This window comes from Heterocephalus glaber, unplaced genomic scaffold, assembly GCF_053883595.1.
Source record: "Heterocephalus glaber isolate CG9 unplaced genomic scaffold, H.glaber_assembly_v1.0 deba00001666, whole genome shotgun sequence".
Lineage (NCBI taxonomy): Eukaryota > Metazoa > Chordata > Mammalia > Rodentia > Bathyergidae > Heterocephalus > Heterocephalus glaber.
Genome location: NW_028258406.1, coordinates 20,150,076 through 20,294,254, shown reverse-complemented (window position 1 = coordinate 20,294,254; position 144,179 = coordinate 20,150,076). Strand labels below are relative to the sequence as shown.

General features: G+C 37.2%; 3 protein-coding genes and 1 pseudogene across 15 annotated transcripts; 1 reads left to right on the top strand and 3 right to left on the bottom strand.

Annotated features, from left to right (window-relative positions):
* Window positions 1-26,124: 26,124 nt before the first annotated feature.
* Kcnrg (potassium channel regulator) lies at window positions 26,125-35,131 on the bottom strand. The gene is given in 12 exon segments (XM_004844297.4): window positions 26,125-28,960; window positions 28,962-29,117; window positions 29,119-29,157; window positions 33,004-33,216; window positions 33,218-33,318; window positions 33,320-33,357; window positions 33,360-33,386; window positions 33,389-33,465; window positions 33,467-33,487; window positions 33,489-33,528; window positions 33,531-33,579; window positions 35,054-35,131. Coding segments are annotated over 12 exon segments (879 nt in total). The 3' UTR covers window positions 26,125-28,920.
* A 262-nt stretch (window positions 35,132-35,393) lies between these two features.
* On the bottom strand, window positions 35,394-118,116 carry Trim13 (tripartite motif containing 13). 12 transcript variants are annotated; one of them, XM_087197355.1, is made up of 6 exons: window positions 118,024-118,067; window positions 108,812-108,867; window positions 100,637-100,732; window positions 61,723-67,152; window positions 42,529-42,620; window positions 35,394-36,626 (listed from the first exon to the last, which is right to left on the bottom strand). In XM_087197355.1, exon 6 carries the CDS (start codon window positions 36,618-36,620, stop codon window positions 35,403-35,405), a length of 1,218 nt encoding a protein of 405 aa, XP_087053481.1. In that variant the 5' UTR covers window positions 36,621-36,626; window positions 42,529-42,620; window positions 61,723-67,152; window positions 100,637-100,732; window positions 108,812-108,867; window positions 118,024-118,067; the 3' UTR covers window positions 35,394-35,402. The 12 variants fall into 12 exon arrangements, with proteins under 12 accessions (XP_087053481.1, XP_087053486.1, XP_087053482.1 ...); XM_087197360.1 differs by lacking the exons at window positions 100,637-100,732; window positions 108,812-108,867 and having other exon boundaries at window positions 61,723-64,426; window positions 67,081-67,152; window positions 118,024-118,116; XM_087197356.1 differs by having other exon boundaries at window positions 100,637-108,867; window positions 118,024-118,101.
* On the bottom strand, window positions 66,611-100,630 carry LOC147822282 (lysine-rich nucleolar protein 1 pseudogene; annotated as a pseudogene). The gene has a single exon (XR_015445894.1). The product of XR_015445894.1 is annotated as a lysine-rich nucleolar protein 1 pseudogene (transcript).
* Window positions 118,117-118,224: 108 nt separating the features above from the next.
* Window positions 118,225-140,243, top strand: Spryd7 (SPRY domain containing 7). The gene is made up of 5 exons (XM_087197364.1): window positions 118,225-118,481; window positions 123,961-124,077; window positions 126,991-127,157; window positions 134,672-134,774; window positions 138,376-140,243. Exons 1-5 carry the CDS (start codon window positions 118,376-118,378, stop codon window positions 138,471-138,473), a joined length of 591 nt encoding a protein of 196 aa, XP_087053490.1. The 5' UTR covers window positions 118,225-118,375; the 3' UTR covers window positions 138,474-140,243.
* Window positions 140,244-144,179: the final 3,936 nt, after the last annotated feature.

The window sequence follows — 144,179 nt, the reverse complement described above, 5'->3', positions numbered from 1 at the left end:
CCTGGCAATCCACTCTTAAGCAAAGATAATCATTCTGTGTTTCAGTGGCTATACATAGTGAGTATAGAGGAACACAGTATAAAGCTTCACAGGCAAAATGTGAAGCATGTTGAGTAGTAATCACTATTATTGTGTTGATGCTAAATTGAGTAAAATTAAGTATTCAAATTAATATAGTGACATACAACCATATGTCAAACTAGCAGGAAAATCTTCATGCCATGTATTAGCACCTGAATATCCTTGTTAAGTGACAGTGGAGACAGTTTAGTTTAAACTTGTAGATCCAAAAGAAACTTATTAAAATAGTCCCTTATTGAGGCATAGAATGAAACTACCTTTGATAACTATAATGCTAGAAGATAAATAGAAAGGAAAAAAAAATTAAACCTTACCACACTGGGAAGAGATTACTATTGCTGTTGCACACTAGAAAGAAATGTACCTTCCAGTCTGCCTGAAATTCCTCCACTGAACCTTTCACTTTGTTAATACCTTTAAATAAAAAATTTCCACATTTTTCAAGAGTAGGAACGAATTTTTTCTAATAGTTTATGGTTTTCAAATAAAAGTTATTTTAACTATCTCAGTTAAAAATTGAAGTTAAATTTAAATAGGAGAAAATCTTTCTCTGAGGTTGTTAAAACAAAATTATAGTATTACAATGTTTTATTAATATTTTTGAAGAAGCTTAAAATTCTTTAATGTAATTGAAAGAAACAAATAAATGTTATTTCTCAAGTCATTGCAATAGATCTATCTTGGCTACATGTTACAAACTGCTATCTGGGGGTAGTGGCACACACTAGTAATCCCAGATAATTGGGAAGCTGAGGCAGGAGGATCCCAAGCTTGAGGCCATCTTGGTCAACTTAGTAAAACTTTGTCTCAAAATAAAGAGGGCTGGGAATATAGTTCAGCAGTTGAATCCCTTCTTTTGAAGCCTTTGTGCCATAAATACATATATACATACTGAAACTTGACAGTAGTAGAGAAATATGTGAAGCACTGGTTGCTCAGATACAGGAATAGCTATATGTACTTTTTTTTTTGTACCGGAAATCGAACTCGGGACCTTACACTTGCAAGGCAGGCACCAGAACCACTGAGCTAAATCCCCAGCCCTATATGTACTTTTTAATAAAGAGGAAAGTACAATACATTAATGTGGAATTCTATGTCTGTGCCTTGTATAAATAATTAGATATACTAGAAGGACAAATTTTGTTGCTTTGGTTATACATATCATCTTTTTATACTATAATAGAAATAGTGAAGATTTTTAAAAGCCATTTTAATAAGAAAGCTGAGACAAAAATGGTTGTTGAGCTTTGAGCTAGAGTAGTGATGGTTTTCTGGTTTCTTTTGGAGAGAGGTCATTTCTACATCTAAGTGGAAACAAGGAGTGTACTCCCTTTCCTGCTGAATAGATTGAATGGGATAGACAAGACATAGGAAGAATGAGAGGCATAGACTTTCTCTCTTTCGTATTTCCTTTCACAATATTAACGTATCATTCCAAGGCTTCATAATCTAGATATGTAACTCAGAATAACCATTCTAATGGAGATAAATGTTTAGAGTTAATATGTAGATTTTTATAACATCTAAGGGAAAATTGATTTGTTTAAAGCTTTTGTATATTTTTACTACATTTTGTATTAATATATTTCATGTGGCTTCTGGTCTATTTCTTTAAAAATACATTTGCATTTTGCTAGCCTAAGTTTATTGAAACTGTACTCTTGTATTTCATTTCATGTTTTTCCCTTGATATAAAGTCTTACCTGTCTTGATGAAGATGTCTTTTGAGATGTATACAAGGAACAAAATGCTCTTTGTAAATTCTGCTCTTAATAAGGTAAAAACAGTTTTTATGAATTCTCTTTTGCTTATAAAAGGGAAAAATAATACATTCATAAATTTAAATGTTTACTTGTATTGCCTTAAGTTGGCACAAGGAAAATGTACTTTTCTTTTCCTGTTAATCATCTGTTTCCTAATTTAGAGCACTATATTGAACACATAGTAGGCTTTCTTAAGTTTTTGATCCAGAAATAAATTCTACTTAAAAGCTTCTAAAAATAATTATGGCCATATATCACTGTTAAAATCTTTAAACATGGGGTTTTAAAATATATAGTTTTTTTTTCTAAAGAGAAATTTTTTATTCTTTAGGTACTAATGTATTTTAAAAAAAAAAAAACAAACCAAAACCTTGGAGTAAAGTAGCAGCACATAATGGTTTGTGGATTTTGAAAAGGTGCAGGCCATATTGTGCTGCCTCAAAAATACAAGGATCTGATCTTCTGAAGAAAATATATTTCTTTTGTTCATAGCTCTTATGATAGCAATGTCAGCAGTGCCTTAGCAGCACGTAAATATTGGAGTTAAGATTCTAAAATTATCTCCAGTATTAACTGTGCTGCTGAAGTAAGGTTGGCAATACTCTACAATTATATTTTAATGCATATTAATGCTACTACTTTTTTAGTTTTAATATATTTTCAATATCATTGACAATATTGTGTTTAGTATCATTCTGTAAAAATGTTAGTTATAACTTTCTATATTATTGTGTCTACTAAAATAGTATATAGTTGTTTCTTGATACACATAAGGGATTGGTCTCAGCACCCGTATGGATACCAAAATCTACTGATGCTAGATTTCCTTATATGAACTGCCGCTATATTTGCTTTTAACCTATGACCATCCTCCTATGTACCCTAAATCATCTCTGGATTACTTACAGTAACTAATACAAAGTAAATTTTATATAAATATGTATTATGTAAATAGTTACATAGTTTGGGGAATTATGACAAAAAAAATCAGTGCATATTCAGGTTTTTTTCCTCAAATATTTTGATCTGTGGTTGAGTCCACAGATACAGAACCCACATATAACAGAGAGGCCACTGTAATTGCAATTTAAAAATTGTGTTGAATGTCTCAGGAGCGTCTAGAAAGCTAGGAGTGTTCCTCAGTGGTAGAGCTAGCGTGTGGAAGGCTCTGGATTTAATCCATAGCACTTTTAAGGGGAAAAAAAAGGTTTCTTAAAAGAGCTTGGAAAGTATAAGAAGAATTTATTTTGTATATGCAATACAAATATTTAGTTTGGGGTTTTGTTTTAGATTTTTAAGATAAAACAGTAATTTTCTGTGATTTGAAATTACTTTAGGTATTTGCTTATCTTACAAAGTATAAAGCATATACATTTTGAACAGAATTTAGAAGATAATTTCTAGTAATACTTCTAAATATTTCATTATAAGTGATGAAGGGGAAACATAAAAACATGAGAGTTGAATTCCTGAAAAATCTTCATCTCAAAATGTACTTAATCATAAAAAATTTTTTTAAATCCACTTAATCATAACCTTAAAAGCAGGAAAAGTCATAGATGATTGATCTATTGATTGAGTGACTGAGGAAACAAACTCAAATTAATTGGAAACATATGACAGAATAAGATCCTAATCCTGTGTCATCTAACATTATAATAGTCTATTATTTTCACTTGTTTTTATTAAAATGATTTCCTAAGTCCTTAGTTGAAGTGTTTTGTTTGACAAGTCAAAAAATATGAAGGTCTGCTGTACTTTTTTATCTGATACTTAACTTCAGAGTAATACCAAGTTGTGATTTAATATTAATTTTATAGATACAAGTAACAGTAAAAATATTTTAATTTAAGTAAAATTCAAAAAAATGCTCTCTTTAATTCCTCTCATTTGTAGTATTTTAAGTCATTAAATAAAAATTCAGGATAAGTCTAACAACTCTGTGTAATATGCCATAGATCTAGTTATTTTCTACAAGTTATTTTCCACAAGCAGCATCTTACCCTTTTCAATTGTAACTGAAGAAAAAATGAACAAAATAAAAACAGATCTTAATAAATTATTTCCAATAACAGTTGTATTTTTGAAATCCTAAAACTATTTCAGGTTCTATTTAAGGCACACAACAAAACTTTCATTTAAGAATAATATCACCTTCCAGGAAAAAAAATTTTTTCCCCAAATAAGGAAGTGCTATACCTTCTGTATGGTAACTAGAATTAAATGCCAGCCACAGTTTGTAATAGCTAAGTCTTGGAAACAGCCCAAATGCCCATCAGCTGGTGACTAGATAAAGAAGATGTGAATGGAGCACTACTCAGCCATAAAGAATGATAAACTAGAAACATTTATAGCTAAATGGATGCACCCTGAGGCCATACTCTGAAGTGAAATAAATAGGGCACAAACATGTGTAAATACCAAATAGTTTCTCTGGTATGAGAAACTGAAAGTAAATGAGAACCAAAATGTATAATAGATAATGTGAAATACAAAGAAAGGGTCCAAAGAAGAAGGGAAAGTAGGGAGATGGATGGGGAAAGGAAAGAAGGGAAAGAAAAAAATATGAGAAAAGAATGAAAAAAATGGAAACAAGTTTTTTGTAAATAGGGGTAAAAGGGAGGGAAGGGGAATGGGGAAAAAAGAAGAACCAAGATATATCATGTACAGGTACAAATTCCTGATGATGAATGTGATCATAACGTATACCTAAAATGTACCAATAAACTTGTTTTGTTTTTTGGTACCGGGGATCAAACTCGGGTCCTTGCGCTTGTGGGGCAGACAGCGGAACCACGAGCTAAATCCCCACCCCTGTACCAATAAACTTAATAAGAAAAAAAAAAACTGAGGGATACAAGTGGAATAAATAAAAGAAAAATAGAATTAAATGCCAGCATTTAAATGGAAATAATACTACCTTAGTGCTTTTAGCAGTCATTCATTGAACTCTTAACCTATTTTATTTCATTTCAACCATTATATAAGACTCTTAACAAATAGTACAATTTTTGGTCCTCTAAAAGTATTCCGGGCCCTAAAGTAGAAGCTTAGAAATATTTATTGAATGAATTACGAAGTTTGTCCAATATACTATCCAGTATCTTCCAGAATAACACAGAAGTTGTTTCTATGTGTTCTAAATCTATCTAAAATCAGATTTTAGAAAATTTAATGCCTTCTAACGAGAAAAAACCTTCATTTTACATTTACCAAGAGAATCTATATTTACATATTCCACATGTGAAGGACTATATGGTATTATTTTAGCTACATGAAAACTTCCATGTTTTTTCACAACTTTTGGCAGGGGGGTACCAGGAATCAAACTCAGGACTTTGCACTTGTGAGGCAGGCCCTCACTAAATCTCCAGCCCCTGCTTCCATATTTTTTAATCCTGACAGTGAACTGAAGAAAACTTTAAATATTTGAAGAACAAATGTAGAAAAAATACTACATTAAAGCTTACTATAATTGAGTTGGGGATGTAGCTCAGTGGTAGAGCATGTACTTAGCATGCAAGAGATGTGGGGTTCAGTCCCCGGCTCAGAAAAAAATCTTTATTCTGATAGTATTCACATTCTTTTAATGTTAATCTTAATGGGCTATTTTCTTTGCAAAGAAGAAATATATATGACTGTGTTAAGTCATTTTCCCATCTTTGGGGAAAAATCCTAATCCTTTTCACTTCGGGTTATTTTTTTAAATTGATGCCAGATTATTCTAATATTGACTATCTTCAGTCCGTTACTTGGAGTAATTCATTTTGCATCCTTATATACAAATTTATCAAGATCAGACAGATTCATGTGTGATAGATTTCAAAACATTAGACTGAATTCTATATTTAACATTAAAGATCTTCAATTATATATACTTTGATTGTTATAGAGGTATAGGGTTTTTTTTGTTTTTGTTCTTTTTTGGTACTGGGGATTGAACTCAGGTCTTTGCGCTTGCACAGCAGGCGGCAAAACCACTGAGCTAAATCCCCAGCCCCTAGGTGTTTTTAAGCCACTAAGTGTGATTACTAATACAGTTTAGTTATACTTGGTTTAGCAAGGTTATACGTTTGTAAATTATAATCTCTTAAATTTATGTTTATATTTATTTAGAAATTGACATTCTAAATCAAATTGTATTTTCTTTTCATTTTGCAGGTGGATATTACTTTCCCTTCATGGAAAAAGTTTTATTCTAAGTGTTCTCATTGAATATTATCAAAAAGGAGAAAAATTAATGTTCTAAATTTTTTAAATAGATTTGGCTGTAATAAGCATTTAAATGTATCGCTTACATATTTGGGGAAAGAAGAGACAATCATCAGTACGTTCCCATGTACTAAAAAGTTTTATTTTTTACTGTTATCAATAGATTTCTTAGGGCTTGTGTTTTATTACTAATAGCATGAAATCCTTCAAGGCAGAACTGACTAATGCACCAGAAACTTAAGAGCTTATGTTCTTATCCTGTTTATAAAATACAGACCAATTATTTCTGTTTTTTTTCATCCCTTTTCTGCAATTCTAGGTGTCAAACCCTGGGCCTTGAACATGCTAACCAAGCACTATACCACCGAGCTACTCCCCCAGCTCTTTTTTTTTTTTTAAGGCTGTGTGCAGTGAAAAAAATTTGACAAATGTTTAGACCTTTTATGTTAAAATAACTGTATAAAATAACGTTACTTGCTGAGTTCATGTGTGTATGTGGTGTTTCTGTGACACAAGGCACTGGCTGAGGATTGAATCCAGGGCCTTTACAATTAGCAACATCCCCAGGTAGCCCCAACCCCCTTTTTGAGACAGAGTCTTAAGTTGGTAAGTTGCCTGGACTAGACTCATACTTGTGATCCTCCTGCCTTAGCCTCCCTGAGTGATGTGATTTCAGGTATGCACCACCATACCCAGCTCCCTGTACTTCTTAGGAACAGCCTTAACAATTGTATGTGCCTCAGCCTACTTGACCTTTGCAGATAAGACAGTATTTTTATGAATATGATTCAAGATTAAAACATCCATCTGAGACCGTTTAGAGTCCAAAGAAAATGTTTGAATGGGTGGTTAATAGGTTTGTATGTAATGATAATGGTAGTTAATAGATATGTGTGTAATGGTCAGGCTTTTATGAATTTACTAGTGACTCTGAAATTGTTTTTCACTTGATCAGCTTAGCTGAGTCCAAGTTAACAGTTCCAAGAGGCACTCAAATTTGTTCATGTCTGTCATCTACCAGTCTTCTGTTTCGTGTTTTGTTTTATTTTTTGAGGCAGGGTCTCATTACATAGTTCAAAAGCAATTCTTTGTCTCTGTTTAAGTCTTAACATTTTCATCTATAATATATATATACCACTAATTTAATCTTTTAAAACACTTTTTTCCGGGCCAGGGATTTAGCTCAGTGGTTTTGCCGCCTGCTGTGCAAGCACAAGGACCCAAGTTTGATTCCCGGTACCAAAAAAACCCCAAAAAAACACTTTTTTCCTACATGATAAAACTCACACTCCTTAGCTTGATACTTCATGGTGTTGCTTTAGCCTTTTCTAAATTGTTGAGTTTTCTTCAAATGGACTAGATATAGTCCATTTTTCCTTCTCTGTGCCTTTATCCCATTTCACCACTTTAGTTCTCCCTTAGTTAATTTTGGTATACTCTTTGAAATAAGGCAAAATCTTTCATATGGCAACACACCCAGTACTAAAGGTTTAACCAATGGGTATACTTAGCTACAACCCCAGCCTTCTTTTTAAATTTTTAAATGGGATCTCACTAAGTTGCTCAGGCTGGCTTCAAGCTTCCAATTTTTTGGCTTCCTGAGTAGCTGGAATTAGACCAATGCTTTACCATACCTGGCATATCTTGTTCTTAATGTTTTTGTCTACCTCAGCTCACCTAAGGGATATAACACTTGTTTTATTAATTAAGCCTCTTTCATTTACACATACCTTTCAGATGTATTAGTAATATGGATAAAAATTTTAAAAGAAACAATGAAAAAAAGCAAGTGGACTAAGACATCCAGAACTTCATACAAAACACCATACAAAAAATTATCAGATTCCAAAGTTCGAATATTTTGACAAGTGATCTAGTTGGGGTTTTTTTGTATAGTTATGTATGAACCAGCTATAGTATATTTTATGATTTTCAGCTTAATAAATACCCTTGTAAGCAGGAATCCATGTATTTATTGTAAGGTTTATAAAAAATTGGAAAAATTTTAAGTGTCCAGTAATAGGCTGATTAACATGCTCAGAAGAATATTGTAGAAGTGCTTAAAATATGTAAGTGAATATTTAATAAGTTAAAACTTGCCTATCATTAGATTGAAGATGTAGCTCAGTGGTAGAATGCCTAAGCATCACCAAAAATTGAAGTGAATAAAGGTTATCAATACGCATATTCACTAGAATAAGTTTACTTGGATAAGAGATAAATCTTACTGGGATGAAAGGGATCTTAATTACTTCTTGAGTTCTTGGTTGAGAGGTTTCGCTTTCTGTACTTTTTGCATTAAAATTCTTAAAAAGTTCTAAGTTTTCGTAGCATAAAAGTAAAAAATCTGTTTAAAAAATAACAGTCTTAACCAAACACAGCTATGGTTCTTAGCCTTATACTCTTCTAATTGGATGTCTAAATTAGTGATTTTTGCAGTGCTTGAGATTGAACCCTGGACCTCAAAAGTAGTAGGCAAGTTTTCTACATCCCCAGCCCTTTTTCTTAATATAGTTAATTTACTGTACGACTGATAAGAAAGAACATCTATCTATTAGAAAAGAGATGTGAAGATACACTTCTGGCTTGGATTTTTAAATTTTTATCTAAAACCTTTTTATATCTAATGTAATTAGTGTTATTAAAAACAGTTTAAATTAATTTTTCTCAATACTTTAATAAATTTGAAAGGTAAAGAAAGATACATCTTATTTATCCTGTGGCTTTTTCCTTTGTCATACCTACATATCCCCACAGGTACCTTCCCATGGTGTGAAAGCATCTTGAAGGAAGAGGTTATTGAAGGAATTTAAACAGAAGAATAAGAACAGTAACTACTGAAATAGTAAACTGCTCATGATTTCCTCAAATCTAACGACCAGTTCATTAAATTAGGAGTTTGTTTCTTCTTTTGTACCTCAGATTAAATTTATCAAAAAGGGAAAATGTTCTAAAATTATGGAATTCACATTTGATCCTCAAAACATTTTTTCCATTAGTAACATTTCATTGTAAACACAATTATAGTTATAAAATGTAAACATGACTCAGTAAATTTTTGGCTTATTACAGTGTATGTTTTCCCAGAGTATCCAGTAGAATGTAAGCAAATTCTGTATTTCAATCTATTTTTGTCACGTCCTAACATTTTATAATTTAACAAAAGCTTGAGAACTTGAAAAGCAACTGGATTAATAAAATTTACTCAGAATTCTAAAATCTGACTATTTGAGATGGTAGACTGTCACCACAATAAGCCTATATAGGTTAAACCCTTTGTTTTGCTTTTTTTCTGTATTTTAGTGGGCATTACATTGTTTAGGAAAAAGACCCAGAAGTAAACTTCAGGGTTCATTATAGTCACATTGTTGTACCATTTTTAAATTAGTGATTCTAATGTTAGATGCATTCAAAATTTCAAGAAACCTTGCCAGGTGTGGTGATCCACACCTGTGGTCCAAGCACTCTGGTGGCTGAAATAAGACTCACTAGGACCTCACAGGCAACGGGCTATGTAGTTCAAGGCCAGCCTGAACTACATAGCAAGATGCTGTCAAAAAAAAAAATTTAAGGAACCTAGAGCTTTAAAAATTGATAACTTTTTAAATTGATAACTGGAAAATTCTATATTAGTATAATTCTTAGGAAGATTTTGCAATGATTTTAAATATTTCCTGTATTAAACTAAATTCCTTCAATATGGATTAAGTTTCAGAGAAACTAAAGGGCTTTCTACCAGCTGTAGACTGTGCTTAAAATTGATGAAATAGGGGAGACTACTGTTAGATATAAAAGGCATCTTTTGAAGAAAAAAATCGGCTTGCATAAATCTTTACCTTAATATGAAGCATTTGATTTAGTAAAAACAGTTTTGCGGGGGGGCGGGTGAGCTGTGCTAGGGATTGAGCCGAGGGGCTATAGTGTGTTACAAAGCAGTCTCCCACTGAACTTCACCTACCAGTCCCTAAGGACAATTTTTGACTAAATATTCCAGTTTTTCTTGGAAATGAGCATAGCTTTATCAGAATGTAGAGTATTTAAGGAATTCTGAGACATTCAATATCAGTGTTACCAGAAGCATATGTCATTAGCCTAAAGTTATGAAATAGATACTATGGATAGGGACATTTAGTTTTTAAATAATTCCAAAAGCTTTTAGAAATTTAAAGGAAATGTAGAACATTACAGAACTAGATCTCAAACGAGAATAAAGTTGAGGAATTTGCATTAATAGAAAGTAATCAATTCCACAAAAATGTTTAATCCTACATTTTCAATTTGGAGAGAATTGAGGTATATTAATGGGGCATTCATTGATGTTTATATTATAAGATGATGGACATTAACACTGGAGCCATTCTTGGAATTCTCTCTCCGGTGAAATAATAGGGAAAGTTAGCTTCGCTTAGACCTTTCCTTACCTGATTTAGCGCATATTAGGTGCCCAGTTATAGTAAATGAAGTGTTCTAGAACCATTGATTTGAAACTGGTATTGGGTCTAGTTTCTAGTATTGCACATGTTTCATCACTGAGACTTGATTAAGCAATAGTAGGTCTCAGTTGAGAAGATAGTTTTTATGACGTCTTTTAATGCTGGCTCCTTAATTTCTATAATTAAAGTACTTTTTCCTCTCTCTTTTTTTTTTGTACCGGGGATCGAACTCAAGACCTTGCCCTTGCGAGGTAGGCAGCAGCACCACTGAGCTAAATCCCCAGCCCCTAGTTAAAAGTACTTTTTAAGACTATCCTAATGATTTCCAAATGATACATGAGACTCTTGATAGAACTGTAAATGCATTAATGAACATCAACCCTGGTATATTTGTTGCTGTTTATTTGCCCTGTAGGGAAATAGGCCAATAAATTTTTTGAGCATTTTAATAAAAAATGATTCAGATCATATGAAAATATTTTAATACCTATTTAGTAAGGTGGTTGGTTTTTCTAAAGTGTGCTTGAAAATCATTCAAGCTTTAAATACTACTACTAATGGTAGAAATAATAACTGCTAGCATATTCCTTCACTGGAAACTTTGGCATTAACTCGTTTAATCTATACAACCACCCAAAATTGAATCATGCCAGTGTCATATACTACAGAGTAAGGGTAGTCAAGATTCAAATTCATGAGGTTTGATTGCAGAGTTCATGATCTTGGGAATTTTTATAACTTCTGTCTTAAGAGAAAAGGGAAATGGCTACATAAATATTAAGCTAAAGTGCTCAACATGATACTGGTACCTTTTAGGTAGTGCTTCTACTTTCCAAAGTGCTATTGAGTCTTGTTTGATTCTCATAACCATAATAGCCCAGGTCTTTGCACACTGTAATCACTGCTTCCATTGCAATAGAAATCAGGAAGATATTAAAATTGGCTTCCCAAAATTCATTTTAAGCAGGGGGAAAAGTATTAAGAGACTAATAACAGACTGAAATTTTTATAGCCTTTTTTTTTTCAGACTGTCTTAAAGTCTATTGTATAGAAATATTTATTTATTTATTTATTTTGGTACCAGGATCAAACTCGGGTCCTTGTGCTTGCACAGCAGGCTGCGAAACCACTGAGCTAAATCCCCGGCCCCTATTGTATAGAAATATTAAAATAAGCACAAATTGTTTTCAATATTCTGTGCTAGTACTAGTTTCCCACTGCCAAGAAGGCATGCACTTAGAAGAATGTTTCAATACATTAAAAGTTGAAATATGTATGTGACCATGTTCTTCCCTATATATTTGTGGTCCATGAATATACATGCAAAATGCATGAATCTAGAACCCATAGCATAATCCTCACCTAAGAAAACTACCTTTCTTCAAGAGTCCAGAATAGGTATATGTAATTTATAGATAATAGTTGGTTATTTTAACATATTAAAGCACCAAATACCAATTTTACCTCACTTGGGATACACTATGCCTCTTTGGAAGCTCATCAAAATCTGGGAGAGAAGCTGGGTGTAGTAACATGCCTGTTATCCCAGCTGTTTGTGAGGCTGAGGCAAGAGGACTCTACAAGTTTGAAACTGTCCTGAGCAACTTGGCAAGACCCTTCCTCAAACAGGTCTGGGCATGTAGTTCAGAGTTCCCTGAGTTTAATCCCCAGTACTAGAAAAGGGGAGGAGGATCCTTACAGCAAAAAGACTGCAAAGAACTAGACAATCTAAAATGGTAAATTTGTTTTAGATATATAGTATAATAGTATTTTGTGTCAGCTGGACTTCTGGAAAGACAATTACTAAATAATTACTACATTTCAGTTTGCCTTCAGAGTCCAAGTAGTATAAGAAATTCCTATTCAGTCTTTGGAATTTTTTTAAATATACTTAAGTTATCTCAAAAGAGTGATCCTTCCCCATACACAAACATAGAAAATAACTCCCTTTCTGTATTATCAACCTCCAAATAGTTTTATTACTGTTTATGTTACATTATATTGTGATTATGTGCTGCACTACTGTTGTGTAAGCCTAATACACTTGAGCCTAGACTGTTTTAGCTTATTTGATAACAAATGTAGTAGAGTTAACCTCACATACCATTCAGTAATGTCAGCTCTTTTTTAATAGGATGCATTAATACTATTAGTAATTGAAAGGAACTCATTGGCCAGGCAGCCAGAATTATATCTTTTTAGTGGAATTCTTCTGGGCTCAAATAGGCTAGATTTATAGATCACTAACATCACAATTTCATTGAAAGACGAGAGAGGAAAGATGGGAAACAAAAATGGTACTTGCCAAACAATGTTGTTTTATATGTGAAATAAGTCTTTGTAATAGGTCTTTATTTCTCATTGAGATGACATACTAGTCGAATAAATTTCACAAAGCTTTTTTTCCCCTTAAATTCTTTTATTGGTACATTTTAAGTATACAATACATTTACATTTATCATTGGGTACTTGTACCTGTACATGATGTATCTTGGTTCTTATTTTTTCCCTATTCCCTGTCCTCTCTTAATCATAAAGCCTGTTAACCACCCAGATGACAAAAGCAGGAAACTGACCAGCCAGGTACATGGCACATGCCTATAATCCCAACTAATCTGGAGGCTGAGGCAGGAAGATTACAAGTTTGAGGATAGCCTAGACAAGTTAGCAAAGCCCTGTTTGGGGGAAATGAAAGGTCTAGGCATGTAGCTCAGTGATCTCTGGATTCAGTCCCCAGTACTGCAGAAATTTTGAAAAATTTTGTAAATTTTAAGTTGTCTATCAGACTAAAATGGATTCCCAGATAGTCTTTCTGAGAAAGAAGAAAGCACTTTCGAGATTAGGAATTCTAGTTAGTTTTGCTACCATCTTGAGATTCAGGGTTTTAAAATATATTAAGTATTTTGACTGGGGATGTAGCTCAGTGGTAGAAAGCTCAAAAGTATTAAGTACTATAAAGTTACTATTTGATGAATATTTTTTTCCCATTACCTCATTCCTCTGATTGACTTTACGGTTTTTCTTTGATGGATTAAGACAGCTTCAAAATCTAAGAATCAAGTTTGCTTAGGCTGATGAATTCATGTTAGCTTTTATTTAAGAATCTAACTTGACTTTTTAATAACTTATGTTTCCTCATGAAGAAACAATTCAAACCAGGCATAGGGGAGCATCCCTGTAATCCCCATGCTTTGGGAAGCTAAGGCAGGCATATCCCAAGTTCAAGCCCAGGCTGGGCAATTTAGTGACTTTGCCAGACCCTACCTCAATAAAAAATTTTAAAAGGAGGTTGAGTTGCTGTAGATATAGTTCAGCATGAAGGCCCTGGGTTCTGTCCCTAGTATAGCTAAATAAAGGGCTGGGAGTGTAGCTCAGATAGAATGGTTCTAGGTTTGATCCTCAGTACCACCAAAACAAAAGTTTTCACCTGTATCTTTCCCACCAGGATCATGGAGTATGACCCCTTTTCCTACTCCTGCATTTGTGTGCTCATGTCTGACACTGAACTCTACCTGCCTGTCAAACTCATAGCAGCAAGTATCTGAATCCTGCCTGGCTAAACTACAGCATTCAGATGCTTTTCCCTGTATTAGGAAATCATCTGGTTTCTGGACTCTTTTTTTGAGAATCTAAGTATATTTCCAAATTAACTGAAGCTCTAACCTTAATAGCCCTGGTTGTTATATGTAACCTTTATGCCCTCTTGATTTTTTGTTTTTGTTTGTTTTGTTTTTGTTGAGTCAAGATCTTGCTGTGTAGTTCAGGCTGGCCTTAACTCACTATGTAGCCCAGGATGGCCTCGAACTGCAATCTTCCTGCCTTAGCCTCTGCAGTGCTGAGGTTACAGCTGTCTGCCACACCTGGCTGTCCTCTTGCTTTTTCATAGTTAATTCTTCCCAAATTAGGAATGATCTGCCAGTAGATATTTGGGTGTTTAGTTAACTTGTATTCCTTTATAATTTTCCTGAAATGTCTGCTGCTACTCATTATTTTAAGTAGTTTTCTAAAATAAACTGCTTGCTGCTAGATAATAACACCTTCCTCATTTTAAACAACTGAAAACCCTAAGATGTTGCATTAGAATAAGATTTTGACATTAAGATTCTAAATGCAACGCGTGACACAGTACCAACAATGAGTTTTAGGTAGATAATGGTTCAGTAGAATTTATCTGAAGACCTGTCAAGTGAAGCATGAGAATGGCTGATGAAATTTTCTCATAGCTTCGTCCTCAATGTAAACCTATATAATTATTAGCCATTGAGAGGCTTAAAGTAGCTGAGAATTCCTTTGTTTGATTTGTTGTCTTTATTTCCTGTCTTATATTACAGTTTTTTATATGAAATTGTGCTGCTTTAAATTTTCATTTACTCATGCATACAATGCATAATTTTGATATTTAATCATTTAAAATTGATTTTCTTTCATATATAAGGAACACACATTTTTTGGAAATGTGTGATACACGGTAGATGCAAATATATTTTAATTAATATTGAATGACTTAATTCATTTACCATAGTGATTTTAAAGGTAAGTCAGAATTTTAAATTCTGTTCTCAACAATCTTAATCTTATAGCAGTCTTTTCAGTGTTTACTTGTAATATGCAATATTTTTATATTTAATTTCGCACAGCTGAAAAGATAATTCTCATAGAGATAGTAAAACTTTATTTCAAATAATTACTTTCTATTACTTTGCTCTCATTTTTTAAGTATCAGACAGTGAAACTTATTCTCTTCAGTAATGTGTGTTCAGCTATTCATTCATCTAACAAGTCACTTTGTTCAAAGGCACTTGACTCTATTACAAAGCTCTCCAGTGTCATCAAGATACATATTTTTAATACAAAAGCTGAACACATGTAAGAAGTTAAACCTTTCCACTGGTTTACAAAGACATGAAAATAAGGATAAAGGCTATACTGCAGTATTAAAAAGTCAGATTTGTAAATATTATGCTAAAGAAATATTTAAGTAGCTTAGTAGTTTCCAAGGGAATGACAATGTAAACAGAAGCTTAAACTGTTTCTGTCCCAGAGAATTTGTGATCATGTTTAAATACTTGAAAATGTGTCCTGTTGCCAGTTATAAGGCCCTGAACAAGCAAATTATCTTTCTCTAAGCTTGAAATTTTCCAGTGAGAAGTTGAACATGTCTCTGTCACATTAACCAATTTTTATAGCTATAGAAGAGATTCAGCCTCCAAAGCATCCATATTTTGCAAATACTTAGTATACTGACCTATTACTTATAAAAGCAAAGGGGAGGGTCAGGGATTTAGCTCAGTGGTGCTTTTGCCTGCCTCGGAAGCACAAGGTCCTGAGTTTCATCCCCAGTACAAAAAAAAAAAAAAGCAAAGGGAAAAAGTTAAATAATCCTGTACGTGGAAAATTTAATATCACCTAGAATTCTGGAAAGTTTATGTTTAACTTGGGTAGTATAAAAATCTTGCATTTATTTTTCTTACCCTTTGTCATGAAGACCTGTTCGTATGACCATGCTTTATCAACAAAAAGGAAAACTACCCCCACTGGAACTTGGTAGCACCATAAATGAAAAAGTTAAAGAAAGAAACTTTTTAAAGTTTTGTCAGACAAAATATTCAGTTGAATTAATGGGGAAATGTGGTATAGTGAATGATTTAATTAACTGGGTTACAATAAATGTTCAAGCTTTGACTATTTAAAATTGCATTTTAGTATAGTTTCTTAAACAGTATACTGAATATTAAATGTCTCAGGTAAAGAGTTTATCAAAGCTTAGGAAGTATTATGTAATACACTGTAGTTACAGAAGTGCTAAGAATTATACAGAATGTGTTTTAAGCCCTTTAACCTCAGACATACTTGATTAAATTTCTCTCCTTTCCATCATTTACTCCTTCCATCTCCCTCCCCCCACTGACCTCTCCCTCCCTCCCCTTTTTCTCTGTCCCTCTCCTTTTTATTTTTCTTTTTGGTTCTGGCAAGGATCAAACTCAGGGCCTTACGCATGCTAGTCAAGTGCTGTACCACTGAGCTACAATCCCAGCCCACATTTTTTTCATAAAATAAGTAGAATACAAATACCTAATTCAGTTTAAGGATTCAATTTAAGAATTCCAGTCTTCTGTAAGCGAAATTTCACCTGATTCCAAACTGAACAAAAGTATATTGTGTTCACAATTCACTACTCACTTGAAAGATGTATAGTGGATTCAAATTACAAACCTTTTCAGTTATAACCTATTGGTTGCAAGCAAGGACATGTACTTAAGAGTTTCTTCTATTGCCAGAAATTGAATCAGAGGGGATTGGGTTTTCAAGCATGAATGGCTCAAAAGCCAGGCATGGTGGCCCATACCTATAATTGCAGCACTCGGGAGGGTGCAGCAGGAAGATCATGAGTTTGAGGCCAGTCTGGGCTACATATGGAGTTCAAGGCCAGACTGCCCTACATAGTGAGATCTTGTCCCCAAAAAACAAACAAAAACTTACGGGTTTTTTTCATGACTGTTTTATTTGTAAACTATTCAGCACAGGTTTTCATATACATACTTTTTTAAAATGATAATTTGAGATGATACTTTGAGGTTTCAAAATTTGTGAGAATATAGTCTGGCATCATCAGAAAGTTGTTAAAAGGGCCGGGGATTTTAGCTCAGTGGTTTGGGCGCCTGCCACGCAAGCGCAAGGTCCTGAGTTCGATCCCCGGTACCAAAAAAAGAAAAAAGGTGTTAAAGTACTGCTTTAAAATGCTTTATCAGTTTTCTGTATGTATTTTTCAAATGAAATAACCTTTATTATTAAGGGTATATTCTATGTCCAGTACTTCACTGTAGTCTATAAAAGATGGTCCCTGACAGCAATGAACTTTTAGTCTAGGTGAAAATATACTAAAATCTAAGAAACAGCTAGAGAATGATGGTATATAAATTCTGCTTGCTACCTAGAAGTATGGTAGAAGCTCAAAGGAAATGTGGGCTTAGAATCATTCAGAGAAGACTTCTTAGAGGAGGCAGAAGATGAGCTGGGCCTAAAAGATTGGTAAGATTAGACGAAATGAAAGAATGATAGACTTTCACATACATAGAACAACATGAACCAAGGCATGATCAAGTAGGAAAAAGTTACGTAGATAAGCTAGATGGAAGCTTGAAGGAAGAGACTATTAGTGAACAAATAGAAGAATGAATAACCATGTTGAGATTGTTTTCTTTTGTATAAGGTGCCCTCATTTCTAATCAAAGAAAGGAGTATTCAGATTTCTCGCTGTTCTTCTGAAGAGCCAAAGTGTTATGCTTTGAAGAAAAAGAATAGCTTGTAAGAAATAATTGGAAGAAAAAAAAAAACCAAATCATTGTAAAGGAACCTAGATTTAAATAAGATAGTTTACCCTAAATGGTTAGGAACTCTGTGCTCTTAGCAAATTCTATGAGAACTCTTGAGAGGAAAGCATACTGTGTAGTCAAACTTCTATTCAGAGTTTTTGTTTTTGCTATCATTACCACTATGGAAATCACTGAACTAATACTATAATAGTTGTTAAGCCAAAGAGAAATAATTTTTTTCTAAATCTCATTGATTTTATTCAAACCTTCATTCAAGTTACTTCTAAAATATGCTTTCCTTCATCCTTGTTTAAATCTTTTTATGGTATCTGCCCCCTACATTAAATTTTCCCAGTTCACTTTTCCTCCTCAGCCAAATACACTGTTTCTCCCTTTTGTGCTTCCATACCTAACTTAGAACAATTAACTACCTCCTGCCTTATGGGAAGAGGCTATCTTATTCTTTACTGTATACTCTATAAACCTTGCATACTGTCTTAAACATAGCAGGTGGTAGATAAATGACCACTGATTCTGAATATTAACAGTAATGCCTTTATAGTAAAATAGTATATATTATAGAAAGGCTGAATACACCTAGATAAGTATAAAAAGGCCTAGATAAGTATAAAAAGACCCAGATTCTCTTTTGTTTATGTAGGAGTTCATCTTTTAATACATCACTTACCAGGGTTCCTCTCATTCTGTAATACCTGTTAATAGTTAAACCACAGCTGGGTGTGGTGGCACAGCCCATAATCCCAGCACTCAGGAAGCTGAGGCAGGAGGATCACCGTTTGTTTGCAGTCAGCCTGGGTTACACTGAGTTGAAGGCCAGCCTGGAATACAAAGTGAGACCCTGTCTCAAAAAAAAAAAAATTCAAGCTCCAAGTGTTAGGTACCTTAAGTTGTCCTCTTTTAAACCAAAGCCAGGAAAGTACAGGTGAGGGTATGAATAGTTAGTACTGCTCTGTTACATTTAATATTCCTTCTGTTTTTGCAGTAGTCGGGATTGAACTCAGGTCCTTTGTACTTGAGTATGGGATATGATTTTTAAAATATGGTGAATGCTTATTTTTTTAAACTTTACTACTGTGAAAGACACATTGCCATTAATCCTGCTCTAAATTCTTCTCATTTTAAGTATAGTTACCACTCTTGCTACTTTTCAAAGCAGTTCTGGAAGTCCTCTTTCCTTGGTGTCTTTAGTTGCATTGTTATGGCTGCCTCAGTGTCCTGAATCAATTAAAAATGTTTACCTTTCATGATCATTTTTACTTTGGGGAACAACCAGAAGTTGAATGGGGCCAGACCCAGTTAATAATGTGGTTGAAGGGGTCGGGGATTTAGCTTAGTGGTGTCGCCGCCTGCCTTGCAAGCACAAGATCCTGAGTTCAATCCCTGGTACCAAAAATAATAATAATTGGATGAGGACACCCATAATTTTTTTATGAGCCTACCTTTCTGTTAGATGGCACACTACAGCTACATTCATCATATTTTTGATCATACCTCATAAAGATAAGAAAAAAGACTTCCAGAACTGCTTTAGAAAATGACAAGAACTAGATAACAAAAAAAACAGGGAGATAAGTATTTTGCAAGAAGATCCGGGAAGACCAAAAGATGTACATACAAATACTTAAGATGTATTATATGCATGCACTGACTCCCTATGATTGTAATCCTGTTCTGCAGACATACTAATAAAATAAATAATGTTAACAAGCAAAAAGGAGGCAAGAACAATGGGATAATTTGAAGCAATGGGGATTATTTTGAGAATGGCAATGCATTCTTTATTAATTTTGTAAATTTAAACATTCACTATGTATCTCAATCAGCCCCTTTATATCCTCAGCCCTTTTGTTTTTAAGTCTCTCGAGTTGTCCAGGCTGGGCCCAAATTTGGGATCCCTCTGCTTAAGACTCCCAGGTATCTGGGATTATAGGTGTGTACCACCACATGTGGCTTGGTATCCTTTTTAGAGGATCATTAGTGATCTAACTGATCATTTCTAAACTTTCCAACAAAGTATGAAGTACTACAAATATATTGTATCTGTTGGCCTTTATTTGTATGTCTCTGAGGATGCAGGAGATGGTAATAGCATGAAAAGACCATATATTAAAAAATAGGGAATAAGAGACGGGTGGGGAAAGGATTTAAAGAAAAGAGTTAAAAGGAAAAAAATGGAAATAGTTTATGCAAATGGGGAGGGAAGAAGGGTTGGAGGGAGGGGATGGGAAGGGGACAAAAAATTAAGATGTGTTATGTACATGTGTAAATTCTCCATGATGAATGTGATCATTATGTACTATAAATATGTACTAATTAAAAAATGTTAAGCCAAAATAAAAATGTCCCGAAGTCTTATATATATGGGAGGTGATTGGATCATGGGGATGCTATGTTCATCAGTGGATCAATCCATTGATGAGTTCAGCCGCTGAACATGCAAAAAAAATTTTTTTTTTACCAAGTGTGGTGGCACATACATGCCTGTAAGCTCAGCACTCTGACAGACTGAGTCAGGAAAACCGCAAGTTTGAGTCCAGCCTGAGAAATTAGCAACTTAGTGAGACTCTGTCTCAAAATAATACAGGGATGGGGATGTAGGTCAGTATGAAGGCTCTGGGTTCAATCCTCAGTAAAATAAATAAATTTTTATGATCAAATACTTCTGGCTCAAAATATAGATATACCTACAATCCCAGCTACTTGGTTGGCCACAACATGATTACAAATTTGAGGCCAGATTGAACAACTTGGCAGTTCAACCCCCAGAACTGCCAGGGGGAGGGAATGGAGTTTAAATACCTGCTACAGTTCTGGGTGACTCTAAAATTAATGGAATGTTTCTGAATGCTTCTGCTTACTGGAGCCACCTTTTTGAATGAAATACTTATACACTTTTTTGGGCCATTTTATAAGCTCAAATCAAATCTTTCTTAAATCTAAGAAGGCAAGAAAAATTGTGGATCAAATATGTAACATTTGTTTAGTTGTTGAGTGCTAAGGCATACATTTTATTTATAATGAGATAATTTGAGCTTTTACATAAATGATATCCTGGTGTGTATACACATTTTTACATGTATGATACATTTTACATGTATGAGCTGAACCCAGATCTTGCCCTGGGCATTCTGTGAAAATGCTTTACCTCTAAGCTATACCCCCATCCCTTAATTGTATTTTGTGAAGTTTGTTGCTGCTGTTGGTTTTGGTTTGGTTTCCAGAGTAGTTGACATATTTGTTATATTAAATGTTTAGCCGAGAGTCAAGAACTCAGCCAGCAATTAAATAATTATTCCTATGGCAAAGTAGTTCCCTTTCCACCTTGATTTGCTTTATGACCTGTTTTCCAGGTATGAATTTTGACACCATAGCTGCCTCCACCACAGTCACCAACAAAAAAATAAAAAGGTGAAGACTGACTAAACCAGTTCTTTAGACCATGTGGAGAAGGACTGAGAGTGGAAGCAGAAACTAACCTTGTATAGAGCAGAGTGCCTTACAACAGCTCACCTTAGGACAGTAAGTACCACATGAGATGATCTCCTCAGCACAAAACTGTAAGTATCTCCGGGGACTCACAGGGGAATTGGACAGTGGTTTCTGTTGTCAATAAAACTGTCATCATTTTATAATTTGTGGCTTGCATGCCTACAGACTAAGACACATTGAGCTGTCAAATAATACACTTTACTGATTGTAAGAATTTAAGCCAACATAGGGCCGGGGTTTTAGCTCAGTGGTTCTGGCGCCTGCCTTGCAAGCTCAAGGTCCCGAGTTAGATCCCCGGTACCAAAAAAAAAAAAAAGGAGTTTAAGCCAACATAGAACGCCCCCCCCCCCAAGTAACATGGAATCTGGGCCATAAAAACTGAGGCAAAGGTTACATGAAATTTGGATAACTAGGTTAGAACTAAGTTATTGGGCCTTTGCCTGGAAAACCAATTAGAGGACTGACCAAATAGGGAGACATCATAACCTGTTGCAATGGAATAATTTTGGAAATTAAATGTGGTAATGCTATATGTAGAAATTTTTAAAAAGTAAAGTCCAGTAGCAAAGAAGCTGGGCATATGACTATCCTAGTAAGTGAAGAAAACTTCAACAGAATAGTGGCAAAAGAATGGAGTGAAAGAATAAATTTAACATATATCAAAATGAGGGAAAACTGAAACATCATGATGGTTTGGATAAAGTGGTATAAAAATAGATTTTCTATACTAAAAAAACAGTGGTGATATCACTGAAAGAAAAAGGGTAGTGAAAATAACCCATCGAAAGACATTGCAGCTCATTCTTGTAATACAACATTTAAACTTATATTCAGGCATTCAATTTGAAATGCATTGATTAAAGATTACTGGTCATACGGAACTTGAATTCTATGTAAAAGTCTAGCTGAAGAGGTATACTTGGCCGTTATTCACATAAAGCCCATAACAGTAGACAAGCTAACTGAAGCTCTTTATTAAGAACAATACATCTTTTTCTTTAAAAAATGTAAGCACATATTTATGTAAATAATTTTATTAGTTTAATATATTTTTCCAAAATTGAATTAAAACTCCTTTTTTTCCTTAGAGTGTCATCAAAAGCTTGTGCCTATAAAAAAATCTCTATACTTATATCAGTTATGAGGGTCAATGAGTCAAATGTGTTAATACTCATGAACTTTATCTTCTGTTTTAATAAAACAAAGATCTTTCCTAGTAGTAGACTGAGGGAATGAAATTGAGAACTTAAAGTCAAATAATTCAGTCAGTTAAAACTTTATAAAGTGGACATGGCTTTAATAATAATTAAAGTAATTGAATTGGGGGAAGTGTGCTGGTCTCCAGTTCCAAGAAACAGTATAGCACAAAGATCTGGCAGAAGAGCTGTAATAATAAACAGAAATTTGAAAACAGGAAGACTAGTTTTCCAAGAGTGCAACTGTGGCATTTTAAAAGAGATTTAACAAGAAATTCCAGAAGATGGCCAAAAATAGGTTTAGATAATTGCGATTCCTTATTTGAATACTTGTTTTTGATGGAGAAACACACTTTAGGGGAAGTGAAGGTTCTAAGGTCTGAAAATTTTTCTCAACATAAATCAAGTTTGCGTCAGAAGAAAACTAGTAGCCAAAAAACCAAGTAGGAATTCAGCATTGCTTAAATTGTAGGAGTTTAGAAAGTGACCAGAGCAACAAATTTTAAAAATGAATTGAAAGCGGATATCTTGGTTTACTGTTAGATAGAATTCCTATTTATAAAGCCAAAGTATCTTGCTCTGTTTATCCAGTTATTATTTGCCATGAAAAATAGCGTCCCATCATTACTCTACATCTTTGATTTTTAATGATTTGTAAAGAAACCAAAAATACTGCCAAATGTGGTGGTGCACACCTGTGTTCCCAGCACTTGGGAGCCTGAACCAGGAGGATCGCCACAAGTTTGAGGCCAGCGTGGGCTACATAGTGAGTTCAAGGCCAGCCTGAACTGCCTCAAAAAACAAAAAAGAAAGAAACCAAAAATGTTAATCCGTACTTCCAAAATAACCCTTAAAAACTTTAGTAATATGTCCTCTGGATCTATGAAGATGTTTGGGTATTTTGATCCTTTAACTACTTGATTAATACAAGTTTGGTGAACCTACAACCTCAAGTTGGATTAACCAGAACTGGAAATCATTTCCACTTTTTTTGTCCGAGTTACATCTGACTTGCATGCCCGGTGTGCTAACTTCTATATTTTCATGACTCTTAAATTATGGAGGTAAGTGAAGTTTTAATATCAATTATAGCCATGAGACACTCATTCTGAACTTGTATTCTCTCTCAATGTTTTTAATTACTAAGCATTTTTGTAGTGCTATGTTTTTATTAACAAATTATGTATATTCCAGTATGGCTGAGCTGTCTTACTGTGCTTAAATGTATAATTTTGTGTAACTTCCAGTGAGTTAGGGTTCCTGTATACATCTATATTTTCATCTCATTTTGGTATGAAATTATCCAAGTAAATTTGTAATAGAAAACACCATGAGATTTTCTTCTGTAGTCTGTTACTTGAGTCAGCTCGTCCAGACGATTATATAAATATTTTTACTCATCTTTGAATCTACCATAATTCTTGTTTTTCCAAGTATCTGTTCACCAAGACTATAGCTTTCCAAACATTTCAGGTCAGTCCATGAACCATTAGGTACCAAGCACTGGGGGGGAAGGGCGGAGGGGGGACACGGACTATAAAGCACTACTTAATTTTCATCTTAAAAGAACTCATGGAACCTGAGACATTACAATCAAATTTCTTTGGAATCTTTTTGTTATTGCTGCTGTTGTTGTCATTGTTCTGGGAATTGAACCCAGAACCTTGCTCATGCTTTGCAAATACTCTGTTGCTGAGTTACATTACATAAACGGTAAATCATGTCTACTTGGGAACCTAATGACAATTATGTTCTTTACAGAAGTGTTGAGAAATTATGAAGAGTAACAAAGTACAAAGTTTGTATTTGATATGTTTTACACAGCCAATATGGTGAAAAGCTGTTTGTCTTAATGATTTCTGGATTTGAGTTATTGGTATGAAATCTGAAGGTGCAGGAGACTACCCACCTAAAGGCCCTGTACAGTTAGACAAGTCTTAGTACATTTTAGTTTTAGTAGCCAAGTCCCATTTATTTTGCTCCATGTTTAGTTCCTTTTTGATTCTGTGCTATGCCTAATGCTTATTTCCTATTTGTACCCATGTAAGGTTTTAGCTTTTTGTCCATTAAAACACTTTTGTGAGCCAGGCATGGTGGTTTATAATTCCAGCACTCAGGAAACAGACAGGATCACAAGTTAGAGGCCAGTCTGGACTACATAGTAAAACGCTATCTCAAAAACAAAATAAAACAACTGACCCAAAAGATTTTGTGTTCTATCTCACAGTTTAGATAAATACTGTGTATTAAACCATTTTAGATGACGAGTACTTTAAGAAATTTGAACATAATTTTTCATCTTTAATAGTCCCAATGGTAGGCCTAGTATTTCTTTTTTTTTTTTTTTTTTGGTACCGGGGATCGAACTCAGGACCTTGAGCTTGCGAGGCAGGTGGCGGAACCACTGAGCTAAAACCCCGGCCCTGTATTTCTTGAAATATAATTCTATAACAAAATTGGTGGGTAGTTGTGATTTTTTACTACTTAATACCCCAGAAATCCATTTATCTTTAATAATATATTTTCATCTCTTCTCTGTATTTGTTGAGTTTTTTGTTTTAAAACACCAAGTTTAATGCTATATTGCTCTCTCCTGTGGGTGATCTGGCCCCAGGAAGATAATATAATTTCCTAAATTTATTCTTCAGAATTTCCTTAGTAGCTTCTGAGTTGCTGAATTTGCCACTACAGCCAACTTCCTCTACACATAGTAACTTTAAAATGTTCTTAGCAAATCTTTATTACCCTAGCATAGTCTTTGGTGATGTATATCTCTAGTGATATGACTATTTCTATTATTTGATGCCACAACCTGTACAGCATAGGGTTGGAAGCTGGGGAGAGTGGTGGGAGATGAAGAAAAAACGACAAAGAGACCAAGATTATTGTTGAAGTTTGGGACCAAGTAGAACCATAGGTTGTCGGGAGCTAATGGTTGCCTGGAGCACCACATGCTCTTTTATTTATAGTGGAAGCCAAACAGCAAGAGAAGGTGGGGCAAATAGTGCTACGTGGCCTATGTGCCCTATGTGGAAAGTAGGGTGATTGTTTCGTGATGGGGGCATGCGCAGGAAGGGGGCAGGAGAAGATGCAGTGTAACTGTTTCCTGGGACTGTGCATTCAGGGTCTACAATATGGAGGGGTCTCTAATCTATGGAGGAGAAAGGGAGCAGGGAAGAGATGAAGTACCATCTTCAGGCTCAGCCCACGGCAATTTTAGAGAATCAGTACAAAGGCAAAGCAAAGCAGAAGTTTATTAGATGTAAATGGTATGCAAGGAAAGTTAGAAATAGATTGATTCCCTAAACCAGTGGTGGCCAACCTATGGTATGCATGCTGTTTGATATCACTGAAAGCTCTAAAAGGTTTGCCATCCCTGTTTTAAACCATATATCTCACACTGGTTTCCCCCAAACATTATATACTACTTCAAGCTCCTGATTTCAGGTGTATTTTAAACACAGCCTGAATTTGTTCCAACTTTACCACTATAATTGTGACTTACATATTCAAGAGTGAAATTTATTTTATTTTTTATTTTATTTTATTTAATTTATTTATTTATTTATATATTTATTTATTTGGTACCGGGGATTGAACTTGGGTCCTTGCGCTTGCGCAGCAGGCAGTGAAACCACTGAGCTAAATCCCTGGCCCTCAAGAGTGAAATTTTGCACTAGATCTCCTTTTCAGAAAATCTTTCTATGAAGAACTTCCAATCCCTTATAAATTACTAAATTTCAAAAATGCCAAACTAAGCTGAATGTGGTGGTGTATGCCTATAATCCCAGCACTTTGGAGGCTGAGGCAGGAAGATTGCCTCCAGTTTGAGACCAGCTTGGGATTGCTACATAGTGAGTTCAAGACCAGCCTAAACTACATAGCAAGACGCCAGACCCTGTCTCAATTAAACAAAGGTGGCGGGTGGGGCCGGGGATTTAGCTCAATGGTTCCACCGCCTGCTGCGCAAGCGCAAGGACCCAGTTCAATCCCTGGTACCAAAAAAAAAAAAAAAACCCAGAATAAGAACAAAAGTGGAGGAGGGCAGGGGATGGGATGGATCCTAAGTTAAAATCTTTCTTGCCTTAGCCTTGTTGGTGATGTAAAGAAGCTGAAACAAACATAACAGAAATGGGAGACTAGAGGAGGCCCCAATATTGTTGTTAGGACTGACAAACCTTACTATGCCACTGTGATGATTTGTACATATGATTTATTAGAACAAGGTTTTCAGTGTAGTTGGCCAACACAAGCTTGTCATTATTTTCTTATAACTTAAAACAGACAAATTAATTCAGTTAAGAAGTTAAGAGTTAATTGGTAGGACCAAGGACATGCCTCAGTGGTAGAGTGCTTGCCTAGCATGCAGGAGATCCTGGGCTTGATCCCTAGCATCAAAAAAAAAAAAAAGACAAAAAACAAAAAAGTTAACTGGTATCCATATGAAAATCTCAGTCTCAGTCTCTCTCTCTCCCTCCCTCCCTCCCTCCCTCCCTCTCAGCAAAGCACTATACAGAATTAAACAGTGCCAATTTACTCAAATAGTTAAATCACACACATGGCAAAATTTTATCAGAATAGAAATATTGTGCTCTAGCAAATAATGTCAGCAAGGGAACTACACCAAACACAGGATCCCCAAAACTAAAACAAGTTGGCTTTTCTGCAGAAAGAAAGGGTTAAGCTGCCAAAAACAAAACAAAACAAAACAAAAAACGTATAGCATTTCAATTTTAAATCTTTTTTTGCCAACCTAGAACCCAGAAATCTGTAAGTAACCACTAGAAATTTCAGCCTAATTACTAAGTGGAAATGTTATGTGGTAGAGTAAAATCTGGGTCACTAGGAGAGACAATAGGTCATACTATGCCATAATAGCCTCCCCACTTCCCCAGTACCTCTTCACACGCTCTCTCAGGTATGGCTTTTTTAACAATAAGTATACATCCATATCATTTCATGAAAAGTAAATCTTACCAGAGCCTCACTCATTCAGCTCCCCCTCCACAGTTAACTTCTGTCATTGCTGAATTCTATGCATTTCTTTTTAAATGTTCATATATTTTTCCATAAATAGACACTATATACATTTTTTCCACTTGATACAATTTTTTTACTTGAGAGGTTTTTTACCCCACTTGTAAAGTCTGCCTCATTCTTTTTATGGACTGCATAATACTTCATAATATGAATCATAAGTTACCCATTTCATATTGAACTTTGATGTACTTTCTTACTTGAATATAAGTTACTCCGGAATAGGATTTTTGTCTTAATCTTTTTTTTGGTACCGGGGATCAAACTCGGGTCCTTCCACTTGCAAGGCAGGTGGCAGAATCACTGAGCTAAATCCCCAGCCCCTGTCTTAATCTTTTTAAAATCCTGAAAATTTACTATAATATTCAATATCAAAAATATTTTTGAATAAATTATATACTTTTAAGTGGTGTTAAGTGCTTCCATTCAACTTTTTACTCTTTGCAAAGCGTTTAGTGCTCTTTGACTTAGTGATTCTTTTTCTAGGTATTTATCCTAGTATTTAAAATGACACATATAACACCTGGAAGAGAAACTAAATCAAAGTATATGTGTATTTTAATGTTCGTAGAGGCTATTCTAAAGCTTTTCACCAAATTTAGGTATTAACTAGTAAAAAAAAAGTATTACTGCTCTCACCAAGTGTTTGGCACAGTACTTTACACATAGTAATATTAAAACCCTTTGAAGGTTACATTCAAGAATAATTTGTTTTTATGATGGTATATAATTCTATACAGAAGGGTGGCTGGGGGTATAGGTCAGTAGTAGAGTATGTGTTTGGCATGTGTGAGGCCCTGGGTTCAATCCCCAGCAACACAAAAACAAACAAAGTTGATTAATATGCCTAAGAAAGGAAGAAAACAAGGTCTCACAAAAGAGATGCAGTTGAAAGTGGTTGTCCATTTTCATCACCATTCTCATCACTAAGAGTTACTGAGTGCCTGTTATGTGCCAGTCAATATGAACACTTGACTCCTTTAATCCCCACATATCCTGAGATATCTTTATTATCCCAAATTAGTTGATAAGATTCTAAATGACATCTAAATTACATAACTAATAAATGAGCAGAAATTAGAAATAAGCACTGTGACTTTAGAGCCCATCTTTGAAAGGTCTGTTAAGTGTTCATAAAGGGAAAGAGGCACTGAATGTTGAAGGAACATATGCCAAAGCACCAAGTATACAGTGCTTTTTAGAGAGCAGCAGGGAGTTCGATGTGGCTTAAGTACTATTGGGCTTCCTTGCCCAGAGATGGCATGGTAGGAGATGAGGACAAAAAGTTGAGTACAGATTTGACTAACATTTATGCTCCAAATACAGGATTTTCAAACAAGAAAACGGCAGTTTCCCTTTAAGAGAAATGACTTCATTTCTTTTTCTCAGGTTGCTCTGGCAAGATGATAGTCTGGGTTTCCTGTTTTATTCATGGGGAGGACTTCAGGGCTTTTTATCCTTGTAAAGCTGTAGCATTCACTTTTGTCTTCAGAGGATATTGTTCTAATACTGACAAGATGAAAACCTTCTTTTAACAAACCGTCAATCAGTAAGCCAAGGACATTTGTTGTTGGCCAATTTTTGGTTATCAGGTTTTATAGCAACATACCTGGGGACAGACGCAAAAAGTTTAATTATAAAGCATCCCTTTAATAACACAACTACACATAAATTTACCTCTAACCTTCAACAAAGACACTTTTCAAGCTGATTTTTTTGAAACTTCATATAGAAATCCAAATCAGTAATTTGGGATACTGAAAAGAGCGACCTTGATGCAATTTCCAAAGTCATTTCAATTCCACATTTAGGAATGTAATCAACATTGATAAATTTTAATTGAAAAATTATGTTTCAGAGCAAGTAATTTGATCAAACTAAGTTGTCCTAATTTTTTATATATTGTAATTTAATTATTTTCAATTCACTGCTTTTAATCTATTTAATTGATCAAATTAATTGATTTTATCAATTTAATGAATACTTTGTACATTTTACAATAGTCTCCACAGATCTAATTTTACCAACTGCATTGACATTATGGTTTTTGTGTGTGTAACTTATTCCTGCCAAACCCACGTCTCAGGTAAAATTTTGCAAATATAAAATGTCAAAAAGATTTTAATTGTGTTTTTACTCAACACTGTTGAAGAGTAAAACTTGGGGCTAAAAAGCCTCTGGAGTGGAAATGCAACAAATAAAACAAAAAAATTTCATTCTCCTGGCAACTCCACAAAATTAATGCATATAATTTAAGAATTCCTGAGCTTTTCAGACTGGCTGTATGTTGGCTTGAAGGTCAATATAACACAACTGCATAGATGTGTAGCTATATTATTCCTTCCTTATCTGCCATCAAGGAAGTTATCTTTATCCTTCTACTGTTTATGAAATGTGAAGAAAATGCTAGATTAGTTCAAGGCAGAAACCTAAACTGTCTGTAGTCTATGAGGCAAAAAGATGCTTGGGAACATTCCCTTTTTAATGATCATGCCTACAATGGCATGGTAATTGTACCACACATTTAACAATCCCTTATTGGTAAAGAAGACAATTCAATAATAAAATCTAAGAATTATCAAACTACAAAGCACATTGCCAAAAAAGTTTATTGTTTGGTATAATACATTTTTTTTGTTTTGTTTGTTTGTTTGTTGGTACCGGGGATCGAACTCTGGTTCTTGCACTTGCGCAACAGGCATCGAAACCACTGAGCTAAATCCCTAGCCCGGTATAATACATTTTTAACATTAATCATTTTTATCCCAAGGCCCAGACCTTGATTACATAGCCTAGAAACATTTGTCAGAGAGTGTTTCAGATTATCACAAAAGAATATACAAATAGTAAGTAGTAGATGTACCAAAGTAGAATGTACTGAAAAGTAAGTACATTGATTCCCTGTGAAGCCAAACTGAACAAGAAGATTCCAAGGCACCAAAAAAGAATGGACTTTAAAAAAAACATGGACTAAAACAAATGCAAATGATGGAGATTGAACCTGGGTCCTGGTACATCCTAGGCAGGCACTCCACCACTGAAGTATATTTAAAAAATTGTAAACGTGGGCTGAGGATTTAGCTCAGTGGCATTGCGCCTGCCTCGAAAGTGCAAGATCCTGAGTTCAATCCCGTGTGTATGTGTGTGTGTGTGAAACACTTAAAAATTTTAAAGGCAACTACATTTTTCCTTTTGATCCAATTTAGAAAGAGAGAGGCCAGATAGAATAAAGGCTACCAAAGAGACTCTAGAAGCATATAACTATAACTTGTGCTTGATAACATGCTATCACATAAATGGCCATCTGAAAGATGCTGACCCAATATTTCTAAGTACTATGAACTTAAATGATAATAAATGAGCAACTTCCTAGGTTAACAAGACCATAGAGTGGTAAATCAAACTGGTGGGGGATAGTGCATTAGCTAGATGATGACACATTACATTAGGACCCCTTTGGGCTTACTCTATCTACCACGTTCCACTTTCCAAAAACATCTGAATAGATTCAGATCAGGAAGTGAGCAAAACTTTAAATGACTGCTAATTAGGCTGTTATATACTCAACAGTGGGCCTTTTAAGGCCAAAATTTTCACCCAATCACCACAGATTCCCATAATATCACTTTATTAAGATTATCTATACTTTGAAACTAGCAAATATTAAAAAAATTATAGATTCAGGATGAAAAAAATCTGATCTTAAAACAACTAAAAAGAATACCATATAGTGCTGCAAAAATAAAAATAGCTTCTGGTTTTAGAATTATATGTTGGGGAAGTTTAAATATAATGCCTTTCTCACATAAAGATTTTTTTTTTTAATTGCTGATTCTATAACATAAGCACTTAATAGGAAACCATTTAGCATTGTGTACACACAAGAATAGTTCAATTTCAGTTTCTAATGTTTTTCAAAATTACTATTAGGGCAAGAGATGTAGTTCAGTGGTAGACTGCTTTCTTAGCAGGCATAAAACCCTGGGTTTGTTTCCCAGCAAAACATACACACCACAATTACTGTCTCCAAATGAAGTTTTTAAAGTGCATTTAGCTCTAAGACTTTTTTTTTAACCTAGAATTTTTCTCCTTAAAATCAATGACACTATTTTCCCTTGGGTTCCTAACTTTTTGAAAGAGGATCTCAAAAGATGTCATAATCACTTTATCTTTTATTTCTTTTAAGACACTCTCACTGTCAAGGTAGCCCAGGCTGACCTTGAACCTTCTGAAGTGTTGAGATTACTGGTGTGCACCACAATTCCTGGTTCTTTATCAAATAATTGGTCATTTTTCCTTTACATATCCCACTCTAAAGCTGTGCACACATAGTTAAAATAGTCTGAGAAAAAGATCAGGTCTTAAAATTTTCTTCACAATCAGCCTATTAATTTGGCTCTCATTTCCCAAAATGACATTTCGACTTTAAAAGGTTACTTTAATAAGTATAAAAATTTATGAGCTTGGGCCAGGGATTTAGCCCAGTGGTTTCGCCGCCTGCTGCACAAGCACAAAGACCTGAGTTCGATTCCTGTTACCAAAAAAAAAAAATATATATATATATATATATATGTATGTATGGTCATACTGCCCACATTCACCATTTGGTAAACAAGATCAAGGGGTATGTTGTGGGAAAGGCAGACACAGGCATCCTTTCTGAAGACTTAACTGCTCATTTAGCAAGTATACTAACATATGTTTACCATTACAGAAAAAGTGTTTTATTTTAAATGAGTATCAAACATATGTAGGCTTTTCTTTTCCTCCTAAAAATTAAAACTACCTTTCACAATTGGCAAAATAATAGAACAGCCTTAAGACATTTTTCATGGGAGTGGGGAGAGGTGAAAATCAGCCTTAGGATTCAGCCAAGAACAACAGAGGAAGAAAGTGCATAATTGACTCAAGAACAGCTATCTTTAACATACTGACAGCTTATCCCAACTTTTTGAGTTAAGAGCCAAGAATGTAACAGGACACCAAATTTGCCTAGTAATATATCTCCCTTTAAGGATGTTTAAAAATATTTTTCTCCCTCAAGAAAAATCAGTGTTCATATTATAAGTACTGGGAGAATATAATGTATAAGGAAATTAGGAGAAACAGCCATTCCTATAAATAAGCCAGTAATCTCTGAAAAAATTTCTAAGCCCAATCATTACCAACAGAATAAAATCTATAAAATTACTAAAACCTGAACAACCACTGTCCCAGTTTTCTCTAGGTAAGCTTGGTTTATTCCTATTATCCCACATAATTCTTATTGTCCCCTTTTATTCTGAAAAGTGTCCAAGTTTAGGAAATATTTAGTCATTCTAACTCAACTTCACAGGTTACCATAAAACATTAATGTGAATAAACATTTTTTTCCAAAAAGTTTTAGGCATGAGGAACTTTCAGTTATGAGGCAAAACAGCAGCAACTGGAATAGCAGAAACATACTTCAAAGTACAAAATACCTGATTCCATCTGGTTCTCAGCAGTGCTGTCAGAGCCACAACAGAAAACCAGGTCATGGTAAGGTCTTTACGGAGGCAGTGGGAGTAAGGTCATCTGAGGAGGGAAAGAGTTACTACTCCAGGTAGGTACTGCAGGTTGCTCTGTAAACACTATAATCCTAGTTAGCATGTCAACTGTTTTGCTGCAAGAGTCAAACACTGCAAAGAGCTCCAGTGTTTTGGCTTAGGAAATGCACCTCCAAGACAGCAGGTCTCAGCCCCAGCAGGTGCTGGTTTAAAAGTTCAACCAAAGAATGGAGTTCATAGAAAAAGAGCCTCCCTCTGAAGCCTACAATAATCTGAGAAGTGGTGGGTAATAAAAGTTAGTGAGTTCTCAAAAATCTAAGATGAAACTAAATAAAACACTATCTCTGTCCACAAAAATCTGGCCACCAACCATCTTGAATTCTTGATCTGCCATCTAACATTTGTGCCAACCAAGGCAGGAAACTGCTTTATGGTAGAAAGCCTTGTTGCATCATCTTCCCTTCCACATTCAAAGTGAACAGTTCCTGATAACTTACTCTTCCCTAGCTTCAAACTACAGGCTAGAAACCAAGTACTATAAATGTTACTGGTTATATATGCTTAAGAAATGGAGGGGAGGGAGGGGAGAGTAACAAAGCTTTCCCAAAACCTGCCTGCTGTGTAACCACTGTAGGACAAATAGTGTATCCATAGCTGTTTGCAGATTTGAGTTGCTTGGGAACTTGCAGAATACAAAACCAAAAATCAACATATGAAACTGAATAGTTTAGGGCCAGCAAGGATTTAGCTCAGAGCTTCCGCTGCCTGCCTTGTAAGTGCCAGGTCCAAAAAAACAAACTTCAAGAAACTGAGTAGTTTAACTAGGAAACTGCCAGTATATCTTAAGATTGATGTCAGCTAGATCCCTTTACTATATTCTTGGGATAGGGGTGTGCCCTCGTATAAATCTTATATTGAAAAAAAAATTACTGGGAGAAAAGCATTTTCCCTCCCCAGACTTATTTACTATGAACCCTCACAGCAGAGCTAAGATTTACAGAGAAACACTGTCTGAATTTCTTATGGTTCCCTTAACAATTTATTGGCTAAATCAAAAATGTGTTAGGAATGAGGCAGCTATTATCTCACCTAGCAGCCTACTTTTGACTCTTCTCTCACCGCTAGAAGGAAATTACCCTTAGTCTTGGAATTTATTTGCCACCTCCCACCCCTTGCTTACCTCAACTAAAGGACTAGGGTAAAGACATTGTATTCTCTGCAATTCTACTCCACTTAATGGGCTTTCAAAGGAAGGTCTTTTGCATGACACAAATAAAGCAGTTCCTAAGATTGCTTCTTCATTTTTCATCTGAATTCTAAGCAAATTTAGAAAATTAAGCATTTTTATTCTGTGGGCATCTTTATCTCATGTGAGCAGATAGGACAGCAAATAAGTGTTCACTGGTTACTTTGTACTTTATAATAGCTGATAGATTGTTTCATCAAATTAACTCTTACTACACCTGAAATTCTGGAGACAAGTGGACTGGTTTGGTTGTTACTGTTGCTGATTCTTTAGAATAGAACCACAACACTTAGCTGCCAGTATAAAGGTGGCTTTCCCATTTTCCTGCTACTGACAGGTGCTGGACCTCTTATTTTTAAAGAAACTTACACTTTCACATAGCCACGGAACACTTGTGCAGTTTATCACCTTTGGTGAAAAATTTACAAAACAAAGGAGAAAAGAGTAAGTTTAAATCTCTACCCTCCTTAAAAAAAATGTAAACTTACCAGAAAAAATGTCAGTTGTTTACATAGAATTTAAATTTTGGTGAGAAAGGAGTCAACCCTCTAGAAAACCTTAGAAATCTAATCCATTCATATTGTTTTTAAATAGAATGTTCACTTCCCAAAAAAGTTGCTTTACAAGACTAGTCTTCACTGCATGCCTGAACAATCACTACTAGGTGTCCTACCTAGATCAGATATTCTCTCATCTCCCTCTTTTTGTTTTGTATGTCTTATGATAGTTACCATGTTGGTCCTGAACTCCTGAGCTCTAGAGATCCTCCACTTGCCAGTGGCTGGGGCTATAGGCATCCTCACAGCCATTTTCTTCACCTCTAATTTTTATCACAGAATAAACAGCTAATATGGCAAGGGGTATTTATTTTAAAAGCACTCTTTAGAAGGGAAAAGGGCTTCAGGTCTAAAATACTATATTTTTATGCTACCTAATTAGATCAGTGTGTATAGGACATTATTTTTTAAAGGAATACTTTTGGAGAAAAATACCTGTCTGGAATCTTGCCCAAATTCTGAATTACTACTCTGTTCTTTAACAATTTCTATCAAAAAGCAGAGAACTACATAGTTGAGATTTTTATAATAGTTTATATTTGCACACAAATTCTGCCACATTATTCAGCACCACCAGAGTAAAATTCTTGACGCTTTCACTGAAAATGAAAAACCCATCTATCATTTGTTCCCAGTAAAAAACTGATTGTTCTACAAAATCAGCTGTTTTAGTCAGATAAGAACTGAAGTTTGAAAGATAGTCTTTCCATGTTGACAATTCATCAAACAAAGACCATTCTAGGAATATGGCAGAGCCAAAGAATATGAGGCCAAGCAGAAGGACTACAAGTAACAGACAGAAGCTCCAGGGAATCTTGCTAATCAATGTGCCAGTGTCTTGAGGCAAAGAAAGTTTGTCCACATCTACTAGTTTTATATCCTCCCACTGACTGGTATCGAAGTTTTTCATAAAAGGGCTTGTGGGCAAATTAGAGGGGGGTAAGGGAGTTTCCTTGATTACTTTGATTTTCTCCCTGAACTCCTGCATCTGTTGTAGAAATATGATGGGTTCTGACACGTCTTTGAAAGCCTCAGCAATGTTATAGGCCATTCGTTGCTCTTGCAAGATTGTGTTGAGTTTGTTGATCTCTGGGTCATATGCTTGCATAACTGTAAGTTTCATGGTCTCAAAGTCAGACAGGATTTCATTTTTTTTTTGATCTAATGTGTGTTGTAATTTCTCAAAAAACTCCTTCACTTTATCAGAATCTTTAGTCAGTAGCTGTAGGGATTTCCTCTTGCTAGTTTCCAAGGTATCTAAACGAGAAAGAGCATCTCCCCGACGCCAGGTCTCAAAACTCTGGAAGAGGGACTCAAAGGCATCCCTTTCCTGAACATAGGCATCTTCAATAGAACAGAAGACATGCTTGGTGTGGTCACCTCGAGTTGCACAGATCCCACAAATCAGCTGCATATCAGTTAAGCAAAAAATGTTGAGAGGCTGCCCTAAGTGTCCTTTGCACACTGGCATTTTGGGGGAGATCTTGATTTTGTTGTATTTTTCCACAATACCCTTCAGGGAGTAATTAACTTGCAGGCTGTTAACTCCTGTAGCTGAAGTTTCTTTACGGCATGTAGGGCACTTGAATGGAGATGGTCTCCACAAAGAATTCCGCACATTCCCTTCTAGAAGACCTTCTAGGCATTTTTTGCAGAAGTTGTGTGAGCAAGGCAAAACTCGAGGATCATCAAATAGACTGCAGCAAATTGGACACGTGAGGTCTTCTTCAAGCAGCTCCATCACATCCTACCACAGAGAAAGAAAACATGTTATTTTATTCCAGGGATCCCCTCCAGTAGGACTGTATAATAATTAGAAGCTATCTTCACATTAAGATGATCTGAAATAACCAGCCAAACAAAGGAAGTGAGAAATGTGGGAAGGGAATGCACACCGCAGCAGGTTTAATGAGCAGGATGAGAACAAGCTCCACATTAGTAAGGGGCTGTTGTGTGGACTTCCCCTAGCAGTCTTTGGCTAAGACAGGGTTAAGAGTAGGACAAATGCAAGTTGAACCAGCAGGACCCAACTGATTGTTTTAAAACAGAGAGCTGACTACTAGCTGTCAGAAACAAAGCTACTCAGTGTTTATAACAAAATGAGCTCTTTACTTTGGGCCCACAAATGTAAAATGGTATGCTATTTAAAAGAGGCACAGAAATATAAAGCTAAGCATGTACTCTCATATAAACTTATCAGGATTTGGCATATTTTTCTATCTCAAAGACTAGATCACAGGTATTAAAAAGCATGAGAATTGCAATTCACTCTTGCCTAGAAAATTACATGAATTTTTAAGTGGTTGTTGTTTGAACTACCAGAACAGCAATCAAAGCCATTTTGTATTGTAATCATTCTGCAGCATCAGTTCTCAAAATGTAATGGGCAGAAACCTGGTTCTCTCCTTTTAGGGAATCCACGAGGTCACAATCATTTTCATAATTTTGCACCTTGCTCACATTTGCATCAACAGTGTATAAAAGCATTTGTGGGTAGATACTATTAGAAGCTTAAGAGGAATCAAGCAGCAGCAAAATACCAGCACATTCTTCACCACCACACTAAGTGGGGTGAGGAGTGCCAGTTTCATTTGAAAATGTCTTTGATGAAGCAGCAAAAACTATTCATTTTGTTAAATCCTGATGCTTGGGTATGTATCTTTTTAATATTTTATGTAACAAGTACATACAAAAGCACTTCTGCCTACCAGCAGATGGTGTCTGGAGCAAAAGTACTTAATGTGACTGAGCTGCAAGATAAACCAGCTGCCTTTTTTATGGAACACCATTTTTACTTGAAGGCACACTATAGCTATTCAGATTTAGGTTATCTGACAGAAATTTTCTTGAAAATGAATAAAATCAGTTGTGCTACTTAATTTAAGGGGAAAAAATGACAGAATTTTTTGCCAATGAAAAAAGTTGAGTTTTTATATGAAATTAGAATTTTGGAAAACATTTGCCATTGTGAGCTTGACAGCTTCCCACTTTCAAGACTTTCTCTGAGATAAGTGGAAATATTAAAGAATGTGAAGGCTATTTTAATGTAAGGGAATACTGTATAATGAAGTAAGTCAAAATTTAGAGATCTGCATGCATAAAACAGTGAACTAGTATTTTTCAAGTCACCAAAGCTTATTTATAAATCATCCTCATGTAAAAGGTCCACCCAAGGGAAAGAAAAATTTTGAAGAAAATGGAAGATACTCTTAAAAGGCCCAAGAAGAAATTTAAGGCAGTCAAATATTACCAAAAGCAAAAAGGGAAATGTCACACATAAGAAAATTTAGAAGTAACAGCCATCCCAAAATCATAATCAACTTACAGCTCTTAAAATGAACCACAGAGGAAAAATACTACTTGAAAAGTCTTTTTTAAAATGCATCAGGCTGGGGATTTAGCTCAGTGGTTTCACCACCTGCTGCGCAAGCTCAAAGACCCGAGTTCGATCCCCAGTACACCAAAAAGAAAAAAAAATGCATCAACATTACAACAGATCCCCCTTGTTCTTTTTAGTGATACCACTTACAACTCTTGATTTATAATTTAAAACTTATTTTCATTCACTTTGAAAGACAAATACTATTTTCTTCCCTTAGCTTTCTGTCTCCTCTTTATACTCAAAACTTTCTCTAAGACAAAATTATATTACTACTTCCACAGCTAATTCTTTTAGAGAAAATTGAGACATCAGCCTGACCCAAGAAACCACGGCAGGCTTTGCTGCCTCAAAAGTTTTAATGGAAAATACATAAAAAGGTCTACAGTCACATAAGTAAAGAACATTCTTCACAGTAAAGTGAAGTTTCTTAAAGTATGCCTAAAACATAAAAAGTGAACAAATCAACAGCTTACTCCATTAACATGATCTAAAACATACATTCCCTTTTTTTTTTTTTTTTTAGAAGTTCAGAAACTATATGTAAACACACACAATCCCTGTTCACTGTTAAAATTACAACTTAATGTCAAATTACCCGTATAGGGCCAGGGATTTAGCTCAGTGGTTCCCATGCCTGCCTTGCAAGCGCAAGGTCCTGAGTTTGATCCCCGGTACAAAACAAAACAAATTACCTATATAAAGGCAAACAACTTTTCCATGATTCACTTCTTCTGAATGTTTCTGAACACCAAAAAAGGTTTAAATTTTGAAGCACACAAATCTATTTCTCCCAAATTAGAAATTTCCCAAGTGTTTTATAGCAACAATTAAAACAGCTGAATATATATTAGTTGTCTACCACCTCATAGAAGTCAACCTCATTTTCCTACCGTACTTCTGTTTTTAAGTTATAAAATTATATGCAATAAAATTCAGTAGAATGTACAGTTCTATTTTTGACAAATGCATAACTGCTTACCACTACCAGAGATTTTTAAACTACTAATCTATCCAGCCAAGAAATACTACAAAAAATTTTTATCAATTCTATACTGTGAGTATAGAACTACTTCTACAAATAAGAACTATAACTACCAAAATATTTAAAATGTAAAAATCTAACAATACACAGGAAAACAATTCATAAAACAGAAATAGAAGCTAGTAGGTATGTATTATTCTTACATTCCTTTATTTTTAAATGACCAGCCCAAAACAAATGTACTTTTTTTTTTTTGAGACAAGGTCTCTGTATGTAATCCAAGCTGGCTCTGAACTTGCAATCCTCCTGCCTCAGCCTTCTGAGCAATAGGATTACAGCAACGGTAAGATTACAGGTATGTGCCACAGTGCCCAGCTCATTCATTCATAAATTCACTCTTAAACAATATAATATTCTCCTTAAGACATCTGTCTTGGTTACTTTTCTTGTTGCTGAGACAAAATACCCAACACCTACAAGTTAAAGGAGGAAAGGGTTACTTAAGCTCACAGTTTGCAGAGGTCTCAGTCTACAGTTGGCTGGCTCCAAGGCAGGGTGGCATGACAGAGGGGGACCTCGGAGGAAAAATAGTCCATGGCATAGCAGGCAGGAGAAAGTGAAGAAGCAAGCAGCATCAATCAGCAAGCCTGCTTTTCCCTTTCATCCCATCCAGGCTACAAGCCTTTTGGGTGATGCTATGTATACACAGGGTGAGGCTTTTGTCTTCAGTAAATTCATTCAGCCTCACCCAGAACTATACTAACTCTAATCATTGGACTAATTTGGTACCACATTCCCTTAATCCCAGTATCACATGCTTAATCCACATTCACAAAGCCTACATCCAGCTACTTCCAAAAAGCCCCACCTATGACCACATGAGTCTTTGGGGAGGCCATCTAAATAAAAGCCATAAAAACATGTATTAAATTTTTTTTAAAAAAGGATTCCTATTATCATATTCCATTCCATTGGCTGTTGACAATAGTTTTTGAAAATGTTACCCATGATTTCTTTCAGTTCATATTAGCAAAGAAAAAGAAAAAGCCAATAAATTAGGCTTTGTAGCTCAGAAATTTTCCCCCCAGGCTTCAAGCATGCTAAGGCAAGCACTACTACTGTGCCACATCCTCAACCTCTTATCTTAAGAGATTTAAACTAAACTTCCATCTTGCCTTGAAGCATCTTCAAATTTAGGAATTTCAAAAGAGTACCTAAGAGTATCAGGTAACTAGATGGCAAACACTGAAACTTATTTCACAGACATAATTTCATAAATTATGCTAAACTCTACTAAACCAAAAGCCTATCATACCTTGGAACAATGTTTGATTTTTTTTAAAAAATCAAATCATGTATGAGCACCTCACCTCTCCATGCATATCATCTTTACAAAAAAAATCATACTTTCTAAAAAATGAATTTTATTGGTACATTTTAGGTATACAATATAATGACATTCATCATTGGAAATTTGCACCTTTACTTAATCTCTCTTGGTTCTTATTTTTTCCCCATTGCCCTGCCCTCCCTTCAACCCCTCCATCCAAAAATCATACTTTTGTGGAGCTTAGTAAAAAACTAAGAACAAGACACTTGTTACCATACTTACCTGAGTTTAAAATATAAAAGTTTAAGGCAGTTGATATTAGTATACATCTGCCTATTACCTAACGTATCTTAAGAAAAGATGATGATAAGAGGGTTAGGAATGAAAAAAATGCCACACTTAAGCTCATCTAGCTAAACACCTAACTTTAAAAATACTGGCCCTTCCTCCCAGTGAAGACCTCTCAATTGTACACAGGTAGGTGTAGAACCTGAGTTCTCTCAATTCTTAGACCTTAGTGCTATCGAATTCAGTATTCTAAAAGGTAGGGATGTAGCTCAGTGGTGGAGCATGTATTGAGATTGAGCCCTGAGCTCAATCTCCAGCATCTAAAAACAAATTCAGGGCCAGGGGTTTAGCTCAGTGGTTCAGCCACCTGCCTCCCAAGCGCAAAGACCCGAGTTCGATCCCTGGTACCAAAAAAATACAAATGAAAAATAAAAACAAATTCAGGCCTGGAGATTTAGCTCAGTGGTGCTGCCTCCTGCCTCAAAGTGGTGCAAGGTCCCAAGTTTGATCCCCTATACCAAAAATATCCTCATAAAATGGTTTAATCACAGCTCTTTTAAAATTCTATGGGGTTTTTTGTTTGTTTTTTTTACAAATTAGGCTGTAAGACACACTCCAGTGAAGAGGAAAGCACAAAACCTACTCAATACGTACCTAGGTCGAAGCACTATTTACCCTTCATAAAATGAGGATTTTTTTTTTTTACACTAACTTCCTCATATTGTTTGAAAATGTTGTAAATGGCTAAACTATGTAACTGTAAGGTTTTTAATTATGCATGTGTAAAATATCATGAAAACTATAAATACTCATTTAAGGTATCATATTAGAGGATGAGGGTATTAACCAAGAAAAGGTCCTGAGAGAGATTTGAACTGTAATTTCAAGGGAATCCAAAGCAAACGTTACAAAGGATATCAGGTACAAAGTTTATAAAAGTGGGCATATCTGAACAAAACTTATGGCAAAGAGGAGGATCAAATAACCTATCAAAAATGCACAAGATGAAAAGAACAATTTAATATTATGGAAGTCTTAGCAGGGAGATTTAATAAGTCTGGTGATTAACCCCCCCCCCCCCAAGTATTTTTAGGGAAGGATAGGAGAGACTGAAGAAATGTTATCTTCTGGGGATGCAGTTTAAATGACCAGTATAGCATTTGCCTAGAATGTGCAAGGCCCTGGGTTCAATCCCTAGCACCAAATACATTTTAATAATGTATCTTTTGGTTGTGCAACAAAGAAATATAACCAGTTAATGAACAGCTCCATCAAGTTCTACTGGAAGGAGTGCCTATATAAATGAAATTTTGCGTTTAAAAAGACAAATCTATAAAGAACTCTAGAGTCACAGAAAACACAACCCTATTATACAAGGCCCAAAAGCCTGACAATTCACCAGACACAAGAAGAAAAAAATGCTGCTGAAGCCTCTCTCTTCCTTTCCAACCTAAGTATCTGGATATAATACATTTGCAGTAACTACCACACAAAAAATTGCCAAATATACATTCTATTTTTCTGAATTTTGACAAAATATGAAAGGAACAAAGACCACCAATGAAAGAAATGGATGGGAAAATATATATTCTACACATAGTTCAATTTAAGAAAGCTGGCTTATTTTTCTTAAAATGTGAGGTTATCAACAGAGAAAAACAGTTTACCTCTGTCCCCGGCAAGCAGGTATATTTGGCAGGGTTGCTATTTCCCACCACAGATCAGGTTGTTTTTCACGTGTCGACTGACAAGCTTGTAGCTGCAGCGGAAAAAAGAAAGGAGGATGTTATGAATTTACGTGCATAGGATCTGCACTCTTGACCAATTTTTTCAATCGCCCCACCAATAAAGCCAGCCCGCAAGAACTACTGAAGGGCCAAGCAGCCTGGAGACAGAGGTTGGAGCTCTTTGTACTAAGCTTGCTTCAGAGTTAGGGCGCCCTCGGGCGGCACAAGGCACCCCAGTGCTCTTGAGACGCGGCAGGTTTTTGTGGAGCTGAGCAGGTGGCCAGGCGGCGCCCAGCCCATGCCGCTCCTCCCCGCGCCCTACCAGTGCCCCTGGGTTCCCACTGGAGCTCACACTCGCCTTTCACCAGTCCCCACCCACGCTGGTCAGTGCAGGCCTGGGCAAGTCCCCACCCTCGCTGCAGGTTCAAGGTCACCCCCCTTCTCCCCAGAGAGGAACCCGGCGGTGGGTACTCATCTCCAACCTCCGGCCACGCAGGAAGCCTCACACCTGAAGCCACAGCACCGCACTCTCCACCTGCCGAGGCCGCTTTGCACACGCTCAGCAAGGCCGCAAAATGGCCTCGCGGCGCTGGGCGGCCCCGCCCACCTCCACCAGCCCTCGCGGCCCCGCCCGAGCTCCCTCGTCCGGCCTCGAGCCCAGCCTTTCCCGGGCGGTTCGAGGGCTCTTCCGGTGGGCCGCCTGGAAGAGGCGGGTACTGGCGCTCACTTTTCTCCTTTGCAGGGGGCTGCGCGCGGACACCGTGCCCTTGTGGGGCCACCCTGAAGGAAGTCTCAATTAAACGGCCGCGCAATGAGATGGCTGGGTTTGGATTGTTGTACTTTTTTTTTTGTTCGTAGCATTTTTAGGAACAAAAAAAAAAGCCCAACCCTTCACACCACTTCATTTGCATCTCAGGAGCAGAAACCGGGCCACAGCGGCTTGGGACCGGAGACCACTGACTGCTCGTCGGTCCAGCCTGGGCTTGGGCCAAGTGCAACTAAAATGAGGTCAACTATCGTCTCCCTTTTCCCAACATTGCGTCAGTTTCCTTTCGATTTTTAGGCAGAACACCAGCGATCCAATTCTCTTTTTTTAACACTGTCTTGTAAGCAAAAGAGCACTACTGCTTTTTTTCTTTGAAGGGGAGAAAGAGCTTTAAATTTGGTTTTAAAGTATCCGCTGTTAATAGTTAAGTTAATAGTTAAGTCGCTAAGCTAACTCTTCTGATGTCTTCTAACTCTTCTAACTCTTCCACTCTGTATGGGCACCTGGTTTAATATCAGACCATTAAGTCAATGAGCGGTCAGTGAAGGGTACAAAGATAAATGAAATGACTCCTAAAATTTTAAATCATGAGAGAACTGAGGCAAGTACAGAACCATATATGTCTTCAGCAGCACATATACTAGAATAGAATAGTTCCTATAATTTTTGTTGTTTAGTCTTCTCAAGAACACTGTGGAATGGGAATTCGGATTCTTACCCCATAAATGAAGAAACAGGTGAAATGACTTAAACATGAAAAACAGAGCAGAGGCTAAAATCAGATTCCATGTACAGATAATCTTTCTACAGCACCATGACTGACTCCAGTGCCAATGAAAACTGCATCTCGAGTCTCCACTAAAATATTATTAAAAACAAATTGGCTTATAGAAACATTTCAAATACCCTAAAAGTAAAATGATAGTGCAGATTACTAACTCATAGACCAAAAATTATCCTTAATATAATTACGCATGTTTATATAGTTAGATCAGGTTGATGGTGAATACCAATATGCTTCTGCCCAACTAAATGTAAAACACTTACTAAATCTGCATAGCAACCCCTGGACTGTTAAAATTACTAAAGAGCACAGTATATTAAACTCGCTTTAGTATACAAAAATGAGGAAGGAAAAAAGAATAGCTTTTGCAAACTGCTTGCTGTGAGTATCCAGGCTGGAAGAAGAGAGTAACTTGCTGGATGAAACTGGCATGCACAGATGTATCTAGATCCTGTTAGGGGTGACACAGGAATGATCAAAATGCTCCTCACACTGGAATTTTCTTCTATTGACTGCTCTTTAAATAAGTAAACAGCTGACACTTGAAATTCACTTAGCACAGCAATAAGACTCACTAGTTTTCAAGTCACTTGCTACCTCTAAGCATCAGTGTTTTGCTCTGTAAAATGAAAATTGTGATACATTTGGTTACAATTAGGTAATATATAAAGCAACCAACATTGTGTCTGACATATTAAGTACTTAATGGCTGTCAGTGCAACATGGGAGAAGAAAACCATGCTTGTTTTGTTGCTTTGGATTTTAAAACCTGGGCTCAAGGACAAAGTCTTGTGATAAACTCTGCAGGTGAGGAAGCTAGTACCAAAATTTTAACATTTCTATATCTAGCCCAGGGTAGTTGCTTAAGAACACATATCCTACTTCTCAACCCCTTCTTCTGTGTCTAAGCAAAGGAGAAAAAAAGGAAAAATATTCAATTAAAGGACAACTTTACTTTTTTTTAAAGCTATATATTTTCAGAGAAATGAACATTCAAAATATTCCATTAAAACTGAAAAATACCTGTAAAAATCTGTTCATCAAAAAAGACAGAAAAATACCCAAGACTTGAAATTAAATGGATTTCTTCCTGGGTTTGAAGACAATTCTAGATTCCATATATTTCAGTACAGCAAGATCAGTTAGCTTTGTAAGAGACTGAGAGACATTTAAGCAACAGTAAACTTGGCCTTTAGTTGTTTCAGTAGATGCAAAGAATTTTAAGAATAAAATAATTCAGGTAATTAAGGCAATACTAACATATGCTTATAATTTTATACTCAAACTATATAATCCTCAAAATTGTTCTAGAAACCAAAAATACTAGTCCAGGAATTTCCCAAACCCAAGGCTTTGGCTGAAAAGAGACCTGAAGAGGCTATCACACACCCTCCAGAGTGTGCTTTTATCTTGCTTTTTCCTCTTTTACTTAGCCCAAGCTTGCTCTGAAGAGCCAGTTTCTCCTTCACGCTTCACTTTTACTTTTTCAAATAAACTTTGTCACTGCAAAAAAAAAAAAAAAAAGAGAAATACTGAGATTAAAAATAGAACCTTACTGTGAGAAATGGGAAGCCACTGAAGAATAATTATGCACATGGCACTAAAAAAATGAAAGCAGAATTTTTGGAATATTACCTGGTAACATCCAAGATTTAAGGGAGAAGAAATTTCCTTTACTGCTTATTGAAAAGTATAGATTTTTAAAGATACAATTATAGAAAAGTTCAGCATGTTGTAATCTTATTGACCCATTTGACAAAATATTAAATTCCTCATAAAATAAATATAGAATTAATGATATTCTAAAACCCTCCAAAAATTGTATGTACTTATATATCATCTGTACAAATTATCTTGCTCCATTGTTACTGTGCTGTGTAAATGATAGTGTTGTTTAGCTACATTTTAGTGGAGAGCTACAGCTTTAAAAATCAGTTTTTCTAAATGTACTACTGCTTTGATATTTTAACAATGATTACACTTGTTATAACAATTAAATGTTTTTAACTAATATATATATTTTATGAAGAATAACTTTATAAGGGCCTTTAACAAATGATTTAGGTATATTTGTAGTTGTTTGAAAACTTGATTTATACAGTATGGTTTTTTATTTTGAATTTTTGTTAGGTTCACTAATCATTATATACTTCATTTTTATCTTGAAAAATTACTTTATGATGACAAAATATTATTTTGGTGTAGAAAACTTCATCTGTTATATGGGACATTTTTAGACTATTTCTTCTGTAAAGGTGTAATGTGGTACAGCTTCTGCAGTTTTTAGTAGCTGATTCCTATACATTAAGTACACTGTGTCTTAAAGTCAATAGGACATATACAATTTTGGTTCTAAGGATCTAGATTTATCAGAAATCTACAGAGCACTGCACAAGAAATACATGCTTCATATTTTTTAACATGAGCCAGGTTGGGCCTCCCTGACATCAAAGTGTTTTGTAATAAATGCCTTGTCAATATGTGTTTATCTTATAATGGTCTCGTTCATTGCTCCATGCAAATTCTTGCTAGAATGCAGCCAGATCTCCAGAAATTTGGGATGGATTTAAATCAGCCCACATCCTTCCCGGTTGCACCAAAGACACAGATAATTCTGAAGATGCACGAGACTGATTAAATAATAGCAGCACATTTTAGGCATTTTGTGAAGGTCATTGACCTCTGGGTTGCAAAATCCACTGGACATTTTTTCAGTTCTCATTTTCCTTGATCTTTCAGTGGTACTCTGAGTACCACTGCCACCTTCTTAATAAGCCCTATTTTTGTGGCCTGGCTTGAGTCACTCCTGGCTTTTCTTCCAGCCCAGGAACATGTGCTGGGTTTCCTCTTTAAATTCTGAAAATCAAATCTCAGGTTTTGTTGGTTTGTTTGTTTTGCCATACTACTGACAGAACCCAGGACCTTAGGTATGCAAAACATATGCTCTACCACTGAGGTGCTTGTCCCACAGCCCAACACTCAGTTTTAGGACTCCCAGGGATTCAGTGATCATTTAATGACTTTCATATTCCCTGTAGAGGAGTGATCACAAACTGATGACTTGTGATTATAGTTACACTATTTTTAAACAATGAAAGTTTGAATTTAAATATTTTAGGAGAGACATGGTTTTTCTCTCCCACTCCCATAACCTTGCCTCTCTGAAAGCAATTGTTAGCCTTGGCCTGCCCAAGCTTGTACTCTCTGCAGCTTTAAGGCTCCTGCCATCTAATGTCCCCTCTCACCAGCCACCTCCCATCCCTATCCCCCAGACATAGCACAGCTGTCTCAGGTTGAATTCCTAGATGTTCCAGGCCAAGAATAGAATCCTGTTAATCATCTCATGCTGTCCTGTACTTTTCTTCCACTGTGCATACAGCAGTTTGTTATATTTTCTTTATGTAATTATTTGAATATCTGTCTCCCCACTTGACTAAATTCCAGAAGAGCTAGGCGCGTGTGTTTGTTCATCACTGCACTCTCAGCACCAAGTCCAGTTATTTCATGAATGTTTGAAGAATGCTCTTTATCAAAGATAACTGATATATTTCAAACTTGCAAATATTTCTATTGAGGCCACCCAGAATGGTAATGTACTTGGAATTTTAATTCACTTGAGGTAGACACTTCATTACATTTTATTTTGACAAGGTATCTCTCCATCCTTTGTTTCTATAGCAAACTTTATCATACCTCTTCTATGGCCAGATTCCTCCTATAGTTTAAAAAGACAGGTCATTATTTTCAGTTTTCATAACATACCACATCTCTTCAAAAGAAGTGTAATTTCCTGAATTAGTCCATCAGAGAGCTCTCATAAAGAATTAAGGAACTTCTTTCTAAGCAAACATTAATCAACATGAGTTTTTAAAAAGACTGGGGGCTGTGCATGTACCTCAGTCAGTGGCAGGCCTTGTGCCTAGCATGTACAGGCCCTACATCCAATCCCCAGCACCAAAAAAAAAAAAAAGGACTAGTATGACCGAATAAAATGTAAAATTTTGGATATTAAAACCACAACATAGCCAGGCATGGTGATGCATGCTTGTAATTTCAGCAATGTGGAAGACTAAAATAGGAGGATCACAACTTGGTGTCTTAGCAAGACAGTAACTTAGAATTATACTACAATTAGCACCACTTGGTCCAGGAAGTTTGGATAGGCATCAGTCATCCAGGTGGCTGACCAGAGTATCCTGACCCATTGCTTCCTCAAAATGCGTTTGTTCTTTCCATGTAGCCTTGCTATATGACCTGCTTCCCTATTAGATCAATATTAGCTAATATAGCTGTAATCCTATAGGTTGATTGTAGTTTGACCCATGTTGTACCCGCATTGTGATTTTGCTATATTAATTACCCCTGTCAAAGGGCCTCAGTGGCAACCCACTTTTGGGTCTCCTCTTCTCTCAGGAGATATATCTCAATAAATCTTTCCTATTCTTCAATTTCATGGAACATAAGCTCAGTGTGTCTGACATCTAGCAGGCTGGGAATTATATTTTCCCATATCAAAATGTCAAGCAAAACATTGATATCACCTTTTAAAATTCACTAAGTTGGCAATGATTTAAAACATAATGACCAATAGGCCATCATCTAGTAGTATTACAGGTCATTTTGTTTGCTGCTGGGGACCAGCATAGATGGATAGATAAGTTAGTAATCTGTATCAGAAATATTCAAAACACATATAAGTTCTAGGAATTTATTATAGGAAAAAATATGTCACGATTTATGTAAAGGTGTATTTGTTATATAATTGTTACATAAAAATTAGACATATCCTAGTTATCCATCAAAATGACATGGATTAAATGAATCCAGATACAGTTCTACAAAAGAACAGGTGGGCATTTTATTAGCTTTTTGCTCTGTTTTATTTTGGAGATTGGGTCTCACCATGTTACCCAACCTGGTATTGGTTTTGTTTTTTTTTGTTTTTGGGGGGGTTTTTTGGTACGAACTCAGGTCCTTGTGCTTACGCAGCAGGAGGCAAAACCACTGAGCTAAATCCCTGGACCTCCAACCTGGTATTGAACTACTGGACTCATACATTCCTCCCACCTTAAGCCTCCTCAGTTGCTAGAACTATAGACACATTGCCCACCCAGCTTCAGCCTGATTTTTAAGATATAGCATTTTATATTGCAACTGATCTACTTCAGATGTTAAAATAATCTTTTCTGCATCTTTCCATAGTCTTCAAAGTGATATTTTTAATGGTTCCATGTGAGAAATGAATACTTGTCTAGACTCCCAAAAAAATTAGACTCAGAGGCAGCAAAAGTGAGTTAATCCAGTGGTGGTGAACCTATTTCCCCTGTGTTGTTTTTCTTTTAAGACAAAAGATGTTAATGTAGGAATTGTTTTTTTTTCTAAACTAAAACCTCAGTATGCAGGTTTAATTGCAATGTTGGCATTCAGAGATAAATAAGTAGGGTTTGGGTTGCAGTTTGGACACTCATCTCTAAAAGGTTCACCATCACTGCTTTAATCCATACACAATAAGTGGTACCCATACACACAGATAGGCACATCAGAGTTGAGAAGCTGTGTGCTTTTAATTCAGGAAAACTTGTTTAGCAATTATCTCTTACCCCAGTACCTTATCTCTGGTGTGAGTCTTTTACAGCTTGTGTGTCCCTGTCCACTATTTGACCCAGCTAATTCTGTGAATAAGGGCTTATTAGAGTGGTTAATGAAATATGAACCAATTAAAAATATTTTTATCTTATAATCTCTTCCTCTCCTTATTATAGGATTCCTGGTCCCCTTATCATGTTTATCTCTTGAGTTTTCAAATCTATCTAATGTTAATTGACTTTCTTTATCATAAATAATAAATTGACCCCTTCCTCTAATAGTAAGAGATTAAGTCATTGATAGGCCACAGACATTTTCTTAGGGCAGTCTCAATCTTTGGACCAGGCCTGTCACACAAGGAATGATGCAGCACCCTATGGCAGCTAAGGCCCCAGCCACAATAATGAGGGATGTCAGAGCCAAAGCCAATAAACCTTCTCATTTTCCAAACCAGTTTTCTAGCCACCCTGTAAAGGGATCATCAATTCTAGAGTTTTCAACGAGTTCATTAGCTAACATAATGAGGCTCTGTAATGCCTTAGTGATGATCCCATCTAGGGGTGTGTTATTAGGGATAAAAGTGAAACACTGTCTTCCTAACATGACACAGACACCCTTTTTCTGCCAACATCATATCTAGAGCAATCCCGTTTTCCCAGGCCATCCAGCTAGTTGCATCTAATTGGCAGCTATGCCTTGAATTGCATCTCTTGTAGAGTTAATAAACCTTTGCTGATTGTCATAGATATAGTTTATTTAATCTGCATTTTTATTAACAGTGGACCACTGGAAGAGTAGGAACTCAAATCCAGCAGCTATCTGATTTTGTGCCTTAAATTCACTGGGGACTCCTCTGGGTAGCCTGATTAAATCAATATATAAATGAAGGTCAAAGGATCCTGGTAAGGATCTCTGAGTTCCAGAAGTCTCTTGTTCTGGGAGCTGATGACATGCCAGGGTGAAGGGAATGGCCAGATGGACTAAGGCACAGTCCCAGTCCAATTTGTAGGGAATAAACTGCAGAGGTTCCTTTTCCCCCAGTACCACCAGACATCAGCCCGGGGAATGGGCAAGGGACAAGTAGTTGTGTGACCCACCAATGACATTTAAGACGTGGGTGCAGGTAGTCATGTCTCCTATGGTTTCAGTAAATTGTTCTCCCCACCTAGAGAGCCAAGAAGAGTTAACTCACATTCCCTACAGAGAAGGGAGGGACCCCCTTTATGTCCATTTCCTGTGGCACAGGGAATAGCAGCCACAGACTCTTGTAAGTCTCATTTTCCCAAGCATCCTTGTCCTGATATAAGGCCACCACACAAAGCATTCCATCAGGATCAGCATCCCTCCTGAAGGGAAAGGAACCACCTGTCCTTGTGGTCTTGCCATGGTGCATGCAGAGCAGTCACTTTTGTTAAGAGCCTGAGCTGAAAACTCTACCCATTTGACCCAGGCATTCATCTCCTTATATCCTGTCTCAATTTCTAAAGTTTTCCTCAAGTTCTTTATTTTTGCTCTTTTTATCTTTTTAGAATCATTTAGAATCATCATTTTTCTGAGAGTTAGGGAGTTAGTTGTGGAAGCCTTTGGTTGAGAAAAGTTAGATTCAATTGTAAGGACAAGCCTGCCTCAATGGTCTGATCATGCAACATTTGATCCTAACTCATATACTCAAAGTGCCACTTTATCTGGTCCTTGGTCTAGAATGGCTGGGTTATTGATAGGAATATAAGATTGCATTTTAGGTCTTCGGGTCAGTTGGAGGAAAGATTTTGGACACATATAGCCTATCTGTTGGGAGTACAGGCCTCCAAGTAGAGGTCTCTAGCTGTCCACCTGTTATTGGGTGGTTCACCAGATATCACTCCAGCTGGCACAAGGAGGGGTATGGTAACCTGAATAGGGTTCTGAGCAAAGAAAGATATTTTTCCACCTGTAAGATCTGTCTCTGTAACATTTTAAACTTTCACAAGACAGTACTTGGCAAGAATCAAATCTCAAATTTAGAGAGGCTGTGATTTTAGTTACATTAATTATCAGTCCAAGAGGGTAGTCCAGAGTCTCTTTTTAATTTGTCTATTCCCTACCCCAACCTGTAGTTTTTGATATCCCAGGCAAATTAGCTTCCAGAAGGGGACCAGCTCCTGTTTTAGAGTCAGCTTTAATGGTTTTTCAGATGACCCCAAATTTCCCCCATGTTCCCCTATAGGTCCATTGACCTGAGTTTAGTGAGTCCACCTTTTTTCAGCAGTCCTCATGGCCATCTCAACAGTCAGAAGGAATTGATAAGGGACTTCCCAGGTCAGCTGGAGTTTGTCCTCTTTTTTGTTCTTTATCAGCACCATATCACCAGGTTGGAATGGATGGACGGTGAACTCCAATGGTCAGATCTGGGCTAGGAGAACTTAACCTTTTGATTATAGCCAATGTAAATATATTATAATAATATATACTATATTAATATATAGTTATCTCAAAAATCCTTTTAGATAGATCATGAGAACCATAACAGTTAACATTTTTTTGGATGTGTGTGTATATATATATAATATATATATATATATAATTTTTAAGTTATTGCATACAGACAATAGGCACTGCATTTATAAAACCAATTTTGATTGGCTAACAACCTGAAAGGAAACATGTTACCAACTTTAAAGACATCTTTATTTTTACCAACTGATTTAAATTAGCTCACTGTTAAGTTATGTAAACCAAAAAACATTTAGGCTAATATCATGAATGTCTATCTATAAGTCAACTTAAGTGGGATTTTTGAAGGAAAATATATACCTGAAAATCAACACACATGGAGAAACATATATATTAGCCTAAATCACATTTTTATATTAGCAAACTTTAAGGCTTTTATTTATAAGTGCCCCCTAAGCCTATTAGCTTTCATTCTGTAATGAGCCTCATTCTGGCCAGAAGTTTACAAGGACAAAAACAAAGGGCAAAATAAAATTGATGTGAAGTAAAAAATCTTTAATGAAGCAGCTTTCATGTACTTTAACCAGTTATTAAAACAGATTAACAGGCAGATGAACACACAAGTCAGCATACAGAACATATAAGTATAACACAGTTATATTTAATCAGAGTGCACTCTTAGATGTATTGGCCATGTTGAATTATAATACTCTTTTTTATAGTTAGAAGTTTATAACTATAAATACACTACTCAGAATACCACCCAGGATTATCAATTATCTCTCCCTTTTAAAAAATGTAAGTCATAACAGTATTTAATATTTTAAGCTATTGAGTACCTCTTTTTTTGTTACTTAACATTATAGTCTTATAACCAGTAAAAATCAGAAGGGTGAAAGAAGAGCTTTGAGGTTTTGTCTCTTTACTCTTTAAATTCAACTTTTAAAAATCTTTTAATCTAAAAGTGATGTTTGAGAATAGACATTGAGTTACTCATAGTCATATAAGATTTATTTGATGTCTTTAAGATCTCTCATGTAGTTTTAGAAAGAGATAAAGAAAAGAAAACCAGGTTAGGCCACATGTGCAGCCTGACCAAACCAAGTTAGAACTGCACAAGGAAGCAACTCTGCCCTGTTTTCTGTCACTGACCAGTCTATGTGTCCTTGCTAGTCATGCAAAAAAAGCTCACGTCCAGTATCAATCTCAGAAATGACAGCTATAGCCTTTGTCTGAAAGCACCAGTTAGACCAGAGAGGAGAGTGGGACCTGGAAAAGAGTGAGTGATGATCTGAGAGTCAGGGCCACAGCCTCCTAGACTCCTTTGAGCAACAAAGAGCTTTCAGAAAGAACAGCTTGTGCTCAACCAAACCAACAAGAGCAAAAGCTCAAAATAGCCAAACATACATTTTTTAAAATAAACTTCATACTCTACAGACTTTTTCTGAACACACTTGAGCCTTCTAGTTTTGCCACAATTGCCCCCCCCCCACTTTTTATCCTGACAGGTCAAAAACCTTATCATATAAAATCTGCTCACATCAATAATATATCTTTATACTTATAGTCTTCATCATATTCTCTTTTTAAAATCTTATTATAATCTTTCAATAACAAACCTCACAACTGCTGTCTGAATTTTAAAGTACCCACCTCTCCATCATGTACAGGTACAAGCAACCAATGATAAATGTAAACATATTGTATACCTAAAATGTACCAATAAAAGAATTTAAAAAAAAAAGAATTTGCAATGCACAAGAAATGTTTTAAGCATATCAATCAAATAAAAATACCAACTCAAATTGGATGCCAAAACTAAATTTATCAATCAGCTAAGATTTGTAACAATGGGCTCTTATTAACTCCTTATGTGGAGTCTTGATCTAATTTTCTCTCAAACACTTTTTCTACTGTGGAGATCATGATTTTTGTATCTTTTTCCCCCTTGGTACAAGAGCTATCTTTCCAGCCCTCCAGGGCTACTTAAGACCTTTATAGACTACTCAGCCCTTCCACACTTGTCCCAGCAGACTATCTGGGGCAATGTCCCAGGAAGAGCTCCTTTTCCCTGTCTTTATTTCCTTAGGCCTAGAATTTTTATTCCCCATTTTTCGCTGGTCCCCGTAACTGTTTCTCTTAACCCCCTTTAATGGAGGTTTAATGTGCACTCTGAGAGCTGCTTCCCTGTACATTCAACACCCACCCGCACCCCTGCAATGGAGGTTTCTTATGTACCCATACATTCAACCCCCCATAATGGAGGTTTCTCATGTACACAACCTCCACCAATGGAGATTTCCTGTGTACCTTGTACTCTACTCTGCATTTAACCCGTTTAAGACATATCTCAGTCACTAATTTGACCCCCAAAAATGCCCTGACCACCAAGAGGTAGTACTTATAGTCCAATGCTTCTACCTTGGCTTATGTATGAGGTTGCCTGGTCATCTCCTCCTGAATCAGTTTTGCTGTCTTCAGAATCTATGGATTCCATGAAAAGACAGATTATCCAGGTGGACCGGGCCACCCAAAAATGGGGTGCGATGAATTTCCCTCTCTACCAGGACCTGGTCCACACAGGCACAGAACATCCCAGACAAGCCTTCAATTTTGAGAAATAAATTTACTTGTCCAGACCCCACAAAAAAATTAAATTACAGAGGCAGTGAAAACAAGACTTTAACCCATACTCTTGCAAGAGTGGTGCCCATACACACAGACAAGCACACCAGTTGAACAGCTGTGTGCCTTTACTCCTAATTTGCAAGAGTCCCTCCTTCCATCTCCCATGGCCTGGGATCCAGGGTTCACAGTCTAACCCAAGCAATCTATCTCAGACTGAATCTGTCAATTCCCTTCCTCCTTTCCCTTTTTGCCCCTTCCTTCTTCTGTATTCCTTTTTTTGTAGTTATTAATAGCCTTCTGACTTCTCAGGACCATAATGCAGGAAAACTTGTTTAAGAATTATCATTTACAGCCTGTGTGTCCCTGTCCACTATTTGACCCAGCTAATTCTGTGAATAAGGGCTTATTAGAATGGTTAATGAAATACAGACCAATTAAAAATAATTTTTCTCTCTTACACTGCATAATTCCAAAGATACACCTAAATGTAAGTTATATGTAAATGAAAAAGGTAGTTAAGCCCTGGAATGGCCCCATTCATACAAGTCCCTATTTAGGACACAGATGATTATGCTACCTTTACACAGTGAGTATACCACAGATGTTAAACATATGTCACTAGCAAATAGTTCCTCTACTACTGGGGACTCTAGAGGGAATATTCTTGGAACCAAGAGGAAAAAACAGGGAAAAGTGGCATAAACATAAGAAAAGAGCCGGGGATTTAGCTCAGTGGTTCCACCACCTGCTTTGCAAGTGCAAGGTCCTGAGTTCGATCTCTAGTACCAACATAAGAAAAGATTAAGAATTTAAAGAGCTGAGTGTACTTTTTTCAGTACTGGGGTTTAAGCCCAGATCCTTTTCACTAAGCAGTATCACCACCTGTATCAGTAGTTTTCCCATTGCTGGGACACAAAACCTGATAACCACAACTAAAAGGAGGGTTTAATTTGTCTCACACTTTAAGGGGATTGAGTCCATGGCCAGCTGGCTCCAAAGCAGAAACATCATGGCAGAAGGACATGTCAAAGCAAAACTACTTAGTTCTTGGTGGTGGAAAGAAAGCAAGGAAACAATGCTAGAGAGGAAACATTGAGTGACCAGATAGAGATCCCAAGGCCACATCTCCATTGCCCCATCCAGACATACCTAGAAGTGTGTGCCACTAACTTCCCACCTGCAGATCCCAAAGCCAATCAACTTGACACTCAACTGTAACCACCACATCAACCCTTTTTTAAATTTTATTTTGAGACAAGTTCCTGCTAAATTAACTGGGCTCAAGTTTATGATCCTCCTGCCTCAGCCTCCCAGAGTTCTGGGATTACAGGCATGTGCCACCTTGCCTGGCTTGAGTAGAGTCTTAAATGTTGAGAAGAATAAATTGAATTCTATTGTATAGCAGGATGACCATAGATAATGATATTTACTGTACATTTCAAAAATGTTGAGAGAGAAGATATTGAATGTTTTTACCTCAAGGAAATTACAAATATTTGAGGAGATACACTTATTCTGACTTTTGCATTATAGAATGTATACACATGTATCAAAATATCACATAGTACCCCATGAATATGTATATTTTTGTGTCCATTTTTAAAAATTAAGGGCCAGGGATTTAGCTCAGTGGTTTCGCTGCCTGCTGCGTAAGCGCAAGGACCCAAGTTTGATCCCCGGTACCAAAAAAAAAAAAATGAAGATGGTGTTTTTTTATTTTTTATTTTTTTATTTTATTTTATTTTTGTTTGTTTGTTTTGGTACCGGGGAGATGGTGTTTTTTAAAAAAAATTAAATACAAAAAACAAAGTAAATTGAGCCCCCCCTAAATAACTTATAGAGTCTTTCAATTCAATTCCTAATGATTTTAGGTAAAGAAAGGGAATCAGAAGTAAGGGAAGTGAAAGGGTTAATATCAAATATCTACTACTATAGCTAAAGACTATTCTTGCATTGCTTCATTTTAGAAGTCACAGTGGGAAAACAGAATAGTTCACTAACCTGCTCATGGGTACTGTGTTAGTATGGTTTCCTGATACCTGCAGCATAAAGGAGGCGAGGTTTATATGGCTCACAGTTTCAGAGGATTTCACCTATGGTGGGGTGGCTCCAAGGCAAAAATGGCATGGCACAAGAGGAAAGCTACTTAACCCATAGGTAGGTAAGAAAAAGAATGGAGGAGAGGAGCTAGGACAAGAATACCCTTCTGGGTCACACCTGTAGTGACCCATCCCTCTGACCAGGCCCCACCTCCTAACAGCACATTCAAATATGGATTAATCCAGTGATGAGTATACCACCCCCACCATGATCTAATCACCTTCCTGGAAGTCCTACCTCTGAACACATGTGACTTTCAGAGTACATTTTAGACCTAAACCATAACAGTCACACAGGTTAGTCTTCATTCCACTGCACTCAGGCATGAGTGAGGATTAAGGAAGGAGAGACAGAGACTGGGAATATGAATAGTTCTTCCCAGAAGCATGGTGGGGAAAAAAGAGAAAGCAATGAAGTATAGGGTCATGAAATCACTACTTTTATATAAAAATAAGGCTCAACTGCTTGAAGCCTCCACTAAAAAGAATTCCCGAGGGACCACAAAACTCTGTCCCCTGTCCCAGAGATTCATCTTTCTCTTGAGAATCTCTCACTGATGACTATGGCTCCATCAAAGCCTCCTCTGGTCAATTCAACCTTTATATCTGAGGCACAAGTATGAGGTGACAAAAGGCATTTCTTAGCATTACTGCACAAATAAATCAAAGCCCAAATGGACTTTTCCAAAGTAAGAGCAATCAATGTTCCCTAATCTTTTAAGGTCATAGAAAATATCCTGGATACTAGTTTAAAGATAGAGAACTTCAGGGAACTTGAATTTGGAAAGTCAGCACAGAGGACCTGAAAATAAATATTTTATAGTAATGCCAATTATACCTAAATTCCTGTAGGTTTGAGTACCATCGTGCTGGCAAGAAACAAAGAATAATCCAGTAACATGAATCTGTGCACCCTGGTCTGTAAGAGAAGGCCTTGTTACCCCAACCTGCTCCTCTAGGTTTCATGCTGTCTGGCACATTGCAAGCTATGCTTATCTTCTTGGGAAAATCTGGGCTCAGTAGGGGCAATTCCTTTACCAATTTTTAAGGTGGAGAAGGAAAGAGAAGACTGCTTTTATTCTTAACTAGCATGCTTATAAATAGATAGTAGTAAACTATGTACAACAAAGACAACGTCTGGCTTTGCTCATGCCATCTGCCTCTTTCTTGTCCCTCCAGCCTAGCTAGCATCATGATGGCAGCCAGCTCTCTCTTGTAGGCCTCTTAGTCTTAGGGAGGTGGCTGTATGTCCTGGTTTACCAGGGGAGAGCCTGGCCTAATCCTCTGGGGCCAGACTTTCTCGGATTGGGCATCTTTCATTCTTATACACTCACTCCCAATTTGGATGATGATAAATTATATAGCCACTCTGTGGGTGAAACAACAGAGCTAAAAAAACCACCTCACAAAAGTAGTCTACGGGCAATTAATTTAATTACTATCATTAATTAAGCAAATCATTCTGTGACACCACATATATCATTTTAGTTAATCTCACAGCAATTTCACAAGGCAGTTTTGGGGGTGTGAGTTTTGCCAGTGAGGAAAATGTTAAGGACTTGACCAGGGTCATCCAACTCTGAGACGCAGATATAGATTCAAATTTCCCTCTGTGAGACCCTAATTCCTCCTCTTAATGGGGCCTACCTGTCTCCTCATAGGATGTGCACATGCCACACGCCAGTGTCTGACTAGGTTGAGAAATAGGACTTTATCAAGAAAACTGGGTGCCATGGATTTAGCTCAGTGGCACTATGCCTGCCTCGCAAGCACAAGGTCCCAAGTTCGATCCCCAGTACCAAAAAAAAAGAAAGAAAGAAAGAAAGAAAATTGGTCAGTATCAACATTAAAGCAGTGCTCTGAATAGTCATGTCAACTTGAAAATAGAAATCTACTTTCTACAGCTGTGTATAGAATTCAGCTCTTGTTTCTGTAACCTAGTTGAAGGAAGGAACACTTCCAAAAGAAGCAACCAAGCCTAGAAAAGAAAAGTTTGACTCAAATGGATCCAACGGATTAGCAAATGGAAAATAACACTGAAGAGTAAACAGTCATCCAAGTTATCCCTAAGGAAGCTAAAGATTGAAATGCAAGCCAGAAAAATGGATGGCTCAGAATCTTTGCTTTATATTTGCATACCTTTAATCTTCTAAACTAGTTGTTCTTCCAAAAAAGGTATCTTAGTTACAGACTTTGCAATTTTTCATTTAATATTTTAATTCCCAAAGCATTCCCTTAGTTTATTTTCTTCAAAACAAATTACACACACGCTTAAGAGGTCATTGATCAATAACCCTGATCTCAGCCCTGTATACTGTAGTGGATTTGGGGTTTTTTGACTTTCCAGATGTCTTTTGTTTTTGTTTTGTTTGCAGTACTGTGGATAGATGGAGTCCAGGGAATTGTGTATGCTAGGCAAGCACTCTACCAATGAGATACTTCCCCAGCCCTCTTCCATACACACACACATATATATATATATATATATGCACACACACACATATATACACACACATACACACACACATATATATACACACACACATATACACATATATACACACACACACATATATATACACACATATATACATATATATGTATATATATATATAATTTGGGGGGGGCAGCACCAGGAATCAAACTCAGGATCTTGCATTTAAGAGGCAGGTGCGGTGCCACTGAGCTAAATCACCAGCCCTTCCATATGTTTTGTATTCAGAAAATTATTTGTCTGTCTTCTGCCTTTTCCAAAAAGATTCCAATAAGAAAATACTTTCCTCCCTCTTAACAACTCCATCAACAGGAAGCTGCTAACCACTCCAAGACAGGAAGCTCCGAGGGAGTTGCAGCAGCTCCACTTTTCTAGTTCTCCTTTCACCTTATTTGTGGTTATCAGCAAAGGCTCTAGACTCACACTGCTGCATGAGAATCTTGGCTCCATCACCTGTTAGCTTAGTGAGTGTGTTCAAGTTCATTCACTCTATTTGCTCAGCAACATTTGAGCCCTTCTCTCTCCTTTCATGGTCACCATTCTGGCCCATGACATTCTTACTTCTCCTGAGTTGATGCTGAACCAGTCTCCCTGCAGCCACACCTGCCCTTCTACACAATTTCATCTCTGCTCATTTCTCTTCCAAATTCCTGACAGCTCAAGTCCAAGTCCAAGGGTGTGTGTGTGTGTGTGTGTGTGTGTGTGTATGTATATATATATATGTGTGTGTGCATATATATATGTGTATATATATATATATGTGTGTGTATATATATATACATATATATAGTGTGTGGGGGGGCATTGCTACAAGTTTTTCCCTGGTTTGCCCTCTCCTCAATCCATGCCCAAGACCTCTCTGACTTAGGCTTACTTCCCTGCAGTCTTCTCTTTTCTCTAGCCACTTTGGCTTCCTTATTATTCCTCAAACACACCAAGCATGTCTCTTCTTTAGAAGCTTTGCATGCACTCTTTCCCTCTACCTGGAATGTTCTTCCTCTAGAAATCCACTTGGCTCACTCCCTCTCAAGTTTCTGCTCAAATGTCATCTTCTCAGGAAGGCCCTCCTGGCCTTCCTATTACAAATAATGGCCCCTCGCTGCCATTTTGACATTCTCTAATCTCTTTTCCTGGTTCATATTCCTCCATATCACTTATTTACCACTAAAATGCTATGGGTTTCTTTTATTATTGTCTCTTCCTGCTAGAATGTGAGCTTTGCACAGGAGCAATATGTCAGCATCCAGGAGAGTGCCTGGCACATAGGAGACCATCAATAAACATCAGCTGAATGAATGAATGAATGAATGAATGAATGAATGAAGAATTTGCACTTATCAATCAGAAGCCTGATTCTGTAGGGAAAGTCCTGGAAAGGACTTTGGGTTTTATTGAAGGAAAGCTATTAAAGAGTATATAATCTGATTTAAAGTTTGAAGAGATCATTCTGGTCACTGTATGGAGGAGGGACAATTCTGTTGAGGGTAAGAATCACATTGGGGGACAGTTTGAAAGCCAATAAAATGTCCAAGCAAGAAAGATAAGAAATTGAACTACAGCAAAAAAGTGTTAATTTTTTAAAATATATTTTGTAGCTGTAGCTGGTAGACCTTGTAATAAGTTGGATGAGGGGTCTAAGAGAAAAAAAGTTATTACTGGAGTCCTAGGCCAGAGGCCTGACTCTGGAGGTCTCTAGCGGACTACATTATGCCATCTGCCACCTCAAGAGACATGAGTGGTGATGATGCAAGAAAAGATTGTATTGTTCAATGTGACCATACTGGGAAGCAGGGGGACTAGTATCCTAAGTCCTGTCTTAAGGGTTCTGACAAGTTTTGGGGTCATAGAGCAAACGAACAAAGTGGGGTAGGGGAAGTATGCTTAGTCAAGCAACCTTGGTCAAACTGTGGCCTGGTTGATCATTATGTCAGGTCTGGTTTGTGAGGTCCTTCACTCATTTACAGGAAGTTGTTATTACTTGGCAAGGCAATTCAGTTCTGTCATGAGAGGCTCTGGCTTAGGGAAGCAGCCTTGATTCTGTCAAAGTAACCCTTCTTGCTTAGCGAACAGGCCCCTCATGGGTGATCTGCCTAGAAAGCTGGAATCTTGAAAATATCTTAGATATTCTTATCTTGGGTCTTTAGTCTTGAAGGGGGAAGAGAAAAGTTAAATAGATTTAGGGCTAATAAATTTTTCATTGCCAGTTTTTAAACAGACACCCCTTAAATGATTAACGTGACTACATGCAGAATTCAGCAGGAATCTGACCCAAAGTTTAAAGTAGCAAAGGAAACAGATATAAAGTAGAGATGCCACACTTTTTATCTTGCTTTCAGTTACCCACCAGATATTTACAGGTCCAAATGAAAAGTCAGCACTTTTTAGCAAAAGCAGTCTCTCACTTCCTGTAACAGGACTGAGGATAACTTTCAGGTTTGGGACCTGAATACTGACTCTCAACTTGTTTTCTCTTCCATGATTGCTGCAAGAAACGAGGGAGAGGATGTAAAGAGCTAACAAAGCATGCATATATCTTTAATAAACATTAGTTTTTATTACTGCCCCAAAGACAAATGTGTTTTCCTCACTTCACTGGTAAACAGGATTATAAAAATAATTACCCCACAGAGACTGGGGAGAAAATAACATTTTGGAGAATGTACCCTCCCCTGTAATCAGTAGATTTTTACTCTATTTAATGGAATATTTAACAGTGAAGGGGTTTTGGAACATTTTACTTGCACACAGATAAACAAAAGGATCCCTCACATTTCAAAAGAATTGTAAGATTCTTTTAGGTTATGTTTGTCCATTCAGTACTTAGCACAAGTAACTAAAAGCTAAAATTACAAACATCTGCTGATTGAAAGTCAATCAAAGCATAAGTTACATCTGAAATAATAAAGATTTTTTTAAAAAACAGGCATTGACTGCTTTTGAATATTCTAGAAGCTAAAATACCACACTGTCCAGGTCAATACAGGACACCTGGCAATCCTATTTGTAAGTGTAACTCAGCTTTCTGCAAAGCCAACACCCAGCCCTTTTTGGCTGCATTGGTCTGTCCTCATTTCCCCCTTAAAAAAACTGTATTAAACTTGGTACAGATAACATTCTGCCTCTATTACAATTAGGAGCTTCTCTCAATAGGTCATCTGGATTGGCAAGTGCTTGACTGGAGTGCCCCGTATCTGTTTTCAAAACCTCCCAGTAATTGCCTCCCAGTGGCCTATGAAAAGCTGCTTGTAGGGAATGTAGCAGCTGCCTGGAGTCCTTCAGGGACTTTCTAGCTAGCATTTTTCTCTGTTCACCAATCCCCTCGATTATTGGTGACCTGGGCCCTCTACTTCAGCTGAAAACCAGCCATTTTTTTTCCACTCCAGGAAGGTTGGAGAAAGGTCCCTAAATCTGCAATCTCTTTCCTCTTGGCCCCACACAATGAACTCCTCCTTGAATCCTTTAACTGTATGGGAACCTGCAAAGGCAACCTTGAATTTGAACTAGAGCTAGAGGGACTTCCACAGAATTTGACCCATGATTGAGACTCTAGTTGGCAGCTTCTACTGTTTAGCTTTCTCTGTTCTCAGTTCTTGAAGACTCCCTTGCTTCTGAAAGCAGATTCTAAGAACCAACAGCCTCCCCAGGGAACCTGTTGGAAATGCAGACCTCAGGCAGGATTCTGACCCTAGGGAATCAGAATCTTCCTTTTAACAAGATCTCTAGGCTATTTATTCTCAAGTTTCTTAGGGCTTTCTTTTCCCACTGGCTAAGGAAATTTTTTTTTAAGACAAGGTCTCACTATGTAGTTCAGACTGGTCTTAAACTCACTGTGTATCCCAGGCTGACCTCAAACTCCCAGTTGTCCTGCTTCAGCCTCCTGAGTGCTGGGACTACAGTCATGTGCCACCATGCCTGGCTGAGAAGTTTTATATCTTGTCCTGTTTAAGGGTCATTAATATTCAGCATCATTTTATTGTCCTCACTTTCAAAAGAATCCTGAGCTGCTTCCTTTTCAATACTTTCTCTGTCCTGTACTTTTATAGCTAGGCCTCTTTTCAGGCCTCTTTCCCTTCCCCAAGACCATCCTAGTCTCTGCTCCTCTAGTCAGTAACATTTCTTCAAGGGCTGCTTTTTTTGCTGTGCTGTTCCACAAGTAGGACATCTAATACCAGTCAAAGTGCTGCCTTTTCCACACCTCTCAGAGCTGCCTCAACTTCTCCAGGGAGAGCCTCAGAGCTGAGCCTGACTCCCCTGCCGGGGTCCTCCGATGAGGACTAAGTGGGTCTCTCCTGGGCCAGGGGTCTCCCCTTTCCCATAGCTTACCTTCCACAAATTTATTATCCTTTCTCCTCTTTCCTGCCAGTTACTCCCTTAAGACCCAGGAGACAGCTAGATATAATCCAGTAAGGGCTGCCTTCAAGTAGGAGACAGACAGGGGAAGGAAGGGAGATACTATCAAAAGACAACTTTGAAGAGAGTCACGGTGGCTCTGATGCAAGAAGGAGGAGAGGGCTAGTGGGGAAGATACACTAGAAATGTTTTAAGCATTTGGTTCTTTGCGAGTTTGGGGATTTGAGTTTGGGATTGTTGTTTTTTAAGGTTTAGAAAATGATAATTTTTCTGGACTATAGAAATCAAAGCCTCGTCTGAAATCATAATTTAAGACTGTAACAGGAACTTGGAGGCTAGAGGCATGCAGATGCTGAATGGGCAACTAACAGCAGGATAAAGCTTGGCATTTCTGCCTTTATTTTTTGTCACCTTTATTACCTTAAAAGTTTGGGTCGGATCCCTGCTCACCTCTGCAATTAGGCATATTAATCACTCAAGGAATGTCTGTATTACAAGGTTTATTAGCCTTAAATTTACCTAGCCTATCACATCTCCCTTCAAGACTGAGAACACCAAAATAGGAATAACTCACGTAATTTTCAGAATTTTCAGGGACATCTAATTTCCAGCTTTTACAATATCCAGTTCTAGGGCTGGGGATTTAGCTCAGTGGTTCCGGTGCCTGCCTTGCAAGCGCAAGGTCCCAAGTTCGATCCCTGGTACCAAAAAGACAAAAACAAAAACAAAAAACCAAACAACATCCAGTTCTAGATCTCCAGAACTATGCCTAGAAGTCTCCAGCCATTGTCCTAAACCTAAAATCACCTTGGATTATGGAGAAAGCAGAACCTTGCTGACCACCCCAGGATGAATTCACCCCCCAAGCAGTAACAATTACCCCATGATGAGAACTGATGATGCCCTCAGAGCAGAACCTATCATCTCACGATGGGAACCAAACTGCCCTTTCAAGTGATGATGGCTCACAAAACCTTCCTCAAGAACCAGTCTTGAGATACTAATCTATCATACCAGACTTGATTGGATTACCTACATTGCCAGCTATACAAACAGCCCCTATGTATACCCCTAATCCTTGCCTTTATTCTCCTTTTCTATAAAACCCCAAAGCTTCTGTCAGCCCCTCCAAGATAGATCTTGAATCTATTTCTATGTGCTTCTCATCGTGACCATGCTGATTAAAACTCCTTTCCTGGCCTTCACCAATGCTCCTCTCCTTGACTGGTATTACTGGGTGGGTAGACAAGCCTCGTCTGTTTGGCAACCCAGAATCAAGGCTTTTGCTCTAAAATCTAAGTAACAAGGTTTTTTAGCTCTCAATAAGATGTTCAGATTGACTAATGACATATTTTCATTATTTTATTATTCACTATACAATTGATTTCCCCCAAAAAGATATATTAAAAGCCTGCTTCTAGGATCCACAGTGTCCCTCCCCCATTTCAAGCAGGGACATGAGCTGGCAGGCCTATGTTGGAACTGTGATAGCCCTCTCTGACATGAGCAGGCAGGCCCACACAGGGTGAGACTATCTATTAACTCCAAGTTGAGTCTACATTTTGCTTCACTTTCACATGGGGCAGCAGAAGTCAGGACTAACCAAACAACCTGAGCCTAGATGAGGACAAAGCCCAGGGAGAGAAGGGAGCAAAAGACCCCATGACTATGAACGTTAAGTCTAACAGACCATTTGAACTCCCCCCCATGACCAACATCAGCAAAGACCAGAGGTCTGATCACGTTTTTCATTCTTGCCTTGGACAATGACCACAATTTGAGGTGAAAGGATAGACGGGCATTTGGTGCGGAGGGGGCACCTCAAAAACCATAAGCCCTAAATCTAGATGGGAAAAATCATGACTAGATGGATGCAGATCTTGTAAAGAAACCATTTGTTTAAAAACAAAGGGATTTTTTTCTTTGACTCAGTCTTTTAAAAACATTTTCTACTTTTTGTTATTTTTATCTTTCCTTCATTGTTTGTTTGGGGGATTTGGTTTTGGCATTTTTCTCCCTTTCTCCTTCTTTTAGTTTCTTTTCTCACTTTTCAACTTTTTTCCACTTCCTTATCTTTCTTTTTTTCCAGTATTTAGTTCTGTTCATGTTTTTTCTTTTTCTTGTTTGTTCTTTCCTGTGATTGTTCTCCAATACTATTAATTTCCTTTCACTCCTCAGTAGGACACCCTATCTCACTTTTCTCTCCTCCTTCTCATATCTCACTGATTAATTTCTTAAGTTTTGTTTGTTTTTATTCTCCAGTTTTCCACCCCACTGCCTTTACTATTATAACTACTATCCTTTATGGATCTCTAGATAGCTAGTTAACATTATGCTATTGCTGTTGAATACTGTTCTTTTATTAGAAGTAAATTTGTTCCATTTAGTAGATATTTACGGTAGGTCAAGAGTAGGTCAATACTGGCATGTTTTACTGTTCATATTATAATTATAGATATCTCTTCTATGGGTAAAAGTGGTACATTTTAGTTCTTGTAGTTTGTCAATATTCAGTTTGTGTTTGATGATATAATTGATGCTGATTTTATTACTATAGCCAAGGTGACATAGCTGTTGCTATTAATTGGTTATCCTGGAATGCCAGTATCTTGATGGCTGTCTTAGTTATTTTCTCATTGCTGGTACAATATACACACCCAGATCCAGCACATGAGGTCTAAAATTCTGGCTGATATAATTGGAGTGGTGTTAATGCTAACCAAACTGGCATTTGTTTTGTCATGTGCTGTCTTATTAGACCTTCACAACAACACTATAAAGATCACGATCCTCATTTAAAAGATATAGTCAATGACATTCAGAAAGCTCAAGTGTCTTAGTTACTTTCTGTTTGCTGGGACAAAATACCTGATACCCACAAGTTAAAGGAGGAAAGGTTTATTTTAGCTCACAGTTTGTAGAGGTTTCAGTCCATAGTTGGCTGGCTCCAAGGCAGAGTGACATGGCAGAGGAAAAGCAGTCCATGGTATGGTGGGCAGGAAACAGTACAACTTTTTTCCCTTTTTATTCCATCCAGGCTGTAAGCCTATTGCTTGGTGCTACACACATCCAGGGTAGGTCTTCCTTCTTCAGTAAATATATCACTCATACCCAGAACCATGCTAAACCAATCAGTGGACTAATCCAGTTGTCATACCCACAATTCAATATGACATGCCCACAATCCAACCATTTCCCAAAAGCCCCACCTATGAACATATGAGGCTTGGCGGGGTGGGGGGGGATATCTAGATATAAACATAACATTCCACCTCTGGCCTCCAAAAGACTCATGCACAGACTTTTATGCAAAATGCATTTAGTCCATCTCTAAGAGTTGCCGAAGTCCTACCAGTTTCAGCATCACTGAAAAGTCCAAGTCCAGTCTCCTCTGTTATTTAAGGCAAACTCTTACTGTGAACTCCTGTAAAAATGAAAAGAAAGTTAAACATATAGTGGAAAAAGGTATAAGTAGAGGGACAGAAAGGAATGGGACTAAAGCAAGACCAAAATTGAGCAGGGCAAACATTAAATCCCATAGTTCCATGTCCAGCAACTGGGGAAATCAGTGATGTAAACTCTAAAGAGCTTAGGTGGCTCCACCCCTACTGCTGGTGGTTGTAGCTCTCATGGCTTCTCTCTTGGGCTGGCTTTTTCCTCAGACAATCCATATTCCTGGCTTCTCCAACTGTCTGGGGTCTCCACTGCACTTTCAGCTTCACACTCACAGCTTCACACTCACAGCTTCACACACTGCCCTCTCAGAGCCATACTGCCTGGCCTCCCAGGGCTTCTTCTGAAATCTAGGTGGAAGCCTTCTTGGCCCCACAAATCTTGCGTTTTGTATGTACCTAAAACAAGCACTATGTGGATTATGCTAGGGTCTTCCACCAGCTGGAGCAGTAGCCAGGCTTCCTTCTCTCTTGGCTGTAGGACTCGAGAGCCTGGATTGTTGAGCACTAATAAATGTAATCTGGAGGAATAAATTCCCCAGGCCATTGCTATTTTGGAATATGGTTCCCTGGGGTTCTCTTCTCAAAGTAAAATCTTTCACCTTTGCAATTTTGTGTCCTGCTGGTTCTTATGATGCCCTCGGGCCATCTTGTCTATTGTCCTGTTCATGTACCGCTTTATTGCTAATCTTTTTAGCAACCAAGTTCTCTGTTCCATTTTTGCATGCCACAGCATTACTGGAGCTTTCTTTCTGGCCAAACTCAAAATGTTTTAAATCATTCTGCTAGGCCATTCTTCTTGATTCACAATATAAATCTCACTAAAAGCCCCAACAGTAGCCATGCCACCACCTCAATAATGGTTTGGCTTGAAATTTCTTCTGCCAGCCTGCTGCACTTAATCTTAGTCTTCAGCAAAGTCTCTAGATGTAGGCAAAATGTAGACAAATTTTCTGCCAAAGCATAACACAACTGCCAATGGAGTCCTTCTTCCTAAGAGAAATCTGAACCTGGTTGAGGGACAATCATGGGAAATTCCATGGCTAGGAAGCTATAGGCAAGCTGGCAAGAGACACCCAGAGTGTTATAAACTAAATGACTCAGGGCCCAATTCCATGACCAGACATCAGGTTCAGCCCAAACTTCCATGGATTTGAAAGTCACAGAACCAACACCACACACGACTATTTCTGGCTTTCTGGGATTATCCAGCACCCCTCCCTAATCGTACTGTTGGTTTACTGGGATTATACAATATGGATCTGGGCTCTGACCATCTCATTTGTCTACCAGCGAGAGGAGAAGCATGCCATGAATTAGACCCTGCCACAATATAGACTCCAGATGATAACCACAGGCTTTAAATCACAGAGAAACTTTTATTTTTTAGTTTTTGTTCATTTTTTTTCTGTGTGTTTCTGTTTCCTTGTGAAAGTGAATGCTGTTTGTACTTTATTGTTTTGTTTTGTCCTTGTTTTAGTTTTTTCATTCTTCCCATCCCTCTTGTCTTCTTCACCAGTTTCCTAAATTTGGGTAATCTTCCTCTGTCCTTCAGCTTTGCTTCTTATCTCTTTTTCTTCTTTTATTTGTCTATTTTTTCCTCTTCTTTTTAATTTTCTCCCCTTAGGGTACAATTGCTCCACTGATACTTACAGGATATAATTTTCTGATTTGTCTTAGATTGTTATATAACTATAAATATACATAGTGTTAAAAGTGGCAAAATATTAGTTGTCAAAGCTTGTCATTTTCCATTCTGTGTTTGATGTTACTCCTTTAACCAAAGCACATGGGTTCTGTGATCAATTGATCTTTCTTGTATGTCAATACCTAGATTGGCTGGCAAACATGAGCAATATTACAGTTCAGCACAAAAGAACTGGGTGCTAGGCTAAACAGGCTGCAACCTCTCATTCCTAATAAACAGAAAAAGCAGGATCTTGGGACAGACCCAAAGGCCAAGAGCTAGCTATGCCTAGAAGACATCTCTGAAAAGTAGTAATTTCCTAAAGAGGTCTCAATACTAGTAATAAAGACCTAACATAAACAATTTACAAGCATCAATCCAGAAAACAAATAAACAACAAAAAAAATAGAAAATGAGGAAACATGGAAGCAAGTGCAACCCCAAATCTCCGGCTTGCCCAAGGCAAATCCAGAGAACACTGAAGTAGAAGAAATCGAAAGCCAACCAGCTGAAATGGTAATAGCAGAAATAACAAAGCAGATGAATGAGTCTCTATAAACAAACAAACAAATAATTACACAGATAACTAAGGAGATGATGACCATAATGAAGGATATGGTTAGTTAATCTAGAGCAGATACAGATAAAAAATAGAGGAGCTTAGGAAAGTGATAGAAACCATGAATGCCCAACTAAAGTAAAAACTGGATTCCATAAAGAAGATAGAAGATATTCAGGAGATGAAAATTTCTATTGAAAGTGTATACAGCAGAATCAACAAATGTGAAGACAGAATATCAAATCTAGAAGACAGGGTTGCAATTAGTGATCATCAAGTGAAAGATTTCTAAAAAATAGTGAGGGACCACAAAAACTCAATCCAAAAGCTGCTAGATGGTGCTAAGAATAACATAAGATTAATTAGAATCAATGAAAAATCAGAAGGTAACACAAAAGACATAAAAAAAAATGTTCACAGAAGTAATACCAGAAAACTTTCCAAGCATGAAGAAGGAATTTGACACACAGATAAGTGAGATACACAGAATTCCAATTATCCATGATCAGAAAAAAATACACTAAGAGATATAATAGTCAAGATTCCAGAAATTCAACACAGGAAAAGAATATTAAAACCTGTCATAGAAAAGAAACAAATCACAAATAAAGGAAAACCTATCAGAATCACAGCAGACTTCTCAACACAAACCCTTAAATTAAGGAGAACATGGAGTATTTCAACTCCTAAAAGAAAACAACTTTAACCCAGATTGATGGACTCACAAAATTATCTTTCAAAATTGATGGAGAAATAAGATACTTTCATGATAAAAAATACTTGAAGAAATTCATGACCACCAAACCAGCACTCCAAAAAGTTCTGAAGGATATTCTAGAAAAACACAGTGAAGACAACAGTTCCAAAAATTGCAATAGAATGTATCCACCAGGCAAGGCAAGCAATTAAAAGGAAAAGAAAGGGAATCAACAACAGGAAAATAATATGTTGACCAGAACAAGTCAATACCTTTCAGTCATAACCATCAATGTGAATGGTCTCAGTTCACCAATCAAAAGAAACAGACTGGAAGAAACAAGATCAACAATATGTGGCATACAAGAAACACATACAAAAAAGTAGCTCACAGACTGAAAGTCAAAGGATGGAAAACAATACGTCATGCAATAGGAACCCAGAAGAAAGTGGGGGTAGCTATTCTATTTGCAGACAAAGTAGATTTCAAGTCAAGACTAATCAGAAGAGAAAAAGAAGTTCATTACATAATTGTTAAGGGAACAAATCAAGAGGAAGAGATAACAATCATAATTATATCTGCACCACATAATGGCACAACTGTATGAAAAAAACACTAATGGATATGAAAAATCAGATTAAGCACTAATACAATTGTAATAGGGAACCTCAATACTCCAGGGTTAAAAATATACAGATCAACTAAATAAAAAATTAACAAAGAAATACTACAGCTGAACCCGAATATTTGAACAAAGGGACTTAGTAGATATGGAGAGTGTTTTACTCAACAATAAGAGAATACACATTCTTCTCTGCAACACATGGGACTTTCTCCAAAATAGACCATATCTTAAGTCACAGAACACATGGCTCATAACACTGGGTTACCTAAACACATACCACACTTTCCTAATGAAAATTTGTACTTTACCATTATAGTATATGGCTGTGCATCTCAGTCACTGGGCTTGGGGGATACAGGAAGCAATCTTTATGTTTACTCACAGTATAATGAATGGCAAGGTGTGTACACATGTGGGAAAGTGTCACACCAGGACTTTTACCTACATGATGCTCCATGTAACAATTTTTGCATATGTTCCCTGAGCATCAAGGGTGGTAAAATACATCCACCCTATTCATCTATTATGTAAACATGTACTTTACCATAATGGAATGTGGGTGTGGCTCATGTGGGTGTAGCTGGGCCTGGAGAAATCAGAAACCCATCTGTGCATTCACCCACTTGGTAGACGAATCGCAAGGTGTGTACAGGAACTCCAAAGCGGCAGGTGTGCATTTAGGATTTTTTTTTTAATTTTCTTTTGAAAAGAAGTAGCCCCGATTTGCAAGTTTTGATGCAGGTTGAAAGTGAATCATCATGTGATTCATGTACAAATGATGATGATGATGGATGATGATGACTTTAACATTGGTCATGTGAGCCAAAGTTCCTGTGATAGTGAAATGGAGCAAGAATTGACCAATACAGACACAGGGAATGAAGACCTCTCTGATTCAGATGACAAAGAAAACAGCAATGTTAGTACATATTTGACTAGTCAAAATGGTACAAAATGGCCACAATCAAATGGACTGATCCAATGTTAAACCATTAGTCAATTCTAGCATCACACACTCTAGATCCAACCACATCTGAAAAAGCCCCACCTATGACCATATGAGGCTTTGGCGGGACATCTAAACACAAGCCATAATACCATTTATAACAAACCAACAGGGAACATCATTCTAAGTGGACAAAATCAAGAACAAGACAACTCTAACATCAAGAACAAGACAAGGATACCCATGATCACCACTCCTGTTCAACATAGTTCTGGAAAAACTAGCAAGAACAATTAGAAAAGAGAAAGAAATAAAAAGAATAAGGATAGGAAAGAAGAAGTTAAATTATCATTGTTTGTGGATGACATGATACTCTACATAGAAGACCCCAAAAACTCCACCAAAAGACTCCTAGAATTAATAACCAAATTTGGTAGCATAGCAGGATACAAAGTCAACATTCAATACCATTCCTGTACACAAATAGCACACTGAGAGAGAAATTAGAGAAACAACAGCTTTCACAATAACATCAAGAAAAATTAAATACTTAGGAATCAATCAAAGGAAGTGTAAGATCTTTACACTGAAAACTTCATTACTCTGAAAAAAGAGATTAAAGAGGATACGAGAAAATAGAAAGATATTCTCTGTTCTTTCATAGGCAGAATCAATATAGTAAAAATGGCTATACTTCCAAAACTGTTACGCAGATGTAATGCAATTTCAATAAAATACCAATAGCATACCTCTCAGAACTGGAGAAAACAATCCTAAAATTCACATAGAACCAGGAGAGACTCAGAATACCAAAAGCAATTCTGGGCAACAAGGGAAAGGCAAGGGGCATCATAATCCCCAATTTGAAGTTATATTGAAGCTATTATGATTAAAAAAAAAAAAAGGAATGGTACTGGGAGAAAAAACCAGATGAAACAGTCAGTGGAACAGAATAGAAGATGCAGAAACAACTCCAGTCACACTCTGCTGTCTTATCTTTGACAAAGGGGCCCAACACCTTCACTGGAAAAAAGCCTCTTTAATAAATCGTAATGGGAAAACTGGCTTTCCACATGCCAAAAGAGTGAACCTAGACCCATAGCTCTCACCACATACTAAATTAAAATCAAAATGGATCAAAAATCTAAATAGAAGGCAACTCACTTTCTGGGTTCCCTTCTGTCTCTCTTGGGAGCTGTTTCTCTCAATAAAATTTCCTACTCTAAAAAAAACCTAGGGGTCAGCCAAACAGCGTGAAGCTCCTCAGCAGCAACCCAGTTCCTGCCCACGCCACAGTGAGGTTCCAGGCGCGGCTTGGAGCCCCGCCCCCATCCAGAACACCGCTCCTCAGGTCAGCCAAGCAGTGTGAAGCTCCTCAGCGGTGTCCCGGTTCCTGCCCACACCACGGTGAGGTCCCAGGCGCGGCTTGGAGCACCACCCCAATCCGGCGCTCCCCTTAGCCGCGTGGTCCCCTCCAAGAACCAGTTCTATTCCCACCCCCCACCCTCCGGCCCCTCTGCTACCTGGTCCCACACTACAGAGGCACAGGGAATTATATTACACATAGTTAAATGTGGTAGATTAATAACTACCACAAATTGTCATTTTCTAAGCTGCGCTTGATGCTATGGTATTGCTGATTGTATCATTTGGTCTAACATGTTGTGATTGATCTAATCAGTTTTCCTTTCTGGTATAAGGAAAATAAAACAGCCTCAGAGTCATTAGAGCCTCAAAACCTAAACACAAGCCATATCTGGAAAACTCTGAAAAGCAAGCATTCCACAAGCAACAAAGATAACTACATCAAGCAATTTTGAAATATCAACCCAGAAATTAAACCAAGGACAGTACCAAAAACAAAAATGAGAAGGCATTTAAGCAAGGCACAAATGCAGGCTTCCACACCACAAAAAGGAAATTCTGGGAGAAATGAGGTGGAAAAGTCTGATAATCAACCACCTGGACACCCTGAACTGATAGCACAGGAAGTAATAAAGCAGATGCATGAGGCTCTAGAAAAATTCAAAGCAGAAATAATCTCCCAGATACATACAGAGATGGTGAGTAGAGTGAAAGACATGATTATAGACTCTAGATCAGAAACAGATAAGAAAATAGATGAGATCAGAAATATGCTGGAAGCCATGAATGCCCAGCATAAGAAAGAAATGGAAACCATGATCGCCCAACATAAGAAAGAAATGGAATCCATGAAACAGATTCAAACAGATATTCAGGAGATTAAAAACTCCATTGAAAGCATGCAGAGCAGACTAAGAGAATCTGAAAACAGAATATCAGATATAGAAGACAGGATTGTGATTAAGGACCATGAAAAGATATTTCTTAAAGATAGTAAGGGACCATGAGAAATCAGTGCCACAGCTGCTAGAAGATGCAAAGAAGAATAACATAAGACTGATAAGAGTCCACGAAAAAACAAGAGAAAGTACAATAGACATAAAAGAACTGTTCACAGAAGTAATAGTACAAAACTTCCCAGACAGAGGTGGAGAATTGGACATACAGATAAGTGAGGCATATAGAACTCCAACTAGCCATGACCAAAAAAAATCTACACCTAGACATATAATAGTTAAGATCCCAGAAACCCAAAAGAAGAACAAAATTCTACAGGCAGTTAGAGAAAAGAAACACATCACCTACAAAGAAAAGCCCATCTGAATCACGGCGGATTTCTCAACACAAACCCTCAAATCAAGGAGAGCCTGGAGTGAAGTATTTTAAGCCCTAAAAGAAAATAACTTCCAACCTAGACTGTTGTACCCGGCAAAATTATCTTTCAAAATCGATGGAGAAATTAGATACTTTCACAACAAAGAACACGTGAGAAATTGCATGAACTCCAAGCCAACACTCCAAACAATTTTATGCAATATCCTAGAAACAGACAATGAAGGTCACAACTCCATGAGGCCCAACAGAGAGAAGACACCATGCAAGGTAAGACACAAAAGGGAAAGGGGGAAAAATAAGAAATAAAAGAGCCAACAACAATAAAACATCATGGCAAGGATGAGTCACTATCTCTCAATTATAACTATCAATGTTAATGGCCTCAATTCACCAATCAAAAGAAATAGACTGACAGAATGGATTAAGAAGCAAAACCCACAAATATGCTGCATACAAGAAACACACCTAAATCAAAAGGAAATTCATAGACTGAAAGTAAAAGGATGGAAAACCGTTCTCCACGTGACAGAAACCCAGAAAAAAGCAGGGGTAGCAATCTTATTTGCAGACAAAGTAGATTTCAAACCAAAACTAATTAAGAGAGGCAAAGATGGTCACTACATCCTTGTGAAGGGAACAATCCAAGAGGAAGAGATGACAATCATAAATATATATGCACCAAATATAAATGCCCCCAACTATACAAAACAAATATTAATGGACATGAAAAACCAAGTAAGCAATAACATAACTGTAGTGGGAGACCTCAATGACCCTCTCTCACAAACAGACAGATCATCTAGAAAAAAATTAACAATGAAATTCTAGAACTGAACCAAGCTACTGAACAAATGGACTTAATAGATGTTTACAGAGTGTTCCACCTCACAAAATGAGAATAACACATTCTTTTCAGCTGCACATGGATCATTCTCCAAAATAGATCACATGCTAGCTCATAGGGCATATCTAAGTAAATGTAAAAGAACTGAAGTTATCCCCTGTATATTATCAGACCATAGTGCAATAAAATTGGAGATCAATAACATAAGAAACTAGAAAACACTCACAAACACATGGAAATTGAATAACACCCTCCTGAACAACCAATGGGTCACAGAGGAAATTAAAGAAGAAATTAGACAGTTTCTACAAATAAATGATAATGCCAGTACAACATACAGGAATCTGTGGGACAAAATGAAAGCAGTTCTACATGGGAAATTCATAGCAGTGAATGCCCATATTAGGACAACAGAGAGAAATCAGTTAAATAGCCTAATGCAGAACCTCAAGCTCCTAGAAAAACAAGAGCATAACAAACCCAAAGCTCATACAAGAAAGGAAATTATAAAGATCCGAGCAGAAATCAATGCAATGGAGACTAAGAGAATGATACAAAAAAAATCAATGAATCGAAGGGCTTGTTTTTTGAAAGAATAAATAAAATCACTAAACCTTTAGCCAACCTTGTCAAAAAAAGGAAAGTTTTTTTTTTTGGTAGCAGGGATTGAACTTGGGTGCTTGCGCTTGCGCAGCAGGCAGCGAACCCCCTGAGCTAAATCCCCGGCCCCAAAAAAGGAAAGAAAAGGCTCAAATCCAGGCAATTAAAAATGAAAAAGGTGAACCCACAACAGATCCAGCAGAAATCCAGAGGATCATCAATACCTACTTTGAGAACCTGTACTCTAATAAAATGGAAAACACAGAAGAAATGGACAGATTCCTAGATACATACAAATTGCCAAAGTTAAATGAGGAAGATATAGAAATTCTAAACACCCCAATAACAATGAGCGAAATTGAAAATGTAATAAAAAATTTACCAACAAAGAAAAGCCCAGGTCCTGATGGGTTCACTGCTGAATTCTACAAGACATTTAAAGAAGAACTAATGCCATTACTCTTTAAACTCATCAAGGAAATTGAAAGGGAAGCAAGGCTTCCAAATTCTTTCCTGGAAGCAAGTATTACTTTGATTCCAAAACCAGGGAAAGACCCAACCCCAAAAAAGAACTACAGACCAATCTCCCTAATGAACATAGATGCAAAAATCCTCAACAAGATATGACAAACAGAATACAGAGGGTCATCAAGAAGATCATACACCCTGACCAAGTCAGATTTATCCCAGGGATGCAAGGATGGTTCAACATCCGTAAATCAATAAATGTAATACACTATATTAACAGAGTCAAGGACAAAAACCATGTGATCATCTCAATAGATCCAGAAAAGGCATTTGACAAAATCCAGCACCTATTCATGATAAAAAAAAAACCTAGAGAAAATTGGAATAGAAGGGCTTTATCTCAACCTGATTAAGACTATCTATGAAAAACCAACAGCCAACATCATACTAAATGGTCAAAAACTGAAAACTTTCACACTAAAATCAGGAACAAGACAAGGATGCCCACTATCACCACTCCTGTTCAATATTGTTCTGGAAACATTAGCCATAGCAATTAGAAAAGAGAAAGAAATAAAAGGAATAAAGATAGGAAAGGAAGAAGTGAAATTGTCATTATTTGCTGACAATATGATACTTTACATAGAAGACCCAAAAAACTCAGTCAAAAGTCTTCTAGACCTAATTGACAGATTCAGTAGAGTCGCTGGATACAAGGTCAACACTCAAAAAACAACAGCCTTCTTATATGCAAACAGCAGACCCATTGAGAGAGAAATTTGGGAAATAATTCCTTTTATAATAGTATCTAAAAAAAGAACTATCTAGGAATCAACCTAAGAAAGGAAGCAAAAGACCTCTACACTGAAAACTACAGCACTCTGAAGGAGATCGAAGAGGATAGAAGAAAATGGAAAGACATCCCTTGTTCCTGGTTAGAAAGAATCCATATAGTGAAAATGGCCATACTTCCAAGACTACTATATAGATTTAATGCAATGCTGATTGAAATTCCAACAATATACTTCATGGAACTAGAGAAAACAATCCAAAAATTCATTTGGAAGCACAAGAAACCTAGAATAGCAAAAGCAATTCTAGGCAACAGAGACATGGCTGGGGGTATCACAATCCCTAACTTGAAACTCTACTACAAAGCTACTGTTATAAAAACAGCATGGTACTGGCAAAGAAACAGACCTGAAGGTCAGTGGAATAGATTAGAAGATGCAGAAACAACTCCAGACATACTCAGCGACCTCATCTTTGACAAAGGAGCCAACCACCCTCATTGGAGGAAAGATAGCCTGTTCAATACATGGTGTTGGAAAAACTGGATTTCAACCTGCCAAAGATTAAAACTAGACCCCTACCTATCACTGTGCACTAAACTAAGATCGAAGTGGATTAAAGATCTAAATATTAAGACAGAAACACTAAACTTGCTGGAAGATAAGTTAGGTAGAACTCTCAATGACATTGGCATAGGAAAAGACTTGATGAACAAATCTTCAATAGCACGGGAGCTAACACAAAGAATCAACAACTGGGATCTCAGCTTATTAAAAAGCTTCTGCACTACAAGAGAAATTACCAACAGAGCTAAGAGGCAACCTACAATATGGGAAGAAATTTTTAGCAGCTGTACCTCAGACAAAGGACTGCTATCTAGAATATATAAAGAATTTTTAAAAATCAGAGCCCCCCCAAATTCAAAGACCCAATTCAAAAATGGGCATCCGAAATGAACAGACATTTCTCAGACAAAGAAGTAAAAACAGCAAACAAATATATGAAAAAATTTTCAACATCACTGGTCATTCGAGAGATGCAGATGAAAACAACACTGAGATTCCACCTCACTCCACAAAGAATGGCTGCTATCAAGAAATCAACCAATAACAAATGCTGGCGGGGGTGTGGAGAGAAAGGAACCCTTCTCCATTGTTGGTGGGAGTGCAGACTGGTGCAACCACTGTGGAAATCCATATGGAGATACCTCAAAGAACTAGGACTAGAAGTCCCATTTGACCCAGCTATTCCCCTGCTGGGTATCTTCCCCAAAGAATTAAAAGAATCGTACCACAGCAATATATGTGCACCTATGTTTATAGCAGCACAGTCTGTAATAGCTAAAGTTTGGAAACAGCTCAAGTACCCATCAACCTGAAACTGGATAAAGAAGATGTGGTTATTTTATAAAATGGAGTACTACTCCGCCATAAAGAATGAGAAACTAGAGTCATTTGTAGCTAAATGGATGCATATTGAGGCCATACTCTTAAGTGAAATAAATAGGATACATGTGTAAATACCAAATAGTTTCTCTAGTGTGAGAAACTGAAAGTGTAAATAAGGATGAAAATGATGAAAATGAGTAATTGATGATTTGAAATACAAAAAGGTCCAAAGGTGTAGGGGTGGTGGGAGGGGAAGGGGAAAAGGAAGAAAGGAAAGGAAAAATTATGGGAATGGAAAAAAAAATGGAAACAAAGTCTGTGTAAATAGGGAAGGGTGGAGGGGGTGAAGGGTGCATAGGTAATGGGGGAAAAAATAAGAACTAAAATACATCATGTTCAGGTACAAACACCCAATTATAAATGTAAATGTACTGTATACCTAAAATGTACCAATTAATATATAAATTTTTAAAAATCTAAATAGAAGATAGAATAGGTAAAATTCTTGAAGACACAGATGTAGGAAAACGCTGATCACACAGGAAATATTACAAAGAATCAACAACTGATATTACATTAAAAAGCTTTTGCACAGCAAAAGAAACCAACAGCAGAGTGAAAAGACAATCCACAGAATGGGGAAAAATTTTAGTAGCTACTCCTCAGACAAAGGACTAATATCTAGATCAAAAGAGTTGAAAAAAGTCACTACATATTGGTTAAAAGAATAATCCAACAGGAAGAGATGAAAATTATTAATACATATGCACCAATCAATATATCCAGCTTCATAAAACAAACACTATTGGATATAGTAGACCAAATGCAATTATACTGGGTGGCCTCAATATCCCACTATCACAAATATATCATCTAGAAAAAAATCAACAAAGAAATATGAGAGTTGAATGAAACCTTTGAAAACATGGACTTAATAGATATCTACAGGGTGTTCCATCCAATAACAACAGAATACAGATACTTTCTCCAAAATAGACCACATACTAGCCAATAAAGCAAACTTAAGTAAATGTAAAGGAATTAAGTAAATGTGTATTCTGATACACATTATCAGATCATAGCACAATGAAGCTGGAAATCAGTGACAGAAGAGAACACAGAAAGTATTCAAATGCTTGGAAACTAAACAGTATACTTTTAAATAAATGCTTGATTACAAAAGAACTAAATGATAATGCCCCAGAGCGCCGAGTTGAGCCTCTCGGGCCTCCATACCACTGCCCCAGAGTACTAAGGAAGTGAGCCTCTCAGGCCACCGTACCACCACCCCAGAGCATTGAGGAGGTGAGCCACGTGGATGCCACCACACACTCTCCACCCCCACCCCCACCCCCGGCTGTGCTGAGCTATTACCTAGATCCACATCACCGAGTTGCAGGGGTAATAAAGGACATTGTTCTGAGCTTGAGAAGATAGAGTAGAAGGGAACAACAGAAAGAGGGCCTCTCTGAGGCCCCTTGATGAAAATTAAAGCCCACCAGAAAAGTGAAGAAAATCTCTGAAATAAAGGCACACTAGACCACCTTAGGGAAGCAATGTGGCTGCAAGCAGAATCCAGCCAGGGCTCTGCCCCAACCCCAGAGGCTGGGGCACACTGGCCCAAGCCAAAGGCCTGCCTGGAAAGAGCTGCACAGGCACACAAGCAACAGCTAGAGGTTCACCCCAATACAATCAGTAAGTGCACGAGACCCTGGCCAGAAGCTTGCTCACACACCAGGAACAGGGGTGCACAGCCCCCAGCCAAAGACCCTCTCAGACAACAGTTACATGGGGGCCCTAGCCAGTGGCACACCTAGATATCATCCCAAGTGTGTACAGGCCCAAGCAAGAAACCCACCCAGACAACAGGTCAGCTCAGTGATCCATAAGGTCACCTTTCTGAACCCAGGAATTAGTGTACGGTGAGCAGCAGAGAAAAGGCAGTTCTGTGGCTTGCTGAGAATTGAAGACCACTGGGTGAGCAAAAAGTTGGCTCAACAAAGGCACAGCAGGCTGGAACTACTGAAATGAGAAGACATGTAAACAAGCCTCAAAACCAGACTTCCAGATCACCTAAAGCAACCCCAAAGGGAAACAAGATGGAACAATCTGATACTCAACCACCTGGACTCCCTGAACTGGCAACAAAAGAGGATCTGGAAAAAATGAAATCAGAAATAATTTCTCAGATAACAACAGAGATTGTGCCCATAGTGCAAGACATGATTAATAAATCTAGAGCAGACACAGATAAAAAAAATAGAGGAGCTGAGGAATATGGTGGAATTCCAACATAGGAAACAAATGGAATCCATAAAACAGATGCAAACAGATTTCCAGGAGATTAAAAACTCCACTGAAAGTTTATGGAGCAGAATGAGCCAAAGTGAGGACAGAATTGCAGATATAGAAGATAAGACTGCAATTAGTGACCAGGAAAAAATTTCTTTAAAATAGTAAGGGACCACAAGAAATCAGTCCAGCAGCTGCTAGATGATGCAAAGAAGAATAACATAAGACAGATCAGAGTCAATGAAGAAACAGGAGAGAGTGCAGATGACATAAAAAAACTGTTCACAGAAGTGATGGTAGAAAACTTCCTAAGTAGGGGAAAAGAACTTGACATACAGATAAGAGAGGCATATAGGACTCCAAATAACCTTGATCAAAAAAAATCTACTCATAGCCATATAATAGTTAAGATTCCATAAAACCAAAAGAAAAACAAAATTCTACGAGCAGTTAGAGAAAAGAAACAAATCACATACAAAGGAAAACCCATCAGAAAAACAGCAGACTTCTCAACACAAACCCTCAAGGCCAGAAGAGCTTGGAGTGATGTATTTCAAGCCCTAAAGGAAAACAGCGAACCCAGACTGATGTATCCTGCAAAACTATCATTCAAAATTGATGGAGAAACAAGATACTTTCATGACAAAGAGCACCTTAGGAACTTTATGACTACCAAACCAGCACTCCAAAAAATTTTAGACAATATCCTAGGAAAAGACAACAAGAATCACAACCCCAGAAAGCCCAGCAGAATGAATCCATTGGGCAGGACAAGAAATTAAATGCAAAGGGGGAGAATCCAACAAAAAGAAAGTCATGACAATGATAAATCAACATGTATCAGTTATAACCATCAATGTTAATGGTCTCAATTCACCATTCAAAAGAAACAGACTGGCAGAATGGGTCAAGAAGATCCAACAATATGCTGCATACAAGAAACACACTTAATTCAAAAAGAAACTCATAGACTGAAAGTTAAAGGGTGGAAAACAATACTCTATGTGAAAGGAACCCAAAAAAAAGCAGGAGTAGCTATCCTCTTTGTAGATCAAATGGATTTCAAAATCTGAAACATTTCTGGTCCCAAGAATTTTAGATAAGGGACAGTCAACCTATATATACAAATCTATTTTGAACATGTGTTTTCATTTCTCTTAAGGAAAAACTTAGGAAAAGAACTGTTGGTTCTTAACAGTAATACAAGAAATTTCTATATTGTTTTCCAAAATGGTTTTATCATTTTACATTCACATTAGCAATATTAGAAAGTTCTAACTGGTTCACACCTAAGCTGACATTTGTTCTTTTAAAACCTTTAACTCCCTAATGAGTGTATAATATGATCTTGTTATTGTACTGAGTAGTATTTTTCTGATTCTAGTGTTGCATGCCTTTCCTTGTGCTGTACTATTTATTATCTCATGTGTCTACTTTTTAATTGGGTTGTCTATTAATGAGCTGTAAGAGTTCTTTATATATTCTGGTCATAGGTTATATGTATTATAAATATGTTCTGGATAAGGACTTTTCATTTTCTTAACGATGTCCTTTAAAGTTCTAAATTTTGATGGAATCTCATTTATCAATTTGTTTCTTTTATACATCATGTTTTTTGTATCCTAGGAAATTCTTGCCTACCCTAAATTCATGAACATTTTCCCTTATAATTTTTTCTTAAAGTTTTATAGTTTTAGTCTTTCATGTTTAGGTTCATAGATCCTTTCAAGTTATTTTTATGTATGGAAATAAAGGGGAGGTTAATCTTTTACATACAGATACCAGGTGTTCTAGTAGCATTTGTTGAAAACATCTTTTCATCTGCTCTTGAGTTTATATTCTATAAAATGTTAATGTTAAAAAAAAAAATAAAATGTTAATATTAAATAATCTTTCAAAAATCAGTGGACCATATATGTGTGGTTTTATTTCTAGATTCTCTGTTCTATTCCATTGATCTCTATGTCTTTCCTTATACCAACACTGCCTTGATTACTGTAGCTTTAGAAGAAGTCTTAAAATTAGGTACTAAACGTCTTCCAACACTATAGTTTTTTTTCTTTTTACTTTTCCTGGTCCTTCCTACTCCTACATAACTTTTAAACTTCAATATCCAATTCTTCATTTATAGCAAGTATACATAGACTTGAATTTTTATATATACCTTGTGCTTTCTAATCCTGCTAAATTTAAATACAAGTTCTAGGGGCTCCTAGTGATTTCTTAGCATTTTCTCGTTTTATCTACATATAAAGATTTTACTTCTACCTTGCCAATCCTATGCTATTTATTTATTTTTATTGCCAGACTATTTTGGTTTGGGCCTATGTTTCAAAGTTTAATGGACAGATGAAGACTAGGCATATCTGCCCTTGTTCCCCAGGGAGAAACCATGGTGTCTTTTCCATTCATATAAGGTGCTGGAAGTACGGAGTACATGTCTTTTATCTGTTGAGAAGGTTCTGTTCTACCTCTAGTCTCCTGATAGCTTTTACCATGAACAGCTGTAGAATTTAATCCAACACTTTTTCTGCAACTACTGATAGGATCATATGGCTTTTTCCTTTCCTTTGTTAAAATGATGACTTATGGGAGTGGATCTTCCAATGCTGAACCAACACTGTCATCCTTATAATAAAACCACTTACTACATACTGCCAGATCTGACTTCTAATGGTTTGTGTTTCGTTAAACAAATTTTTATTTATGTTCACACTTTTCTCTTTATCCAGTTTTATTATTTGCACAATGTTGATTTCCTAAAATGAGGGGAGACATGTTCCTTCTTTTTTCTGCTTTAAATATTTGATATAATTTATCAGTTAAAATGTATATGAGCCTGTTGTTGTCATATAGGTAGGTTTTCAAGCTAGGAATATACTTTCTTTAATAGGTGCTATTCAAATTCTATATTTCCTCCAGAGTCAGTTTCATTAATTTGTCTTCCAAGGTACTTCTTAGAAGTTGTCAAATTTATTTCAAAAAAGATTTTTGTAATATGCTTTCTATATCCTTTTAAATTCTGTAAAATCTGTGGTAATGTCCTCTAAATCTTGATATTGTAATTTTTAAAAATGTATAACTGATACCGTGTAATAGGAAGAAAAATTCTAAAGGAGTAGGGGAAGTGGGAGGGGTATGGGAAAGGAAAGAAGGGAAAAGAAAAAATATGAGAAAAGGAAAAAAATGGAAACAAAGTCTTTGTAAATAGGGAAGGGTGGAGGGGGTGAAGGGAGTGCAGGGGAATGGGGAAAAAAATAAGAACCAAGATATGTCATGTAAAGGTACAAGATCCCAATGATGAATGTAACTGTATTTTATACCTAAAATGTACCGATAAACTTTATGGAAAAAAATTTTTTTTAAAATGATAAAGCCGGTACAACATACCAAAACTCATGGGCCACAATGCAAACAGTCCTAAGAGGGAGGGGTATATCTGTGAATGCCCACATCACAAAAGCAGAGTAAACCCAAATAAATAACCCAATGAAAAACCTCAAGGTCCTAGAGAAACAAGAACGATTCAAACTTAGAGCTAGTACAAAGAAGGAAATTGTAAGGATCAGAGCAAAAATCAATGGAATTGAAACAAAAAACAAAAAAAGAATCAATGAAGAGTTGATTCTTTAAGAGAATAAACAAAATAGACAAATCCTTAGCCAATCTAACCAAAAAAGAGAAAAAGAGAAGAGACCCCAAATCAATGAAGTAGAAATGAAAAAGGTATAATCACAATGGACACTTTTAAAATAAAAAAGATTATGAATGACTACTTCGCAAACCTGTAAGCCAATAAATTGGAGAATTCAGAAGAAATGGAGAGATAACTAGATGCATATGAATTACCAAAACTGAACCAAGAAGATTTTTTAAAACCCTGAATAATCCAATAACAGGCAATGGAAAAAGAAAAGGAAAGAAAGAAGGGCGAGGAGGGAGGGAGGGAAGGAAGGAAGGAAAGAAGGAAGGAAGGAAGGAAGGAAAGGAAGGAAGGAAAAGAAAGGAAGGAAGAAAAGAAAAGAAAGAAAGAAAAGAAAGAAAGAAAGAGGAAGCCAGCCTACCAACTAAGAAAAGCCGAGGTCCAGATGGCTTCCTTGCTAAATTCTACAACAATTTCAGGGAAGATCAAACACCAATACTCCTCAAGCTCTTTAATAAAATTGAAAGGGAAGTAGTACTCCCAAAGTCATTCCTGGAAGCTACAATTACCCCGATTCCAAAATCAGACAAAGATCCAACCAAAAAGGAAAACTGCAGGCCAATCTCCATAGACAAATGTCTTTAATAAACATAAATGCAAAAATCCTTAACAAGATATTGGCAAATAGAATGCAGTGAATCATCAAAAAGATCATACATAATGACCAAGTATGCTTCATCCCAGGAACACAAGGATGGTTCAACATATGCAAATCAATAAATATAATACATTACATAAACAAAAGCCAGGACAAAAATCACATAACCATCTCAAAAGATGCAGAAAAGGCCTTTAACAAAATTCAATGTCCATTCATAATATAAAAAAAAAACTGAATAAAATAGGACAGAAGGACTTTATCTCAATCCGATCAAAGCCATTTATGACAAACAATGCCAACATAATATTAAATGGGGAAAAATCATGAAATCTTTGCTTCTAAAATCAGGGATGAAAAGGATGTCCACTGTTACCACTTCTGTTCAATATAGTATCCAAAACATTAGCAAGAGTAATTAGGCAAGAAAAAGAGATAAAAGGGATATGTATAAAAATGAAGAAGTCAAATTATCATTATTTGCAGATGACATGATCCTCTACATAGAGGACCAAAAAATTTCCACCAAAAGACTCTTAGAATTAATAACCAAATTCAGTAATGTAGCAGGACACAAAATCAACACCGTTTCTTTCTTTTGTTTTTATGTTGTTTTGTTTGTTTGTTTTTACTTTATTTTCACATATACAGATTAGTTTAAGCTCTAGTCTCTCAGGTATTGTGACAGTGAGAAGTGAGAATCAACATTAAAATCAAATCTTGTCCTTTAAGAAACAGTGTCTCAGTATTTGTTCACACAAGTGGTCTTCAGGCCCTCGGCCCAGGAAGTATTGGATAGGCCTTTAAGGAAGGGAGTTGCAAAGGAACGTGGCTAATTTTCTTTTCTGGAAGATGTTTGCTTTTTCTTTTATAAATGAACTTGGGGGCTGAGGATTTACCTCAGTGGTGCCACCGCCTGCCTCACAAACACAAGGACCCGAGTTCGATCCCTGGTACCAAAAAAAAAAGAAAAAATCTACAAATGAACTTGGAAAAACAATCTACTTTACAGGGCCACCCCTCTATACAGGTTCAATTTCAGATAGCATGCTTGAAAACTACAGAAAGCACCAAAATGTGGAATTGAATGTTGCCTGCTTCACCTGGGAGGACTTACAAAAGGCAGAAATAGCACCCAGTTAACTCCTTTTCCTGAAAGCTGTTTGACTAGACTTGGAACTTGTTGGCAGATCAAAAGAGAAAGAGACGTCAGCTGGGAGATGCACTGTGGCTGCAGTAGAGAGGATACTCTTAGGTCGGGATGCAAAAGGCTAGCGAATGGGAGGCAGGTGGTCATGTGGGTCATTGTACCTGGAGATGTGAGGCTTGCTGTGGAGTCCAGGCACGGGACTTGTCCCTACAGGATGAAGCAATGTCCTGTCTCATCCCCAGGCTTGTGCCTCCTTGCATTTGGCCTCTATCACAGAAGTCACCGGGTCCTTTGCTATCAGTTCGTGTAACTGCTCTCTAGAATGCTTTGTTCAGAGTCCAGTGAGCACACAGAAACATAAAATCCAAGTGCATCCAAGCTTAGGGAAGGACGGCAGCTGCAGCAGAGAAAGGGTGGCCACATCTCCTTGTTGGGACCTCATGTCTATGTGCAGCTATTCCAAACAGGGGAAGGCAAGTGAGCTTGGCAATCCCCTATTACCATTAATTCCACTTCCTGAGAATTAGACATGCCATAAAACTTGTTTCCTCCATCAGTTAATCCCCAACAAGTATTCTGGGTGAAAGTCCCTAGAAGGGACATTCAGAGTGATTAGTGACTTAGGACTTAGGGTACCACCTTGTAAAACATGGTACTCAATGGTGGGTGGCCCTGGGCAATTTTATTACTCGTTCCCTGAACCTCAGCTGCCTCATGAATAATACCCATTTCATAATAGTAATTAAATACACTAATGCAAAAACACTATTTGCCTGGGTCATGCTATACTCTCAGCAAAGGTCAGTTGTCAGCTGTCATTATTTACGTGCCCATGTAACCACATGGATGGAAGATTTAACAGTAAATGGGTTTTAGCTCCCAGGACACATGAGCTGCTCATTTGTCCTTAGTCTCCACAGGTGTTCTGTCCTGGATAGCTACTAGGTGTGTTTCATCTACAAAACTGAGAAAAGCCATCTGGGCTGTTTGGGTAGAAGACACTAGCATTTAATCTTCCAAACTGACAGACCTGGACAGATTTTTGTAGAAGACTTTGTTGGGGTGGCAGAGAAGCCAAGGCCAGCACCATGGCTGTACTTCCAACTCATGGCCCAGTTGTAGTCCTGCTGCAAGTTCTGCTGCAGGGTGTTGGCTGATCCCTTGCCAAGGGCCATGTTGGGTCTTGTAGTCATGCTAGGGAGGCAGCTGAACCAAAGGGAGAGATTTTTAAAGCCACCTATAAGTTTGAGAAATTTCAGTTTCTGTTCCTCGTTTTCAAAACCTGCAGTATCCCACTAGCCAAACTGAGTCCCTGTCCACTTTCTGGGTTCAGAAGCTTCTGACTTGCCCAACTCCCAATCAATCTCTTCTTGAAAGGCCTTTCACCTCACCTGGTGTATGTGTGTCTCATCCATGTTGCCTTTCTTCTCCAGCACTACCTCCAGGTCTGTGTCTGGCTCCTCCTTCAAAGGGTCTGCTGCTATCATGCTCTTTTTCTTCTTTTTCTTCCTTTTCTGAGCCAGCTCCTTAACAACTAACTGGCTGTTCTACCTTTTTTTTTAGCCTTTGTTTTCTTCTTGCCTGGGGCCTTAGGGTCATCTCCTATTGGGATGTACTCTAGAACCTCAACTTTGATTGGGTTCTTTTCTTTCTGAGGGCTGCTTTCCTTGGACCTGGAGAGCTCAGAGTGGCCTTGGAGGGTGTCTTCCTCCTGGTGGACTTTCTTCTTCTTCACTTTCCTGCTGTGTTCTCTGGAGCTGCCCTGCTTCTGTTTCTTCCCCAAGGCTGCCTGCTCCTCAGCCTCCTCCCGCACTGTGCACTCATATATAGCATCTCCAGCCTTACAGGGCCAAGGGTCCTAGTTGGGGCAAGCTGTATCCTGGGCCTTTTTTTCTTTCTTGTGTTTTTTGAGCTTCTTGCCAACTCTGGTGGCCTCACACTGTCTGGGGTCAGGGGAGGCCTTTAGCCCTGAGCCCTGTGACATAGCTAAAGGCAAGGACTTCTTTTTTTCCTCCCCACTGAAGGATTCTGAGTGGCCAAGGGCCTGCTTCCTGGGGCTGGATGACTTCCCTGTCCATCTAGCTTGTGATGTGGGCTCAGATTCTGGGAGCTCCTCACAAAGAGTGCTGTGGCCCTTCTTTTTCTATCTTCTTCACCAGGGGCATCTTGGGTGCCTGCCCTTGGCTCACAGTCCTAGATGGGGTTGTGGCCCTCACAAAAGAATTATCAGCAAAATAATTGCCATCATTTATAATTGAGTATTGAGTCTCTGGTTCTTTGACCACTTTTTTCTTCTTTTTTTTTCCCTCTGGGAGCCCAAGACCCAGGTCTACTTTGTGAGTCTTGGTGATCATTTCTACAGATCAAACCTCCCTGCCTCCGTATGAGAGCCTGCTCTGCCAGGTTCTTTTGGGTTTTTTGAGAGAGGGTCTTACCATGTAGTTCAGATTGGCCTTAAAATCACTATGTAGCCAGGCTGGCCTCGAACTCATGATAGTCCTCCTGCCTCAGCCTTCCAAGTGCTAGGATTACAGGCATGCACCACCATGCCCAGCTCCAATAGTATTCCTGTATACTCATAATGAGCCCACTGAGAAAGAAATTAGAAAAAAAATACCATTCACAATAGCACCAAAAAAAATTATTTAGCAATCATCCTAAGGCAGTGAAAGATCTATTCAAAGAAAACTACTTGGGCTGGGGATTTAGTTCAGTGGTTCTGGTGCCGACCTCAAAAGCACAAGGTCCCAAGTTCAATACCCGGTACCAAAAAAAAAAAAAAAAAAAGAAAGAAAAAGAAAAAGAAAACTACTGTACTCTGAAAAAATCAATTTTAAGATAACATTAGAAAATGGAAAGATATTCCTGTTCCTGGATAGGCAGTACCAACATAGTCAAAATGTCCATACTTCCAAAATTGATGTACAGATTTAATGAAATTCCAATAAAAATATCAAAATCATTCTTCACAAAACTGAAGAAAACAAGCCTAAAATTCATACAGAACCAGAAGAGACCCAGAATAGCAAAAACAATCCTAAGTAACAAGAACAAAGCAGGAGGTTTAACAATCCTGGACTTGAAGTTTTATTACAAAGTTACAATCATACAAAATAAACACACAAAATCCACAGCATTCCTGTACACTAATTATGAACTCACTGGGAAAGAAATTAGGAAAACAATACCATTTACAACAGCAACAAGAAAAAGTAAATACTTAGGAATTAACCTAATCAAGGAAGTGAAAGACCTCTACACTGAAAATTACCTCACTCTCAAAAAAGGAAATCAAGGAGAACATCAGAAAATGGAAAGATATCATGTTCCTGGATAGGTAGAGCCAATATAATCAAAATGGCTATATTTCCAAAACTGACATATAGATTTAACACAATCCCAATCAAAATACTAACAGCAGCACTGGGGATGTAGCTCAGCCGCACAGTGCCCGCCTGGCAAACACAAGGTCCTGAGTTTGATCCCCAGTACCAAAAAACAAAACAAAACAAAGCAAACAAGCAACCCCCCCCCAAAAAAAAACTAACAGCATTTTTCACAGATCTAGAGAAAACAATCCAAAAATTCATATGGAACCAGAAGAGACCCAGAATAACAAAAGCGATCCTGAGTAAAAAAGTCAAAGCAGAAGGCATTGCAATGCCAGATTTGAAGATACACTAGAAAGCTACTGTGATTAAAACACCAGGGTATTGGCAGAAAAACAGACATGAGGATCACTGAAACAATATAGGATGCAGAAACAACCGCAAGCACATTCAATTAGTTGATTTTTTGACAAAGGGGCTAAAAATTTATGCTGAAGGAAAGATAGCCTCTTTAATAAATCGTGTTGGAAAAACTGGCTATCCACATGCAGATTGAATCTAGGCTCACATCTCTCACCATATACTAAACTAAAATCAAAATGGATCAACAGACTAAATGTTAAAAGAGAAACAACCTGATGGAAGATAAGATAGGTAAAAGCATAGGGAAGGACTTCTTGAACAGAGCCCCAATTGCACAGGATATAGTGCCAAGAATGAGCAAATGGAATCATATCAAAGTAAAAAGTTTCTGCATTAAAAAAAAGAACAATGACCAAAAATAATGACCAACAGAGTAAAAAGAAAACCTACAAAATGGGGGGGAAATTGCCAACTATTCCTCAGAGGACTAGTATCTAAAATATATAAAGAACTCAAAAAAATAGACTCCTAAAACAACAGATTCAATCAAAAAATGGTCTAGTGAAATAAATAAGACACTTCCAGAATTAGTACAAATGGCCAGTAAATACATGAAGAAATGCTTAATATCACTGGCCATTATAAAAATTCAAATTAAAGCAAAACTGAGATTCCATCTTACCCCAGAAAGAATGGCCATCATCAATAAATCAAATAATAAATGCTGATGAGGTTGTGGGGGAAAAGAACCTTTCTACACTGTTGGTGGGAATGTAAACTATTATAATCACTATAAAAATCAGTATGGAAGGGCCGAGGATTTAGCTCAGTGCTGCCGCTGCCTGCCTTGAAAGCGCAAGATCCCGAGTTTGATCTCCAGTGCCAAAAAAAAAACCAGTATGGAGAGTCCTCAAAATACTAAAACTAGAAATTCCACATGACCCAGCTACTCCCCTTCTAAGTATCTTCCTAAAAGTTAAAGATATCATATTACAGTGATGTGTATATGGTAAATGTATACCCATGTTTATAGCAGCACAATTCATAATAGCTAAATCTTGGAAGCAGACTATATGCCCATCAATGGATGAATGGATAAAGAAAATGTGGTATTTTTACACAATGGAATACTACTCCACCATAAATAAACTTGAGTCATTTGTAGGAAAATGGTTGCAACTTGAGACCATAATGTAAAGTGAAATAAATCAGAAACACCAGCTTAAATATCACATGATTTCTCATATGAGAAACCCAAATTATAAATAAAGAGCAAAATAAAAGAGAGATAATAGGAAGTAGGGAGCTAGATCTTTCTCAAATGGGAAAGGATCAAGAGATGGCAGAGGGGTAAGGGGGGGAAAGGTAGGGATGAAAAAATGAATTAAGATGTTTTATGTACATGTACCAACTCTACACAAGGAATGTAAATATTATGTACTACAAATGTACTAAAAAAAAGTCTACTTCCATTCAGCATGATGGTGCAGGCTTGTACTTCTAGCTTGTACTCCTAGTACAGCCTTAGGAGGCTGATGCAAGATTGCAAGTTTGAGGCCAGCCTGGGCAGCTTAGTGAGACCCTGTCCCAAAGAATAAAAAGGGCTCTAGGTTCCATCCCCAGTATGGCGGGGGGGGGGGGGTTAGTATATTTCCAACCTTTAACAACTCCTTTGGCATGCTATCTGTGTGCATTATTAAAAGGATGTCTTCCCAAAGGCTTATGTATTTTATATTTGTAGACTGTTGAGAAGTACCTTTTTATGTACCAAGTGCTGTCCTAAGAGCTTTAATCCTTTAAATAATGCCAACAAAATTGGTTCTGTTATTATCCTCATTTACAGATGAGAAAATGAAGGCATTGAGAGTTTAAGTAATTTCTTCAAGGTCACACAACTAATAAATGAGGATAATTCAAACCCAGATAGTCTGGATGGGTCATAGCCATATATTAAACCACTATGCTGTGCTGCCTCCCCAAAGAGCCCGAAAAACAGATATACGTAAGTGTCTTAGTTACTTTTCTCATTGCTGAGACAAAATACCCAATACCCCCAAGTTAAGGGAGGAAAGGTTTATTTTGGCTCACAGTTTGTAGAGGTTTCAGCCTATAACCAGCTGGCTCCAAGGCAGGGTGGCATGGCAGAGGGGCATCACAGAGAAATAGATCAGGAGCAGAAGGTGGCAAAGCAACAAAAGTAGTGAAGAAGCAAGCAGAGACAAGCCTCTTTCTGTGCCTTATATACATCCTCTAAGGGCAGGTAGCACTCACACCCTTAATCCTAGCATTGCACCATGAATCAATCCTAGCGTCACTACACTTTAGATCCAGACACGTCTGGAAAAGCTCTACCTATGACCGCATGAAGCTTTGGGGGTAAGTCTAGACACAAGCCATTACATTGTGTACTTTATATTATTTTACATATAGATATACATTTTATACATACATTTTTCTTTGGTCCTTTTTTTTTTTAATACTGGTAAAATCTGGCGCCTCTTGCCTGGTAAGCAAGTGTGCTACCAATGAGGTACATCCCCAACCCGATGTATTTTTTAATTTTTAATTTTTCTTTTGTCTTTTTCATGTGTAAGAGTGTGTGTATGTGTATGTGTTTACACCCAGTGGTACAGCACCCAGTGGTTTTTATCAGAGAGGGAGGGGGGGAGGGGGGGAAGGGGGGGAGAGAGAGAGAGAGAGAGAGAGAGAGGGCTTTATTCCAACTCTCCAAGTTTTTAGCACATGCCTGAAGTCTAGTTTTGAGAGAAGCATAATTTTTCTGCTGATACATCCTCTCCAAGAGTCTAAAGAACCATCTTTATAAATCTTAGTTTCCTCTTCCAAGAAATGTGGAAGTTGGATTTCATGAACTAGCTCACCAAATAAAGTGTAAAGAGCATTCCAATTTAAAAATTATTAAAATTTCCCAAAAACTGACCAGGCAACTGTTCATCTGTAATGTTCTTGTGTCTTTGGACTAAACGTAATGAGGGTCTCTTCTGTTCAACTGATGATATCCTAAGGCATCTGTGCAAGTTTAAATTTAAATTTCTGGCCAATTTCAGTCCAACTGCTTCTCCTACAAGGTAGCAAATGTTTAAGTAGAGCCTGAGGCCTTAAACAGACCATATTTACAATACATATAACCTATGAGCAGAATATATAAAGAACTCTTACAGCTCATTAATAGACAACCCAATTAAAAAGTAGTCATAAGAAGATGATAAATAGCCAGTACAGCACACGGAAAGGTGTGCACCTCTAGAATCAGAAAAATACTAATCAGTACAATAACAAGATTGAATTATACACTCATTAGGGAGATGAAGTTAAAAATTTTTTTTTTTTTTTGGTGCCGGGGATTGAACTCCGGACCTTGCGCTTGTGAGGCAGGCGCTGGAACCACTGAGCTAAACCCCCGGCCCTTAAGTTAAAAGTTTTAAAAGCCTTGTCATGACTTTTTCTTTTTTGTTGGATTCTCCCACTTTGCATTTTAATTTGTCACGCCCAATGGATTCATTCTGCTGGGCTTCCTGGGGTTGTGATCCTCATTGTCTTTTCCTAGGGTATTGTCTAAAATTTTCTGGAGTGCTGGTTTGGTATTCATGAAGCTCCTGAGGTGCTCTTTATCATGAAAGTATCTTATTTCTCCATCAATTTAGTCCAATACTTTTTCTCCAACTAGTGACAAGATCATATGGCTTTTTCCTTTCCTCTGTTAAAATGATGACTTTTTGGAGTGCATCTTCCAATGCTGAACCAACACTGCCATTCCTATAACAAATCCACTTTCTACATACTGCCAGATCTGACTTCTAATAGTTTGTTTTGTTAAACAAATTTCTATCTATGTTTATACTTTTTTTCTTCTATTATCTTTATCCAGTTTTAGGATTAGCACAATGCTCATTTCCTAAAATGAGGGGAGAAGTGTTCCCTTTTTTTTCTGTTTTAAATGTTTGATATAATTTATCAGTTAAAATGGATACGAGCCTGTGGTCATATAGGTAGATTTTCAAGCTAAGGAATATACTTTCTTTTTTTTTTTTTGGTACCGGGGATCGAACTCGGGACCTTGTGCTTGCGAGGCAGGCACCGGAACCACTGAGCTAAATCCCCGGCCCAGGAATATACTTTCTTTAATAGGTGCTATTCAAATTTTATATTTTCTCCAGAGTTAGTTTCATTAATTTGTCTTCCAAGGTACTTCTTAGAAGATGTCAAATTTATTTCAAAACAGATTTTTGAAATCTGCTTTCTATATCCTTTTAAATTCTGTAAAATCTGTGGTAATGTCTCCTAGATCTTGATATTTTAATTTTAAACATGTATAATTGATATTGTGTAACAGGAAGTAAAGGTCTAAAGGAGCAGGGGAAGTGGGAGGGTTAGGGGAAAGGAAAGAAGGGAGAAAATATGAGAAAAGGGAAAAAATGGAAACACAGTCTTTGCAAATAGGGAAGGGTGGAGGGGGTGAAGGGAGGGCAGGGGAAGGGGAAAAAAAATAAGAACCAAGATACTCATATAATAGTACAAGATCCCAAAGATGTATGTAAATGTATTTTATACCTAAAATGTACCAATAAACTTAATGGGGGAAAAAAATAAAATAAGTACAGCCTGAAGTGCAAAGGGACACAGCCCACGACGACTGGCGCACGCGCGCCCTCTGCCGGCCATGGAGTGTACCCCCGCGATGGAAGTGCACCCCTTTGCTCTCAAAGTTTGGCAGAGCGAGTGACTTCCTGTCCTAGCGTCGCTTTTCAGCTAAGCAACGTTTGATCAACGCTTTCCTAGGCTGGGCACAGCCTTAAAGAATCACACAGTCTAAGGGGACACACCCACTGCAGAACCCTTATAATACCATTTAAGAGGTGAATCACTGGTGCTGCACCATGTGACTCCATTAGTTTGCAATCAAAAGTTGCAAACAAGAGCCCAAATCAAACAGCATAACAGTGCTCTTTTGTTAGGAAAGGAATGATGTGACTCTCTGTAGATTTTCTCTCTGCGCAGAAACAGGAGCAACCAGCTAGCTGATGGTGCTACCTTGGAGACTCAGACCACCTAGGAGTAGTCCCAACCCCAAAGGCCAGCCCTTCAGGGAAGAAGCTGCAAGGGGCTGCAGAGAAAGGTCAGAGTCTCACAGGGAAAGGGCAGAAGTTAAGAACGCAGATAAGAGGATATCAATTCATCTTGACATTCAATTAGTAAGTATATTTAAAATATAAAACCAACAGTTGGGTGTTCAGGCCTCTGGGAGGGTAAGGCAGGAAGATAGCAAGCTCGAGGACAGCCTGAGCAATTTAGCAAGCCACGGTCTGAAAATAAAAAGTAAAAAGTACTGGGATGCAGCTCAGGGAGAAGGCCCTGGGTTTAATCTCCAATTTCAGAATATATATATATATAATATAAAAATATATATTACATATTATATTTTATATATATAAAGCCTTGGAAATATATATATATATATATATATTTTTTTTTTTTTTTTAAGATAGAGTCTCACTGTGTAGTTCAGGCTGGCCTTGGTACTAAAATTATAGGTGTGTACCACCATGCCCGGCTATTCCTGGCATTTTTTGTAACAAGACGCTAGAACATCTTTAGACCTTATTGGATTTTTTAAATAGGACTTTATCTGGTCATGGGTTTTCAACTAGGCCTGAAGGCCCCCCTCAATTTCTAAAATACAGCAATTCTTTTCTGATCCTCTTCTCAAACTTTTCCAGGTTCTGAAAACCCATAGCAATTCCATATGACTAACTTTGTCTCCAATAGCATTTTTTTTTCACTTTAGAGAAAATTCTGCTGATAACATATCCATTATACCAGCCAGAAGGAAAAAGTACTTGGAAGAGGAACCTGTTTTCCTAAGTTCTTTTCGAAAGAGGTGAGGGGACAAAATAAAGGAATTAGAGAAATATACTGCTCAATGCAGTCATCATCACTTTGGACAGACTTCTTGGAATCATGACCTACAGAAATATCCATCTTAACATCAGAACATGAATGTAATTACCAACAAGGGCTTTTGCTAAACCTCCTCTAAAATGTGTCTTATGAAGGGTGCAGTTTAGAAAATCTATGCAAAAGAGAAAAAAGGAAGGAGGGGAGGGAGGAAGGGAAGGAGGGCAAGAGGGAAGAAGAGAGGAAAGAAGGAAAAAACACTTCATGAGAATGGAGAGAGGGCAAAAGAAAAAGAAACAAGGTTGGGGACACAGAGAGGATTAAGAAACAAATATGGATAGTCATGGAGCTGGGGTTTGCACCAGTGTGAATATCTGAAGTTTACAATTCAAATTTAAGAAATATATATATATATATATATATATATATATATATATATAAAATCTTTGAAAATGCAGGCAGAACAGAAGAGCATAAGGTTAAAAAAGTGAAAACACACTTTCTCACATCAAATAGGCACTAACAGAAGTAGGAGAGGCTGGGATAAAGGTGAGGAGGACACTGAGAGCACCTAACACACGCAACTTAACAAGACCAGCTGGACATGTGGGGCTAAAACCAAGTGTTTACAGCTAATGGCTTAATAGGAAACCCTTGTACAAGTTTTTGCCCCTGAAAATCCTTACCTATTATATCTCAGTAAATATAAGGCATGTTGCCAAACAAAATCAAAATCTCCACCCAAAATACCATAAAACCATACTCAACTCCTATTTTACTTAATTGCAATAAAAGAAACAAAATCTGCTTTTACACATGCCCGAAATGCTAACAAGGACCAGTAGCAATTTTAAACAAAGCACATTAAGCTTTGTGGAGTAAATTTAGTGAGTTTTTGATACAGATGTCTCTGAAGAACAGAGTCAGCTGGGATGCAGTAGTAAAAGCTGACCCAAGATTTTCAGTGCTAGGGCCTCAGTCAGGTAAGGGCAAGTGTCCTGCCACTGAGCTACACCTCTAGTCCCTCTAGTCTCATTTTTATGTCTCTAATCTGTCCTAATTCATGAAGGTAGGGGGTGGGAAAAAAAAGAGGGCTGATTAAGCTTATGTCTATAGCTGCTGATCAATTAAGCCATGTTGAATTTCTGTGCATGTGTTAGAATTTCACACATCTTGTGGAGAGGTTTAGACAGTATTTTGTGATACAGTCTTAAGTGAATCCTGAAGCATGGTTAACATCTAATGCCTTGTCTATCATATAAGTAAATAGCATATATGTAATAACTGAATGTATAATAAAGTAATATGAATAAATATATCAATGCAATAGATACGAATATGTTTGTATAATAATGAATATATGTAATGAGTTATGTAATGAATAATAATTAATATTTATGATAAATACAGAATGCCCTCCATACAATTAGAAAAAATTCTAGTGTATTACTTTATTAATACCCCTTCATATAACTTTTTATGAATTATTAAAGTATCTAATGTAGGGCCAGGGATTTAGCTCAGTGGTTTCGCCACCTGCTGCCCAAGCACAAGGACCTGAGTTCAATCCCCAATACCAAAAAAAAAAAAAAATCTAATGTATTACTTTATTAGTACTCCTTTATATGATAACTTGAATTATTAAAGTATTAGTTGGCTAGAATAACTAGTAGTAGATTCTAGCAAGGTAAGGACTAGTTCAGTTCTCTTTGGATCTTCATATTGTGTCTCTGTTAGTTTGTTACTTGGTTGGTTTAACCCCTACTTTGTTTCACATCAGATATGCTAATTAGCATTCTGTTGCTGGGCCATAGATTCTGTTGCTGAGCCATACCAGTGAGAGCAGTTAGAATGCTAGATGAATACATTCAAATGGTACTGAATACACAAAACTCACTGTGAGCAATTTTGGCCTTACTAACTCGAGATAGAAATAAAATTTCTATATGCCTTTTGTGATCATCCAGAGACTGTGAATTCAATGTTAGTCACTGTTTTCCAGAATAGGATTTCTGGGGGTTTTGTTTGTTCATTTGTTTTGTTGTTTTTTGAGACAGGGTCTTGCTATGTAGTTCAGGCTGGCCTTAAACTCACTATGTAGCCCAGGTTGGCCTCAAACTCACGTCGATCCTCCTGCCTCAGCCTCCTAAGTGCTGTGTACACCACCACGCCTTGGAACAGAATGTCTGGAGTTAACTGGTGGTTTCAAGAATTTCAGTTGTAAGATGTATTTTTCTATAGTTTTGTGTGTGTGTATACACACATACAAGCATGTATTTAGCTTTTGGATGGAGAGATATACACATACATTAATCTGTTTATTTATTTTTACCCCATGGCTTTTCTTAACAGCAACAAAAGAAAAATGCAGAAAATATAAAGTGAATCTGGAGTAGGTTCTATGCAATGAACTTTTTAGAATCCCTATCAGAGAAGTATATTTTAATCTCTTCATAGTTATTCAAATTAATCCAACAGAAAAGAGATGTGAAGACTTGCCTCAAGGAGATTCAGTCATGTTAATTCAGTGTTTTAAAGAGTTGTTGTCAAATTCACTTTGAGTGAGAAAGAGATTCGACCATGGTTATTTCTAGGATGCTAATCTTCATAGTTAATGTAGTCAATTCTTAATCACAAGCTACTTTATTGGTTTGCCTGAGGAATCACTGTCACAGAGACCAGAAATCCTCAAAAGAAATATTGCATTCTCTCTGCAGACCTACATGGGAATAAGAAGGTGGCCTGGTGAACAAGGAATCAGCACAGAGAAGGTCAAAGAATGAAGCTGCAATGGCATAAACCAGGAGAGCTTAGGCATCCCCAACTTAGAGATCTATTGAACCACCTTCGTTTCCCATTGCATCTACATCAGAGCTACTAAGAATACTGTAAGCCTTGGGCCTGGAGGTGGTGGTGCACACCTGTAACCCCACACTCCAGAGACTGAGGCAGGAAGGTCATGAAGGCCACCCTGGGCTACAAAGCTAGTATGAGGCCAGCCTGGGATACAGAGAGACCTATCTTAAAAAACAAACAACAAAAACAGAAAGAAAGAATAAGCCATGAATGGAAGCCCCATAGGAACAGGAAAAAACAAAAAACTGCATCCCCATATTTGACTGGGCCTAGTTCATAGTAAACCAAGATAAATATTTGAAAATGATAAACTAGAAATTCAAAACAGAAAAAGGGATGAGGTGACTAGACTTAAGTAAATAAAACCTCAAGAGATTAAATTCAGGAAATTAGATTAAGTTCAAAAGGCTCTTTAACACCTGGTAAGCAGAATACAGGTCTAATAGCAATATCCTCACCTACATTTCCTGTCGCTCTAGGGCTCATCACAATTCTAGATATTTTTTCAAACATTTTATTATGAAAATTTACAAACATAAAGCAAGGTTAAAAGAACTTTATAGAGAACACCATACACCTACCATAGACTCTACCATTCACATTTAACTATTCTTGGATTATCATATATCCATTAATTTCTCTATGTATTCATCAATCCATGTTATTTTTTGATGCATTAAAAATATAGATATCAGTTGTTTCCTCTACATAATTCAGCATGTATATTATTAAAGAGAGCAAAATATTTGTTGATTATTTCTCCTTCTGAAGTAATATTTATACAAATGTACAGACCTTTTTTTTTTTCCAGTAATGGAGTTTGAACCCAGGGCCTTCACACTGAGCTACATCCCCAGCCCTTTTTTATTTTGAGACAAGATCTTGCGAAGTCACTAAATTGCCCAGGCTGGAGTTGAACTTGCAATCTTCCTAACTCAGCCTCCTAGCACCATGGGAGGTATGTACCACCATGCTCAGCTACAAATCTTAAATGTAAATTCCCAAATTGTAATACATGCTCACACCTATGTATCCCAAATCTCTCAAGATATAGCTCTCGACATACAGAACATTACTATCACTTCAAAAACCTCCCCATAATTGTGTGTGTGTTATATGTTGCTGGGATTTAACACAGCATGCTTGCTAAGTGTTCTACCACTGAGCTACATCTGCAGCCCTTATTATTTTTATTTTGAGACATGTTCTAGCTAAGCACCTTGGCTGCCCTCAAACTCAAGATCCTCTACCTCAGCTTCCCAAGTCCTGGAATATCATGTATGCACCAACATGTCCAGGTCCCCTCATAAATTTTTAGGAGTTTTTTTTTTTATTTTAAAGGGAAGAAGATAATACAAATGTTGAAAGTTTAATGTGTTTCAAGTACTGCTTAAAATAGCTGGGGAAAACTTATAGGTGGTGTTATGTTGGAGGTAAATAGAACTCCATGAGCATCATCTTAATAACTCAAGTAATTAGATCCAAGAGAATGATTATTTGCTGCTCTTAAATTTCAGACACTCTCAAGTTAAGAAAAACACAAATCTAAACATACAGTTTTAGGGAAATTTTTTCTTCTTTCATGGACATCCTCATTGACCAGCGTAGAAGGAAAAGTGCTCTTTCACATCCCTGTCATCTACCTTTCAATTCAGACTACATGGGTCTAGCTGCTCATGTTTGGTTGCTTTCTACAATTTTTCTAGTACATGTGTGTGTGTGTGTGTGTGTGTGTGTGTGTGTGTGTGTGTGTGTGTTGGTAAGGACTGACCCCAGAGCCTTACCTGTGCTGGGCACGCGCTCTACCAACTGCCAGCCTTAGGCAATTTAAATTCTTAAAATCAATAAGCCAATAAGCTTTTCCTCCTCAAATTATGTTAGAAATCATTCAAAAATGCTTTCAAATTATCTATTATAAGATAATAAGATAAAATTATTTACATTACCAGATTTGATCTTCATTTAAGTAGCAGTCTAATATGCAACACTGCAGAAGTTACAACTTCTGGCTACATGGAAATTTAGTCACATCTGTGCAGCACCTAGACATTGTGACATCATTAAAATGCTGTATTGAAATACCCTTTTAAGACATGTACTATGGAAAATTTCAGTCATACATAAAATAGGATAATAATGAGTTCCCACGCACCTGTCACCCATCCCCAACAGTGATCTTCTTAGTACAAATGCAATTAACGATCACTGATCCTGGAGGAATTAATAATCTTACTTTCTACTGCTGAGTAGTATTCCACTATATGGATAACCACAGCTTATCCATTCATACCCTGATTGCTTGTTTGGGTGCATTTATGAATATATATTCACATATTTTCATGTGAATATAAGTTTTCATTTCACTTGAGTAAATACCTAAAGGTAGGATTGCCAAGCCAGCACACAGCTCAGTGTACTGGGAAAAATCTCCCAGCCCATGACTTTTCCTAGATTGTGGCTTTTCCTATATGTAATATGAATAAGTAAGTATATCTAGGTAATGGATACAGATATGTGTATTTTTTTGTGATAATGGGTAAACATAGGTGTTTCTTCCTAAATTATTAAAATAGCTCTAATGTATTACCTTATTAATACTACTTTTATATAATTATTCTTTATGATTATTAAAGAATCCATTTGGCCTTTAATCAGAATATCTACTAGATTCTAGCAAGGTAAGGATTGGTTCAGTCCTTTTTGCATCCAGATAATCTTTGGAAGCTTCCTTGTTGACAAGTCACTCTTCACTTACTACTTCAAGATTCTCCCTTTGTCTTTGACTTTGGTCAGTTTGATTATAATGTGCTTCCATGGGGCTCTTTGGGTTCATCCTAGCTGAAGTCCTTTGAGCTTAATTTGGAAGTCCAATAGCTTTCTTAAATTTGGAACAATTTTTGGTGACTAAATTTCTTCAGATAAAATTTTTGTCCTCTTTTCTCGCTCTCCTCTGATATCTCCATAATAAGCATATTGGTCTGCTTGAGGGTGTCCCATAAGTCCTCTAGACTTTATTTTTCTTCATTCTTTTTTCTTTTTGTAATTCTAACCTGATAATTTCAAATGACCTATCTTTAAGTTCACTGTTTCCTTTGATCGATCAAGACTGCTTTTTAACCCCTCTGGTGAATTTTTCAATCATTTATTTCATTCTTCGGTTCCAGAATTTGTTTGGCTCCTTTCTGTATTTTCTTTCATTGTTGATATTCTCATTTTGTTCATCAATTTTGTTTAGTTATTTATCTGTATTCCTTAAAGACAATTATTTGGAATTTTTTGTCAATTTATAGAGCTCCATTTCTTTGTTTTTGCAGATTTATTTTGTTTCTTTGATCGGGCCATGTTTCTCTGTTTCATCATGTGCCTAGATTTTTGTTTATTTTTTGGTTTTATGCTGTGTTCTGTGTATCTGAAAAAACAGCCTCCTCTCCCAGTCTTTAGGCACTGGCTTCAAACTTAGGAAGACATTCACCAATCAGCCTCATTACAGATTTTTGGATTCTGAGATTCTCAAATCTTTGTGGGGATGCACATACTCTGGGCTCAAGTATATAATTTTCAATTAGAGATTTTGCTGATTTCCTCTTCAGGAGCTGTAATCCCTTGCTTTCTCTGGTGTCTGTCCGTAGTGCTGCGGATTCTCTGGTATTGTAACAAGTCATTGAACTCTTTATTTTCTGTAGCCCTCAGACATCCAAAGTTGACTGGTTCTATTAGTGCTTAGAGTAAGGTAAGACAAAAACCACTTCCTTGGGCAGCTTTCCAAAAGCTGGGACATTGAGGCATTATTTCATTCATTCTCTTTCACCGTTTCATTCTTCTCTTTCTCTTGCAAGGGAGAAGGCATGTGTTAGGAGCTTTGTCGTGAACACACTGAGTTAGGTTGACCTCTGCCTGTGTCATTACCATCACTGTGGTGCTTGAACAAGCTGGTTCTCTCAGGCCCCCTACACAGAGTATGCTGATTCTCCATCAGCACTCTAAGTCAGATGAGATAAACCAATTCCTCAAGCAATAACTCCCCTCTCCCAAAAGCCAGAACATCAAACACATCTGGTATGATTAAAAAAAAGTTAGATGTTTAAAATGTTTAACATTTAAAATGTTTAAATTTTAAAAATTTTATAGTAAATGACACAGTCATTAGTCCCCCTCAAAGTAGTTCTCATCACTCTCAACACTCATCCCATTGTTCTTGCCACTTTCTGAAGCAATTCTGGAAACCCTTTTTCACCAGGCTCTTTAGTTGTACTGTAAGTGTCTGCCCCAGTATTCTGAATCAGTTCAAAAGGCTGACCTTCCATGGTCATTTGACTTTGAGAAAGAATCAAAAGTTGCACAGTGCCAGATCTGCTGAACAAGGTCAGTGAGGACTCACCGTAATATTTTTAAAGTCTGATTTTCCACTGGATGGCATCCAGCAGCAGCATTCACTATATTTTTTATTAGACCATGTAAAGGTATTCACAAAAGAGGACTACTAGAACTGCTTCTGAAAGTGGCAAAATTGGAGGGATAAGTGTGTTCAAAGCAAGGGGAAGTACTTTGAGAGAGATTAACTGCAATGTGACTCCTGCTATAATAAATTTTTAAAAATTTAAACATCCACTGTGTATTTTGATAACACCTTGATCTCACAACCACCCGTGAATTTTATAATACATTTTCTAATCAAATTGTTCTACAGCTAGGAGCCCTGGAAAAAATATTTATGCAGAACACCATACATCCTAGGGACAGCTATGTCTGAAATATAATTTATTTATATTTTTTTAAGAAACCTTTCCATAAGTTAATGAAAGACATAAACATAAAGACATAAGAATATGAGATTACCAAAAACGTAACCTCAAAGAAATGCATTCTAAGACAACTGCTAGTTAAATATTTTATGTATACAATATAAAAACATTCATCATTGGAAATTTGCACCTTTACATAATCTCTCTTGGTTCTTATTTTTTCCCACTTCCCCTGCCCTCCCTTCAACCCCTCCATCCCTCCCTATTTACAAAGACTTTGGTTCCATTTTTTCATTTTCTCATATTAATTCCATTTCCTTCTTTCATTTCCCCACCCCTCCCACTTCCCCTTCCCCTTTGCCCTTTTTCTTCCTGTTTCTCAGTATCTATTATACCTTTAAGTCCTTATTTACACTTTCATTTTCTCACACTAGAGAAACTATTTGGTATTTACATGTGTGTCCTATTTATTTCACTTAAGAGGATCGCCTCAATGTGCATCTATTTAACTATAAATATAAATGTCTCTAATTTCTTATTTTTTATGGCTGAGTAGTACTCTAATTTATAAAAAAAAAACAACAAAAAACATTTTCTTTATCCAGTCTCCAGTTGATGGGCAATTGGGTTGCTTCCAAGTTTTAGCTATTGCAAATTGTGCTGCTATGAACATGGGTGCACATATATCACTGTGGTATGTTCTTTCAATTCTTTGGGGAAGATACACAGCAGGGAAGTAGCTAGGTCAAATGGGACTTACAGGCCTAGTTCTTTGAGGTATCTCCATACTGATTTCCACAGTGGTTGCACCAACCTACACTCCGACCAGCAGTGGAATGGAGCAGTGTTCCTCTTTCCCCACAGCCCCGACAGCATTTGTTATCGGTTGATTTCATGATAGCAGCCATTCTTTCTGGGGTGAGGTGGAATCTCAGCATTGTTTTCATTTGCATCTCTTGAATGACCAGTGATGTTGAACATTTTTTCATATGCTTATTTGCTATTTTTACTTCTTCATCTGAGAAATGTCTGTTCAATTTCAAATGCCCGTTTTTGGATTGGGTGTATAAATTTGGGAGGTCTGATTTTTTTAAGTTCTTTATAAATTCTAGATAGTAGACCTTTGTCTGAGGAACAGCAGGTGAAAATTTTTTCCTACATTGTGAGTTGTCTCTTAACACTGTTGGTGGTTTCTCTTATTGTGCAGAAGCTTTTTAATAAGAAGAGATCCCACCTTTTGATTGTTTATGCTAGTTCATGGCCAACTGAGGTTTTGTTCATAAAATCTTTTCCTACACCAATATCTTCAAGAGTTCTACCTAACCTCTGTTCCACCCAGTTTAAGGTTTCTGTCTTAATATTTAGATATTTAATCCATTTTCATTTTAGTTTAGTGCATGATGAGAGATATAGGTCCACTTTTAATCTTTGACAAGTTGAAACCCATCTTTTCCTGCACCATTTACTAAAGAGGCAATCTTTCCTCCAGTAAGGGTTTTTGGCTTCTTTGTTGAAGATGAGGTAGGTGAGTGTGTCTGGAGTTGTTTCTGCATCTTCTAATCTGTTCCACTAGTCCTCAGGTCTGTTTCTTTGCCAGTACCATACTGTTTGTATCACAGCAAATTTGTAGTATAATTTCAAATTGGTGTTTGTGATACCCCCTGCAATGTTCCTGTTGCCTAGAACTGCTTTTGCTAGTCTAGGTCTCCTCTTGTTCCAAATGAATTTTTGGATTTCTTTCTCAAGGCCTGTGAAGTATACTTCTGGGATTTCAATTGGGGTTGCACTGAATCTATATAACAGTCTCAGAAGTATGGCCATTTCCACTGTGTTGATCCTTCCTACCCAGGAGCAGCGGATGTCTTTCCATTTTCTGATATCATCTTCAATCTCTCTTTTCACAGTGCTATAGTTTTCAGAGAAGAGGTCTTTGATTTCTTTTGTTAGGTTGGTTCCTAGGTATTTCAGTGTTTTGGATGCTATTGTGAAAGGAACTGTTTGCTCTATTTCTCTCTCAGTGAGTCTGTGGTTCGTGTAGAGGAAAGCTATTGATTTTCGAGTGTTGACCTTGTGTCCAACTACTTTACTGAATTGGGTTATTAAGTCTAGAAGACTTTTGAAGGAATTCTTGGTGTCTTCTACATAGAGTATCATGTCATCTGCAAATAATGACAATTTGACTTCTTCATTTCCTATCATTATTCCTTTTATTTCTTTCTCTTGTCTAATTGCTGTGGCTAATGTTTCCAAGACAATATTGAACAGGAGTGGTGACAGTGGACATCCTTGTCTTGTTCCTGATTTTAGTGTGAAGGATTTCAGTTTTGGACCATTTAGTATGATATTGGCTGTTGGTTTTTCATAGATGGCTTTTATCAGATTGAGGTAGAGGCCGTCCATTCTGATTTTTTATAGGGTTTTTATCATAAATGCATGTTGGATTTTGTCACATGCTTTTTCTGCATCTATTGAGATGATCATATGGTTTTGTCCCTGGCTCTATTGATACAGTATATTACATTGATTGATTTTCATATGTTGAACCATCCCTGCATCCCTGGGATGAATCCCACTTGGCCAGGGTGTATGATCTTCTTGATAATCTTCTGCATTCTATTTGCCAGTATCTTATTAAGGATTTCTGCATCTATGTTCATTAGTGAGATTGGCCTATAGTTCTCTTTTTCAGTTGGGTGTTTCTCTGCTTTGGGAATCAAGGGGATGCTGGCTTCCAGGAATGAATTCAGGAGTGTTGCTTCACTTTCAATTTCATTGAAGAGTTTAAACAGTAGTGGCAGTCATTCCTCTCTACATGTCTTGTAGAATTCAGCAGTGAAGCCATCAGGACCCAGGCTTTTCTTAGTTAGTAAGTTTTTAATTATGTTTTCACTTTCATTGATTGATATTGGGTTGTTTAGAATTTTTAGGTCTTCTTTGCTCAACTTTGGTAATTCATACTTATCTAGGAATCTGTCCATTTCTTCTGTTTTCCATCTTATTGGCGTAGGTTCTTGAAGCAAGTATTGATGATCCTCTGGATTTCTGCTGGGGCTGTTGTAATTTCATCATTTTCATTCCTAATTGCATGGATTTGGGCCTTTTCTTTTCTTTTTCTGATAAGGTTGGCTAAGGGTTTGTCAATTTTGTTTATTCTTTTTAAGAACCAACTCTTGGCTTCATTGATTTTTTTTTGTATCATTCTCTTAGTCTCCATGGCATTGATTTCTGCTCTGATCTTTATAATTTCCTCCCTCGTATGAGCTTTGGGTTTGTCCTGCTCTTCTTTTTCTAGAAGCTTGAGGTTCAGCATCAGGTTGTTTAATTGGGCTCACTCTGATTTCCTAACATGAGTATTCACTGCTGTAAATTTCCCTGATAAGTCTTTCATTATGTCCTATAGATTCCGATATGTTGTACTGTCATTGTCATTTAATTGTGGGAACTGTCTGATTTCTTTAATTTCCTCTGTGACCCACTGGATATTCAGAAGTATGTTGTTCAATTTCCATGTTTATGAAATTCTTGTGGTTTCTTTTGCTATTATCTCCAATGTCATTGCACTATGGTCTGATAATATATAGGGGATAACTTCAATTCCTTTGCACTTACTTAAACATGTTCTATGAGCAACTATGTGGTCTATTTTGGAGAACGACCCATGTGCAACCAAAAAGAATGTGTATTCTGATTTTGTGGGGTGGAACACTCTCTAAACATCTGTGAAGTTCATTTGTTGAAATATGATTGAGTTCTAGTTATTTGGTTGCTTGTTTTTTGTCTAGTTGATCTGTCTATTTGTGACAATCAGTTATTGAGGTCCCCTACTACTATTGTATTAGTGTTTATTTGATTTTTCATGTCCGTTAGTATTTGTTTTATATTATGGTTGGGCGCACTAGTGTTTGGTGCATATATGTTTAAGACTGTCATGGCTTCCTCTTGGATTGTTCCCTTTAAAGGATGTAGTGTCCTTCTTTGTCTCTCTTAATCAGTGTTAGTTTGAAATCCACTTGATCTGCAAAGAGGATAGCTACTCCTGCTTTTTTTTGGTTCTTGTCACATGGAGTATTGTTTTCCACCCTTTAACTTTCAATCTATGAGTTTCTTTTTGAATTAAGTGTGTTTCTTACATGCAGCATATTGTTGGATCTTGCTTCTTGATCCATTCTACCAGTCTATTTCTTTTGATTGGTGAATTGAGACCATTAACATCGATGGTTATAAATGCTATGCATTGACTTATCATTGTCATGACTTTTTCTTTTTGTTGGATTCTCCCCATTTGCGTTTAATTTCTTATTGTGTCTGATGGATTCATTCTACTGGGGCTTCTGGGGGTTGTGATCCTCGTTGTCTTTTTCTTGGATATTATCTAAAATTTTTTGGAGTGCTGGTTTGGTATTCATGAAGTTCCTAAGGTGCCCTTTGTCATGAAAGTATCTTATTTCTCCATCAATTTTGAAAGATAGTTTTGCAGGGTACATCAGTCTGGGCTGGAGGTTGTTTTCCTTTAGGGCTTGAAATACATCACTCCAAGATCTTCTTGCCTTGAGGGTTTGTCTTGAGAAGTCTGCTGTGATTCTGATGGGCTTTCCTTTGTGATTTGTTTCTTTTCTGTAACTACTTATAGAACTTTGTTCTTTTCGGCTTCTGGAATCTTAATAATTATATGCCTATGTGTAGATATTTATCAAGGCTAGTTGGAGTCCTATATGCCTCTCTTATCTGGATGTCAAGTTCTTTCCCCCTGCTTGGGAAGTTTTCTGCCATCACTTCTGTGAACAGGTTTTTTACATCATCTGCACTCTCTCCTGTTTCTTCATTGACTCTGATCAGGCTTATGTTATTCTTCTTTGCATCATCTAGCAGCTGCTGGATTGATTTCTTGTGGTCCCTCACAATTTTAAAGAAATTTTTCTTTTCCTGGTCACTAATTGCAATCTTATCTTCTATATCTCAAATTCTGTCCTCACATTGGCTCATTCTGTTGCATAAACTTTCAAAGGAGTTTTTAATCTCGTGGATATGTTTGCATCCCTTTTATGGAATCCATTTGTTTCCTATGTTGGGATTCCATCATGTTCCTCAGGTCCTCTATTTTTTTATCTGTGTCCTCTCTATATTTATTAATCATGTCTCGCACTATGGGTATAATCTCTGTTGTTATCTGAAAAATTATTTCTGATTTCATTTTTTCCAGATCCTCTTTTGTTGCCAGTTCAGGGAGCTCAGGTTGTTGAATATCAGATTATTCCATCTTGTTTTCCTTTGAGGTTGCTGTATGTGATGTGGGAGTCTGGTTTTGAGACTTGTTTAAGTGTCTTCTCATTTCAACAGGTGTGTGGGGGGGGGTGTGCTGCTGGTGCCCACGCAACTCACCTCTTCGGTGCTGGGGGCGGTGGTACAGCGGTCCGGAAGGTTCACCTCCCCTCTGTCTGAAATACAAATTATACAGAAAGGCAGGAGAAATATTTTCTTTTACAGAGTAATGTGTTCATGGCCTCACAACCTGCTTTGGTGACCAAAGAATTTCTTTTGTAGTTTCATTATGAACAGTAATTGTAGGATTTTTATAAATTTCAAGTTTCCATCAATTGTTATCATTAATCTTTTTGATGTTTACCTTGTTCTCAAATTGTAGGTGGGAACCTATGTTCTTTTGAAATGTCCCATTACTATTTGATAGTTTCCTTGATTTTTTAGCACAAGACATTCCAAGTTCATCTCGTGTAGTTCCTGTTCCATACCTAGAATCAGCTATTTCTCCAAGGACACCTGATTCCTTTTAGGAGGAAATTTTATTAGAGACCAAAGTTAGGGAGTTAGTGACACTCATTACAACTGAACTGTCATTTATTACAAGCCTTTTCAATGAAGGATCTATAATTTTTAAGAGTAGAAAAAACATGTAAAGTCATGGCCTTACTGTGAATAATGTAATCTCCACTCTATATGCCCTCAAATGCTGAAAAATTGCCATATTTAGACACTTATTTTTATAGTCTAGATTTATTTTTATATTTGGAATACTGGAGACTGAACCCAGGGCCTTTGCACCATCTCAGTCCTTTTTTATTTTGAGACAAGGTCATGTTAAATTGCCAAGGCTGGGCTCAAACCTGCAATCCTCTTACCTCAGCCTCTCAGAGTACTGAGATTACAAAACGTGTACCACCACACCTGGCTTATTATGTATTATTTGTATGTATTCGGTTAACTTCTTGATGTCATGGCTTATAACTAGATGCCCCCCCCCAAAGCCTCATGTGCTCATAGGCTTTTGAGAGTATCACACAAATGTGTGATACAGTGGACCCTTGACTTATGAACTCAATTCATTTGCAAGGGCTGGTTGTAACTCAGGTCAGTCAACTGAAAGCTCAGGCTTCCCTACACAGCCTGCAAAGTCTTTCTCCTGTATACAGGCAGATCTTAGTGTCCTTAGAGAGACAATGGCCCAGGATTTCTTAATTAATCCCACACAAGAAAGGATGTTGTAGTGTTCTTTCCAGGACTCTTTATATGTTAACTCTGTATCTGAGACCATCTGGAAGCACAAGCAGCTAGCATTCAGGTCGTAACTCAAGACTTTGTTCATAGGTAAAAACTAAAATTCCAGTCATAACCGAAGTTGTTCATATGTCAGGCTGGTCATAACTCAAGGGTCCACTGTATTGCATTAGTCTGCTGCTTGGTTTAGCATAGTTTTGGGTGTGGGGGATGTATTTACTGAAGAAGGAAGACCCACCCTAGGTGTGTGTGACACCAACCAATAGGCTTATAGCCTGGATGGAATAAAAAGGGAAAGAAGGACATTGTGCTGCTTCCTGCCTGCCACACCATGGACTGTTTCCCTTTGGACGTGCCTTGCTGCCATGCCACCCTGCCTTGGAACCAGACAACTATGGACTGAACCCTCTACAAAGTATAAGCTAACATAAACCTTTCCTCCTTTGACTTGTATTGGGTATTTTGTCTCAGCAACAAGAAAGTAACTAAGACACTTTACCTTCCTGAATCTTGCCATCTATACCTTTTAAATGATGATCATGATCTCTATAGTGTTGTTGTGAAGAACTAATGAGATAGCACATGGCAAACTCTGTCATAGATTGATTAGCATTAACACCAATCCAATTGCACTAGCCAAAATTTTCATGTTTGATTTCTCCTTTCTTCCCCACCCCTCATTTTCAATCCATTACCTATTTCTATGGATTTTACCTTCTTTACTTCCCTCTTAGGAGGGTCTCTCAATAATCCACGATACTTTCTCTGTCCTAAGATCATTAACTTAATCATATCTGCAAAGTCCTTTTGCTATGTAAGGTAACATATTCATAGGTTTGGGGTTTAAGACATGGAAATCTTTGGGGGTTATTATTCCTCCTAACAGGTAGAAATAATAGTATTTTTAACCTCAATTTTTAAATTAAAAAAATCTATGAATGGGCTGGGGATTTAGCTCAGTGGTACCACTGCCTGCCTTGCAAGCACAAAGGTACTGAGTTTAATCCCCAGTACCCCCCCAAAAAAAATCTATGAATAATAGATGATAGATTGTTTTACAAACTTCAATGATAATAAAAAAGATTTTGTTTGACATTTGAATGCCCTTTCTAAGTTGCCAAAGAAAATTAGTTTAAAAGACTTTGTTCACTATTTGATACTATTATAAAATTTCTGATTCAATAAAAATTTAACATTGAAGTCAAATATTAAATTACATAACATATCTTTTCAGTGTATTTGAAAAGTTATGCTGCGCATGGAGGCACATGCCTATAATTCCAGTACTCTGGGAGGCAGAGGCAGAAGGAGCACAAGTTCAAGCCCATACTGGTCAATTTGACAACTTAGCAAGCCCCTGTCTGAAAATAAAAAATAAAAAAGGGCTGATGCACTTCAGTGTAAAGGCCCTGGGTTCAATCTCCAGTAATGCAAAACAAAAACAAAACAAAATGAAACAAAACAATACAAAGCAAAACAAAAACATGAGAAAAGTTAAATGACCTCTTTTTTTAAGCTACTGGAAAATGAGAATTGCATGAAAGTAAAAACTATCCCAGAATTAATTAGAAAACTTACATCATTTTTTGTTTTGTTTTTTTTTTGGTATTGGGGATTGAGCTCAGGTCCTTCCGCTTGCAAGGCAGGTGGAGGAACCACTGAGCTAAATCCCCAGCCCCAAAACTTACATTATTTTAAGAAAATCTTTTTCTTCAAGATTTTTGAATTTCCATCCTTGCAATAAATAGATAAGAACATGCTTAATGATACTGATTAGGAAATCCATTGTTCTTGTTTTAGATATTATTTTTAAAGGGGCCTGATAATTAAATTTAAGGATGTTTTAGAAACTTTAAAACTATCAAACTGTATAATTTATACATTTGAAAAAAACATGGACCATGTCAGCCAACTCTGCAGTAATGCAATTACTGAAAAAGTAACAAAACCAACTGAAACATACAATAAAGGAGATTGGTGACTCATATTAATAGACTCAAAGAAAATATTATAAAATTAATTGAGATGAGTTAAGGCTTTTATTGCATTTCATTAACAAGGTTTTTTTAAAAATATTTCAAATTACTGTCATATTTATCACATATCTATATACACATATAATATTTATTGTCATATGAATGTTATAAAAATTATTTATTTGGGTTTTTAAAAAAACTTTCTTTTTTTAAAAGTATAATATTGGGGGTTGAACTCAGGGAGTACTGAGCAACATTCTTACCCCATTTTATTTTTCTTATTTTTTTTTTTTTTAATTTCAAGGCAGTGTTTCACAAAATTGTCTTCACTGGTGCAAACCTGTGATCCTCCTACCTCAGATCCTGAATAGCTAGAATTACAGGTGTGTGCCACCATACCAAGAGATTTTTTTCACTCCTACCTAATACTGTCCCCAAAAGCTTATCATACACCTTTCTTTAGCCTTTTGCACTAGTTTCTGTTCCCAGTCCTTACTCTATTCCCCATTTTCTGATAGTTATCAAAGGATATGATTTCTAAGATACTGTTTGTTAAGCACTAAGAAATGAATGCATTCTACCCTATTTTACAGTAAGAACATTCTATTGATTTCTTTGAAATTATCTATGTAGATATCATTGAATTGTATTTCAGGAGAGTAAGGGAGACATTAATTTTAGTATGTCTAATGAGGATGAAAACCAGTGGGTTAAAGAAGTATTCTTAATGAGGTAAACACCAAAAATAGGACGAAGAAACCAGGAAATAGATGAGCAGAGATAGTGTGAGGAAGACAAAGATTGAAGAGTTGGAGATTCACCTGATGTTTTTGTGAGGATATGTTGTGGTTTTTGCTAATCATTACAAGTCAATTTAAAAATTCACAGGAGGCTTTACAACCATATATCATGTAGGTATTTTCAAAATCTTGGTATTTGATTTCCAAGTAACCCTACCCATCCCATTGCTAGACATCCACAACTTAAAGGAAGAGATTTAATTTGGTTCAAGTTTTAAGGAGATTCAGTCCATAGTTAGCTGGCTCCAAGGCAGAAACATCATGGCATATAGTGGAGCAAAGCTACTTAGTTCAGGGCAGCAGCCAGGAGGCAGAGCAGGGGGCAGTGCCACAGAAGAAGAGCAAGAGACCAGGTAACGCACAAGGTCACACCTCTATGACCCACCTAGACAAACCCAGGAGTGTGGCACACCAGTCCTCTGGATGGCTCCTAAGCAGATCAAGTTAACATAGTCAAACTTAATCAACACAACCTATTTCAAAGTATTAAACCAAGCATGATTATTCTTTGCAGCAAATAAAACTAACCATCACAAACACCAAAAGTGCAGGAAATAGAAGAATAAATAATGTTCCATTATTAAAAATTAATTTTTATGCTTCAAAGGGTGTCATAAAGAAAATAAAAAGACAACCCATTGGTTGAGAAAAAAAATTTTGCAAATTATATATCTCATAAGGGACTTCTATCTATATCAAACACTATAACTCTAGAACAAAAAGATAAGTAACTCAATTTAAAATGGCTAAGGATATTAACAGATATTACTCCAAAAATATACAAATAGCCAATAACCACTGACAAGCTGTTTGGCATTAGTGATCAACAAGAAATGCAAATCAAGACAACAATAAGATACTACATATCTACCAGGATGGCTAAAATTAAAAAGTCAGATGATAACAAATATTGGCAAGGATGTAGAGAAATTAGAACTCTCATACGTTGCTGATGGTACTGTAATGATGGTACAACTATTTAGAAAAATAGTTTGATAGTTATTTAAACATTTAAATGAAGTTGTCATGGTCCAGCAATTTCACTACTAGATACACAGCCAAGAGAATTTAAAACATACGCTGCTCAAAAACTTATGCAATGAAAGTTCATGGCAGCATTGTTCATAATTGCCAAAGAAAACAAATAATTTAATGTTCATCAACTAATACACAGATAAGCAAAATAAGATATTTTTATACAATGGAATATTATTTGACCATAAAAAGCAAGGACTAGGCTGGGGGGTATAGCTCAGTGGTAGAGAGGGGAAAAAAAGGAAGTACTGATACATGCTATAACAATACGGATGAACCTTAAAAGCAGCATGCTAAGTGAAAGAAGGCAGGTATTTATGTAGTTTTTTGTTGTTTTTTTTTAATGTAGTTTTATTGTTTGTGTGTTTGTTGTTTTTGGTGCTAGGGCTCATCCCAGGGCTTCATATACACTAGGAAGCACTTTATTGCTGAGCTACAACCCTAGTCCACTAGATATTTTAGAAGACCAAATATTATATGAAATATACAGAATAGGTAAACCCAGAGAGTCAGAAAGTAGATTAGTGGTTGCCAGAGGCTGGGCTAGGGAGGAATAAGTAGCTGCTAATGAGCATAGTTTCTTTTGGGGAAGATACCAATTGTTGCCCAATTTTGTGAATATATTGAAAACCACTGAATTGTACACTAAAAAGGTTGAATTTTACAGTGTGTGAATTACATATCAATAAGCTTTTATTTAAAAAAAAAAAAACCTATACTTGATTCCTTTATATAGCAACCTGTCTTGGTGCATTTAATGTGGATATCATTCTCTAAGAATTCAATTTATACGTTACTTTTTAAGTTTTAGGTGAAATAAGGTGTGGTACTGTGGATAGTACTTTTTCACTGTGACCAAAAGACCTGAGAAAAACACCCAAAGGATGAAAATTTTATTTTGGGTCACGGTTTCAGAGGTTTCTTCTGAGGTCAGTGGGCTCTATTGCTTTTAGCCCTGTGACCTAGGCAGAAACATCATGGTGTAGAGAGGCCTGGTGAAGGAAAGTGGCTTACCTCCTAGCAGCCAGGAAAGAGCACAGGAAGAGAGCCAGAGAGGAAGAGGCTGGGATAAGATAGACCCTTTGTTATGAGTTAGATATAAAATGTTCCCCCAAAAGTCTGTGTTTGGAAGGTGATGGATCATGGGGGCGCTATACTCATCAGGGGATTTATCTGTTCATGAGTTCAATAGTTGAATGTGTTGTTAGGAAGTGGGACCCAGCTGGAAGTGGTTCACTGGGGGTCTGACCTGAAAGGGTGTATTCTCTTTTCTCTCTGCTTCCTGGCTGTCAGGAGGTGAGTAGATTTCCTCTGCTATGCTCTTCTGCCATGCCATTTCTGCTAAGTCAACTGACCATGGACTGAATCCTTTGAAAATCATGAGCCAAAATAAACTTCTCCCTATATTGCAGATGTCAGGCATTTTATCCAAGTGACAGGAAAGTAATAATACACCCTTCAAAGGTACGCCTCCCATGACTTACTTCCCCAACTGGGCCCCACCTCCCATTCAGCTATGAATTCACTGATGGACTAATCCATTGATGAGGTTAGTGTCCTTACAATCCAATCAGTTTTATAGGCCTTGCCTCTGAACATTGCTGCCTTGAGAATCAAGCCATACATGATACCTGAGTCTTTTGAGGTCATTTCATATTTAAATCACGACATGAGATGTAATTAGAATATACTTACTTATTTTGGGGGCTTCAATCATTTGATGTTTTAAAAAATATTTACTAAGCGTTCGCTGTGTAACAGGCACCAATGAATTCAGAACATATGAAATGGAATTTTCTTTTTTTTTTTCTAAAAAAAAATTAGGCAAATTCAAGCATCTTAACTTTTCCCTTTCTTTCCAAGGCTTCACATCTTTTTTTCTGTAGAATGTATTAAATGTGTAATGTAGACTGATATCTGCATTAGATATTAGATGTCATATATACAAGTAGGAAGTTTTCCTTTTCAGAAAGAGATATAAAATCATTCTTAAAGCATTTGGCTAAACATCTGGAATAGATAAAAATAAGAAAAAAGTTTAATCATGTTCAATTCTTTGTAGATCTATTCTCCTACACTAAAGTTCTCTTTGCCAGAACATATCCTTGGAACATCTTCGAGCTGTTGTTATTTCACAGTGGATTTTTAAAAGCAGTTTTCAAATACTCTAGAGTTTTTGTTTTGTTTTGCTTTGCTTTTGTAGTGCAAGTGATCAAACAGTGCCTTGTCCATTCTAAGTACATGCTCTTACTGAGCTACACCCCCCGCCCCCGGCCCAGTTTACAATTTTATAAACTTTCACTAACAATTTTAGGTAGTCTCACTTTCCCTGTGATTCAGGTTATAAATCTGCAAATTATAGTATCCCACTAATTCCCCAGAACTGCCCTAACCCTAACCAGTATCACATCTGCAGCCATAGATACATGTATCTTGACTATGATAGTTTCTTCTCAACACAATGAAGTTTCTGATAATCCCTAAATTTGGGTTATTGATATGCAAAACCATTATTGAGAAAATAGGTTTGGAGTAATTGTAACTGTAGATGAAATCTTTTGAAAAAACTATATTTTTATATTCCCCAAAATACAATAATGACACTAAATGACGTTTTACATATCTTAAATTAGTAATGTTGGATAATTTTAACTTATAATTCATGTGCCCTTCCTTGTTACTAGAAACATTTTAAGATCTTTTTCACAATTTCAATGACATAAGTATAATTTTGTTTTCTTGCAAATACAATATATATATATATCAGAAAGTTTTTTTTTTCATGACTGGTCTCTTCTGCAAATGTCAAATTCTTTTGGATTTTATAATCTGGATATGGTGACTTCTCACTCCCTAGTCCTACTGTAGTCCAAAGATACAGAACCACTTGAATGTCTTGAGTTGCTTTGGCAAACTTACTTGAGCTATTTCGTACAGCTAAGAGTTTTTCCAACCTTTCTCCCATAATACTAGCTTATACAGTCTTATCTTTGGCCATAAAAATTTTGTACAAAACACTTATCACCCTTTGTAGGTTTTGTGGCTTATATCTAGATGTCCTCCCTAAAGCCTCAGATGCTCACAGGTGGGGCTTTTAGGATGTACTTGGATCATGGGGGTGTGGCCAGCCTCCCCTTTGATCACTCCCTGCTTCTTGCCCACCTTGCCATGAGTAATTTTCCACTTTTTGTTTCTCCATGCCACTTTTTGGGGTTTTTTGTTTCTCCATGCCACACTGCTTTACAGCCAGCAGACTAGGGACTGAAATGTCTAACTGTGAGCCAAAATAAACCTTTTTCCTTTAAGTTGTGGATGGTGTATACTGTCTCAGCAGTGAAAAAATAACTAGGACAGTAGGCAAGCCACAGGCCTAAGTGCTCTACCTACTAACAGACAGATGGCTTCACTATGATCTGCGAAGCCTTCACTATGATCTGTGAACAGAGGTTTGAGCCAGGTTAATCCTAGATGCCAAGTGGTGAGGACGAAAAATCTGCCACCTAAGGATCTAAGGGGAGATGACAAGTGACGGCCACGGGGCCCTTCTACGTCGAAGCAGGAACAGACCGTAGGAACCGAGGGGTTCCCTGGGGAGACCTGGCAGCCTTCCCACAGCCTCCCTTCGCCTTCTTGGGAGCCCTCAGTGCACAAGAGAGGAGAGCCTGGAAGAGGCCGTCCAGAGCCGCCCTCTGGCCCTGCCCAGCGGTCTCCTCGCAGGACGGTCTCCCGAGGGCCGGAACAGCGCGGCTCCGCACGGAAAATGCTGCGGGGCCTCGAAGAGCGCGGGTGCAAGCCCACAGCGCGACCACTAATCCACGCTCCTCTCGGCGCCAGCGGTGATCTACTTCGGCTCTGAGAAAACTCAGACCCAGCCACAAGGAGGGGTACGGAGGCTCCCCGTGCAGGCTCAGTTCGCTCGGCCCCAGGCGGGCTGAGGGAAACCTCAGGGCGCATTTTTGTCAGTTTCCCCTCCCCCGGGCCAATCTGTTTCGGTCAGTCTACCCACAAAAAATCATGTCGCTAGGCATTTTTAAAAATGTCTTTTAAAACTGTCGAAAGGCAGTTTTTACAATAGCATTCAGCCAGTAGTGGTGACGCGTGCCTGTAGTACCACCTGTTCTCGAGGCTGAGGCAAAAAGAGCCCAGGAGTTGGAGACCGGTCTAGGCAATATAGCGACCCCACCCCCCACCCACCCCCCGTCTCAAAACAAAAGAAAACACCCACAGCACCCGAGAACTCCGGAGAGTTTAGAGCAGCAAACTCACTCACCAGTCAACGTGGTGGGGGAGAACGTGAGGCCGCCCCCGGGGGAAAAATGACACAATGCGCAGGCGCTCGCCGTCTCTCACGTCCTGTCCGCCACGCCCCTTTACCGGCACAGAACTAGCCCCGCCCATCCATCGGCCCCGCCCAACAGCCCTCTCTTCTTTCGGCCCCACCGCGCCTCAGCCTGCGCTGCGCCTCCAGGCCAGAGGCGTCGCTAAGCCGACCACTGCGCTCCACAAGGACTCAGCGGGCGCTTGAACGGGGGCGGGAGGTGAGGCGGGGTGGAGCGGTGGGGGGCGGTGTCGCCAAGGTAGAGGCGCGGTTGTGGCGGCGGCCGAGCGGTGGTCTTTGCGCCATGGCGGCGTCGGTGTTATGCTGCCTGCGGTGCTGCAGGGACGGCGGGACCGGCCACATTCCTCTGAAGGAGATGCCGGCCGTGCAGCTGGACACGCAGCACATGGGTAAGGCCCTCCCTTCCCCAGACCCAGTGGACCGGAGCGCGGCGGGGGTCGGCGGAGCCGCGCAGTCAGCCTCCGCCGAGTCTCCCTGGGCGACTCTGCTTCGATCCCAGCTGGTATCGCGGACCACCGCGGCCACTGGCCGACTCCTCCCGGCCTGGATGTGTGTTCAAGGCTGAGTGGCTGGGGCTGGCGTCGGGAGAGCTTGGGGTGTCCTCTCCATCTCCTGCAAGCTGCCTCCATCTGAGGTGTCAGGTGTTCCCAGACGAAGGAGGTGGGGCGTCCTCCAGCTCTGTCCGGTGTCCAGACATTTCAGAATGCTTTAGGTTCTAATGTCCTGACAGTCAGATGTTTCTCTTTAGTCCCGTCTTGTATACATTGAAGCTTGTTTTATTGGAAGTAATGCCCCCTCATCTCCTAAAGTCAAAACAAGAAGATGCAGAAAAGCCTGAAGTCGCACCTCAAGTCAGAACATGCCATTTCGACCAAAACCTCTCATTGCTGGGCTCCTCCTTAGTCACTGTTGGAAGCGCTGTAATTTCATCTCACTGGCCTCTTCCCAACAGATCGGGCTATTGCAAAATAAAACAGCACTTTGCTCCTTTGCATCTGTGTTTTTTCCTGCCAGTTCCAAATTGCTATATAACTTATCTAACATTCTTTTCCATCCCTCCTACCCTCATTTATCACCTATTGTTTTCTTTTTAAGACTTTTTCTGTATAGTTACATGCTTCTGGAATATGGTTCTAGCAGGAGAGCTTTCCCAATATAATTATTTAACAGTACTGTTTTAAGTGGATTATTTTATTGTAAATATATTTCTGCACTTTTGATTTTTCTTGCATTGCTGATTGTTTAAAATATGGTGCATTGAAATAAAGGAAATTCTTAATATTTATAACAAAACTCTTACCCATTTTTTTATAATTCTAGAAATACTGTCCATTTCCATGTATCTGTAGCATAGACTAAATGTTTATCATCGTTTACCATCTTCTTTGTGGGTATTTGTAGTACTTTTAATTTTCAGATCTCCTAAGTGTAGTAGAGAATCTCAACACATACATAAATTAGTACACATCTTTATTTTTTATCCATCATCATTTATAGAAACTGATATTCAGATTCTGTAATTTCCCTCAGAAAACATTTTCATTTACTTACTAAACTATGTCTTGAGAGACTGTCTGGTGGCAGGCATTGTCTTAAGTGCCTGGTCTAAGGTAAACGACAGCCCTGCATAGGTCCTCTGGGGCTTATGAGCAGCCTTTGCTCTTCTTCCTCTCTGCTGCTAGACTTTGAATCTCTGTAGTCTGCTCTGTAGAGCACTGTTTTTCTCTGGCCTTGGTCTTTAGAAAGAATCAGTTATTTGTACTCATTCCACTGTTTGCCTTTCTCCAGAGTTGACCTTTCATTTACGCAGTGAATTAAGTAGAGTGATATTCCCAAATTTTCTGCCTTCATGGAAGTTTTTTCTTAACATGTCTACCAGTAACTTCAAGTTCTTCAATCACAGAGAAGCCTGATTTGAGAACTTGAATAAAATGAAAGAGAAGAGAGTATTGCTGAGTTAAAAGAGTTTCAAGCCTGAGTTGAGCTGATTTTATTTTTCTGGTACTGGGGACTAAACCCAGGAGCACTCTACCAGTGAGCTACATCCCCAAGCCCTTCTTATTTGTTTTGAGACCAGGTCTCGATAAGTTGTCTAGGTGATACTCAAACTTTCAATCCTCTGCCTGAGTGCCTCAGTGCTGGGATTATAGACATGCACACCCTGCCTGAGTTAATTTTAGGTCAAATATATGAGAAGCAGATTTAGCCAATATACATGGTTAGGTTTATGAAAGGTTATATAACTAACCCTAAAGAATATAATTACTTTTTTTTTTTTAGCAGTTTCCCTATGTTGCCCAGGGTGGTCTTGAACTACTGGGCTCAAGTAATTCTCCTGCCTCAGCTTGCTTCTTGAGTATTGGAGACCACAAGCTCATCCTTTGCCTTTTTTTTTTTTTTTGTAAAGAAAATAGTCTATATGATTTATATCAAAATGAAACCTCTTCTGGAATAGTGACTTATTTTGATGATGTTATATTGCTTAAAACCATTTTGGAATTCTCTGTGGCATAGGTTTTGTAAAAATTTTAATTGATGGCACATTATGTGAATTGCCTTTTTAGAAATGAATGCCTTCCAAGGTAGCTACTTTGAAAGAGATGTTATTCATTTGGAAATGTCTATTTCTCGTTTGTTATTTTTTTTATTTTAATTTTTTTTTCTTCAGTACCAGGGATTGAACTCAGAACCTTGTGTTTGCCAGGCAGGCTCCACTGAGCTGTGTCACTGGCCCGTATGTCTCACTATATAGTCCAGGTTGGCCTCGGCCTACCAAGTGCTGGGATTACAGGCCTGTGCCACCACACCTGGCTTTCTAATGCTTCTTAAGACATGAATGTGTTTCTGTGGTGTTCTTGCTGTACTCAAGTTTGCCTTGACTTTCCAGAAATACCTTGACTTGCAGTGATTAATAAAACTATGCACATTACATAGATCCTAATACATATCTTTGACCTTAGTAAAGAGAAATAAGCTTAAAATGATTACCTAGTCATTCACAAACACCCCAGGATAAAACTTCTCGGTACCCAACAGAATGCTTTGGAGATAAGAAATAATATTGGAATAAAAGAATAAAAACCTTGTTCAAAGTTGTTTCTGTGATTCCAAATCACAGAACAGACTATTGTTTTGAGAAGCTTCAGATACTTTCATTTAACCCAGGACTTCAGGATGAAATCTGAGATAATGTCTTCTGTTACAGAAGCTGGTTGTTTTAGTATGTGTGGAGGACCACAGACCAGTGCCAACTAAGAGAAAGAAAATACCATTTATTTCCATAATCCTTGGAAATGTGTTTTACTAAGGATGCTTTCCGTTGCAATTAATGAAAACTACAACTCAGAGTTGTTTAAACAACAAAGAAAATTTATTAGTTTATGTAACTGAAAACTAAAAAAGGCAGCACTGGCTTCAGGAAAGATTCAGCACCGCTGAGAATTCAGTTTCTTTTCATTTATTTCCTCTATCTTCTGCTGCTTATTCCTGAAAGCTAGCTCCCGTAGTCCTTTGAAGCAGATCCCTGGACTATTGGCTTCCTCATTAAAGTCCAGCAAGTATGAGAGGATGTTTATCTCAGAGTTCTTTGCAAAAGTCCTGACACTCTCTGATTGTTGTTTGTTGGATCATATAACCATTCTTGATTCAATCACTGTGGCCTAGAGATGTGGAATGTACTCACTGACTTAACCTAGGTCACATGCTGAAGCCAAAGACTGAGTCAGCTTCCTTGGAACTGCTTATCTCCAGAGAGAAGTCTGTCAGGAAAGAGAAAGCAGATGCTACATTTCCACTACAAAGTGCTTAGTACTGCTTATATATTCTTTCATTTCTGTATCAGTTATTTGCTAAGCTAGATGCCAAGTACTGTAGGGTCTTTACCATCAGGGAGGTGCTCTCCAGTTGGAACTAGTAGAAGCATGTGGGGTAGACAACCAAATGCAAATAATTTATGAGGTTCTCTCCCCAAATTTGGGTTTTGATATTTTTATTAGGAGAGAAGTAAGTGCTAATGAATTTTAATAGTCATACAGTAGTACTAAGTTATACCTTAAAAGTTCTTTTTTTTTCTTTTTTTGGTACTAGGGATCAAACTCGGGACCTTGTGCTTTTGAGGCAGGCCGAAGAACCACTGAGCTAAATCCCTAGCCCTCTTAAAAGAAGGTGAAATAGGAAGAAAAGGGGCAAAGGAGAAGGGGAAGTGGGAGGGGTAGGGGAAAGGAAAGAAGGGAATGGAATTAATATGAGAAAATGAAAAAAAGGAAACAAAGTCTTTGTAAATAGGGAGGTATGGAGGGGTTGAAGGGAGGGCAGGGGAAGGGGGAAAAAATAACCAAGAGAGTATGTAAAGGTGCATATCTCCAATGATGAATGTCATTATATTGTACACCTAAAATGTACCAATAAAAGGATATACAAAAAAAAAAAGTTCTTAAGCAGGGCCAGGGATTTAGCTCAGTGGTTCCACCACCTGCCTCGAAAGCACAAGGTCCTGAGTTCAATCACCAGTACCGAAAAAAAAAGAATTAAGCAACCAGTTTGAAATTGTGATACAATCTGATATTTTTTGCATTTCTCTTATGTATTTGTCCGAAATAATTTTTTGTTTAAATATGAATTAACCTTTTTATTACTATTTTGTAATTTTATTTAACCTCCTCTGGAGGAGTCTCACACAATTCTAATACCCAGATTTGTTTTACTTGTACTTTTTGCCAGTGAGATGGTAGTACTGGCCACAGGCCTTGGGAGGCACATGCTTTGGTGTTAAAGGATATATCTTACATATTACAATTATGTTAAGACTCTTGGTGTTCTCTGATATGCATGGCTTTCCAAAACCATGATTCAGAAATGAATTTAGTAGTGGGGTCACCTGTCAAGAGAGCATTTTCCTTCTCTCATCTGTAAATGTTGAGCTGAAATTAAAGTTTTCCATGAGAGTAAAGTACATTGGTTGATGTGAATACCTTGTTTATATCCTTGTCATTGATAATAGCTATCTTGATAAACATTTTTTCTTTCTTTTTTGAGGGGGGGCCCTGGTACCAGGGATTGAACTGAGGACCTTGCGCTTACGAGGCAGGTGCTGTACCACTGAGCTAAATCCCTGGCCCATGATAAATATTTTAAGATCTTAAAATCTGCATTGTTTTCGGCATGAGCTATTTTATCATAGGTGTTTGTTTCTTCCCAATATTCCATGTACAGTACTCTTCAGTTCTTACCTAATGCATTAATATATTGCCTTGTACTTGGTAGACATTCAAATAGTTTTGTTTTGTTTTATTTGGTAATGGGAATCGAACTTAGGACCTTGGCGCTTGCCGGGCAGGCACGGTGCTACATCCTCAGCCCTTAAGCTAGTTTTTATTGGATAGTTTTAATTGATCTGGATAGAATTGAAAAATGTACCAATTTACTAAAGCTTCTTTTAAGTGTTTATGTTTTGGCCTAAATTAAGAGATTTATGAAATATTTGAATTTATTTAGGCTAAAAATGAAAGGAGTCTCTATTTTTACTTTACAAGTGTTTTAATATTCAGTGTAAGAGTTATTAATGTATTTGAAACAGCTTAATGAAACAAGACTCAAGTTACAACTAAATATATGTAAATGTCTTCTCAGAAGAAAACAGTGAAGTAAATATTTAAAGTTAACAATATTCACCTCGCAAGTGCAAGGACCCGAGTTTGATCCCCGGTACCAAAAGAAAAAAACCAAAAAACAATATTCCTATGTTTCAAAGTACTTATATCATCTCTATTTTTTGTGGACTGAGTTAGAAATGAATAAATTAATGCTAATTGTTGGATATGAAAATACAAAACTTTACATATTGTCTGCTTTTTTTTTTTTTTTTTTTAGGAACAGATGTTGTCATTGTAAAAAATGGAAGAAGAATATGTGGAACAGGAGGTTGTTTAGCCAATGCACCTTTACATCAAAACAAAAGCTATTTTGAATTCAAAATCCAATCCACAGGTTAGTATAAAGGTACTTTACTATTAAAAGTCCTAATTGCTTTAAATATTAAGTAATTTTAAATATGTGAAAAAAGATTTAGGAGGTAATTTGCAAACTCTCTCTTAGATGACCTGAGCCTTCTCTTGTATGATCCTGGCTAAAATAGCCAATTTTGTTAAATTAGATTTAGTTTTCTCTTCTATAAAGCAGGGATTATAGGAGCTGCCTTTTCTGCCTCACAGGGTCTATGTATGAAACTGTTTTAAAGGTAGGATATGCTGGATAAATGTAAGGTACCAAGCATTATTAAGGAGTTCTGACTCATCATTTTATTTACTTGGGCATATGAGGTATATAGATTTTTGCTGTTTTATTTTAGGATAAAATTAATCTTTTGATCTTGAGTTTTTCTCTTAACTATCTTTGTGTGTGTGTGTGTGTGTGTGTGTGTGTGTCTGTGTGTGTGTCTGTGTGTATAGTATTGGGGATTGAACCCAGGGGCACTTTACCAATGAGCTACATTCCTAGCCTTTCTAATATTTTATCTTGAGACAGGGTCTTACTAAATGGCCCAAACTATTCTTGAACTTGCAATCTTCCTGCCTCTGCCTCCTAAGTAACTGGGATTACAGGTGTACGGTACCATGCCCATTCTCTTAACTCCTGTTAAGTTGCCCTCATTCAGTGTCTTCTGAAGCAGTCATCATATTTAAAATCCGGAGGAAGTCTAACATCTATACTTCTCCTAAAAATGTATGGCATTTCTTGAATTAAATAGTAATTCTCTCTGATTATTAGGTTAAATTGTGGCAGTATTATTTAGAGGGAAATTTGGCAGGGAGGGAATCTATGTTATACAGAAGTCTCTGGTGAAATACTGTGTGAGTAATATAGGTACAGAGTAAGAAAACTAGAGTAGTGAATCCTACTAATTCCTACTGTTACACAACTCCTTGAATAGTACAAAATGTCTTTCTATATTAGGTTATTTTGTTTTGTTTTGTTCACAGTGCTGAGGATTGAATCCAGAGCCTTGCACATGCCAGGCAAGGACTCTGTCACTCAGCCATATCCTCAGCCCTGTATTTGTTTTGTTTTGTTTGGGGTTTTTGAGACAGGGTCTTGCTCTGTAATTCAGGTTGGCTTTGAACTCACTATGTAGCCCAGGCTGGTGTCAAACTCACCACAGTCCTCCTGCCTCAGCCTCCCAAGTGCTGGGATTACAGGCGTGCACCACCATGCCCGGCAGCCCTATATTAGTTTTAATACTGATTTTCCTCAGTAAATGAAATGCAACTGAATTTGTCCTCTGTTCCATTGTAAGTTAGCTTATTGCTCCAAAATGTCCCTGGTCACGATAATCTTCTCAAATATAACATACTTGTTTCTCAAGTGATACAAATAGTTTTTTAAGCCGTAAGTCTAATAAAAGTTTCTGTGTGGGTTTTCTGTAAAAGGTACTATCCCTAATGATAGCACTAAAATAAAGCATTTGTTGAAATCTACAGCCTTGATACTGCAGTGAAAGCTTGAGGCATTTGGGCCCAGTTCTTCAGGAGTAAGGAGACTCTTTCTGCAAGTGTTTTCCTATAGAATTCATATTTTTACCTCCTGTTACTCTCGTAGTTGTCCAACTTTGGAGGATAAAATATATGCTCAAATTGTTTTGGAGGCCAAGACAGTGAATTCCAGACATGTAACTTTCTGACGATTTCACTTAACCCAGAAAAATTTATATACTGAACATGGCCTTCAGACCATGTATAGCCTATGTATAGAATTTCTTCTGAATTTGCTAAGAACTGAGAAAGAAGCACTTTGAGACAAAATCAAGAGGAGAGGTACTCACTTCAGAAGTTAGCTTAGACCAAACGTAGTTTTTGGTTTGTTTAGTTGATTGGTTATGTTTGAAATCAAATGAGTGAGCATTCTAGGCAAGTACTTTAACATGAGCTACATCCCCAGCCTAACTTACACCACAAGGTTTTTAACTCATCAACTTAAAGTGTTAAATAAAAAATCACTTTATGTATTATTAATTTTCTCCTCTCCATGATATTGTTCATGACATATTAGCTGAGCACAGTAATATCCACTTCTTAGAGGTAGGGCTTTGAAGAACTCCAGGCCACTTAAATCCAATATACAGTATAGCTTTTATTTTTTCCAGTGCTACAGATCTAACCAGGGCCCTGCTCATGCCAAGCAAGCACTCTAACCAGCTCTATAACATTTAAAAAATATATTTTATGAAAATAATAATGATAGGCAGGCATGGTGGTGCACACCTGTGATCCCAGCACTCAGGAGGATGAGGCAGGAAGATCAATGTGAATTCAAGGCCAGCCTGAACTACATAGCAAGACCCTTGTCTCAGGAAAGAAATGAAAAAAAAAGAAAAGTGGTTTTTAATAAAATGGAGTACTACTCAGCCAAAAATATGAGAAATTAGAGACATAGCTAAATGGATGCACATTGAGGCGATCCTCTTAAGTGAAATAAATAGGACACACATGAGTAAATACCAAATAGTTTCTCTAGTGTGAGAAATTGAAAGTGTAAATAAAGACTAAAAGGTATAATAGATAATGTGAAACAGGAAGAAAAGGGGCAAAGGGGAAGGGGAAGTGAGAGGGGAAGGGGAAGTGGGAGGGGTAGGGGAAAGGAAAGAAGGAAATGGAATTAATATGAGAAAATGAAAAAATGGAACCAAAGTCTTTGTAAATAGGGAGGGATGCAGGGGTTGAAGGGAGGGCAGGAGAATGGGGAAAAAATAAGAACCAAGGAAGATTATGTAAAGGTGCATATCTCCAATGATGAATGTCATTATATTGTATACCTAAAATGTACCAATAAAATTAATTTTAAAAATAACTCCTTTATATATGCATTCTTCAGATTTTGGGGGCATGTAAACTATTATATTTTCAGGAATCTGGGGTATTGGTGTTGCAACTCAGAAGGTTAACCTGAATCAGATTCCTCTTGGCCGAGACATGCATAGTCTTGTGATGAGAAATGATGGAGCCCTGTATCACAACAATGAAGAGAAAAATAGGCTACCAGCGAACAGCCTTCCACAGGAGGGAGACGTGGTGGTGAGTCTCTTGATGAAGTTCATGTCCACTGCAAATAATTAAACTTGAGCAGTTTTTGAGTAGATGCAGTTTTGCCTGGGGCTTTATAGTTTGGATTCTAAAGCCCTGGGATTAAATCTAATGAGATGATACAGTTTCCAGAGAGAGCAATTTACGTAGGTGCTCTTGTGGAGCTGCTACAGTCCAGGACATCAGGGCGAGCCCTTATTTCCTTCTACTCAGGAGAATTAGTGACAAGTGAGCTGTTGAGCAGTATTTCCTACTTCTTTCACATCAGAGAAAACTTGGCCCACAATTTTAAAAGTCTGCTGGATTCATACTAGAAAATAGATATTTTTGTGGCTGGATATCTCCGAGAGAAAATTTTTGTATTTCTTCATTTGTTATAAACATCTGTTAGAACAACATTTTACCCAAAGTGTTGGTCTTTATTAAATTTAATGTAATTGAATTTCCTCCACTTCAGAATTCTTCCAAAGAATGGACCCGAAATTCAAAGACTTGATTGTAGAAAGATTTTTTAGAGAGTACCATATTATTAAGACCTCTATTTTTATTTTCAGTGGCATACATTTAACTCTATACCAAAGCCACCAATGGAAGATATAGCACAAAGTCCCTTTTTTGTCTTTCCTGGACACTTCTTGTCATCCCATATTATCCACAAAGTCCAGGCTTTAGCTATTGATTAAGAACCGAGTTCTAGAGTCTCTTTAGCTAGGGTGCTCCTGTACACAAAACCTTGGGTTTCTGGCTCTCTGGTATCAAAATGAAGTTTTCTAGTAATAAGATGACCCAGACCAGACCAATACAGGTTTTTTATTAAAGGAATGTGCAGCGTTTTAAAATATTGAATAAAAATGTGGGAATTAAGGGGGTTTTATTTGTTTGTATGTTTTTGGTGGTACTCGGGATTAAACCCAGGGAGTGCTAAGCTACATCACCACTCTTAAAAATTTTATTTTGAGACAGGGTCTAACTTGTCCTAGGTGGCCTCAAACTTGAGATCCTCCTGCCTCAGCCTGCTGAGTAGTTGGGATTACAGGTGTATACCACCATGCCTTATGGGAATTAAATTTTTAATTATGGTCTGATCATCTCTTTTCTGCCACTTAAAAAAATGAAGAACAGTTTTCAATAGTTGTAAGTTTATTTTTTCTGAATTAACTAAAGAAAAATGGAGAAAAGGTATAAATCATTTTTAAAATCTGCTTTTCTAAGATTTCCCATAGAATTGTTGATTCTGTGTTTATAGATCATCACCAGATGTCCATAATACAGAACATCCTTATTTCTAATAGTTATTTCTTAAGAGAATCTTGGGTTTTGGGGGGTTTTTTTGTACCGGAGATCAAACTCAGTCCTTGCGCTTGCGAGGCAGGTGGTGGAACCACTGAGCTAAATCCCTGGCCCTTCTTAAAAGAGAATCTTAAAGTGTGGTTGAGGTTGTCAGCCTGTTTACACTAAAAGATGAAATTTCAACATAATAAAGAATAATCAGTAACAAATGTCTTCCTTTGTTGGTATACTGAATTTCTGTGTGTTATTTTTGCCTTCCTATCTCATTCATTGAAATGACTAATATCACAAACTGACAGATTTAAGAATGCCTTATTTATGTATTTATTTATTTATTTATTTTTAAGAGTGGTGAAGGTTTATTGAGAAATAGTTCCTGAGAGATAGGAGGGGTCCCAAAACTGTGTGGCTGAGGTCCTTTTTCAGGGGTAAAAGTCCCAAATGTGAGTACAACATGGATCAAACTATAATCAACCAATAAGATTACAAGTATAGTGTATTAGCTAATATTGATCCTATAGGGAAGCAGTCATGTAGCAAGAGTATATAGCTGATATCATAAACCTTGGCCTACCTATGACTTCTAAAACGGGAACATCTGATGCTCGCTTCGGCAGCACATATACTAAAACAGGAACATCTAGGGAAGGGATTGGTCCAGGTACTCTGGTCACCCACCCAGGTGTCTGATGCATATCTGGGCTTAATGGACTAGCTACTACTAATTACGGTTCTGCTTATCCCTTAGGGAAGTATGTAAGTTGGGCCATTGTGACTTTATTTTGAGACCTTGCCTTTTTCAGATGCACCTCTAGCCACAATTCTGATATCTGCATTGTTTACTGACTTCTGGAGAGCCCAGTTCCTTTCTGACTGTATATTAATTTTTATCTAACTTAGCCCTTATACTCTTCCTCCTTCTGAAGAAGTATCCCTAATTTTGATTAGGGGAGAATGGGTAAAGTTTCAATCTAGCTGCTTCGAGCTAAGAAAGGTCAGTGTAGGGGAGATCACAGTCAGGGACCTTCTCCAGAGAGCTAAACTAATGGGCCTTGGATAGAAGTCATGTTGCAGTTTAGCAGTTATGAACTCCCTTTACAAGGTCAATCTAGTGGATTCTGGTAAAAGGAATCTGGCACATTTGTCCATCTGCGTGATCACTTGGAATTTAGCATCCTCTAGGCAAGAATAAACAGATTTTTCCAAGAATTTAAAGCACTTAAAATCAGCATGAGCACTAAAATGGAAAGGTAGATTGGGGAAAAGAGCCATGTCCAGACACTGCTCTTAAAGGATTGGGATAGCAATTGTAACCAGCTGTTTCCTAGACCTCTCTACTGATGGAGGTTATCTATAAGTCCGATTTTTTTTTTGTCACAAGTCCCTCCAGTTTTAGCTGTAAAAAGATGGAGAGTTCAGTGGTTTTGAAGGACAGTTTTAGCTAAGGAATTTAAAGACTTGTGGAGCTTTTATAGCTACATGTTGTAGCTTTTTAGCCTCATTGAACATAACAGTGGTCAGCTACAGGTGTAGCTGGAAACTGACAGCAGGGTTAGTGATGGAAGCCCCTTTCTACATCTAGCCTTTATTGCTACCATATTACTTTTATGCATCTTTTGGTTATACTTTTTGCTGGGTGTTTTAAAACCAAGTTAAAGTAAGACTTGTGTTAATCAAAATTAACCTCTCACTATATATCGAGGTCAGTTAAATCTCCTCAGACATTACTACAGAGCCCCTATAGCTCCTCTGTCATTGTCAGGCACCAGGATGGGTCATAGTTTTGCTTGACCATGTAGCTTCCTGTGAAAACATGGGAGACTTTTCCCTCTTTGGTTACCCTCCTTTTGGAACACTGTCCATGGTTGGCTCTTGTTCTGTGGGGTTCAACAGTTTCCCTACTCGGGAGCTTGGGTTACTCAACAAAGTTGTAGGACCTTGTGGAAAAGTCCCCTCATGTCCTGTGTCCATGTTGACCTTGGAGGGCCAAGGCCAAAATACTGGCTGTCCTTTTAGCCCAGTTATCTTTCTAGTTCTCATCTCTAAACCTCAGTTGTTGAACACCCAGAAGAGATCTGTTACATCAGTGTTATAGTGAGAGGAGTAGGTTTAATTTTATGATCTTATCTAGATACTGAGCATATTGAAATATATAGTATAACCAATGAATTGTTATTTCTATACTGATCATGGTTGTCTTAGAAGTTGAATCTCTGCAGACTGCTAACATATAACAATTACAAAGTTTTACAGAGAAAACTTGAAATCAAGGGCAATGTAACATTTTACCATGGCAATCATAATGACATTATTATCTCTGAAACACATTTAAAATTTCATTTTAGTACAAAATTACTTTTTAGTCAGTTACCTTTATCTAATTATAAAATATTAAATAGCATAAAGAAATTTTTACCTAATTTGTTATCTTTTAACCATTTTCTGTTACCAAAGTGACATTGAAGTAGAATGTACTTGTTTATAGATGTACTTTACAAATTATTAATGCCTAATCTCTAGTCATTAGAGTGATATTGTCTGGACTGCACAATGTTTAGGTACCTCTAACTGTTATAACACAATTACAAACAATCACACAAGCACAAGCTTGTGTATCTGTGTTATCTTGCTGGCTGTCACATATTGGACTGGCATGCACATTTTATCACATGTAGCTGTAACACAAGTAAGAGAAAACCAGATGCTTGAGCCTAAAAAAGTTTATCATCATAAACAACTTCAGCCTGGAAGTCCCCATTATGATATGTTCTTTCAGTTTGTATCTTCGGGAATCATAAAAATATTTAATATACCATTAGGTTAGCAATAATTAGTATAATCATTTTAACAGAAAAGTTAAGGCATAAGCAACTGATAAACAAAAGATGACAATTTTTGATTACCTAAAATAAATTATAATCCAGAATCCAGTCAAAATATTTAGGAGTACCATGAAACAAAAGAAAACTCTTACACCTCCTTCCATTTATCTTGCTGGGGTCCTCCAAAATGATACAGGAGAAATATATGTCAGATGTGCCAGTTTGTGTCCCATGAAATCAAAGAATGAATTTGAAAGGACAGAGTAGGTTAAAAGGAGGAAAGGTTTATTGGAGAATAGGAATAGCTCCTGAGAGATAGGAGGGGGTCCCAAGAATGCCATTTTTAGTCTGTCAGCATTGTAAAATTAGACTTGAGTTTGCATGCTCATTCTGATAAATGGAAAACTAAAAATGTGAACTATACGCTGAATTAAGAAAAATAAAACATTATCCTATATATTAACTTTACCTTCCTACTTCAAACACATGAGAAAAAAATTTGCCAAATTGTTGACAGTGGCATTGGAAAAATAAAATAAATTATGAGACAATAATTGCAATAAATTGTGCTGCCAAAACTGGGTGGTAAAAGGTGCCTGGATTACAAACTACTTTTCTGAGCTACTAGACTTCCTGTAGTCCTATAGAATGACATACTTTCTTTTTCATGTGATTTTGTATGTGTTTTTTTTTAATGAAAAAAAAAAACTTAATTGCAGGCATCAGTTAACTTTTTCACTATTATGTTTCAACACATACTAAAAGGCTATCCATATACTATTTTTCTTTCTCAGTGTTCCTTAACTATTTAATAAATTATTATTTAATCTAATTCTGGCTTTGCTAAAATTTAAAGAGAATTCTTCCTAGCACTTACTATATTGATTTTTCTGGACCTTTGCTCTCTTACCTGGAAAGGGAGGGATTAAGACTATATGGCGGTGGCACACACCTGTGAACGCAGCACTCTGGGAGGCTGAGGCAGGGAGGATGAGTGTTCTAGCTAAGCCTGGGCGATTTTGTGAGTTAAGGGACTCCGTCTCAAAATTTCAAATGATTGAGATCCGGGCATTTAGCTCAGTGGTTCTGCTGCTTGCCTCGCAAGCGCAAGGTCCCAAGTTCAATCCCTGGTACCAAAAAAATAAAAAATTTTTTTCAAAAGATTGTAAAAAGGCTATTGATGTAGGTCAGTGCAGAAGCCCTGGGTTAAGTCCCTAGTGCTGCTAAAAAAATAAAAAACGAATCATGGGTCATAGACCTAAATGTAACAGCTAAAACTATAAAGCCTTTAGGCTGAGCATGGTGGTGCAGGCCTGTAATCCTAGCACTCTGGGAGGCTGAAGCAGGAAGATCACAAGTTTGAGCCCAGCCTGTGCAACTTAGCAACATAGCAAGACTGTCTTAGTTACTTTCTTATTGCTGGGACAAAATACCTGACACCTACAAGTTAAAGGTGAAGAGGTTTACTTTGGCTCACAGCTTGTAGAGATTTCAGTCCATAGTTGGCTGGTTCCAAGGCAGGGTGTCATGGCAGAGGAGAAGCAGTTCATGGCACAGCTGGTAGAAAGCAAAGAAAGGATCAAGAGAGGAGGAGGGATTTATATACCCTTCCAGGCCATGCCCCCAGTGACCTACCTCTTCCCACCAGGCTTTAACCCCCAGTATCACACCCAGATATAAACCCATCAGTGGAGTAATCCAGTACCACATACCCATGATCCAGTCACCTCCAAAATCCCTACCTATGAGCTCATGAGGCTTTGAGGTGACATCTAGATATAAACCATAACAAGGACCTTGTCTCAAAAAAAGTTGGGGGAGGGGCTGGTGATGTCACTCAGGTGGGAAGACCCTGGGTTTAATCCCCAGTGCCCCACACCCCAAAAGACTAGATGATCTGTGAGCTCTTTTTATACCACTAAAAAGCTTTTGATATAATTGATCCAGTTCAGAAATCCTTGAGGTGATTGGCTTCTTGGTCTCTGATGATTGAATATCTCTGGTATCTATTTTTAATTCTTTAAAGGAAAGATGTCTTGTTGGTATCCCTTATGTGAAATGCTTGGGACCAGAAGTATTTCTGATTTCAGGTTGTTTTGGATATTGGAATATTTTGCATATACTTAATGAGATATTTTAGGGGTAGGACCCAAGCATAAACATGAAATTCATTTGTTTCATTTATACCTATACACATAGCCTGAAGGTAATCTGTACAACATTTTTTAGTGTACTTGTGTTTTGAGGTCTGGTGTAGAATTTCCTACTTGTGGCATCATGTCAACATTAAAGTAAGTTTCAGAATTTGAAACATTTCAGATTTCAGATTAAGAAGAAGTGTTCTGAAGCCAACATGAATTTGTTTAAACCTCAGCTCTGCTACTTTCTAGTTGTGCAACCTTAGGTAAATTACTTAATCTTTCTGTGCTCTAGCTTCTTCATCTGTAAAATGAGGTTAATAATATCTATCTTGTGAGGATTACATGAGTAAATATAACCATCTAGAATATTGCTTGGTTTGTAATAGGGCCTGTCATGTTTTTCAGCATTTTAATAATAACAATTATGACTAATTGTGATATTTTACCATCAATGGTATATAAAGTAATATTTTTTCCATTTTTTTATTTGAAATACGTGAAGCTGTTGTTTTTCTGTTTTTTAACTTGACACTAGCTACCAGTCATATTTAATTGTAAATATTAGCTTCACTTTAGTAAAATACTTGACATATTTGAGGCCAGAGTAAAGAAATTTGGAAATGTATGATTTCTTTTTGAAAATAAGTTGCACAAAGATATTTCTTCATAACTTGAGAAAAGTGGCATGTATGCACTAAGCCCTAATAGTGAAACCTGCTTTCCCCTCTTAAGATCAAATCCTATATAGAGAGCAGTGTTTTCTTAATGAGTTTTAAAAGTCTCTCTGATCATGGTATGTAGCATTTATATCACCTTATATTCAAAATAGAATCTCTATTTTGGACTTTCAAGGTGTTACCTGATCTTTTTCCTCCATATAATCACTACTTTGTGTGTGTGTGTGTGTGTGTGTGTGTGTGTGTGTGGTACTAGGAGTTGAACACAGGGCTTTCACACTCAGCTATATCTCCAGCCCTTTCACATTTTTTATTTTGAGACAGGGTCTCACTAAGTTGCTAGGTTGGGCCAGGGATTTAGCTCAGTGGCACAATGCCTGCCTTGCTTGGCCACTACTGATATCTTAAGTTCAGTTCTAGTGGAATTATACCAAACTGTGAACCCTTAATGAAAACAACTGTAACCTTATGCTGTTTTTTGTGTTTCTATGCTTCCCAATCATTGATTTCTGGCTGTTGAGGTACTTATGGAGCATTTATATTTTTATCCTTTTTAACTTTTCTTTCCTTCATAGGGTATTACATATGACCATGTAGAATTAAATGTATATTTGAATGGAAAAAACATGCATTGTCCAGCATCAGGTATACGAGGGACAGTGTATCCAGTTGTTTATGGTAAGCTAAAATATTTCTCATATATTAGATATATGTTAACATTTGTTTGGCATTTATATTAATTTTATAATGTATATTAATTGTATAAGTCATATTTATTAATTGTAAAAGTTATTCCTAAGTCTGGACAAGTTGTTAATAAGGGCCTTTTTATATGTATTGAATATACTCAGTAGTCTATTCCATTCCCATTTTTGCAGAATTAAAGATAATACAGTGGTACCTCAGTTCATGAACTTAATTCTTTCCACGATTCTGATTGCGAACCAAATTGGATGGAAACTGAATCAAATTTCCCCATAAGATCAACATCGAACCTAACCATTGAATTTGATTTGGTTCACATTCAGTTTGGTTTGCAACCAGAATCATAGAAAGAATTAAATTTGTGAACCAAAGTACCACTATTTATTTCCCATATGTTAAAAAAATAACTTGCTAAACAGTGACTATGCTTAAGTATGCAATACCTATATTCTCTTATTCATCATATATTCTTATGTTCAGTAAAGATTTCTTTTTTGTTTTTTCCAGTACTGGGGATTGAACTCAGGACTTTGCACTTGCGAGGCAGGCGCAGTGCCACTGAGCTAAATCCCTGGCATTCAGTAAAGTTTGTACTGAATTTACAAAGCTTTTTCTGCCATACATTAAGAAGGATTAAATGACCAAGAAATGTAAAGGGATAGGAATTTTATGTAGATTGAGCATTTACTACCTTTATAAAATACCTAAATGATAGCACACTTCTGAAAGAAATTATAATTTAGAGGGGTTAGGGATTTAGCTCAGTGGTTCTGCTACCTGCCTTGCAAGCGCAAGGTCCCAAGTTTGATGCCCGTTACCAAAAAAAAAAAGAAATTATAATTTAGAATAGTATTGTTTTGCTTTTGGTAGCCATAAGTGGTATCATTTCTGTATAGGTGTGTCCCTCCAACAATTAGGTTGCTTAAGAGATATTCTATACCACTTAACTACCTTAAATTTTATTATAGAAAATTTCAAACATGTACAGAAGAGAATAGTATAATGAATCCTCAGATACCCATTACCTATCTTCAAACAGTTATCATCTTGTAGGCCAATTGGGTTTCATCTATCCACAACACTTCTGTTCTTCGCCTCCCTTCTTTATATTGTTCTGAGGCAAATTCCAGACATTGTATCATTTTGTTCATATATATTTTATATTTATCTCTAAAAACGTGTATCTTTTTTTTTGGTTTTTGTTTTTCATTTTGGTTTTTTGTTTTTTATGGTACTGGAGAATGAACTCAGTGCTGCACTACCTCCCTAGCCCTTTTTTTATTTTGAGACAGCATCTTGCTAAATTGCCCTGGTTGGCTTCAAATTTGTAATTCATCTGCTGCAGCCTCATGAGTAACTGGGATAACAGGCATGTACCAAAACACCAGCTCTGTGTATCTTTTGTTTAAAAAAAAAAAAAAAAAAACAGCCACAGTGTCTTTATCACTCTGTTCTGCTGTATTTTTATGTTATCAACTTTAAATCAATAGTGTATGATTTTTCTGCTTGTAGTTTTAGTCACTTTAAAATACTTTCTTATTTAATTACTTTGGGTCTTGTATTTGGGTCATAATGAAGACTAATAATTTTTTTGTGGTAATTTACAATAAAGATAGGAGTGTTGGTAATGACAGACTGGGATGTCAGAAAAGTGTGCAATAACAAATATAAATATGTAATAATATGATAATAACCAAAGTTTGTGATTAACTTTTTAGTTAGGGTTTTCATTAATCTTTTCTCCTAAAATTACTTTAAAAATTTTTTTGGCCTTACTGGGGATTGAACCCAGGGCTTCACAATGCTAGACACTCTACCACTGAGCTATATTCCCATCCCTTTTTTAAACTTTTATTTTGAGATAAGGTTTCACTAACTTGCCCAGTCTGGCCTTGAGCTAGCAATCCTTTTGCTTCAGCCTTCTTAGCTGGAATTACAGGTATGTGCCACCACACCTGGCCCAAAAATTCTCTTTCAATTATATTACTTTTTGTGTCTTTACATGTAAAAGTGTGTTTTAAACTCAGTTTGCTTAGTGTTGTGGGTAAGACTAAAAGTAATTCCTTTGCTTACTTAAATAAATGAAAATGCACCTTAGTATATTAAATAGTTTATTCTGGGAAATGAAATAACTATCCATAATTTATGCAAAAGAGTGTACAAAATAAAATTATTCTAAAGCCCTTCTTTTATTTAGCATTACTTTTTTTTGGTACCAGGGATCAAACTCAGGACCTTGTGCTTACAAGGCAGGCACGGTGCCACTGAGCTAAATCCCTGGCCCCTAGCATTACTTTTAATGGAGCAAATTTGTTGTTGTGGTTTTTTTTTTTGGTACCGGGGATCGAACTAGGGACCTTGTGCTTGCGAGGCAGGTGGAGGAACCACTGAGCTAAATCCTTGGCCCTTAATGGAGCAAATTTATAGATAGTAAACTGTATGTGATGAATTATATTTTTCATAAATCGAATTTCATAAATCAATCCAGTTAAACCAAAAATTTTAGTAACCTGTACTAAAATAAAAATAAAACCTACCTTCCTTACCCTTTGTCCTCTATCCCATCCCTAATCCTAGAACAATCCACTCATTCATTCAGTCTGTTCTTAAACTCAACCTACAGAGAGAAAAAACTGCATAACAGTGATGAAATATTATTAAAAAGTCATGACTAAGCTGGGCATGGTGGCGCACTCCTATAATCCCAGCACTTGGGAGGCTGAGGCAGGAAGATTGTCCCGAGTTTGAGGCCTCCTGGGCTATATAGGGAGTTCAAGGCCAGCCTCAACTATGTAGTGTATTAGTCTTTGTATGAATATACACACTCATTTTTCTTGAGACAGTACTGGTAAAAACATGTAGAAGAAGCTGAATTAGGCCGGTAGGCTAGTTCACAGTAGTGTATCAATGTCAGCTTCCTGGTTTGGATGTTGTGCTATAGTCCTGTAAGATGTTACCACCATAAAGAATACATAAGACTCCCTGTAAAATGTTTGCAACTATCTATAATCTACAATTTTTTCAAAATAGATCATTATTAATACATCTTAATTGTATAAAATTGAAGACGTACAGATAGGCAAATATAAAAAAAACTCACCTGTATTTCCACCATCTAGAGATAATATTAGTACTTTTTGTACTTAAGAGACATTATCTAGTCTGATCTCAAACTCCTGGGCTCAAGAGAGCCTTTTGTCTCAAGCCTCCTGAAGCTGGGAATGCAGGTGTACACCACTGAACCCAGCTTGGGATAATTATTAATAATTTTTTGATTAATATATTTCTAGTGTTTTTGGTAAATTTTGTTCTTTGTTGCAGCTATTTTTATCTAATACATTTTGTAACCCAGACAGCAGATACAGTTATTCTTCTTGCTTATTAATGTTATGGTTTTAGAAAAAGTTTATTTTACTTTTTAAATTTTGTTGTGGTACTGAGGATAGAACCCAGTGTTCCACACATACTAAGCACGCACTCATACATAGCCTGAAAAGTTAACTTTATAATTATGTATTCATTCAAATTAAGATGTTTGCTTCTAATTTATTTTCTTTCTTTTTCTATCCTCTAGTTGATGACAGTGCAATTTTGGATTGCCAGTTCAGTGAATTTTATCATACTCCTCCACCTGGTTTTGAAAAAATACTATTTGAGCAGCAGATCTTTTGAATGTATTTGTTTTTGAACCTTCTATTTCTGCACTGTTAAACGTGTTTACCATATAGTAAAGCTTTACTTGATCTATAGATAAAAATATATTCTTAAAAAATTGCTTGTTAATGTTGTCTGGGGAACCAGTATATTCAATACACACCCAAAAATTTTGATTTAAAATACTTATGCTTTGTGATATGAAAATCAGCATTTTTGGGCAATTTACTTAATTCTTATTTAAATAAATAGAACTATAGGCTTGATTAACAGTATTACATAGTAATATATTAAAAGGGACTTTCTTATATAAAATATTCATACTGATAGTGATGTAGAGTTGGGTAGTTTTTTCTGTCATTCTGAAATTTAGGCCTCATTAATTATTTTAAGTGTGTAGTCCAGTAATTTTGTTTGTCTGTCCTCTTTTATATACAATAGAACATTTGGCAGAAATTTATGTTATTGGCAACTTCATTTTTGGCAGTCTATTTACCATGTTAATGTACCACTTTTCTTAAAACTTAAATTGCTTATTTTGTTGTGTTATATCACTGTTTTTGATTTGCTTTATGAAAGAGGATAAACAGTAATGATTAGAGCATTTTGTTGAAGACCATCATGCTGTGTAATTTCAATACCAGAGTAAGTAATGGTTGATTAGTGGTGTAGTTTACACTGGCAGTCATTTAGAACAGTGTGATGCTTTAAATTTAAATGAGACTATTCTTTCAAGAACTTTTATTTAAATCTGTGTTTTCTATAAGGAATAACAAAATAATAGCAATTAAAGAACATTCATTACTCTATTGATTGCATTCTTGTTTTGTCAATATACAGTAAATTTATTGCACAATTGATTATTTTAGAAGTTTAGGTACTATATAAGTGCATCCTCTCCATGATCTAGTTTCCAGTGAGTCATTGTCCTTTTGTTAACCCCCTACTGAACTGAACAAATCACATCTTTAGGTACATTTGCTTTTCAAATATGCACGTGCAGGATGCATATGTTTCACTCCTTTTATCCACAAGCAGCAATACAATGTGTTGTGCTAGAAAAACATGGACATTAGAATTGGAAGGAGATCTGAATTGTAGTTCTGCTGTCTAATACCATTGTCTCTCAGGTGAGCTCCTCAGTGCCTCTAAGCTCCAGGTTTCTCCACTTAAAGTGTAAACATACTGATTTATTAAGATTCTGTAACTAGTTAATAAGATAGTGTATGTAAAACACCTTGATTATCATACACACTGAATAAATGCAGTTTCCTTGTCTGTGAATCAGTGGTTTTCACACTGTGCCTCAGGCCTGCAGCATCACCTGATATCTTGTTAGCGTAATGGACACGCCAGCCCCATCCCAAACCCCTAAATCAGAAACAGCTGGGGATGGCGCCCGGGAATCTTTGTTTGAGCACCCAGACAGATCTGATACATACTAAAATTTGAATACTACTCAGGAGAGGATTCTTTGAGAAAGATTGCCTGATAAAAATTTTCTAAGAATCTAAGACAGTTTATTTTTACTCATAAGCTAGAAAAATCCTACACAATACTTATTACTTGGTAGATAAAATATGATACTATGTTTTGAAAATATAGATATCCTTGAGGAACATACCTACTCACATATAAACACCCACACATTTTACCTATAAAGATATATGGAATTGAACTAGCTATGTGTTATTTATGTATTTTTTATCTGACCTTATGTTATAGTAATTTTTATTCATAAAGAACATACTGTCTTGGCAAAGTGTATTAAAGTGACTATGTTATCTACCTCTTAGTTTTTATTTTGTTTTGTTCTAGTGCATGTTTATAATACAGAACAGTGCTGCTCATTTGAGGGAACTGATACACGCATATAACATATCTTGCTCATTTTTAATTCTTTTACTGGTTTCCCCCTTTAAACTTGACCACCACCCCTGGGGGTTAAACCCAGGTCCCCACACATACATAGTAGGCAAGAACTTTACCACTGAGCTGCATCCCAACTTAGTTATATTTTTAAAAGCCAACTTCTTTTTTTCTTTTGTGGTACTGGGTATTGAATCACATTGAGCGACATCCCCAGCCCTTTTTTATTTAAACTTTTGAGACAAGTTCTCATAAGTAACTGAACTGTATAGGCTAGGCTTGAATTTATGGTCCTTTTCAGCCTCCCAGAGTGGTGTCATAGGCGCTGCCAACCTTTTTTGGAAATCACATTCTTTTCTGCTTCTAATAATGCAGAAGAGGGGTAGTGCTAAAATTATACATAAGTTACGTCCTTGGTAACAGTTTGATGAAGTCTGGATGTGCTTTTAATTCCTCTTAGGAAAATTACATTGAGCTGCTCTTCCTTCAAAATCTATAGCCTTAGTCTAATCATGAGGCAAACATCAGACAAATTCCTTAAGGAGAACATCCTATAAAATGCTTGATGGTATGCCTCCAAACTGACCAGGTCATGAAAAACAAGGAAAGTCAGGGCCGGGGATTTACTCAGTGCTTCTGCTCCCTGCCTCGCAAGCGCAAGGACCTGATCAATCCCCGGTACCAAAAACAAGGAAAGTCAGAGAAACTGTCCCAACCCAGGCAGGGAGCTTACAGGGGATGTGAAGAGTCAGTGTAATATGGTATCTTGGATGGGATCCAGGAACAGCAAAAGCACGTTAGGTGGGAACTAAAGAAGCCTGGATAAACCATGGATTTCAGCTAATAATGCATTGATATTCATTCATTAATTATAACAAATGTAATATACTAATGCAAGATGTTAATGAGAAACTGGAAGAGGATGTAGTGGGAATCTTCATTTTTTTTCTGTAAATCCAAACTTAAAAAATAAACTATTTGGGGGCAACCCGCTTTCCGGTCCCCCTTATGTCTCTTAGGCAGAAGCTATCTTTCTCTCAATAAATTTTTCCTACTCTTAACCTCCATTGTTCCTAGAATTCATTCTTTGATTTTACAGAACACAAACTCACACAATTCGGATATCTAGCAGGTTTGGGAGTTATGTCTCTTCCCCTTATATCATTTTGGAGGTCTTCCACCGAGATTACCGGTCAGAGGTAAGAGTTTTCTTTCATAGGTTCTAACTTTGATCTTTTTGCTGCATAAATTATAACTATTTGTTTCATAGATTATGGTTTCTGTTTCATGAATTCTGGTCTTTGTTTCAGCTTTTTGTCTCAAAAGTGTCTTAATTTTTAGTTGTGTGACTTAAATGTTTGCAAATTTCTTGTTTTTCTTATGCATTGTCTTTTGTTAAAATTACATTTTATTCTTGTTTTGTATGTGTTGCATTTGGACTTAGTTGCTTAAAATGTTGTGAAATGGGTCTCTTATGAAATAGTCTCAGATAAAGACACTTCAGGCTTTTATCTTTCCCTTATAGAATGCCAAATAGTGGTTATTCTGCCAGCCAGTAATTGTCTTTAGGCCAGCTGCCACACTCAAAGCAGAGGACAGGTTTCTCCAGTTGCCCTCTGGTGAATCCCCACTCCCATTGACACCAGTGGCAGGTGGAATGTTGACAGATAGGCAGTTGGGTTCCTTTCGGAGACAGATCTCTGATTGCATGGAACTAGCAGAAACTGAGGTGACAACTGAGAGGTCATGGCCAGGGCTACTCTGGCAGATACCCAAAGGTCCCTCAGAAGAAACTAGCTCCCAACAGCCCGTCTGGGTAATCAGCAGAAAATCTCCACATCTTTTCCCTCTCTGGACTCCTCAGTTAGGTGAAAGGGGAACTCTGTCAGTGATCATCAGATATCCTCTGTCTCGGAGTGATCTGAAATGATGCCATCAGAGCCCTTTCTTAAGCCTCCGTTAAGAGTTGAGCTACAGGTTTGGACTGCTTTCTCTACTACTTACTAGTAAGACCTCTAGACAAATGTAGAAAATGAATCTTTGAAAGATTAAAAGCTACCTGAACCTCCCCCCCACCCCGAGGCATGGTCTTCATCATTTACGTGTGTAAAATATACCTTTGCTGATAGGTTGTGGACTTCTAGAGTGTTATATGTGATTTTTGGATGTTTAACCAGCTTGAGCTTTATTTGAACTTTTTCTCTCCGCTAGTGAGTTAGAAACTCCCCTTAAACTTTTCTCCAACTTGTTGGGAGTTCATTTGAGAATTCCTTGTAGTCAGACTGCTCCTCCTTCCAGAAAGTCAGACTAAGGCAACTTGCAACAACTGTTTTGTCTTGCATTAGGGAAGATAGCAATCAGTAACTTGCATTTGTGTTTTTACATGCTAGCTAGAATATGGGACTATTTTAGCTAGCCTTTTCTCTTCATTCATGCATGTGTAGGAAGTCGATAATGCCTTTACTGTGTAGATTGTGGCTGCTAGGAGGACCTATGAGTTTCAAATACTTAGTGAATTTAAAATGGACCTTAAAGGAGTAGCCTTGTCTTGCTAATAAAAGTTGCCTAAATGACTGGATAGACAACAGAAATTTCTCAGAGCTTTCTCTGCCCTAGGGCCCAGGGCAGAATCTCTGACGTACCATCTCTGGAGTGATCTCTTTTGCAGGAAAGGTGCCCTATTTTCCTCTCTTTCAAGGCATTAAAAAGCAGTGGTTTAAATGTCTTGGTTTGCTAGCAATACTTCCTTCTCTAAACATGATTGTTATGGCTGAAGTCAACTGTAACTTGTGCTCTAAGAGTACCTACTAGAGTAAGGATATGTGTTACCTGAGGAAGATAAGATTGCACACTGATAAAGGGTAGAAAGTCCAGCCCGGTTTTATTTTCTGGTTCTCTCTCCAGACAGTAGCTACCTACCATGGAGTAGTATAATCCTTGGGGAATGCCCTAGGGGGCACAGGAATCAAGCAGAAACTTATGGGACACCATATTTGTTTCTCTTGCTTCAGTTTAGGAGCTCCATATCTGAACCTCTTACTCCTTTGGAATATATTAAAGAACAATTTAGTATTTCTTTACACCCATGCATGGTGTGCCTACCTCCTAAAGCAAAGTACACAGAAGAAAGTACTATGATGCTATCTCACAATTAGAATTATACTGTAAGAGAGAAAAAATGGTCAAATCATCTTATGTTGAGATTTTTATATTAAGTAATTCTTGCTTGTGTTCAAATGTAAATGTGGGACATAGAAAAATGAGAGACACCGCACCCTTTAGACATTCGGTACCTCTAAGCCTGAGGCTACTCCTTGCCCTAACCACCAGTTACTGAGGGTGGAGTTTCTATACCAGCCATAATTAATCTCTCTATGAGGCTATATCCATCCTTAGCTAGGTTGTTCAGGTCCCTCAAAGACAATATCCCTTCCAGGAAGTAAATGGCAAATATGGGACTACATGTTTTTTCTCTTCATGTTTTTTTCTCTCAGTGATCTAAGACAGATGAGACCTAAGAAAGTTTTCAGATGATCCTGATATGTACATTGAGGTCTTTGAAGAACTTAACTCAGACCTATGGACTAGATTAGAAAGGTGTAATGTTGTTCTTAAATCAAACACTGATTTCTAATGAGAGACAAGTTGTATTATAAGCTCCTACTACATGTAGAAAACATTATTATCTTAATTTTGGAAGCTCAAAACACAGGCAACCAGGGAAACAATTGGGTCCTACTGGAACACAAGCAGTTCCTATACAAGACGCCCCCCTCCCCCAGCCTGCCAATCAGGAGATTAAATAGAAGACATTTTCAGGCATGTATTCTTGAAGGTCTAAGAAAGATGAGAACT

Coding starts and splice junctions, on each gene's coding strand:
- Trim13 (XM_087197360.1), bottom strand. CDS start 36,620: ATGGAGCTGCTTGAAGAAGACCTCACGTGTCCAATTTGCTGCAGTCTA.
- Spryd7 (XM_087197364.1), top strand. CDS start 118,376: ATGGCGGCGTCGGTGTTATGCTGCCTGCGGTGCTGCAGGGACGGCGGG. Junction 118,482..123,960: donor GCTGGACACGCAGCACATGG/GTAAGGCCCTCC, acceptor TTTTTTTTTTAG/GAACAGATGTTGTCATTGTA. Junction 124,078..126,990: donor ATTCAAAATCCAATCCACAG/GTTAGTATAAAG, acceptor TTATATTTTCAG/GAATCTGGGGTATTGGTGTT.